We start from the raw sequence: 137,101 nt of genomic DNA, 5'->3' as shown, positions 1-137,101 counted from the left end.
CTCTCTGAGCATGAAGCAGGACTTTCAAAGGATGCCTGGCCCTTGAGCCCATAGGTAGGAATACATATCATCCAGGAAACTATGTCTCCCAACAGAGGAATCCTATGCTCATAGGACACTGGTTGGAAGGGAGAGATGCCACTGCTCTGCTGGCATAATGGCCAGAGGTCAGCCGTGGGAAACCTATGGCCCTGCGGATCTTCTGGACTCCAGCTGCCCTCTGCCCCATCAGCATGAGCAGAGAATCCAATGGTGCAAATGCTCTGGAAGGCCCGTGGATGCCCTCTTGCTAGTCAAGATAACTCTGGGATTAGTTGTTAGTTGCTGAAAGAATGAGCTTGCGTATGTTTATGCATTTGCTTTTATATATGCTAATTGGCTTGCTTTGATACTATGTTCAGCTCTGTGCCTGGGACCACTGGCGCCAACTAAAGGGGGCCCTGAGGGCCTGAGCACCCACAAAAAATTGTTTTGGGTGTTCAACACCCACACCGTGCAGGGCCTCTGATGCAACTTTCAGTGCCTTGCGAAGCACCTGAAATCTGAGGCTTCGTTGCGGGGCAAGCTCTTTGAGAAGCCCTGAGCTTTTGTAAGGGTAAAAAGAGGTCTTGCCAGGCCTATGCAAACCTTGAAACCTAAGAATTAAAATTCTTGGGGACTGAGTATCCGGCGGCGTTCCAAAGTGACTCTCCGGCTCAGATACCAAACTTGCTGGTTGTTTTTGAAGAGTCTGGAGGGAGCGGGATTGCAGTCGTGAGTGCAAGGATTCACTCTGCCCTACAAAAGCGCTGCCACTAGCTCCACAGGTGAAGTGGAGAAGCACCCCAAAATTTAAGGTTTATCCATGGGCGTACCCAGGGGGGGCAGCTGCCCCCAAAGCAAAATAAATAAATAAAAGGTTATCGGCAGCCTAAAAGGAAGAAAAAGCTCTCCTCCTGAAAAAAAGCTCAATGACTGGTCTTTCTCCCCCTCCCAAAATCTCAATAACAATTGAGCTCTTGCCCTCTTGCCGAGGCACAGTTGGCCAGTGTGTGTGTGTGTGTGTGTGTGTGTGTGTGTGTGTGTTGCGCCGGCTGTTTCCCCCTCCCTCATGCCGACAAAGAGCTGGCGTGCCTATCAGAGACCAGATCCTAGCCTGCACCCTGCTTGGTCAAATGGGGATGCAGGCTGAGACTTGGGCAGTGCCAGGGGGCGAATCGAGGGCTGACCATGGTCTTAGCCTGGGTTCTCATCCTTCCTCGTCTGCCTGCTTTTTTTTGTATCCACGCTACATCGTGCTGGCAAGAGAGGAACAGTTTCTGAATTTGCCGGGATTCATCATTGCAAGGGAGCTTGGGGAACTGAGTTCCCTTGCATGGTGAGTAGTTCCTTTGCAAGGACCGAGGATCCTGGGAAACTGAGTTTTTCAGCCATTTGGGGCTTTCTGTTTGGGGGGGGGGGAGGTTTTTCTGTTTTTTGAAGCTGTTTTTGTTTTTGAACCTGAACGACCATGGCTTGCCCCCCCCCCCCCAGTTTTGATCCTGGGTACGCCCCTGGGTTTATCCCTGGTATCTTGGAGGAGGAGAAAAAAGAAGAAGGAGGGGGAAAATGGCAATAAAAGGAGAACCGGGAGTGGTGAAAGGTACGACCTTAAGGGGAGCCTCCTGGGCGCTGCGAGGAATAATGGCACAGGATGCCGAGTTGTGAGAGAGAGAGACGGGAAGGAACTGCTGAGGAATGTGAAAAGGGGGGAAAGCTGAATATCGGATTGGGGGGGGGAGTATCAAATAAGCTGAACTGTTGTACTTGTTCTTGGGACTTAAAAACGTTTCATTTACCTGAGGGTTCGAGACTGTATCTATACTGTATCATTACATCGGAATACTTTGTACGCCGGTCTCCAATACATACACACTAGAGACTGCTACTTTGAACTGTTCTATGCTACTTTGAAGAGTATTTTCTCCACCTCATTTAGAGTTGCCTGCTAACCCCCACATGTAGGGATAAAGGAGAGCAGGACTTTCACCCCTCGTGTATACAGGGAAGACGACAGCAAAGGCATCGAGAAGAGAATTAGCCAAGTAAAACTCATATTTCTCAAAAGCAACAGAAGAAGGAAGTGGGGAAGTCTTTTTTCTTTCTTTTTCCTTTTTTTGAAGTAACAAATAATTCAGAAACTATCTGTATATAACTATGAAAAATAAGATGTAATAATCAGGTGTGTAAATAATATGTCTGTGAAAATTTAATAAAAATCATTGCCAAAAAAAAAAAAGGAATCTGAGGCTTCGCGAGGCCTCCAAAGCGACTTCCGGTGCCTTGCAAAGGACCTTGGGTGTGAGTTCCAGGGTCCCCAGGAACTGCTGCGGCGCATGGCGTAACAATCTGGGACCCAGGTTGGCGCCCCTGCCTGGGGCACATAGCTAGTTGGGAAGAGGGAGTCTTTTCACGCTGACTGCCTGTCAGCTGCTTCCTTATCTGAGAGATGGATGAGAGTTGGGAAAGGGCCTCTAAGTCAGGGGTGAGTTAACTGGGCTATGGGCACCATTTTATGTAGCTCGCTTTGTGCATAAGTAATGCTTATCATGGGACGTGGGTGGCGCTGTGGGTCAAACCACGGAGCCTAGGGCTTGCCGATCAGAAGGTCGGTGGTTTGAATCCCTGTGATGGGGTGAGCTTCCGTTGTTCGGTCCCAGTTCCTGCCCACCTAACAGTTCACGTCAAAGTGCAAGTAGATAAATAGGTACTGCTCCAGCGGGAAGGTAAACGGCATTTCCATGCGCTGCTCTGGTTCGCCAGAAGCGGCTTAGTCATGCTGGCCACATGACCTGGAAGCTGTACGCTGGCTCCCTCGGCCAGTAAAGCGAGATGAGCACCACAACCCCCGAGTCCTCCACAACCGGACCTAATGGTCAGGGGTCCCTTTACCTTTACCTTTCATGCTTATCATATGAACACCTCACAGACAAGTCATGATGACTGCTTGCTGCTTCGGCACCCGTTCCAAATCTATAGAGGCAACAGGGCTCAGCAGGCTGTGCTGTAAGAGCAAGGCAGACTTACTCACAACTCATGTGCCCTGCAAGATCCCTGAGCATGAGTTGGGGAGGATGCAACTGTTCCCCCCAATGGGAGTGCCTTCCCCTTCTGACTCTGTGGCATCCCCATCCCCAAAGAGGAATGAAGAGAGATGGGCATCCTGCTTACCCAGCCTAGAGCAACTGGGGAAAGTGCCCATCTCCTCCCATCTCTGGTCTTCAGTCTCAGCCTCCCCCCACCCCCTTATGTCATCCAGCTGCCATGCCACTCCTGAGCTCGGTGATGCCTCAAGACTCATAACATGTGGAGAGCACAGGAGTCAAAGGTGACTCGTTTTGTCAAGTCGCCAAAGAATAGAGCCAGGACAAAAATAATCATGCAGAGCGTCCCCCTCACTGCAATTTGGCCGGAGAGGCTTGCCCTGTTGGGTAGATCCCAGAAGGAACCATTGGCCATCACCTGTCCTCTCCCTCTCCTTGACTTCCACCTGCAACTGACTGCCCCATACACCAGTGCAGTCTGGGGGTGATCCTCCCCCGTTTCACTGGGCTTTTTCTGGCAATCCTTGTCACTCTGCTGCTGTGTATCCTGAGTTCCTCTGGCATACCAGGGCTTCGCAAGTATAGGGTTGCACCTTTCATTTATTACATGATTATTTTCAGGATTTATTACACCACCCCTTTCTATGAACTTTTCAGAGTGGGCTTACCGACCAAAAATGTGATCAGTAGAAAGCAAAACATCTCTCTCTCTCACACACACACTCACTCACACACACACACACACACAGAGAGAGAGAGAGAGAGAGAGAGAGAGAGAGAGAGAGAGAGAGAGAGTGGTACCTTGGTTTAACAACAGTCCTGTTTAAGAACAATTCGGTTTACGAACTTCACAAAACTGGAAGTAGTGTCCCAGTTTGTGAACTTTACCTCAGTCTAAGAACAGAATCTGAACAGTGGGAGGGCACCGGCAGCGGGAGGCCTCATTAGGGAAAGTGTGTCTCGGTTCTGGAACAGATTCTGGAACGGATTAAGTTAGTAAACCGAGGGAGGTACCAGTGTGTGTGTGTGTGTGTGTGTGTGTGTGTGTAACAGTGATCTGTTTCCAGATTAGAAAGTGTAATAATATTTACAGTACACTTATTGCAGCCTAAACTAACAAGGACTATTGATTTCAACTGTGTTCACCTCCTGATCTTGATTTCTGCCAATGGCTAGAAATCAGAGAGAGAGAGGAGCAGCAGAGGAGGAGCAGTGTTGAAGCACCTACACTTTGGACATCCCGGCCTGTTGAAATCAGGCACTGTACTATTTTCCTGTTTAGACAAGCCTAGCCAGATGCTTAGAAATTTGAGGTAACATTAATCTATTTTAGTATTTAAACTTTCCTATGTTTCAAAGTTGTGATTTGTTTTCCTTTGTAAAGTGGTGTATAAATTTTATGAAATCAATCAATCAATCAATCCAACCTGTGGAGAGCCACAGTTCCCTCCTCCAGTTTCCTTGTTTTTGCTCAGATATGGAGAACTTTCGTCCTTCTAGTTGCTGCTGAACTACAACTCCCATCACCCAGCAAACATTGGAGGGTGGGCAAAGGTTCCCCATGCCTGTTCTACACCATCAGGTTTCTAGCTCTGGTTTTTAACCCCTGGGCCCTGCCCCTTTACTCCCAGGCCCAAACTTAACATGAGTCAACAGTCAAAACAAACAAACAAACAAACAAAATCCTTCCAGTAGCACCTTAGAGACCAACTAAGTTTGTTCTTGGTATGAGCTTTCGTGTGCATGCACACTTTTTTATTTTTTATTTTGTTTTGACTATGTCAGACCAACACGGCTACCTACCTGTAACTGGAACTGTGGAAGGCACCACATTGAGCCGCATGAAATATGAGTCAACAGTGTGATGCAGGAGTAAAAAACACTATTCTAGGCTGCATCAACGGATGTTGAGTGTCCAGGTCAAAGGAAGAAGTGGCACCACTCCCTTCTGCCTTGGGTCAGACCACACCTGGAATACTGTGTCCAGTTCTGGGCACCACAATTTAAGAAGGATACAGGCAGCAACCATTTTGCACAGGGGTTCTGTTCCTGACCCCCGTGTGCATCAGCAGAGCATGCATATAAGCCCACCCCATCCTGTTCCGCCTCCAGCTCCATTTGGGAGCCACTTCTGGGTCGCCAGAAGCAAGCATGTATGTGAAGTGCGTCAAGTGGACACATGTAAAATGGTTGCTTCCTGTATTGACCAGCTGAAAGGTGTGCAGAGGAGGGCAACCAAGATGATCAAGGATCTGGAAACCAGCCTTATGAGGAACAGTTGAGGGAGTTGGGGATGTTTAGCCTGGAAAAGAGGAGACTGAGAGGAGATATGGGAGCCATCTTCAAGTATCTCAAGGGCTGCCACATGGAAGATGGATCACACTGGTTTTCTCCTGCTCTGGAGGGTAGGATTCTAACCCATGGCTTCAAGTGACAAGAAAGGGGATTCCAACTAAACATCAAGAAGAACTTTCTGACAAAGCTGGTGGTGGACTCTCTTTCCTTGGAGGTTTTTAATCAGAGGTTGGGTGGCCATCTGCCATGGATGCTTGAGTTAAGCTTCCTGCATTGCAGGGGGTTAGACTAGATGACCCTTGGGACCTTTCCAAATACAATTATTTATACATATATACATACATACATACATGGGACGCGGGTAGCGCTGTGGTCTAAACCACAGAGCCTAGAACTTGCTGATGAGAAGGTCGGCGGTTCAAATCCCCGCAACAGGGTGAGCTCCCGTTGCTTGGTCCCAGCTCCTGCCAACCTAGCAGTTAGAAAGCATGTCAAAGTGCAAGTAGATAAATAGGTACTGCTCTGGCGGGAAGGTAAATGGTATTTCCGTGCGCTGCTCTGGTTCGCCAGAAGCGGCTTAGTCATGCTGGCCACATGACCCGGAAGGTGTACACCGGCTCCCTCAGCCTATAGAGTGAGATGAGTGCTGCAACCCCAGAGTCGTCCGTGACTGGACTTAACGGTCAGGGGTCCCTTTACCTTTTACATACATACATACATATACATACATACATACATACATACATACACACTGCCCATTCAGATCACGGCTGATACTTCATGGAAGGAGACTATAGCACTGATTTCTACCCACAAAGATTTTGAACAGTCACTAAATTCATTACAATATTTTCTATGAACTCTCTGGACCACAGTCCAATGAAGGATGTTTCAGCTGTGGCTGCATTTTAAAAACTGGCAGGCAGGCTGAGGGCAGAGGGGCAGAGCTGTGGTCTCTGCCATCCCTGCAGGTTACAGATTAACTCTTCTCATGGAATACCCAAGGTAAACTGTAAAGTCCTCATTTTGGAAAGTCAAGATCTGGAGGACCTCTGCAAGATGGAGGAAGAAAAAATGCAAGATGACTTCCGGACATATAAAGGTAAATATTTTCTCCTCCTCTTTCTCCTCCTCCTTGGCACTGTTAACAGCAGCACAAGCTTAATTCTGTCACAGTTAAGAGAGTGGACTGTGTCAAGGAAGTCTCTGGCTCAGATGTCTATTTGACTCTATTGTGCCTTGTCCAATAGTTCATTTATATATCTGTTTGTTTGTTCTGCCTTTTGTTTTTTCCCTGTTTTCTGTGCTGCAATATATGTGCTTGTCTAATGCCACAAGACAGATTTATTTTTCAGCCAACAGGCTTTCAAATATGCTTATTAAGTCTGTATTGAAAGTATGCAAAGTGGGGGGGGGGGGTGTTAGACAAGATGGAGTTAATGGGTCAAGAAATAATTGCTTTCACTATTCTACTTTAGGGAGCTGAGCACATACTGATTCCACATACATTACCGGAAATTGAGGTTTGCACAAATAACGTGAATTAAAGCACTCTAGTCAACTTACTGCAACAAATTCACTTTTTAAAAAAAAGACCTTTTATGGTTAAGAAAGTGACAGGTGGAAATGCACTGAAAAATGTGCAGTGAACAAATGGCTAATGGGAAGACCTGCAATCACCCTACAAGCAAATCCTTTGTCCATCTTTTGTCACTGAAAAGGTAAAGGTAAAGGTACCCCTGACAATTAGTCCAGTCGCGAACGACTCTAGGTTCACTGCGCTCATCTCACTTTACAGGCCGAGGGAGCCGGTGCCCCTCTGCTTTCGCAGACAGTATTTCCCAGTCATGTGGCCAGCATGACTAAGCCACTCCTGCCAGCCAAAGTCAGAGCAGCACACAGAAATGCCATTTAGCTTCCCACTGGAGTGGTACCTATTCAGTTTTGTCACTGAACCTCCCTGCAAACAAAGGATGCCTGCTGAATAAAGACCTGTAAGCTTTGTAACAGCAAATCCAGATGAATGCTTAATAAAAAGGCCATCCAGAGGTTCTTTTAATGTTCAGGCCAGGTTGCCGGGCACAGAAGCAGCTAAGGAAATCAGTGGTGGAGGGGCCAAATTGACTCCAGCCCCCCCCCCCAAGACTGCTGCTTTATTGTGGGCATGTCTGTTTCTTAACCCCACCATAGTGCAAGATTTAGTTCATAATAAATAACCCCTCCCTCCACAAAACCAACACAAGGCCGACTGCAACTGCACCGCAAGCAGCAAATAACCTTCATGCACAGCTGATATTTCAAGAAAGTGAACCATGAACCAGGGGCGTAGGAAGAGGTGTGGGGGCGGGTCACCCCCATTACCATCATGGAGGGGGGTGACAAATTATCAAGGAACAATTACTGCCCTACTAGGGCAGTTCATTTAAAAAAAAAACATTTTTTTGAAAATGCCTGCTCCAAAGGTCTTATCTTACTACATTAGGGATTATATAGCTACACTGTATATATGAAATTTCATGCATATCAGTTAATATCTTGACCCTCCTCCATGAAAATAGCTGTTTACTTGGCCCTTTTCCTGTCGTGAAGGCTGAAATATCAATTCAGTGGAGCAGGGTCAAGATATTAACTAACCATTTCTGCAGGCAAAACAAAAACAATATTTGGGGGGGGGGGACAAGAAATTGTCTGCACCAGGTACCACTGACCTTCCTACGCCTCTGCCATGAACGTTCCAAGACATCATGCAAGTGCAGTAAGATAGCAAGAAAGGCTGCACCAAGGCAAGTGTGATGCCGTCGCACACCACCCCAATCTCTGAAGGGTGCAAGATTCCAGGGATCCCAGGCGCTTACCCTGCAGGACCTTGTGTTTCCTTTTGGAAATGAGGCACAGCGGAGATGCTGGTGTCTTTATGATATATAGTTTATTTACACATATATACAACCGGACCCTATGATAGAGGAGTTCACAGCAAGGGTCTTGTTTCTCCGGTAGCCACAACCTTGGATTCAAACAGAAATCAATCATTGCTCTGTCCCTCTTGCTTCCCATTTGCTGTTTTGCTTCTAGCTCACACCAGAACAACTCTCAACTCTCAATTCAGGCTTTGTCCTTCCAACTATCTCCGAGTCGAGTGAGGGGCCCCACCCATTTGCCATCTAGCACAGAGCTAGATTAGATCTTAAGGCTTGCGCCATCCAGCGACTGCAGGGGCCTGGCACCCAGCGGAACACTCCTAACAAGGCACTCACCATGGGTGCGTATCCTCAGCTCAAAGCACTTGCTGGAAACTCTGTTGGAATAGAGGTCCTGGCATGATTCCAGGGGTCATGGAACAATGGCTTTATCTTTTTCTTCTTTTTCTTTTCTTTATTTAAAGAAAGAAGTTACCTTAATTTCACCCGGAGGCCGGTCTTCCACATCTGCATCCTGCTGCTGGTCTCTATCTTGGGAGCTGCTGTTTTCTTCATTGTGGCTCTTTCCAAAGGTACTTTGACCATTTCCCTCTTTATCGTTCAAAACATTTCATCTGTAAAGGACATTTTCTTGACTTTGGCTCCGTCAGAAACAAAGGGAGGTGTATGTGTTGGTTTATTATTCTTTAATAACTATGGATGAATTTATATATTTATTTTAAAGATTTCTATGCTGCCCCTCAATATAAATATTTCTAGCACAACTGGCAAAACAATAATCAGCCCTGCTCATAATGGCATAGGGTGCTGAATCAATCTGACTAAACTAGATAGAAAAATAACTATCAATACCAGCCTAAACAAAAATGAGCAAAATCACTAAATGAAGGGAAGTGAAAGCTGATTTGTGCTCAGTCCTAGTGCTGCCAACTTTTGGAAATCTGACCCGAAGCGCCAAGAGTTCAAGTCCTTGCCTCGGGGTCTCCAGGGAAGGGTAAATGAAGTCTTTGTTGTTGTTCAGTCGTGTCCAACTCTTCGTGACGCCATGGACCAGAGCACACCAGGCATGCCTATCCTTCACTGCCTCCCGCAGTTTGGCCAAACTCATGTTAGTAGCTTCGAGAACACTGTCCAACCATCTCATCCTCTGTTGTCCCCTTCTCCTTGTGCCCTCCATCTTTCCCAACATCAGGGTCTTTTCCAGGGAGTCTTCTCTTCTCATGAGGTGGCCAAAGTACTGGAGCCTCAACTTCAGGATCTGTCCTTCTAGTGAGCACTCAGAGCTGATTTCTTTAAGACTGGATAGGTTTGATCTTCTTGCAGTCCATGGGACTCTCAAGAGTCTCCTCCAGCACCATAATTCAAAAGCATCAATTCTTCGGCTATCAGCCTTCTTTATGGTCCAGCTCTCACTTCCGTACATTACTACTGGGAAAACCATAGCTTTAACTATACGGACCTTTGTCGGCAAGGTGATGTCTTTGCTTTTTAAGATGCTGTCTAGGTTTGTCATTGCTTTCCTCCCAAGAAGCAGGCGTCTTCTAATTTCGTGACTGCTGTCACCATCTGCAGTGATCATGGAGCCCAAGAAAGTAAAATCTCTCACTGCCTCCATTTCTTCCCCTTCTATTTGCCAGGAGGTGATGGGACCAGTGGCCATGATCTTAGTTTTTTAGATGTTGAGCTTCAGACCATATTTTGCGCTCTCCTCTTTCACCCTCATTAAAAGGTTCTTCAATTCCTCCTCACTAGTCTAGTGGGAGGCAAAAATCCACTGCCAACATTTACCACTCCATTTACAGGTGATTATTTGATGGGGGTCCTGTTTTGGCAACTGGGGTATTTTTAAGGGTTCGTAGAGACAGACCTGCCACTGGTGGGGGTGGGGAAGCAGCAGGGCTTTTTTAACTTTGAAAAGAATAGCAGTCTGCCATCATCTGTCACTTTTCTCCCCAAAACTTCCCAGTGCAACATCCTTATGAAGTGGGTGGCGCTTTGGCTGGCCCCCATCTACTAACTCAGGGTTCTTCAAACTATGGTCCCCATAAGTTGCTGGACTACGTTTCCCATCACCCTAGTGGTGGTCTGAGGGCCTCTGGTTGAAGAACACAGCACTAGTTAGATTCTTCTGTTGAGAGAGCTGAATCTCATGGGCAGATTATTTCCTGCTTTCCTTGAGGGCTTTTACCACCTGATGTAAGAAGGCAGGGCAGAGAGCAGAGAGGGGCAGAGGTAGGGATGGAAAGCCAGCGACAAGTTGCCCACACCGAAAAAGGTGGCATATTGCATGCAGGTGGCACATTATTGAAGTTCTCTTGTCTCCTGATTTCCCAGGCCAGGAGGAGCAGGATGGGTTGTCGTGCATGTCTCCTGGTTAGGCCACACTCTCTTCTCTGAAGCATCCACCCCATCTCACCAAGTTGCTAAGCAACAGCCTGGGAGAGTAACTGTCCATGTTCTGCTAGGCTGGAAAGGGATGGCAAGAACAAGGATGCTGTGGGGTGAACTTCTAGCTTGTGGTGTCAGAAACGGGGCAGCAGGGGAGAAATATCCGGTATCCTCAAGTGAAACTATATTGGATGACCAGGGGCTGGATCCCTAAGCCCTGGCTTGAGCTGAGAGCAGTGTAAGAGGAACCCAGACAACTCTTGCGTGAGGGAACCTTGGCTGGAAGAGCTGAGGCAGCCTCAGGGGGAGAGGCTCCAAAGGACAGAACTGGGAGAGTCCAGGACCCACAGAGCAGAAACAGAAATCTGGGAAGAAAAAGGCTGCCTCATCCCATGGTAGATCCTGGCGGTGAAGTGACCGAAGCGCAACCGGCAAGGGTTCTGGTCTGTGTAGAGGCCCATAATAGGTCTAATATCACTTCCGCTTGAGGTGCTATGGATGATGGCTGAAAAATTCCATCGCTCTGACTCTCACAGGGTAATTAGAGGCTGAGATGGGAGTAATCAGCCTCCCAAAATCTTCCCAGGGGTACAGGAAGATGCAGTCTCATCTGCGGATGCCCAATAACTCAGCTCCAAATCCATAAGGAAAGAGGGGCTGGGGGGCACTGGATGGAAAGCCCCCAAGAGAGCCCGGCTCTCCTGGACGTTATCTTCACGAGGGCACCAAGCCCCATAAAAAAAGACTGAGAGGAAGAAGGTTTAACATGGAAACGGAACAGAAAGGGGGGGGTGAGCCTTCTTTGTTATTCTACTTTGCTGCATTATGTTATATTACTGGGCAAAAAAACAACAACCCTAGAAGAACTGTTTTCATCATTTATAACAAGCGAGACTTGAAAGTTGGATATTTGTGGACATAATATGGCTTTAAAATTATAAACTGTGTGGAAATAAAAATACTACATAATAAGGATTTTGATTTGTGATTTGCTTGGAAGAAGATAAAAGGTTCTCCAATTTGTTGATACCAGGCAGAAGCAGAGTCTCATTAGCCGCTGGATGTTTTTTTTAAAGGGATTTTGGACGATTTCCTGGACATTCCTGGACTTTGTGGGCAGTGATGCAGTTTTAATTAGGAAATCCGCCATGTTGGAGATCGAGACCGGGCTGCGGAGCTATAAAGCCATAGGGGAGGCAAGCCTCTAATATCTCATAATATTTGTATTTCCAGTTTGATTTGGTAAACCTCCCCTAGAAAGGCTAAAGTTTGATGCAGCCGGTTTGGGAAAGTTATTGAGCAGATCCTTAGTTTGGATTTTATGGGAACTGCGTGAAGATGCGGCTGCCAGCAGCAAGGATTTTTGGATTTGACAGAAGCACCAGAGTGTGAGGAGGCACTGCAATTTATGGAGGAGAATCATGGACATTAAATCCACACAGAGACATATCTTTGTTTGTTTTATCTCGCTTGTGGGAATAACTCAGTGGCTGTGAAAGAATGAAGGATAATATCAGAAAGAATTTGGGGAACCACCGGAAATGACTATGGAATGCAACAGAAACTGGATGTTGATTAGAGCCCTCCAAACTTGAAGCATGGGAAGCGTACAACTTTAAAAAATTATGATTTGGCAGAATATTTGGTTTATTTGATATGTATATGTATAATTTGGAATATTTAATGTGATTTGATTGGTTTGTTAAAGTGGAAAATGTAATAAAAATCATTTTAAAAACAAACAAACTTAAAAGGTCTAACATAATGTTCCCATTGTTGCTGGTGTTATTGGTCTCCATTGCCCATCAACCCAAGCAAACATGGTTGATGGTCAGGGACACAAGACTTTGGAGATCATCTTACTTACTGCACATGCCCCACTCAACCACATTGATTGACAGAACTGGCACTACAACAGGCATCACATAATGCATGTTCCACATTTATAAGAACTGGGTCTTCACCTGCACTTTGGAACTCCCTGCCTATTGAGATCAAGCAGGCTTCACTGCGCTCTTTTTGGCACCTGCTAAAACATTCTTAAGGGGACGTGAGTGGGGCTGTGCTCTAAACCACAGAGCCTAGGACTTGCCAATTGGAAAGTCTGCAGTTCGAATCCCCACGACAGGGTGAGCTCCTGTTGTTTGGTCCCAGCTCCTGCCCACGTAGCAGTTCGAAAGCACGTCAAAGTGCAAGTAGATAAATAGGTACTGCTCTGGTGGGAAGGTAAACACTGTCTCTGTGCGCTGCTCTGGTTCACCAGAAGTGGCTTAGTCATGCTGGCCGCATGACCCGGAAGCAGTCTGTGGACAAACGGCGGCTCCCTTGGCCAATAAAGCGAGAAGAGCACCGCAACCCCAGAGTCATCCGCGACTGGACCTAACGGTCAGGGGTACCTTTACCTTTACCTTTAAAACATTCTTGTTTAGATAAGTCTACTCAATTATTTTAAAAGTTGATGACAGTTTCAAACTGTTTTAGTATTTTAACTTTTCTATGTTTTAAACTAGGGTTGTGACTTTTTTCTTGATTTTCTTGTTTTTATCTTTTGGTAAAGCACTTTGAGGTTTACAATCAAGTGGTTTTATGAAATAAAATACTGTATTTTTCCATGTATAAGACTAGGTTTTCCCCCTAAAAAATAATGTCCAAAATTTGGGGGTGTCTTATACATGGGGGCCATCTCCCCCCATTTTCTTAAATCAGAGTCCCCCAAAATAGGGGGCATCTTATACATGGGGGCATCTTATAGACGGAAATAACAGGAGTTGCAGTCCACACCTGCAGGGCCACAGGTTTCCCACCCCATATTAGGAGATAATTTGTTATACAATTAGCATAATGCCAACTTCAAACCACCTTGTGATATTTGGAGGGGTGTGGGAAAGGGAGGCATTGTTTCAAGGTTAATTGATTAATTAGCAGGACACCGACACTCAAAGTTATTACTAAGCATTTCATCGCTAAACCTCTCTTGATTTGTCATCTCTCCAGAGGAGATAATATAATAAACCATATCACACCTCCGTGCATCATAATGTCTGCTGTTTAATATGTTTCATTTCAGCTCTAAATTTCTAACATTTCCCCCTTTCCCTCTTTTAAAATTTTAAGCAACAACACTTTCATCAGAACTGAGTGAATTGATTGATGAGAGTCCAAAGCCGCGAACTGAACACGATTATGAATGTAAGTCTTGTAACATATTGTTGCCTGCCACCCCAATCCCTGCACAGTGTAAGATCCAAGGTGTTCAAGACTCTCACCCAGGGTTCATGTTTCCTCCGGGAATGAGGCTCAGCAGAGACTGTGGTGTCTCTATGATATATGGTTTATTTACAAATACATATGCAACCCGATCCTACAATGGAGGGGTTCACAGCATTAAAAACCCAAGAGGCAGGGGCGTAGCAAGGTAAATTGGTACCCAGGGGCAAAAATTAAATTTGTCACACCCCCCCCCCCCCAAGGCATAGGAAGGTCAGGGGGCACCTGGTGTGGAAAATTTCTTGTCAACCCCCCCCCCCATTGATCCCCCCCCCCGGCAAAAATGGTTTTACGTTATTTCAGATTTTCTTACAAAGGAATAATAACAAGTAATAATAATAAAAAAACCTTTTATTTATATCCCGCCCTCCCCGGCCAAAGTCAGGCTCAGGGTGGCTAACATCAGATACATAACATTGGTATAAAATCAAACAATAATTAAATTACCTCCTAAAAAGACCTCAAAATCAAATCAAATTCTAATTAGATGGCTTTCCACAGGGTTAGGGTTGTGAACAGTAAGTGCTCCCTGAACTGAAATTTCAGCCTTCATGACATAGGAAAACAGCCAAGTGAACAGCTATTTTGGTGGAGGAGGGCCAAGATATTAACCGATATGCATGAAATTTCATATACAGCTATATAATCCCTAGCGGAGCAGGCATTTTTTTTTAAAAAAAAAAAATTGTTTCTTGATAATTTGTCACCCCCTCCATTATGGAACATGGGGCGGCCCGCCCCCGCCCCCCTTGCTACACCCCTGGGGTCTGGTTTCTCACGTAGCCACAGCCTTGGATTCCAAACAGAAATCTAACCATGTTCTCAAGTGTTGCTCTGACTCTCTCTCCAGCTTGCTCCTTTTCCCTCTGGCTCACTCACTGAACTCTCAACTCTTGTCTTTTTCTTTTTCCTAAATACCCTCTCACAGACCCACTATCCTCTGTTTTCTTGAATGGCCCATCACCCAGACTATCACCTCAACACTGGAAGCTAGCCGGACTTATATTTTAACACTTGCTGGATCCAGGGGTTAGAAAGGTCTCTGCCTACAGCCTACTTCCCCCAACCCCAAACTTATATTCTTCTCTAGGGCGATCAGTTCTCCTGAATCTCAGACCCCCAAACACCAGGGAGCAGAGCTTGAAAGCTAAGGAGTGCTGCCTCCTCACACAGCAGTGATGGGCCTCAGTGAATTTCTCTTAGGAGCTTTCAAACCTCTCCTAATTGATCTGAAGTATAAAAGGAATATCAGAAGCACCTTGCTGAAGGTGTCCAAAGACCCTTTGAGTCCAGAACAACACTCTTCACTTGCAATTCACATTACAGTTGAGCTTTCACAAGATCTAAAAGCCACTTCCAGAATTATAGAGGAATACGGTGCAAGTTTAGCATTTGTTTCCATATTATTTGCAAACAGATTTTTTTTTTCCAGAAGCAAATAACACAGAAATGGGCACTAAACTTGCACTATAGTCCACTGCAGTTCCAGAAGTGGCTTTTGTGAAAGCTCACATATAATACAGAACTTTACAGTTAGGGAACAGCATATCCCTCAACTGTCCCAGGAAATGAGAAATCCTGTTTTTTCTCGTGAGAGCATGGCAAACATTTTGGGCGCTGCAATATTGCTTGATTTAGCACTGCAATTTCCCCCTAAGAAAAGTGGGGTTTTTTTTGGAGGGTGCAATCTCTTTGGGGCACTGTGCCCTAATAAAGTGTTTTTTCAGGACTGCAATCTTGCACAGGTCATGTAACTTGTGCAGAAGTGCAGCCCCGGAAGATGGTGTCCCATCTTTGTCATGACATGTTAGAAGGTACAACAGTTGTTAAAATGGAATTAACTGCCATGTGGAAGCAGGCTGGTTACCATCAGTCTCAGCCAGAATGTTCATTTTTGGAGGCAGCCAACTTCTGAACTTCAATTTTCTTGGAAATCACAAGTGCAGAGAGGGCTGTTTGTGGGCTTCCCATAGGCATCTGCTTACCACTGTGAGAACAGGATGCTGAACTAGATGGGCCCTTGGCCTGATCCAACAGAGCTCTTCTTATGAACATAGGAGCTGCATTCAAACATCATCTGGAGGGCACCACTTTGCCAACCCATCCTCTTTACGATCCCCCAAAGAACATTACAGGTTGCTAGATTCTTGATTTCAGTTATCTCATATAAAAGACGCCATGGAACACTCCAAGAATATTGATATTATATTATTCAATAATTCCAGCTTAAATGGCCTTGTAATATTATTGTCATCATTTTACCTGTAAAATTGAGATGACTGGGTATATTAGTCTTTTAATTGCTGTGTCGATGTTCATAATGTGTTTGCTTTTGTAATCTGAATGTATTTTATTTTATTTTATTTTATTTTACTTCTGTTGTGGGCTTATAGCCGAATAAAGATATCTTCTTCTTCTCCTCACTCCTCCTCTAAACAGATGGACGACTGCATAGCTAGATACCGTACATGCCTACTGCACTTTCTGTGCTCTCAGACATCTCTGAGCTTTACTTTCCAAGCCATAGGCTAATACTGTCTCTCTTTCCTTTGCTCAGTGTTCCCATGCAATCCTGACACTAGAGAATGGGAATACCACAATGGAAAATGCTACTACTTCTCCCTGCAGAAAACTAACTGGATACAGGCCAGGGATGATTGCGCTGTCAGAAATTCAAAGCTGGTTGTCATTGATAGTATGCCTGAACAGGTAAAAAAAAGGGAAATGGCCAGGGCTGTTGTGCTGGAGTTGGAGGAATCAGGGAAAGCTGGGGGAAACCATTGCACCCAGAGAGATTGGGGGGCTTAGTTGCCTTGCTCCAACTTACTTGGCATGCAGGCTACAGTTTCCAAACTGGGCTCCAGAGAACCTGCGGTTTTCCTGAATGCCTATCAGGGGTTCCTCAAAAATAAAATTGTGGACAAACGTCTCTGAAAGTCAGTTTGACTGCCACTACGGATGTTCCCCTGTATCAACATACTGCCCATGGTTGGCCCAGTGGATGTGTTTCTGTACACCTGTACCCGGCTCTGAATGCCTTCAAGATTTCCCAGTGAATTCAACTTGGGAGGATTTGTCTCTTCCTTGATAAACCCACCTAATGGCTACTTGTGCTCTGTACTGTACTGTGCTTTACATCATAGAAACCTAGGAAGCTGCCTTAGATCACGTCAGACCAATGACCCATCTAGCTCAGGATTGTCTACATTGACTCTCAGCGGCACTCCATGATTTCAGGCAGGAGTCTTTCTCCAGACCTACCTGAAGATGCCGGGTGATGGATCCCAGGACCTTCAGGTAGCAATGCAGGTGCTCTGCCGCTGAGCTGCAGCTCTTCCTGCCAGGTTCTGTGCTGGAGTGGCCCACAAAATGTTGCCACATGGAGTGCTTTCAGAGGGCCAGCCAGCCAGGAAGCTGCACCCTCTGCCAGGAGCTTCCATTCCAATGCTCCCGGCTTTCGTTTCCTGCACACAGACAGCCAGGCAGCGCTTCATTGAGCATTCTCAGATCTCATTGAGCTGTTTTGGTTTTTTCCCCCACCCCTACCCCCGACAAAACGTACTTCTGCTAACCTTAGGGACCACCACCAGTCTGTTGATGCCTCCTTCTTGCACATGGGTCATACCACTTTGGCTCCATAAAGCTCTATGCTGATGCAGTACCCGTGGCAGAACTGAACCCTGTGGAACCCAACACAGCAATGGCCATGAAACTGATTCTGGATTCTCCTAACTGTCATCTTCCAACAGAAATGGAAGTCCATGTACTCTCACGGCCATATTTATCTGATTTTTCTTTCTTATGCAGAATTTCCTTATGACCCGGACCAGGAATGCCCGTTATTGGATGGGCCTCACGGACAGAGATGCTGAAGGACTGTGGAGATGGATTGATGGCAGCAATTACTATTCGGGCTTCACGTAAGCACTGAGCAGTTGTCATCCCTTTTGTTATGCAGCTGGCATCAAGTGCGGTCAAAACAAATTTGGAAATGGCATTCTCTTCTCATTCCATTTCTCAAATTTTGCCACCGGGAATTCTCACATGACTGATGTTCCTCCAAGCATAACCTCACCAAAAGCTTCCTTCTACAGTGACTGTTCCCAGCCTTAGGTCCTCAGTGTTGGACTACTGCCCCCATCATCCCCAGCCAGCATAGACAATGCGCCAGGCTGATGGGATTTGTAGTCCAACAACATATGGAGACTCAAGGTTGGGAAATGCTTTTCTAAAGGGTCAAACTCTACATCCCCTTAAGTATGTCCTTGGGACCTTCTTTTTCATTTTTGAACTGAAATCCACCACAGGCACTCTGAAAAAGAGTCCTCATGGACTGCTAACAGCAAGATATGGCAGTGGAGATGATTTCAGTGAGAAAATGGCATAAGGGAGAAGAGTGGAGTGCTGCAATCCTGCTCAAACTCAGGGGCACAATGCAAGAACACCACCACCCCAATATATTTGTGACTAAACAAAAAAATAAAATAAAAAATCCTTCCAGTAGCACCTTAGAGACCAACTAAGTTTGTTCGTGGTATGAGCTTTCATGTGCATGCACACTTCTTCAGATACACTGAAACAGAAGTCACCAGACCTTTATATATAGTGAGAGAGTGGGAAGGGGTATTACTCAGAAGGGTGGTGGGAATGAGTGATCGGCTGCTGGGTGTGGAAAACCTGTTGACAACTGTTAACGACTGCAATTAGTCTAAAAGGAAAAAGCAAGGGGTGAGATGGCTAAAGATAGCTTTGTCATGTATAATGAGATAAGAATCCAATGTCTTTGTTCATGCCAGGTCTCTCCATGGTTTTAAGTTTGGTAATGAGTTGCAATTCAGCCACTTCTCTTTCCAGTCTATTTCTGAAATTCCTTTGTATTAAGACAGCTACTTTGAGATCTTGTATAGAACGTCCTAGGAGACAAGTTTTCTCCTACTGGTTTCTCTGTCTTGTGATTCCTGATATCAGATTTATGTCCATTTATCCTTTGGCGTAGGGTTTGGCCTGTTTGTGACTAATAGCCAGAGGACTTGGATCAGTTCTTTTGCACGATTAGACCTCTCAGGCACTATGACCCCAATACAAATCTCTCTTCCTGCACCCCACCCAAACTGCTTTTTGGCCATGAAAAAGACATCAAGAGGGAAGTCTATCAAATTCTTTATATCTTGGATTTTTGATATTTTTCAATGTATTTAACATTCAATGCAGGTACTGGAAGCCAGGGGAGCCGAATAACGATGGGAACGAGGACTGTGCGCATCTCTGGGGTTCCGGGGAATGGAATGACGTCTACTGCAGCTACCTGTGCTACTACATCTGTGAGAAGCCCATGCCGAGTGGGAAGCATGGCAGGGGGACCTAAACACTTCGGCTGAACTTCACCCAGGCAGGCATCAGAGGTCAATGGCCAGGCGCTGCAGGATTTCCCCACACAGAAATGTCACTTCCCTAACACAATCAAAGAGGTGCTCTAAAGATAACTTTAGTTTAAAAACCATTTGACCATTTTTTTTGTTAACTCCTGGCTGACACTGAAGATTCCTGCTGACTACTGTATTCAAGATTTCTGCTCTTTACGGTAATTATTTTGCCACCTCAGCAGCAGCTATTTCAGTTTGTATACCTTGAAGCTTGGCTTGACACTGAAATAAAACCCCGAGTGGGTGATGCTCCCCAGAATTAGTAGTCCCTCACTCTGCCTGAGTTCTGGAAAACTGAGGTCCACTGTGGGCATGCAGGAAGGTCTTTCTTTAGCAGCCTTTAAATGTGTGTGTTCACCAATAGACCAGTCTAGTGGGTAAAAAACAACAATAACAGCCCAAAGCACCACCATGTGTGTCACACAGGGCCCCGTCAGCAGTGTGTGGTGACAGATGGCACCCAGCAAAACATCACTACACATTATTTATTTATTTTTTAAAGATCCCCAGTTAGCTAATAAGTGATTTTATGTGGGATTTTCTTTCCTTACTGCATTATCCACTGATCAAAAACTTGAATTAAATATGGGAGGGGAGAATGCAGGCTGCCACTTGGATGAGTATAACATTGTGCGGGCGATGTGGGCAAAGTGAAAAGCAAGTATACCTGGATTACATCAGATCCACTTTAAACTGTCTGTGTACACAATCCTGGCAACGTTGGGTCCTTTGCTTAGGACTCTGCACATATTTTCCTTTATGAGAGGGCTGATTTAGATCAAGATCTCAGTGGGGGAAGGAAGAGGGTCCCTGTCACCCCTCTCACACAAACACACCCCATTCTGTCCATTAGTGGTGTCTTTGGTAGGGTTTTAGACAGGGGACATTCACTGCACTACCTGAAGATGCTGGGGATCGAACAGGTAATTTTCTGCATACAAAGCAAATCCTCTCTCACTGACCAGCAGCCCATCGCATTAGAGGAGTTTTAAGAATGACAATCCTGATTGCCCCACCACTTGCTTTTTACAAGGACAACAGGATTTGAATGTCCTTTTCCTTCCCATTATGCCAAGCCTGTGTGTGATCAGAACAGGACTCCAGAGGAGTCCATTGTGTGTTCTGGAACTTGCTCTCTCTGTTCCAAAGCTCCAGGAAGGTGATGTCTCTTTCGCATTTCAAATGCCACAGACACAGTTCGGGAGCCAAGCCATTCAAGTACCAAGGTACCACTGTTCGAGACTTAGAAGGTCATGATCAGTGCACTCCCCCCCCCCTAAAATAATGTTTAGGGTTACTCTCATTTTCCTACTCATATTGAAATACTGCCCCTCAATGAGGCAGTATGTGTACCCCTGCGTGCGCGCCCCCTCCAGAAAAAAAGCACTGGTCATGACAATATTTTTGGTTGGCATGCTTATTTATGGTATGAAAAGGTGAAAGTTCATAAAGGATTTACAAATCATATAATTAGGGGGGGGATTCTATAAAGTATGGGATAAATACAAGAATTTATCAGAGGTAAAAACACCACTTTGGCTTTCACCATTGGAAGCTATAGCAGTAAAGAAATAGAACATGATCGGAGGGTGGACAGCAAGAGGGAGGAGAGTATAAATTAAAAGAAGAGGCTTAGTCATGCTGGCCTGGAAGCTGTAGCTGGCTCCCTCGGCCAGTAAAGCGAGTTGAGTGCCGCAACCCCAGAGTCGTCCGCAACTGCACCTAACGGTCAGGGGTCCCTTTACCTTTACCTTTAACAATGCTAAAGAGGCAACAGAAATCTCTGCACATCCAGTGGGAGAATGAGGGTCATTTCACCCCCTGGCTCTGTGCCTACTTCATTCCACCAGAGTCACTGTGCTTTCTGAAAGAGCAATACACAAAACGGAGGCACCTCAAGTCATTCAAACTGCCATCATTAGCAGGCCAGCAATACAGTTCTTTGTGTGTGTGTATGTGTGTGGGGGGGGTTATAGTGGTTTCAATGTTCAGTTAATCAAAGCTTTGTGATTTTGATAAACTGGGGCAGGGCCTTAAAAGACAAAGAGAACAAACCATTTCATAAGGAAGGATGAGTAAGACGTTCTTGGGTGTTTGCACTCAGAGCTCTTGCTTGTTTTAGATTGAACAACTTTTGGAGTCAGCACTTTCCAAATAAATTTTCATGCTGCAGTTATGGGGAAGTGAACATGTGATTCCGATGCAGGCATCATAAGGGAAGAGTGGAGAAGATGCATGGTTGGGGGCACAGGTTGAAACTTTGGGGAGGGGGCTGCAGGGCTCAACACCCCCTCCCTTGCCCAGGCAGCAGCCATTGTCCAAGATATTGACACGCTTGCATGATGGACTCAGCATCATGTTACAACAGCAGCTGTAGCACACGAGTGCCCCAAGGGGCCGCTCAGGACTTCGTGGAAAGCATGGCCTCCATGGAATAAGTCTGGCCCAACTCATAGCCAAGGACATGCCTTAGACCTGGTATTCACCTCTATGGATGCTGGTGATCTGACATTAAATAAAAGCGAAACTAAAGAAACGCCATGGTCAAATCACTTCCTGGTGCAACTGGACATCTTCGCGACCCTTCCCCTCTGCAGGGAGGTGAGACAGATTCGGATGGCCTGCCCCCGCCATTTAATGGATCCAAATGGCTTCCAGAGAGTGGTAGGGGATGCTTTATCCCATGTTGATGGCCTTTCAGCTGATTCCCTGGTGACCCAGTGGAATGTGGAGTTAACCAGGGCTATTGACTGCTGTTTGGCTCTGAAGCGCCCTCTCCGATTGCATGGAGCCTGGACAGCCCCGTCGTTTCCCCTGGATCTGAGGGCAATGAAACATGCCAGGTCTCTCCTCCTCTTCCGTGGGAGAGAGCTCTGGTGATGGGCTTTGAGAAGAGTCAGGTGACAGCAGTGGCTGGGGCTCCCTGTACCTGAGCAAGACCTCCTCTCGAGGAGGTTCCCTACCCTGATCCTCCCCACTAGCAGGATCACCTTCCCCTCTCTTCCCGTGAGAAGTACTCCCGCCCAGGCTCTCCTCACAAGTAGGACCTCCCCCCGGGCTCTCCTTGCAAGGAGAAGGCAAATCTCTGACAGTGATTGCTGAACAACTCCAGGCACGCCTGGAAGAAGTGGACCATTTGGATCCCTTCCAGTCGGGATCCAGACCTCATAGTGTTAAGTGGTGGTGGGGGATGAGTGTTCAGACCCCTGGGCTCTCACTTGTGGGGTACCTCAAGGTTCTGTCCTCTCCCCCATGCTTTTCAACATCTACATGCAGCCGCTGGGAGAGATCATCAGGGGGTTTGGGCTGGGTGTTCATCAGTATGCGGATGATACTCAGTTCTACCTCTCTTTCAAAACAGAACCAGTGAAGGCAGTGAAGGTCCTGTGTGAGTGCCTGGAGGTGTTTGGAGGATGGATGGTGGCTAACAGATTGAGGTTGAATCCTGACAAGACAGAAGTACTGTTTTTGGGGGACAGGAAGCAGGCAGGTGTGGAGGACTCCCTGGTACTGAATGGGGTCACTGTGCCCCTGAAGGACCAAGTGCACAGCCTGGGAGTCATTTTGGACTCACAGCTGTCCATGGAGGCACAGGTTAATTCTTTATCCAGGGCAGCTGTCTACCAGCTCCATCTGGTATGCAGGCTGAGACCCTACCTGCCCACGGACTGTCTCACCAGAGTGGTGCATGCTCTAGTTATCTCTCGCTTGGATTACTGCAATGCGCTCTATGTGGGGCTACCTTTGAAGGTGACCTGGAAACTACAACTAATCCAGAATGTGGCAGCTAGACTGGTGACTGGGAGCAGCCGCTGAGACCACTTAACACCGGTCTTCAAAGACCTACATTGGCTCCCAGTACGTTTCCGAGCACAATTCAAAGAGTTGGTGCTGACCTTTAAAGCCCTAAACGGCCTCGGTCCAGTATACCTGAAGGAGCGTCTCCACCCCCATTGTTCTGCACGGACACTGAGGTCCAGTGCTGAGGGCCTTCTGGCAGTTCCCTCACTATGAGAAGCCAAGTTACAGGGCAGAGGGCCTTCTCGGTAATGGCACCCGCCCTGTGGAATGTCCTCCCACCAGATGTTTAGAAAACACCTGAAGGCAGCCCTGTTTAGGGAGGCTTTTAATGTTTAATAGATTGTTGCATTTTAGTGTTCTGTTGGAAGCGTCCAGAGTGGCTGGGGAAACCCAGCCAGATGGGTGGGGTATAAATAATAAATTATTATTATTATTATTATTATTATTATTATCTCTTTGAGATACATGCACGTGCATGCACACACACACATAGAAAACATTAACAAAGTGTGGGGCTTAAACAATCATTTTATTTATGGCTACAGCTTTTGGTGGAATGATGATGAGTGGTCAGAGGAAGAAGAGGGAGCAGACTGGGAAGAGGAGGTTTCATAAACTGATGTTCCTTCTTAAGGGAATTTATTCCCTGAAACAAGGGAATTGCATGTGTCTGAATTTCCCCTGATCTTCCTAAGAAATAGGGGGAGGAGATCTTTATATTTCCTGATAAAGTTCCTCAATTTGCTGCTCATATTATAACCCATCAAGAGGAGAAATTTGAAAACCAGAGCAAGATGGTTCTACTTGGTGTTTATGAGCAAGAGGAAAGTGGAGACCATGTATACCTGGCAGAGACGGGAGAAGCCAAGGCACCCAGAACAGCAGGTAAATATTTGGGGTGTGCACTGGCCTCAAGATTTAGATCCAGATTTGGCAATTCAGAAGCACTCTCTCTCTCTCATCTGGAAGCACTTTGTGGTAACAAAGTCCAGATCTGAGTTCACTATTAGGGGGACTCAAAGATGGATCTAAGTGGTCCACTTGCTTTGGACAGAAGCTTGCCAAATTGGCAGGCCTAGTCCCCCTGCTAAAGTACAGGCATATATATATATCCAGGGACTCAGAAATGTGCATAACTTAAATTTCTGGCCAGAAGTTGATAAAATTTGCAGACATTGTCCTCCTTTCTGGGGGAGAGATGCCTGCCAAATAGCTGCAGTGGTTCTCCCATAAGGGAAGACATTACCTTTTTACGGTGGTGTGGTGGGAATCACTTAATCCCATAGTGTTTTATGGGCAAATGGTTAGAAAATAGTTGATATTACTGAGCAAATGGTTGGAAAATAATGGATATCGCAGGGGAATCAAAATTCCTCAGAGTGAAAAACCTGCCAAATTTCAGATAAATATGTCCCTTGGCTTTTGTGATGGGAGTCTACGGCTGATTTGGGATAGGGGAGAAATAAAGGGGTTTTCTTCCTTCCAGTGGCTTTAGAGTGGGCACCACTTCAATAAGCAGCCAAGGTGAAACTGCTCAAAGTGTTCACCTGGCTTCAGGTACCTGGTACAGCTAGTGCCAGGTAGAGGAGATGCTAGGGCAGGAGACTGGCAGTGGCAGGTATTTTAAGATACAGCTGGAAGGAAGATTTACATGCTCATGACTTTCGTCAAACTTTCTTTGACCAACCCGGTCTCTAACAGCAGTTTACTACTTTGCACTTCACTTGACCTGGAGATAGGAGGTCTAATTCATTTATATACTCACTTTCCTGGGAGTAAGCTCTATTAAACACAATGGGGCTTATTCCCAAAAACATACGGTGGATTGCACTGCTGTATTGTGGGACCTGTGCCAGCAGACCCAGCTCCCATGGTCCCTGCTGCTGTGTTTAGTCAGGTTTAGTCATGGGTAGGGATGAGGGAGAAACTCAATTTTGTTCATGTTTAAAGGCAAATTTGCCTACCGTATTTTCCGGTGTATAAGACGACTGGGCGTATAAGACGACCCCCAACTTTTCCAGTTAAAATATAGAGTTTGGGATATACTCGACCGCAGATTCTCCACCTGGCGTATAAGACGACCCCTGACTCTTGAGAAGATTTTCCTGGATTGAAAAGTAGTCTTATACGCCAGAATATACAGTAATTCATTTCCCCCTTATTCAGATTCTCACATTTAAGTGCTGCTTGAAAACTGTATAAAATAACCAACTTGGACTTGTAGAATAGCCTCCGACTGACTGCTGTCAGGACCCAAGGGGGCTAGAAAAACCAACTGGGACTGGAGACAACATATATGAGAATCAAAGCACAGCCATCCCACACAATTTAAACATCCCTGAATTTTGTGGTGCAGTTCTCCAACCAGTATTTACAAAAATGCATCTATTTGAGGAGAGTGTGCATAAAAATGAATATATTAGTGAAAACAACATACAAGATGCATTATGTTGAGCGAAATTGTTGTAAAATATATACATTAGTGAAAACTGCATTAAAAATATATTTAATAGGATAAATTCACAATATTATGCTCATGAATCTTCATGAGGGGTTTTTACCTATAAATGTGAATTGCTGCAGAATTGATGAGGTGGAACGAGAAAATGGGAGCCTGAAATTGAGCTATTCTTCCATTGCTGGTAGGGATGTCTATGCATCCAAAGCAATGCTGCTGCTTGCCAGGTGCCAAAGCTTTAAAGTTGTTTCCACACATTGTTTCATAACTTCCTTTAGAAATGTCTGATTCATTCACATTTCTAAAATGATAGCTAAGAGTCTGGGGCCCTTGCGGGCTGGGGGCCTGGAACATACCGTTATGTACCTCCCTCCTGCCAACAGCTCTCAAACACATGAATCCAGAACTGCTCTGCTTAATTCACCGTCTACCATAAACTGGGGGGGGGGGGGAGAACCAACCTTTAAAGCAACAAAAACCAACATGGTCCATTCTTTACATTTCTTGTAATTTTAGACACCCAGAGTGACCCCACTGGATGTTACTTGATAGCCAGCTTCATACAATTTTGCTTCAAATTTGTTGCTATCTTTCTTCTCGAAGACAGATTCTTCCTCCGGTGGAAACGGAGCTCCTCTTTCCTGGTTTATGGGCTCCTGGCGCTCGCTTACCTGCTGATCATCACCTTGCTGGGGCTTCTGCTCTCCAATGGTAATTAAGGGACTCCAAAGTCTGAAACACTTCAGTAGCAATATGAGAAAATGTGGGCGGGATCCCCCCCTCTCCCTTCTTGCTTTTGGCCTTCTTGGAGCAGTGCTGTGCGGGGGGGGGGGGGCTGCTGGAGGATGAGGACTTCATTGAGGCAGCACAATAACTAGCCACAGATGTGGTTGAAGGCCCCTCTTGCTGCCTAGAAGCAGTGCCTCTGATGGCAGACAATGATGCAGAGTTCAACTGAAGAAGAAACGTGCAGATCTGCAGGTGTGCTTTGTGAAGGGAATCCTTTGAAGGGCCACACTGGAAATCCCACAGAATATTTTAAGTGCCGCACGGTGTTCATGTCCTTATATATGGACAGTTCTGGGGACTAGCAGGAAGTCTCTTGGTGACATCATGGGTTGGGAAGCCTTTCAGTACAGTCCTTTGCCCGACTATACAGCCTTTCACAGTATAGTCGGGCAAAGGAGAGTTAGGTTTTCACTTGACTGCACTGTTATATCAGGCCCACCACTGTTTTTTTAAAAAAGGTTTTGCTCAAAATGTTTCTTCTAGTTGATCATAGATTATGACTCTCATATTTTTCCAGATGACCTGGGAAAAGGAGGGATTGAAACGTAAACTCGTAACATGTGAAAAAGGACCAAAGTGGCCAGTGTGTCTAAGTCTAGGTGTGTACGGAGTGTTTTCCCCTCAAATTACTTTGCCATTTGAGTTCCCAGTGGGATTCTCAGCAGGGTTTATGTTCTAACAAATGTGGCTTGCAGCCTGCCAAAGTCTGGCTTATTCTGGGTTAGTTCAAATGGAATGAGAGAAGAGGTCTCTCCACCATATCTCTTTTTGCCTCATATGAATTGGTAACATTGTGTGTGTTTGTATCTCTTCTTACAATTTTAGAATCAAAGTTTTCCTCAGAAGTGAAAAAGTTACATAAACAGCTTGAAATGAGCAAGGAGCGTAAGTGTCTTGCCAAAATCACCTGGGGCTTGTGGCTCCAATAGCCTGGGGGAGGGAAGGGGAACAAATCGGGAGGTGGGTCTTGCCTGGCATTATCCCAGAGAGCTTGTTTCCACTGCAGGAGGAGCATAATTTGGGGGTAGGTCTTCCCCATCAAAGCGGCATCTTCCAGGGAAGCCTGAACTCCAAGCACCTCGTGGGTCAGGAACTCTGTGAGTCCCTTGAGCTGGAGGAGCTTAGAAACAGGTTAACTCATGAGCTTGTGCCATTGGCAAGCTGCAAACCCCCACAACCCTAGCGCCCTCAGGAATACAGGAATGAAATGGGCTTGGCTGCTGCTGCCTCCATGAGCATCGCTGCCCCCGAGGGGAGCAAATTCCACTTTAACTATCTGCTCTGTGAAGAAGTCTTTTCTTTTGTCTCTCCCGAATGGTCCAGCCTTCAGCTTCACGGGGTGCCCCCATCCAGTGCTATGCTGAGAGAGGGAGAAAAGGCTTTCTCTAACCACTAAAAAGCCCCACATGTTGTAACTGTTCCTCACAATTTAGAAAGCATGCCTATATTAAAACAGAAAGGTCTCTCCTCGTGGTGGGGAAGGCTGTGGAGGGATGGTCAGAGCGTGCCTGCTCCACCTGCAGCCCAGTCCCATTGGGCTTTCATTCTGTGCCTTTTCTCTTTTGCCAGTGTTCCCATGCGGTGCCAGGAGCAGGGAATGGGAATACTTTGACGGCTGGTGTTACTACTTCTCCCTCCGGAAGGCTACTTGGCACATAGCTGAATCTCAATGTGCACAACGTAATTCAAGTCTGGTGGTTATTCATGATGAGGCCAAGCAGGTAAAGGTGCTAGAATATTGGTCCTTGTATGTGTGTGTGTTAATATGTTGTATCTTAGATGAGTGACACCTCAAACTACATTTCCCAGGGTCTTTTGATGGGAAACATTACATTTAATGTAGTAGAAATAAGATGCAGATGTGAGATTGTAACAAGGCCCCAACAGCTCTGAGGTGACAATGGGAAGCCTCTTACAATGACTTCAGGGCCTCTGGCTCAGCTTCCCTTGTGGGCAGCTAGGGATGGGCAAACATGTCCATGTTGGTTTCTCTCAGTTCTTCATTATTGCCAGTCTTAAGTTCACTTCTCCACATTTCCATATCAAGTTTTTTGAGATTTTAAAAAAGTAGTTCTCTTCCAGTGCAAATTTCCCCTAACATGCACATCTTTCGAATGCAATCTATCTTGGAAGGCAAGATAACATAACACATTTTTTATGTTATCTTCACTAATATGCATTTATATGCAAATGTCACCCTAGTGACACACACATTACTCAGCTGGAAGACTGCATTGCAAAATTCAGAGAAATTCAAATCTTGAAGGATGGGGTGGATCTAAACACAGGAAAGAAACACTATAAATAAGTCAGAGTATACAGCGTATAGCTGAGTATATTGTTTTGGAAGGTGCAAATTAGGTAAGACTACCTTTAAATGCAAGCTGAGCAGGCAAGAAGTACAGAACAAAACACATCCTGCATGTGAAGTTTCAGCTGTTGGTGATTGTCAGAAATTTCAGTTTTACCCAGACAGAAAGCCCAGTCAGACATTGAGGACACTACAAAATGAAATGTAGCACCAAAAAAGAGGAGATTGTATAAAATTTGCATATGCTCATTTATATATTTAAAATGATATATAAATCTGCTCTCCCTTCTACATCTTTAACCTGGACTTCAACTAGCCAGCTCTTAAAATAGAGAATTATTTGAAAGAGAGGACTGTTATTTGTAAAGTAGGACATGTGGACACTCTGTAGATATTTAGTGGCAGGCGTGGCTCTGGAAATCCAGGTTTGCTGATCAAGATGCTTTCTGACTAGAGGAAGGCAAGCCCAGAGCAGGGACTCATGCAGAGACACAGGGAGCATCTTCCGTGCTGGCTTGCCCCATGATTGAGGGAGCCAGGGCTGTGCAATGTGCACACACCCCATGATGTGCAAGTGACACGAGCACGTGAGTGAAATGAGCACATGGTGCAGTGTGTGCACACAACAGCCACAGAATTTTGAGGGGGCTCGGCCCCCTCACTGAAAAATTAGAGACCCTCAGCCAGCCACCCAACCCTCCAATGGCACCACTGTAGGCAATGCTGCTTGAATAATGCCACTTCTATGACTTGTGCTTCCAGGAGTACTTTAACAGGAGGAAATTCTAGATTTTACATATATACACATAAAATCAGCCTATGAGTTTAATTGTTGTTTCTCTGTGTATATATATTTTAAAGTTCTTGTATGTGATTCTTTCTCTCGTGATTTTACTTGTAAAATGCCTAATAAAGAGAGACTTGTGCATATACTTAAAACAAAAAGTCAGTGCCTGCCCTATCCTGTGGGGGGGGGGTGTTTCCTTGCAGAATTTCCTCAAGTCTCAAACCAGGAATGAACGCTATTGGATTGGACTCAATGACATCGATGAAGAAGGGGAATGGAGGTGGATTGATGGCACCAATTACTTAAACAGCTACAAGTAAGACACAGGACTATGAACGCCGCAACCTCACCCATCAAGCCAAACTTGGCAAGGCTCCTGCTTTGGCCATCCTGGGAAGGCAACAGAGACAGGAGTTTTGCTGAGCCCCTGGTCTACAATGCTTTCTTTATCCCAGTAGTATCTGACCAGGCCTTGGCCTGGTGAACCCCCTTGCCCCCTTCTTCTGCCCCACCATCTCTCACATACCCCCTCAGGTGCTGCTCCTCCCAGTGATTTCAATAGAAACTGCTTTCTCTGCAGAGGCAGAAATGCCCCTAAGCCTGGAGCATTTCCCCCTTCAAAGGGGCTCCTTCTAACCAACAACCGGCTGGTTGTGAGTTAAAGGGAGCCTCCCTGGCCCTGGGAGTACATATTCACAGGAGGCTGCGCTACACCAACCTTCTGTGAACTTGGATGGGTGTCAATAACCTGCTACCATTATGGCATAGGTCCCACCCACCTGTCAAAGTTGGCCTGCAGTGGGCCAATGAGAAAAAGATCTGGCCTGCTGGGCTAAAATGTTCCCCAGCTTATGCTAAGATGTAATATGAAGTCATACAGTGCAATTATTTTGCTGAAAATAAGCAGATCTAGGTCTTGTCATAGACCTTGCCTGGGTGGGATATGCATTGAGCTCCCTGGAAGAAAGCTGGGATATAGACAAGCCTGCCAAATTGGTAAAATGTTGCTGTGCATTTTAATCTGTTTTGACTTTATTGCTGCTTTTATTTCTTTTGTGGATGTTGCTAAAAAGTTGTTTTTAACTATTTTCACCAATAACTTTACTGTTTTATTCTCTTAGTAATCCGTTTTGAGGTTATTTACAATCCAGCAGTGTGTAAATTTTACAAAACAAATTAGTCAGTAACTGTGTCATGGGATGTAGCTAGCTGCTCCGGCACCCAGAGCAGCGGGGGTGGGGTGATCCGCGCATAGGGGGGCCATTTTGGGCAGCGCGGGGCCCCGAGCCACCGTTTCACTCCCAGGAGAGGCATGTGGCTCAGGCATGCTGCAGGCCAGGCCCCAGGCAGACTGCACCCCCCCCCTTCCTACGCCCCTGCTGTGTCAAAGCCACCAAAGTGCAGAATGGAAAATCTAGAGAGAATAGCTTGGATATACTTGGATTTGGGAAGCGAGTAGAGGGTGGTGTGGCTGGAGAAGAACCATTTCCGCATTTCCCAAGGTATCTTTCCTCCCTTCCTCATTTAGGAATTGGAGACCGGGTCAGCCCAGTGACTATCAGAACAAGGAAGACTGTGCTGAGATCCATCTTTCTGGGGAATGGAATGATGAGAGCTGTTCCACTGCAAACTTCTACATATGTGAGAAACCTTTGCCTTCCTGAAGAACCACCATGGAAAAACCCACCAAGTAGCAAGAACGGGATTGCAAAGGCATGTTCTTTCTGCAGTGGCTGCCTGCTTCACACCACCTGCTTTAGAGCGGCAAGGGCTGGATCTACACAGACCAGTTTAATGTTATTAGAACATTATTAGATATGTTGTTCTAAAACATCACAGGGCATACTTGTTAATTAAAGCATTTTTCACCCTGGTTCCCCCCCCCCCCATGAAAACACTGCCTCCCCGCTGCTGGTTGCTCTGCTGCTGTGCCCTCCGGTGTCCCATTTTAATAACGCATTATGAAATGTAAAAGTAGGACATCATGTGTCCAAATGTTATCAGAACCCTTCCTTAACATTAAAAACCATGTGTGTAGATCTGCCTCAGGACTCTGTACAACTTGAATGAAGCTAAACTTATTTCTTTTAAAAAATTAAGTGATTCTGAATTTAATAAGAACTATATTCTGAATAAAGGTTTGCAATCAAAATCATAAGGCTGAAGTCAATGTAAATTCCTATTTTCAGGGTTTCTCTATATGTCACAGGACCTGTCTTTTGTAAAACTTCCCACCAGGGGAGGGAAGCAAAGAAAAAGGAAGGAAAGAAAAATGAGGGGAGAGGAAGTTTACATGACCATACATTTAAAGCAAGCCCCTCCCCCCCCCAAAAAAAAAGAATTCTGGGGACTGGTGTCTGTGTAGGCTGCTGGGAAATGCAGTTCCCATGATTTCTTTGGCAGGGGAGAGCTCTAAATGCATAGTGAGTGTGCAGCCTGCATATTACCAAGGCTGGAAGATGGGGGCGGGTGAGTGTGAAGGTGCATTATGGAAGTGCAGATTGGGGGCGGGGTATATGGACGTGTGTGAACAGGGTGTCCATGGGGTGCACAGATGGGGTGTGAGGGTGTGGGTGACATCTGACCCCCTGAAAGGGAGTGAGTTGGACAAGCAGCAGCTCAGTGCATTTTTTAATCTATTCCTATTCAATGATGTTGAGTCTTGATTGGGGCAAAGAGAGATCTGAAATACTCTTGAGGATATTTCAGTGTCTGCCCAGATTTTCTGACTCACCATGAGTTGTTTCGGCTAAAAGCTTTCAGGGCAGTGTGAGTGGCAGTCTGGTCTAGACCATCGTCCCTCAGACCATGTGGTGGGCCGGACTATATTGGGGGGGGGGAATGAACAAATTTCTATGCCCCACAAATAACCCGGAGATCCTTTTTAAATAAAAGCACACATTCTACTCATGTAAAAACATGCTGATTCCCGGACTGTCCGTGGGCCGGATTGAGAAGGCGATTGCACCGGATCTGTTGCCTACCCCTGGTCTAGACCCATAACCCCGCAGCAAAAAGATTAAGTCGCTGCATGCGAATCTCAGCTTAAAATCAGCCTCAAACCTTTAAAAGTGTTGTGTAAATTAGCACCAAACTAATTGCAGCTGGTTCACATGGTCATTGTGGATAGGGATACAGCTGAAACAATTTGTGGGGAGAGCATTCTCAAACAAATTCCTGCATATATACACTGGAGATACAACCTGGATATGTGCTCTGCAATGGGCTACTCACATGCAGAATACACACAGTGTGTGTATTGTAATGCTAGAATCCTCTGAGCCATTATGAGCAAGTCTGGGAGGCGGCAGCAGGTTCAAGGTGGACCCTCTGGGTGCTGTGGAGTGATCAGGTTGCAACTGCACATAGTTGCAGATCCCTCAGAAAAGCACATACATGGTGGGGAGGAGAAATTGTTCCATCTGGTCAGCAGAAATTCTTGTGCTGATGGAAAGATCAACTTAGCAAAACATTGAATTCTACCCACTGTCTTGAAACTCACATTGGATGTAAATCCATGGTGCTACCACCAGCCAATTTTTTCTCTTGCATCCCCTTGCTTGGTTTACTAACTAGCTGGAGAACTAAAGAAAACCATGTGCTATTTTATACTGCTGAGTAGGTATACGAAGGGCGCAAGGAAGCAGCAATTCCTGTCCTATCCAGGGTTTATGGCAATCATCACTGTTTCCATTCAGCTACAGTTTGGCTTCTGCCAAAACCTATGCTATCCATCTTGCTATCTGTTATGGCTGAAACTTACATTATGTAATTTATTTCAGTGCAAGAGAAATGTCTAAAAGTTCCTTTTAAAAGGAACATCACCTCTGAAGTCAGTGGTAGAAAAACGACTGGATTTCTCTTGGCTTTTCTAGAAAACAGCTACAGCAAGGGACTAGAGATTTATTACACATTTCATCTCCTGATAAAGTTCTCAATTTTCTGGGCATATTACAAGCCCATGCTATTTTCCCTAATATAATGTCTTTTTATATGCTTCTTTGTGTTATTTTTATGCACACGTACACTTTTGTAAACATAGTTTGGAGAACTGAAACACAAAATCCAGATAAATGCAAATTTTGAAAGATAGCAGCAGTGTTTGGGTTCTCATATTATAGAATCATAGAATCCTAGAGTTGGAAGAGACCCCAAGGGCCATCCAGTCCAACCCCCTGCCAAGCAGGAAACACCATCAAATCATTCCTGACAGATGGCTGTCAAGCCTCTGCTTAAAGTCCTCCAAAGAAGGAGAGTCCACCACACTCCTTGGCAGCAAATTCCACTGCCAAACAGCTCTTACTGTCAGGAAGTTCTTCCTAATGTTTAGGTGGAATCTTCTTTCTTGTAGTTTGAATCCATTGCCCCATGTCCGCTTCTCTGGAGCAGCAGAAAACAACTTTGGAAAGTGTGGATTTGGAAAGTGTGGGTTTGATAGATTTTGGAAAGTGTATTACTTTGGAAAGTGTGGATTTGATAGATTTGTCTTGAAAATGCCTGCCAGGTCATATTTCTCCTCCATCCCCTCCGTATGACAGACCTCTGTGGAGAGGGAACTCTGCATCTTTGGGTATGCCAATATTTCATGTATGTTACACAAATAATGATTGTTATTAGGCAGCTTCCAAATACAGTCAATAAATGAGTCCTGGGAGGTAATGGGCAGTGCCCGGGCATGACTCCTCTGAGCCTCATACAAACTTGTAACATGGGCCCCTCTTCCCCTCTGGTCTCATGATCCTATGCAGGATTCTACATTATTCTCCTTTTTCCTCTTTTGAAAGATAGATTCCATTGCCCCCCAGTGGAAATGGAGACCCGCTTTCCTGGTTATTCATGCTCTGAATGATCATTTTAAACGCTTGAATACAGGAAAGCTATCCATCCTCGACAGAACGTTTCACTCCACTAGGGGACAGCAGAAGCACAGCCAATGGCCAGAGACCAGTTCTAACTGAACTTTCCCTTTGTACCTTGGCTCTGACATAGATCACCCCACTGCAAAGCTGTTTTTCAGGAGGGGGCCATTCTTCAACATCTTGTCCCTTCTGAACCAGCAACACTGCACATTTCTCCATCACAACATTGGTATGGAAAGAAGACTCACAACTGAGCAAGTTGCAAGATGAGCTACACCTCCGTTATCTTGGTGCAGTACTATGTTGAGGCCTGCAGGGGGCAGGAGAACTTCGAGGCAGCACCATAACTGGCAGCAGATTGTGCTCCAAGGCCAATCGTGATGCCAAACAGCAATGCCTCTCAAACAGGACAAAGCAGACAGGAGACTGACAGGCTTTATTCCCACAATAAGCCAGATTTAAGGAGGTGCAGGCAAGTTTCCCTGCAAAGAATGTCACATGGAGAAGATCCATAACGGAGAAGATCCACTTGGGGGGCACCAAATTTTGGCCTCACACAGGGCACCATATTACAAAAGATTACCAACGTCTACTCCTGATGAGCCAGATCTATATTGGATAAGAAATGTGCACATGTGTGCAAAACAAAGAGTACACACACTACTGGTATTTAACCCAACAGAACCAGAGTAATCTATGAGAAGGTGAGCATGAAATAGTGGCGTGATACAAGCAAAAGCCCATTGGCTGCAGATCAGAGTGGGGCTCTATTCATTTAGAATGGACCAGTTGTTGGACTCCAACTCCCATCAGCCCAAGGAAGCAAAACCAACAGTCAAGGATGATGGGAGTTCAACAACATCTGGAGGGCCACAGGCCTTCAGCCCTAATCAAAAATCTGAAAGGTAGCTTTAAAAAAAAAAAGAACACCTTAATTTAAGTACTGTGTGAATGTACTGCAGGCATTAGAGGGAGGTTTCTTGGTGAGAGGATTGAAACTGTGCCTAGAATTGTGCATTGCTGCCTAGTTCTAAGATATAAGTTATAACCATGTTTTGTTGAGTAAAACTTCTGCATGCTAGAATTGTGCCTGATAGGAAATATGCCATTTTGCCACAAATGACCCTTTTAATATTAATTTTATAATAACACATAATACCAGGTGCTTGTTTGTATCTCTTCTTACAATTTTAGGGTTGAAGCTTTCTTTGGAAGTGAGCAAGTTGCAGAAACAGCTTCAAATGAGCCAGGAGTGTACTGTAAATGTCTCTGCAAGATCCACTGGGAACTTTTGGATCCAATTGTCTGGGGGACAGGAACAGAACTAAATTGGGGCTTACTCCAGAAAGCCAGTTTCCACTGCCAGAGGAGGGTGAGGAAAAGACTTAGCTCAAGGGCAGGATGCAGGCAGGGATTCTTTTTTTAAAATAATTTTTATTACATCTCCAAAAATATTCCAAAACATTTATCATCATATACAAAAAAAAATCCCCAACAAAAATTTCTTCTTGACTTCCCACCGCTCCTTTCCTGGTGTTTTTTGTTTGTTTGTTTGTTTTTGTTACTTCTTTTTTTTAGCTGTTTTACAATATATACGATTTTATTCTCTAACCTTCACTACCATAAAATCTTTCAATAATCCACTGCTTATATTTCAAAGTGGTTAGTGTATGCTTGCAGACCCAATGTCCAAAGAAGTATCTGGCATGTTCTGAAAACAATTAAGTCAATACTTGAGAGAAAGGCAAAAGCTCCTCAATGAGCAAATCAAGGTCAATCTTCCTGGTGATTCTGTCTTATCTGCCGCCTCAAAGCAAAATTTGGGAGGATGTTTTTCCCTATATTTGAATCTGCCTATGGAATGGGGGAAATCCAGAGGCCCTCTGCCTGGAATCATAGATTAAACCTAGTGATTCCCAAATATCTTCCCCGCCCCACAGACCACTTGAAAATTGCTGTGGGTCTTTGTCGACCACTTACCGGGTATGGGTTTTTTTCTGCCTATTGTGGCAATTGTAAAGCACTCTGCTAGAAGCTATATGATTTTACTTGCATTTTTATTGTTCCTTTAATTTCTTATACTGTACTTAATTGTTTTACAATTTGAATGGAATTGGGTTGTTTTTTTTTTTGCAGGCATGCCTTCAATCATCTATGAAGCTCATAGACCTGCGTTTGGAAACCCATGGAAGAGATGGTCAATGGCTCACTGCTGATGCCAACAACAACCAGCTGTTTCACTTACATTCAGGGAGGTGGAGACTATTTCACAGTAGGTATGTGGTCCATGAGCAAGTATTTTGCACAAAGATTGTGCCATATACAATCTCATCCCCCTGCCCACTTTACAACATTTTCTTGATTAATTAACCAGCCACTCACCCTGGTAGCTTCTGTGTGTCTCAGGCAGAAGACTTAAAGGTAGCCATATACAGCTTTTGTCCACTAGTGCAAAAAGCACCTTTTGGGGAGAGCACCGATGGGAATGGCTTAAAGTTCCATCCCCAAGTGCTTTCCATTCGAGTCAGCCCCCCACAAAGGCAACTGAAAGAAACAGAGCCACAATCTTCTGGGCATTCAGAGGCCACTAGCAAGCTTGTGCAGGCAACATTTTAATTTGATCAATGAAGTGGCATTACCAATAGTGCAGGGCTGAAGATTTAATAGAAAATTATCATAGGGGAGAGAAGATTTCAGTGAAATTTTCTATCTGTGGAGCACGTGGTATTTGCTGCCTTTATCTTATTTATTTATAATATTTATATATACTGCTATTAAAAAGTTAAATTCCGAAATTAGCTACTTATGGAAAGATGTATAGTGGACCTGTTCGCCTAGGCCTGGTGGAGTAGAAAAGTTTTCAGTGGGCATCTAAAAGCAGAAGCAGAAAGTGCCTTACTTCTGGGGTTACTGAGGGGTATTTTTTGTCTTTCCTTTCATCTGGCAAATAATCTCTCTTGTGTTCTGCACTCTGCAGCCTTCCTGGGTCTGAAAACGTGGCCTGAAAACTCCATGACCCCCATTAACTTTCTTATAATTTTAGAAAACTGGGAAGGCTGTCTTGTATGTTCCTGTAAGCTATTTATTTAAGTGAAAACTTTGTTTCTATAATTTTAAAGTAATCCGCACACATCATTAAATGTAAAAGGAGGGCATCAGTTTCAGGTACTTGGTAGCCAGCCTTCCTGGCTTCCTACAGTCTAAAATGCAAGGGCAAGCAGTGAGTGGAACTGCAGAGTGCAGGATCAATGCTGAATGGGCATAAATAGAAATCAACATACACCACTGACAACCAGCTCACACGAAGGTAAGGCACAGAAATTCTAAAGTGCCCTGTGAATGAGGCAGAAAATCTATCCCACTGGCGAAGAAAACTTTCTTAAGGAACTGGAAAAAAAGGTTTCAGCCCAGCACTGAGTGATGGAGTGGCTACAAGACGGCTGCAAGCAAAGTGGCTCATGGCTCAAATCTCACCTCTACAAAAAGGGAACTTCTAAATGGACTAAGGCAAGCCCAGTCATTTTTTTCCTCCACCACACCCAGCCCAGCACCTACAGGATGAGGAGTAAGAAGACTGAGCAAACTAATAAGATGATTGGGGGAAAGACCATGTATGTAAAGTACTGAGTACATTATTAAGCATCTCCATCAGTACTGAGACCACATCATCAGCACATCATACCACTGGATAAAATTAAAATTAAAATTAAACCCCACGCACCTACCAAGTTTCCTGGCTTCACCCTTGAGGGTTGCTTTGACAGAATATGGAGAGCTTCTCTCTCAACAAACTTACTTGTCATGCCAGAGTGATCTGGGGCCACTTGGAAGCTCCTTGGAGGCCAGAGCCACCACCTCCTGGGAAGGCCCCCTCCCCACCCTCTCGTGCCGCCTCTATAGTGGCCACTCAGTGAGGCGCTGCTGGTCTCTCCCCCCCCCCCCCGAGAAAATGATGGGGGATGCCCTCTGGGGTCTCCTGGGCTCTGCACCTGACTGGCATAATTCACAGTGCCCCCTCCCCCCACAATGGCCTTTTGGTCCCACTTAAAACAATTGGGTAAGTTTCATTTGATTCCTTCCCTTGTTCCTGATGTACTTCCCCCCCTCCCCTTGTTTCTGATGTAGATCTTCACTCACCCTTTCTACGGGGGGGGGGGGGAGCAGACGAAGGCAGGAGTTTGTGGATAAAATAGCAGGGCAGGTGGCAGAGCTGTCTTAAGCCTATCCGGTGCTGTGGTTCAAAGATCACTCTGGCTCCGGCGCCCCCCCATTCCCCAGAGTTGCTGACCTTTTTACAGTGCTACCGGCAGCTTTGCGGGGCTGGAGGAGGCGGGCAGCAGCTGGAGGGTGGCTCCTCCGGTGGGGAAGAGGCAGAGGCTCCGGGCGCGGCGCTGCTGCAGCGTGGCAGGTGAGGGCATTGCGCCCAGCCTCCGCCTCTTCCCAGGCGCCCTCCAGAACTCGGCATGAACTTGGCACCCTGGCACACCACACCACTTGCCTCTATGGGCAAGACGCCCCTGGCAGGCGGAAAAATTAAGCCACGGATAGGTCATCTGGTCCTTGAGATTTTGCAGGACCACAATACCCGTCATTCCTTACCAGTGCCCATGCTGGCCAGGCCTGATGGGAGCTGGAGTAACAACATCAGGAGGGCCTCGGGTTCCCAACCCTGGGGTTAACATTAACATGTGACCCCCAAATTCCGGATCCCCCACCACACAAACTGATGCCAACATTTCATGCTACTTTAGTGCCGTTTTGTGCCATGAACCCCATGTTTTGTGCTGCTCCCAAACTGAGTAATTGACACAGCAAAAGTCAGGGTTTGTAGCATAAAATGACACAAAACCAGCACACCACTTTGTCACTGGTTTGGAGTCAATCAGACAAGTTTGGATTGTGTGGAATTAACTTGTGACCTCGATTTACTGTGTCAATTACTCAGTTGGGGGAGTGGCACGAAATGCAGGGTTCATGGCACAAAACAGCAGTAAACTAGCACTAAACTTTGGCATCAGTTTGTGTGGTGGGGGATCCGGAATTTCAGGGTCACACATTAAGGAAGCTGTCAACGCATTCCCCTTCCGTTCACTGCAGTGTTTCTCTGTTGCAAATCACCCATAATGCCACTTCACAGCTGTTCAGCCAAGAGGGAGGGTCCAGGAGTCTGTGCATGCCAACCACCTCTTGCGCCTGGCCTCTGCTACAAGAACATTCAATATATTTGATATGCATCTGTCATGGAAGCTTTAGTTGAGATCCTGGCCTTGCAAGGAGTTGGGCTAGTGACCCTCAAGGTCCCTTCCAACTCTGCGGTTCTATGATTCCAACTCTGCGGTTCTATGATTCCAACTCTGCGGTTCTGCTAAATCTGTGAATAGATGGACACAGTCTTCTTCTGGTTTGAGAGCTAGCTTTGCCTCAGTCTTGTGAGAAGAGGCCACATCTGAATCTATAACCCCCTGTTGCCCATTTTAGGCAGTTTTCTACACCTTTCTTCAGAGCTTTGTGTAGCTGAAAACATACTACAGTACTTTAAACTTCATGAAATATTAGCACATAGACATATTACAGTGGTACCTCAGGTTAAGAACTTAATTTGTTCTGGAGGTCCGTTCTTAACCTGAAACTGTTCTTAACCTGAGGTACCACTTTAGCTAATGGGGCCTCCCGCTGCCGCCGCACCGCCAGAGCACAATTTCTGTTCTCATCCTGAAGCAAAGTCCTTAACCCGAGGTACTATTTCTGGGTTAGCGGAGTCTGTAACCTGAAGCATCTGTAACCCGAGGTACCACTGCCTTGTCGTGGCGAAGGGGCTTGAATTACTCAGGAAGCTATGGACAGGTCAAGATGGACAGGTCATAGTGGAGAGTTTGGACCAAACGTGATCCACCTGGAGTAGGAACTGGCAAGCCACTCCAGTATCCCTGCCAAGAAAACTCCATGGACAAAGACAACAGGCATATAAAAGATATGACGCTGGAAGATGAGCCCCTCAGGTCGGAAGGCGTCCAACATGCTACTGGGGAAGAGCGGAGGACAAGTACAAGTAGATCCAGAGCTGATGAAGCGGCTGGGCCAAAGCCGAAAGGACGCACAGCTGCTGATATGCCTGGAAGCGAAAGGAAAGTCCAATGCTGTAAAGAAAAGTATTGCATAGGAACCTGGAATGTAAGAACCATGAACCTTGGAAAGCTGGATGTGGTAAAAAATGAGATGGCAAGAATAAACATTGACATCCTAGGCATCAGTGAACTAAAATGGACAGGAATGGGCGAATTCAGTTCGGATGACTATCATATCTACTACTGTGGGCAGGAATCCCGTAAAAGAAATGGAGTGGCCCTCATAGTCAACAAAAGAGTGGCGAAAGCTGTACTGGGATGCAATTTCAAAAATGATAGAATGATCTCGATACGAATCCAAGGCAGACCTTTGAACATCACAGTAATCCAAGTTTATGCGCCAACTACCAGTGCTGAAGAAACTGAAATTGATCAATTCTATGAAGACTTACAACACCTTATAGAAATGACACCAAAGAAGGATGTTCTTCTCATTATAGGGGATTGGAATGCTAAAGTAGGGAGTCAAGAGATAAAAGGAACAACTGGCAAGTTTGGCCTTGGAGTTCAAAATGAAGCAGGGCAAAGGCTAATAGAGTTCTGTCAAGAGAACAAGCTGGTCATCACAAACACTCTTTTCCAACAACACAAGAGACGACTCTACACATGGACATCACCAGATGGGCAACATCGAAATCAGATTGATTATATTCTCTGCAGCCAAAGATGGAGAAGCTCTATACACTCAGCAAAAACAAGACCTGGAGCTGACTGTGGCTCAGATCATCAGCTTCTTATAGCAAAATTCCAGCTTAAACTGAAGAAAGTAGGAAAAACCACTGGGCCAGTAAGATACAATCTAAATCAAATTCCTTATGAATACACAGTTGAAGTGAAGAACAGGTTTAAGGATTTAGATTTGGTGGATAGAGTGCCTGAAGAACTGTGGATGGAGGCTCGTAACATTATACAGGAGACAGCAACGAAAACCATCCCAATGAAAAAGAAATGCAAGAAAGCAAAGTGGCTGTCCAATGAGGCCTTACAAATAGCGGGGGAGAGAAGGCAAGCAAAATGCGAGGGAGATCGTGAAAGATACAGGAAATTGAATGCAGATTTCCAAAGAATAGCAAGGAGAGACAAGAGGGCCTTTCTAAACGAGCAATGCAAAGAAATAGAGGAAAATAACAGAATGGGAAAAACCAGAGATTTGTTCAAGAAAATTGGAGATATGAAAGGAAGATTTCGTACAAAGATTACCACAATTAAGGACAAAAGTGGAAAGGACCTAACAGAAGCAGAAGACATCAAGAAGAGGTGGCAAGAATACACAGAGGAATTATACCAGAAAGATATGGAGGTCTCATACACCCCAGGTAATGTGGTTGCTGACCTTGAGCCAGACATCCTGGAGAGTGAAGTCAAATGGGCCTTAGAAAGCCTCGCTAACAACAAGGCCAGTGGAAGTGATGATATTCCAGCTGAACTATTTAAAATTTTAAAAGATGATGCTGTTAAGGTGCTACACTCAATATGCCAGCAAATTTGGAAAACTCAGCAGTGGCCAGAGGATTGGAGAAGATCAGTCTACATCCCAATCCCAAAGAAGGGCAGTGCCAAAGAATGCTCCAACCACCGCACAATTGCACTCATTTCACACGCTAGCAAGGTTATGCTTAAAATTCTACAAGGCAGGCTTAAGCAGTATGTGGACCGAGAACTCCCAGAAGTGCAAGCTGGATTTCGAAGGGGCAGAGGAACCAGAGACCAAATTGCAAACATGCGCTGGATTATGGAGAAAGCTAGAGAGTTCCAGAAAAACATCTACTTCTGCTTCATTGACTACGCAAAAGCATTTGACTGTGTCGACCACAGCAAACTATGGCAAGTTCTTAAAGAAATGGGAGTGCCGGATCACCTCATTTGTCTCCTGAGAAATCTCTATGTGGGACAAGAAGCTACAGTTAGAACTGGATATGGAACAACTGATTGGTTCAAAATTGGGAAAGGAGTACGACAAGGCTGTATATTGTCTCCCTGCTTATTTAACTTATATGCAGAATTCATCATGCGAAAGGCTGGACTGGATGAATCCCCAACCGGAATTAAGATTGCCGGAAAAAATATCAACAACCTCAGATATGCTGATGATACTACCCTGATGGCAGAAAGTGAGGAGGAATTAAAGAACCTTTTAATGAGGGTGAAAGAGGAGAGCGCTAAATATGGTCTGAAGCTCAACATCAAAAAAACTAAGATCATGGCCACTGGTCCCATCACCTCCTGGCAAATAGAAGGGGAAGAAATGGAGGCAGTGAGAGATTTCACTTTCTTGGGTTCCATGATCACTGCAGATGGTGACAGCAGTCACGAAATTAGAAGACGCCTGCTTCTTGGGAGAAAAGCAATGACAAACCTAGACAACATCTTAAAAAGCAAAGACATCACCTTGCCGACAAAGGTCCGTATAGTTAAAGCTATGGTTTTCCCAGTAGTAATGTATGGAAGTGAGAGCTGGACCATAAAGAAGGCTGATCGCCGAAGAATTGATGCTTTTGAATTATGGTGCTGGAGGAGACTCTTGAGAGTCCCATGGACTGCAAGAAGATCAAACCTATCCATTCTCAAAGAAATCAGCCCTGAGTGCTCACTAGAAGGACAGATCCTGAAGTTGAGGCTCCAGTACTTTGGCCACCTCATGAGAAGAGAAGACTCCCTAGAAAAGACCCTGATGTTGGGAAAGATGGAGGGCACAAGGAGAAGGGGACGACAGAGGATGAGATGGTTGGACAGTGTTCTCGAAGCTACTAACATGAGTTTGGCCAAACTGCGGGAGGCAGTGAAGGATAGGCGTGCCTGGCGTGCTCTGGTCCATGGGGTCACGAAGAGTCGGACACGACTGAACGACTGAACAACAACAACAATTTTCAGTAGCATAAAAAGCGGTTTTTTGACATTACTGATGGAAATGCAAACCTTGCCTCTCTGCCCTCTCTGCCCTTTCTCTCAGATGACCGGTCTCAGGTGCCCTGAGTACCTCATCATGTAGTGGAGCATTGTGATGTCACCCTGTTTGCTATGTGGCCACCCATTATCTGAGACCATCCATGTGTCATGCTTCACTCCTGGCCATGTTAGGGTGGCCCTGTGTGTCCCACTTTACAGAGGACAGCCCTCTACCTTGAAAGGCTGTCAGACGACTGTCAGAAAGAACTGTCTGGCCAAAGTCTGCTGGAAGGAAAAATAATCCTAGGAAGGGAGAGCAAGAATTTGCCCACCAAAGTTAGCAGCAACTGGACTGTAGACGGAACAGGCCCACTAGTCACTGGGTGGTGAGATACTTTGCATTTATATTTAAACGACAGTATTTCTTTTTAAAATTGCATTCCCTTTTTACATTGAATGGCAGCATTGCTGTCGCCCTTAACTCCAGGGGTTATGTCAGATCAGTTGTGGGGGGTGAGCTCAGGGGTATGCAGAGAGAAGAGGCAGTCCCGTTACCCAGGCTGTGTGCACAACTTAGGCTGTGTACACACTATACTTTTAAAGCACATTTGAAGCACATTATTTTACTCATATGGGCACTCTTAATTTACCCCTCAGAGAGTTACAGTTCCCAGCAAGCCTTATCAAACTACAGTTCCCAGAATTCTTTAAGGGAAAGAATGTACTTCAAATGGGCTTTACAATTATGTTGTGAAACATGCTTAACCCAATGCCATGTATTAATAAATGTTTGTTTTAAGTCTTTTTTTTTTTAAACCAGTCTTCATCATAGCTATCTCCTTCTATTCTAGAAAACTGCTGTTTTGCTGCTTGTGTTATTAGTCCTGAATAGAATGATATTTTTCTCTGATTATCTGCTTTCAAGCAAGCACAGAGTTCCAGGTTCATTTCTCTCTTTTCGTCCTGCCATTCCAGCTCTCCACCAACGTTCTCTCAAAGCAGCCCTGCCATTCATTCCGCTCCGTCAATCAAGCACGCACGTCAAATGCAGCCCTTTACAAAGGAGCTAACTGAACAGCTTCTATGTTTTTAGTTTTGTATTATGCATGTAATTACTATATTTGTATCAGGCTGCCCGATAATGTTGTCTGAGTGAGACACAAACAGTAAATAGTAAAATTCAACTTCATAAAATAACTTTTAACCTAAACCTTTCCAGCAGAGAGAATAAAACCAGGTGACTTTTTAAAGGGACACAGCACATAAACAGGAATACTGTTATATCGGATTGTATTACATTAATTGCATTGTTTTACAAAAACACAAATACAGGTTTTATTATACGGTCTCAGACCCAGTATATTAGCTCCTGTAGTTTCATATACAAGTTAGGCTTCAACCCTGCTGGGCACACTCACTGCAGAGGAAGCGCCAGGGAGCACTGTGGAGATTGCTTCTCTTTGGGAGACATGTATAAGATTATAGAAATGCTAAGATGTAAGTGAATATTTATGAAAGCCAGAGAGTGGGATGAGGGGAAGTCGAAGCTCAGTTTGAGCAATGTTTTTGGTGATGAGATTAATTAATGGATTGTGATTATGGTCAAAATGTAAACTCAATTTTAAAAAAATTATTGGAAAGTAAACTTAACTTTGTCTCAGAATTAAAATCTGAGATGGTGGTACTATCATTATCCCATCTATGGGCACAGCCAGGGGGCAGAGAGGGGCAGCTCCCCCCCCCCAATCAATAAAAATCAATAAAAATACATAGCAAACTGAGATTCTCCCTCCCCAACAAAAGGTCTGCCCCTCTCTGCCCCCCCTAACAAAAATCCTGGCTACGTCCACGATCCCATCCTAATATGTATGAAATGTCCATATGGTGAATTGTCTATAATCTTATCAGTGGGTTTTCTTTAAGCAGATGTTGTAAATCTCTTGCCTGCACTTTCCTGTATTATATTTAAACAAGTATTCCTGGGGAAGAATGGGATGCGCAAGCACATAGGTGGAAATTTTTAATAATTTTATAGCACTGCAGTTTGATTGAGCAATCAGAAATCTTTTGAACAATTAGAAAGATGCCTTTAATTAAACAGGCAGCATAATTTTTATCGTTATTTATTTGTAAAGGAAGTACTTACATAAAAAGAAGAAAATCTTAATGAACAACTTGGGGTGGGGGTGGGGACAGAACAGTTTGCCATTTGGTTCTAAGTTAAGACCTGAGAAAATGCTTTAAAAGTAGCACACCACTGGTATTATTTGCCCAGCCAGTTTAAACAAAAGTATTCATAATACAGTACGTCAATAATTTGCTGGTGGGAGTGTAATTTACCCAGGTCCATACTGCACATGTGGTGGCAGGGCCCATATATTCCCTTTGTGGAATTTCCCCCCAAACTATCAAATCCTGATCCAAAATTGATCTCTTAGTCGTCTCCTGGGGGGTGGGGAGTAGAGTTAGTCAAGGTGTGGAGGAGGAGTGCTTCGCAAAGGGGCTGGCAGGTAGGCAAAGTGGGCGAGCAGAGGGGACCAAAGCTGCAGGCCCTAGTATAAATAAGTAATATTTCTTTCCCAACTTTGACTATAAGGTCCTGGGGCTGCTTATAATATATTGTACAGTCATGAAAACCAAACAGTTGCAATTCCATAAAGTGTAAAACCTTCCAAGTGGAACAGAACACAATTGCAGTAGAAAGGTGTCTTCCACAAAACAAAACACCTTAACTGTCAAGGGTAAAGAGGTGCATCTTGAGCATATATGAAAAAGATACAATAAATATGCTGGTCGCCCCTCTATGGGGAGGGTGCCCCTTCCTACCACAGCCTAGAAGTTGCACAGTTTTAAGCAGGAGGAAGAGCTGTTGTGGTTGCTGTGCCCATTGCAGGACAGTTGTGCATGCATGTGGCTGCTTTCCCTACACAGAGATTATTTTAGGAGCAACACATCGTCTGCCAAAGTAATTACTGGTAGTATCTATCTATCTATCTCACACTCCACCTTTCCTCCAAGGTACTCAAATCAGTGTACTCAAATCTTCCTCCTTGTTTTTATCCTCAGAACAACTTTGTGAGGTGGGTGAGGCCGAGAGGCCACCCAGCAAGTTTCACAGATCTACCCTGGCCTTCCAAGTCCTAGTCCAGGGCTTTCACCACTGCACCACGGAGGAAAGGAAATAACTCTGTGTGTGATCAGGAGGCACAGCTCCAGGTTCCAGAATTTTCCACCGTATTGTTTTCCTCCTAGTCGTAAAAACAATACCCCCATCTGTCAGAATATCAAAGCAAGAACCATACTAAACTAATGGGCATGTGACCCCACAAGGGCTTGTGCCTTGTAGGGGACAAGGGGGCAACAATCCCCACTCAGCCAGGAGGCTCACAGAGTGACCTTGGGTCAGTCACTGCATCTCAGCCTGTCCTACCTTGCAGGGTTGTTGTGGGGGTTAAATGAGGAGGGAGAGAAGCATGTGCGCCACCTGGAGCTCCTTGGAGAAAAGGGTGGGATACAGATGCAATTAATACAATAAAAGAACAGAACTGTCTTTACTTGTTTGAAACAGCGACAGTCCCAGCTGAGGAGGGTGGAAGGCCAGTCCTAAAACTGTGCCTGCTGATTCCAAACACACCGGGCAGCCGCATAGGAAATATTTATCCCTGCTCTCCAAGGGACTTACTCCTAAATAAGCGTCCACTGCTCTTCAGCCTTAAGAAGCACGCAGCAGCTTTGAAGGACTGCCCTCCCTTCCTGGTTCCTAGCAATGACAAGTAGCGCGGGGGGGGGGGCAGGTTCAAGTGGGTGGAGGTCGCCCATACATCCCTCCTGGCGCGCCCCTGGATGTGTCTGGAGTATTCACTTTCAGTTCCACCCCCCTTGCAAGCTTTAGACAATAGCGGGGGGGACCCCCACCCCATCATCTTCCCCCTCCCCCTCCCCCTCCTCCCTCTCCTCCTCCTCTTCTCCTTCGCAGCCGAAGGCAGAGCGGACGAACAGAGAGGGAAACCAGCGCCGGAACCGGGTAGGTCGCGCGTTTGGCCGAGATCGAGAGCTTCGCGTCCGGGTGGGGGCTCCGAAATATGGAAAGCCGGAGGGGAGCAGAAAGAGAGAAGATCTCCCGCGGTTTCGTCTCCAGGCTGTTCCTCGCTTCCATTTCACCCCCCCCCCCGCCCCCGCCCCTGGAGCGGTTCCTTACGAGAGAGCCTTGGCAATCCTTCCCTAAGAACGGAACGAGGGTTCGAGTCGCGTCGGCGGCCTGGTCACTTAGAAGAGCAGCGGGCTGGGGGGGGGGGATTGATCTGGCTTCCACCCCTAAACTACGAACGATTAAGTCCTCACCCACCCAAATGTGCACAAGCTTTGGGTCTCTCCCCGCCACCTCCCAAGATCAATGATCGACGGGAAGTTTTCTTAAGGATGGGCAGGGAGCGTCTCGGTGGATTTCCGATTCCCGAAGGAAGAGGTCCACCTTTCCCTGCCCTTTGGATTGCACCTTTCGTTTAAAGGGGATCCCTCTGAACCGTGCGCGCCTCCTCTCCTAGCGCAGGATCTCGGGGTGATCCAAAGCGGCTGACTGGCGAGAGGCTCCAGGCAGAGGAGCGCGCGCCGGCAGAATTCGCTGTGGGACTCACCGCCACAAGGTCCGGCGACAGCCGTGCACAAGCTCGAGTGGCTTTTAGAGGACTGATTCGTGGAGTATGAGTCGTGGCGTCTCGGTGGCCGCTATTCAGCATGACTTATAGGTTGTCACCGGGATCGGAGGCCGCGTCTCACTGAGTTGCAGGCGGGGTGGGGGGAGGCAACAGCAGGAAGGGGCTTTTGCCCGCGGTGAGCTGCCCAGACAGAGGCGCCTGGTTGGGCTCTGCGATGCTACACTAGACGAACCTTTGGTCTCATCCAGTGGGCCTCTTCTTCTGTGCAGCAGTTATGGAGTTTGGGGTGTCCTATTTGGCAGGGTGGGCGTGGGGAGGCAGGGGAGAGTTGCAGCACAAGCCTAAGCACGCTTCCTCGGAAGGAAACCCTGCACTTTTCAGTGGGACTTTTTCTCTAGGAAGCGGGCCAAGGAACGCAGCCTTCCCGACCTGTCCATTTAGCGAATTAGTCTCGCTTAGGCTTCGTTGGGATTTCACTTTATTTTTAAAGAGAAGACTTCCTTGGAAATAAGTTTGCCTTCCATCCAGGTGGGCATCAACTTCCAAGCAACGGGCACCATCTACCCCATAGCCATGGCTGTCAACGTTTCCCTTTTCTTGCGAGGAATCCTATTCGGAATAAGGGAATTTCCCTTTAAAAAAGGGAAAAGTTGACAGCTATGCCCATAGCTTGAGGCATCCCAAGTCCCGTCGGTTTCAAGGAGTCGGGGAGGCGAGCGCTTCAGCTTCCCGTCTGGCAAAACACGAGGACGTGGGAAATGCTTCCGTTCGGGTGGATCGTGCCCCTGGTTTGGGACGGAAAGGGGTCGGCTCGAGTGGACTCAGCCTGCTGAGCTAAACGCCGAGGGTGATTCGTGTGAGAAACTGCGGGGAAGGAGGCCTGAGTAGGCTACCATCTGCATGAGGTCGAGACTACTTGGGGAATAAAATCGAGAGCGAGAGGGAGAGAGAGAGAGAAAGAGATGGGACTTGCTTTTCACTGCTTAAAGAGTCCTAGCGAAGGACACTTCCCAGACGCTTATTGCGAGAGCCAAAACCGCACTGTCTTGGGGGGGGGGGCGTCTATATACATATGATATATCATATATATGACAAAGATCGGTATGTGATCGTCAGAGGAGCAACTGTGCATTGCAGAAAGTCTCTTTCAGTGAGTTCCTGTTTGCAACCGGTGCAAATATTATTCCAGGGGTACAAATCGCAGACTTCTATTTATATAGCTGGATGCATTGATTTGTCCTAAAGTCATTCTCGCAAATAACGCAAGCATTTCGATATTTAGGTATACCGTTTGTTTGTTTGTTTGTTTGTTTGTTTGTGAGTGTGTGTTGTTGCGTGACCTGCTTGCGTGTCGCTACTGTTCTTACGGACAGGCTACTAGGCTGCCCGTGTCTTTAGGTAAGGAAGGTGAGACTTGGCGCTACGACCCTTCAATCTTCATCCAAAGAGTTCTGCTGGCGCAAGGGTGTGAGAGAGAAACCTGATATATTATAAACGATGAAAAATACCGTATAGCAGCGCGCGCGTGTTTGCATACCTGTGCCCTATTTTCTATGACAGGGCGCTTCTCCACGTTCCTTCGCTTCCCGGGTTGGTCGGTTCCTGGATGCGCATCAGGACAAACAGGGAAGTTGTAGCGCGCCAGACTCTTTGTCGGACGGGCTCCTGCGATGCCGGTTATAGTAGATTTCTGAGGCGCCTGTTGAGGATCAGTTGCGCATCCTCGTGTAGGCCTACTTAGTTCAGATGGAATCTGGACTTTTCCTTCAGGGATTTATATCGCGCAGACAAACCTCGAGGTTGCGGATGCTGCGTGCGCTTCGACTTCCGACTTCCTCGCTACGCTACGTTGCCAAATAGGACACTACTAAAGTTATCTACCATGCAAAATACATACGGCTATACCTTTATGACCCATCTTCCGAGTGCTGGTAAAAACAAAACCAGGGCACGATCCAGCCAAAATTATGCCTGCTCCTAAGCATACTTGCCTCGGAGCAAGTCCCAGAGAACTCGGCGGTGCTTTTTTCGGCTTATGCACAGCCAGCTGCAAGACCCGCAGGCATTTTAAAGCTGTCCTTGAAATAACTGAGAATGGCCTGGCTATTATGATTTCATATTTGAAGAAACACAGGCGTGTTCACATATATCACTTATTGTTCACACAGCGTCCGCGTCAACGGGCTTTCATAGCGTCCCAACACGCAAAAAGAAGCGTTCTGGGCAGCAAGAAGCCTACGCTCGGTGCGCGTAAAAATCGGGTAGCTTCAATGTGTGGATAAAAGTTTGCCACGATGTTCTAGTATTCTATAGGGAATGTTATATCTCAAGCCCCATCGATATTGTCTCTAGAAGATCGAGTGATCGAAAAGGAATTTATTTTCAAGAGACATTTCAGTTCTAAACACATTGTAAGTGTAAACTCTAGTCAAGTGTGATTTTTAATAAGCCACCCGCTTTTGTAGGCAGATTCCAGAAGAACAATACATTCTGCGAGTCTGCTCTGGGGAGAACAAGTCTGAAGATCTGCGCGGCGATCTGATACGTACTTTGTTGTTGTTGTTCAGTCGTTCAGTTGTGTCCGACTCTTCGTGACCCCATGGACCAGAGCACGCCAGGCACCCCTATCCTCCACTGCCTCCCCTCCCGCAGTTTGGCCAAACTCATGCTAGTCGCTTTGAGAACACTGTCCAACCATCTCATCGTACTTACCTGCGAGTAAACCCCACTGAACCTAATGGAATTTACATTTGGTAAAACATGCAGAGACTTATCCTGTTAACCGTTTTGTTGTGTGATCTGAATTCTGGAAATCTTAAAGTCATCAGGCGGCTATTGAGATAAATGGAATTTGCTTGCAACTAAATATAAATGATCGGCTCGTTAGACTTATTAAAACTTAATCACCCCGGTGTTAGACGCAATTGAAATCCACCGGCCTTGCGCGAAATATATTTAGCATCCGGATGTCGCCATTGATGCCTTTTGACTCCACTGGGTTTTAAAATATACAATGGTTTTAGAGTCCATTTGTCAATTAATTTTGGCAAGCCGCCTCCGGTGCTAGGAAAGGCCCTTGTGGATGGCCCTTGTGGTCTCTTCCAACTCTATGATTCTATGATTCTATGAAAGTCGACAGGTCAACTTTTTAAATGTGATCTTTGAATGAAAAGCGGTATATAAATTTAATAAACTGTTATTGTTTTCTTATTATTAATTTATTTGCTTGTTCTTGTATTTTGCATGAAGTTTTAATTTGTTATTATCTTTTGCTTGCTGTTGTGTTTTATATAAATGTTTGTAAAGTGAAATTTAGTTATTCTACTTATTTGTATCCTACAAGAAACTCAAGGTTCTCCTCCTCCATTTTATCCTCACGCGAGCACATCAATTCTGTGAGATAGTTTAGGCGGAGAGATTGAGACTGTCCCAAAGTCACTCGGTGAGCTCCATGGCCCAATGGAGATTTGAACCCAGATCACACACACACACACCGCACCCGCTTCAACGCACCACGCTAAGCACTGCACTAAGCTATTTTATTTTGGTTCCTCCACCTGTGGAGCCTTTGCCGAAAGGCGGTTTTATAAATGTGAAAAAAATGCATATATACAAAGTGGGGGGGGGGATCGGTATTTTCCTTTAAATTCATTGTGGGCACGGACAGTTTAAAAACAACAACGTGCTTTATGTAGTGTAGACAGACCCACAAATGTATTTTAAGGTGCCACTTTAAGCATTATATTTTTCACAGCATGTCTTAAGGATGTCGAATCCGAACTGTTTCTTTTAAAAAAAAATAAACGAGAACAGTCAGCCCTTTCGAGGAAATACATAAAAATGTTGAAATGCCGCATCTCAAAATAATAATCTATAAAGTGTAACCCGCGTCGAAGCACAGAATTAACTTTTAAAACAAAAAAACCCCCATCGGATTCAAAAAGTTGGTGCTTAACACAACGTATAAAGCGGGCTCGATAACTAATACAAAATGAAAAGGAACCTAGCGGGAATCCCACCCCCACCCATTCATGACAGAAATTGCCCATCTAATTGAAATGTACGACGCAACCTGTCTACTGTCAACGTCTACTCAGAAGTAAGACCCATTGAGTTCAGGAGGAGTTACTTTTAAAGTAAGCTTGTATGTATGTATAAATATATATACCGGTATGACCGCAGCCTCAGAAAAACTGGAGAGGAGAGAAAGGAAACAGAGCAAAGCTTCTCGTTTTCCTAAAGACTCACAAACGCAACAATTAATGTTAAAGATCTCGTATCGCTTCCCTTTGGCCGAAGCGCCCGTCAGCGCAAAAGCCTTGGAACAGAATCCATTGTCTTCTCCAGCCGTCCTTTTTGAGGGCGAATAGATCACAAAGTTGTTCCAATTATTGTTGGTTGGGTTAGGTGGAATTTACCAAGCCCCTTTCCAAATAAATAAAATACCTTTTAAAAACAGGCGGACCAAAGAGAGAGGGGGAGATTAAATTGCGCCCCGAAGTCGAGCGTTGATGAGACCTGGGTAGCAGCGCCTCGGCCGCCGCCAGTCTCGGAATTGCCTCAGAGGAGAGACGCTCGTGGGAACGCGGGGCAAGAACTCCATCGCGGCCGAGTCGGCGGAATGCGAGAGCCTTTCCTTGGCCGCCTCCCCTTCTAACTTCCTCCCTCTCGAAATGAAAAAAGGGAGTCAAGATCCGGACAGGTGGGCGGGGGCAGGAGGGGGTCCCACAGGTCGAAGCGGCAGGCGAGCGGCCCTAGAGCACAGTTTCTTTAATCATGACCAAGGTACCTGCCTCGGACACCCACCCCGTTCTCTGTGTCCCAATCCGTTTTCCAACTCCTGCTCTGCCTTGTTCCTGAGACACCTTCTTCTTCCTTTTTTGTGCTTCTTCCTGTCCAAAGCAGAGGAGGAGCAAGGTAGCATACCCTACTGAATGACAGGTAGAAGTAGCTCCTCAACAGAATCTGATGATGATATAAGTATATCTACTGAGAAGGAAACCCACAGAGGATTATAGTCTAAGGGCACAATCCTGACCAGGCCTATTTGATAAAAGGGGAGGAAAAGGGTTCTGTTTTGTTTTAATAACTGCAAATGGAGAGAGACCTTTTGTTCTTGTCTCCATGTAGTAGACTTAAAGTAGGGATGGAGAAACTGTGGCTGGCCAGATATTTCTGGACTCCCATCATCGCTGACCTTTGGTCCTGCTGGTGTAACAGCGTCTAAAGGGTCACAGGCTCCTGACCCCTCAGCTATAGGCTCCCATGCTGGCTGTGGCAATTAAGAAATTCCCTACTTCTAGCACCTCTCTAAATTGGGGTGTTAAGAGTTACTACCGGTAGTTGCACTCCTGAACGTTTCTCCCATTGGCCCCTGCCAATGATATCTATGCACTGCTTAATTGTGAAAGTGATTTCTGGGGACTAGGCAGCGACCAGGAATGACAATGCCAAAATCTGGAGCCTCCCCCCCCCCCATGCCATGTTTCCCTGCTTTTGGTCTTGGAGCAGGAATTTGCAGCTTGAGTGCTGGGATGAACTACTCCTGAGAGTAATGAGAATTAAGATCATCGGTGAGAAGTAAGCTGGTCAAATTAGAAGAAACTCCTGTAAGTAAGCAGCTCCACTCACAGAGAAGGCTGCCCCACGGTATCTGTTCTAGCCAAACTCCTTCCAGTTAGGCTCTGCTAGGCAGTGAGTAATCATGTCCTTTCCCTGCATCAGGTGTGACACTGGAACATCCAATCATTCCCAGAACAGAGACCCAGGGGGTGTCCTTCACTTCTCAGAAGCTTGAGAACCTGATCTAGGGAAAGGAAACCCCCCCCCCACACACACACTTTTTTGGAAGGTTTACCCTATGACCAGATCAGTTGGTTGTGTTCTTATTTCCCCAGTTATCCATCCACATAGTCACAGCTTGGCACTCTCACAACACAGTGCATGTCCTGCTTCTAATGGAGACACCAGCAATCCTCACCTGCAACTCCAGCCTGACTGGGCAACTTCTCCTATAGCCTGATGGCTCACCCTGGCTTACTTTCACAACCCTCCTATCACAGGTGGGTAGCCGTGTTGGTCTGCCATAGTCAAAACAAAATCGAAAATTCTTTCTAGTAGCACCTTAGAGACCAACTGAGTTTGTTCCTGGTATGAGCTTTCGTGTGCATGCACACTTCTTCAGATACCTGAAGAAGTGTGCATGCAGGTATCTGAAGAAGTGTGCATGCACACGAAAGCTCATACCAGGAACAAACTCAGTTGGTCTCTAAGGTGCTACTAGAAAGAATTTTCGATTTTGTTTTAACCCTCCTGTCATTTGTCTTAGAGGCCTTGGTGTTGCCATGGATGTCCAGACCTTAACCCTCAGATAGAATCCACTTCAAATGCCTTAAAACGTGAAAAATTGGCAAGATGCCACTGAGCATGTGCAGAGTGTCACCTTCCCCTTACTAGTGATGGCTAACTAAATTCAGCTCCTTAACACCTGGGGTTAGGGGAATGACTTTCAGGCAGGCTGAAATCCCAGCAGTATCCTACTTTTAAAATAGCTTCATATTGTTATGTGCCACCCCAATTAGCATTTATTAATTTCTAGGGTTTAGCACGCCCCCCCCCACCTATAACAATATTTTCATTTTGGCAGCCCTTATTCCTGTGCCATTTCCCTTGCTGTGGCTGACATTTTGAAGAGGCTGTAATGTTAGGAAGGGAAGAACAAGAGCATGGATAAAGAAGATCTTGTGTTAGGTCTGTTTTACTTCCTTGGTTTTACCTCAGAAAGCCTGATTTACACCCTTATCTCTTACCTACCAGATTGTCATTTGCTTTTGCATCCCACTCTCAGTAATTCCCAAGGCTGTAAAGTAGGCCGTTATAATAATTAGGGTTCCCAAACTTTTCAACTAGCTCCTGTAGCTACGTTTTTAATAGCAGCTCAGTCTGTGGAAATGAGCAGGTAATATTCTCTCCGTGCTCTGAAAATCATCTCCAGCTAGTTCCTGCTGATCAAGCTGCTATTGGCACACCTAAAAAGGTTGTCTGAAAAGTTGACAAATAATCTAATTATAACCTCATATTACAATTTATTGCACCAGACACACGCCTTAGGCTAGGAGAAAGTACCTTGCTTAAGGCATCTATTAAAGAAGGAAATGTTTCTGAGTTTGTGCAGAGTGCCTTTCTCTCCCCAATGAAGAATCACAGTTAGCATTCACACATCTGCTGGCATGAGCAGGAACCATTTCTAGGTATGTACCCACAAAACATATCTGTTTTAAGATGCTAAAGACAGATCTCAGGTCCCACAAGTCATGTAACTAGTCTTTCTGGCAAATGTTTGTGGAGATGCAATGGGTAACTTCAGGTGCTGAAGAACTGGAACAGTATGGCAAGTGCAGCTATGAGCTGAGAAGTACATTGCTCAAATCTCACCTTGGCCATAAACTCACAAACTTACATATTTCTGTGCAAAGCTACTCAGAGGTAAGGCCCACTTTATTCTGTGGGACTTCCTCCCAAGTGGGTGGGTATACTTGGGGGGCCACTCACTATCTCTCAGCCACAATTAAAAAATATGGGGATAAAAATTCACAGCAAAGTTGCAAGGACTATTGACATATTTTTATTTGTTTGTTTGTATATTTCTTCAACTAAGTCCTCTGGGTGGTTTACAAAATATAAAAAAATAAGTTTTAAAAATACAGTCTACAAATAAAAAATAAACCAACATCTCCATATTGCCAGCATAAAACTAACACAAGCAGAATATAAACCAATATAAAACTAGTCTAAAAACCAGCAAGGGAAAAAATACTAATTGGCATATTAAAAGGCACGAGTGGGGGGCGGGGGGGCATAATGGAAGCACCAGGCGAGCCCTTCTGGGCAAGGCATTCTATAACTGGGGCACCGCTATGCAGTGCTACATCTGGAGCTGGACCTCTGGGCTGAAATCCAGAGCCCACAGTCCAGAGGGTGGCGGATGGCAGGGGGAGCAGCAGCAAACAGGCATGAAACCAGCATCCGAGCTGCCATGAGCACACCATGGCCCAGTGAGGCTGGTTTTGGGTGCCATGGCATCTTTTTTCCTTTTCTTTTTTGTAAGCCAGAGGTAGGCATGTACATGGCTACATATACTTGTTTTATTCCCCCCCCCCATTCAGGATACCATTTTCTACAATAAAATGATGTATATTCCCAAGTAAATATGCACAACTCTAATTTATTCCTTTAGTCTAAATGATGGTGCTGTTAAGTGAGTTTAAAATGGGAAACTGCATATGCTCAGAGAGAATTCCTTTTTCATCAGGGTTGGCAAACCATTTGGGGGTGGGTCTATCATACCAGGAATATAGGAGCAGTTGCAAAGTGTGGGGTAACTGGGGGAAGGGAAAACAATAAATGTTAATTATGTACTTAAATAATTCAAAGGAGGACCCCAGAAGTCCACGAAGCCTAGCATCTAAAACCATCAATTTGTGCATCAGTGCCACCACCCCAAAGGCCCTGTTCCTTATGCCCACACACCACCAAGCAGGGGAACATCAAGGAGGGCCTCTGGTGGGAGTCTTGCAAGAGGAGATAATCCTTCAGGTAACTTGGCTCCAAACTGTTTAGAGCTTCGTTTAAACATTGGAGGGCCCAGAAAAGAACTGGAAGACTGTAGATGATGAAGCCTGGGTGTGATCATATCTACCAACAGATGGAGTCGTGGGGTGGGGGGCATAGCTGGCCTGCTCTTTTGCTTTTAAGGTGCAGAAGTCAGTAGGTGATGCTTTTCAGAGCACAGTGATTAATACTACCTACGGTTAATATTGATGGCTGACAGCACAGAAGCAGCAGCCGCTGAAACAGTTGGCAACCCTATGGTGAGATGGGGAACTGTAAACACTCTTGTGTGTCATCAGAGGCACAGATGTCCCACTGCCAGAAAAAATTAAAAATAGCAGCCCCACTCCCAAATCCAGAACAGTATCCAAGAAAATACATTGAGAGTGCCTAGCCTTTTTTGGAGTGACTTTGTTGGCAAGCACTTGAGAAGGCAGAAGTTGGATCTATGCAGAGCAAGAGTTCCCCATTCTCCTTCATCCTGCTTGAGTCCAGCTGCTTGCCAGCCTCCCTTGGCCATCTCTCTCTCTTTTATGACTAACCAAGTCTCTCCTCCTCCGTGGCAGGTCCATCCTATGCTTGCCAGGCGTGGAGGATGAAGACGGAAGAGGCTCCTTCTTGTCTCCAGCAGGCCACACCCGTCCTGGGCTATGGTGAGTTTCTGATCTAGGGATGCGTGTGTGCAGCTCCACAGGTGTGGGGCAAATGTCGCACAATCCAGTGGTCTTGGCTGAAAGTCTGCAGTGACACTCAGGCGCCAAGTAAGTGTTAGACGGGTCCTAGCATCAGCTTCAGAAAATCTGTCTTGGTTCTGTAGACTCTGGTTAAGGGAACAAGAACCCAGACTAGGATGCCCTTTGCTAATCTAGAAGCAAACCTGCTACTTAATGTGAATTAAAGCTCACTGATGCAAAATGCAGAAAGGCTATTTTTGAAAAGCAACATCAGGACAGTGAACTTGAGTATATGTTGGGTTCTCCATAGATGTACAGTATTATGCTGACTTTTGTGCAAACACCACCCCCCACACACACACACTGTTTTATTGCACTTTTGAATTGTTTTTATGAAATTATTTTTCATTGCCTTGAGGAATATAGCACCTTATATATAGAGAATCTATAATTATAATTGTTGTTGTTGTTGTTGTTGTTGTTCAGTCATTCAGTCATGTCCAACTCTTCGTGACCCCATGGACCAGAGCACGCCAGGCACGCTGATCTTTAACTGCCTCTCGCAGTTTGGCCAAACTTATGTTAGTAGCTTCGAGAACACTGTCCAACCATCTCATCCTCTGTCGTCCCCTTCTCCTTGTGCCCTCCATCTTTCCCCACATCAGGGTCTTTTCTAGGGAGTCTTCTCTTCTCATGAGGTGGCCAAAGTACTGGAGCCTCAACTTCAGGATCTGTCCTTCTAGTGAGCTGATTTCTTTGAGAATGGATAGGTTTGATCTTTTTGCAGTCCATGGGACTCTCAAGAGTCTCCTCCAGCACCATAATTCAAAAGCATCAATTTGTCAAGAAGCCAGTGCCTTTTAATTTTGTGACTGCTGTCACTATCTGCAGTGATCATGGAACCCAAGAAAGTAAAATCTCTCACTGCCTCCATTTCTTCCCCTTCTAGTTGCCAGGAGGTGATGGGACCAGTAGCCATGACATTGGGTTTTTTTGATGTTGTGCTTCAGGCCATATTTTGTGCTCTCCTCTTTCACCCTCATTAAAAGGTTCTTTAATTCCTCCTCACTTTCTGCCATCAAAGTTGTGTTATCTGCATATCTGAGTTTGTTGATATTTCTTCCAGCAATTTTAATTCCAATTTGGGATTCATCCAGTCCAGCCTTTCACATGATGAATTCTGCATATAAGTTAAATAAGCAGGGAGACAATATACAGCCTTGTCGTACTCCTTTCCCAATTTACATTGATATCAATTAAGATTGATATCTTGTGCTAAATAAGAAGGATCTCTCCTGCCAGATACGGCTTCTATATTGGATAACAAGATATTTTATAATGTTGAGGAGTTGAGGGGATAATGCAGTTCCGGCATCCTTTATTATCCCCCATTCTTCACAGTACAGGAACGCTGACCTTTCCACTCTCATGTGCAAAATATACAGCAGAGGGCAACTACCCCCATGCAGCCTATGCATCTTTAATCTGAAGTGGGGCTTACTCCTGAGTAAGTGTGCACAGGACTCCAGCTCATATTGCAAGCCTGGCTTGCCTATGCAAACACTGATGAAGTCTGGGGGGAAATATATCCCTCTCAGTAACTTTCATACAAACAAACTGAAGCAAATAATACATGGAAGGGAGTACAGAGACCTTTGAAATGGCACCTTTGGGACAATTATGCCAGAGAGTTTCCACTAAAGCAGCAAACCTCGGCATTTTGCCGTTAAATAAATTGGAATAATGCTGCATAAGAGAGGATTGTTTTCACTGAGCTCAAACCAGCTCCATTTCTTTATGACTTTTAATTTCAGTATGATTATAGGCATGTGCAGGCGGAAGATGTGGGTGTAAAGCCATATCACAATGAGAGCAAAAGTCCTTGCTCCCAGATATCATATTGCCCCCCCTACTTGCCCCGATTGTGTGTGTGTGTTCAGCCAATCAAAGCAAGAGAGATCTGCAGCAAGTGCTGCTCAAGTGAGCCTGCAAGGAATTGTAAAGGCTGGCCCTTGCAGTATAACTGGTGGTGATACTTGGGTTGTGCTGGAATCCCAAGCTCTTGATTCACTGCAACTTGAATTGTTTTATGAAATTGATGTGTGTGAAGAAATCAAAAGTCTAGAAATGGAGGCGGGGACTGATATAATGCACAGGAAAACAGTGCTCCCCCCTTTTAAGAACTGCATAGAAGAGGGAATTTTGAAAGGTGCTACCACTCACTGCAATAAGACTGCAATCAAAGAGACTGCAATCAAACCAGAAAAAAATTAAGCTGAACATTGCGATTCAGGACTTTGTCCTTTTGCTCCAAAAATTCATGGGATTAAAGCATTCACCATTCTTTGTTCACATGTTCAGAGTAACTTATTTGTCATGTTTTATGTATTCTGGTGACATAAAGGTAAAGGTAAAGGGACCTTTGACCATTAGGTCCAGTTGTGGTGCTCATCTCACTTTATTGGCCGAGGGAGCCGGCGTACAGCTTCCAGGTCATGTGGCCAGCATGACTAAGCCACTTCTGGCGAACCAGAGCAGCACAAGGAAATGCCGTTTACCTTCCTGCTGGAGTGGTACCTATTTATCTACTTGCACTTTGACATGCTTTCAAACTGCTAGGTTGGCAGGAGCAGGGACCAAACAACAGGAGCTCACCCCATTGCGTGGATTCAAACCGCAAACCTTCTGATCAGCAAACCCTAGGCTCTGTGGTTTAACCCACAGTGCATCCCTATTCTGGTGATATGTTAACCCTTAAACATCTTTCAAAATTCCAGCAAATCATACTATATTGAGTGTGCCTTTCTTAGAAAACATGCATGTCTCAGTGTTTAAGCAGACCAAAACGACAATCCTACAATCACTTACCTGAGAGTAAGTCGCATTCAGCTCAATGGAGCTAATGTCTGAGTAGGCATGTGTAGAATTACATTGTGAGGTTTAAACAAAATCGAAAATTCTTTCTAGTAGCACCTTAGAGACCAACTGAGTTTGTTCCTGGTATGAGCTTTCGTGTGCATGCACACTTCTTCAGATATTTTCGATTTTGTTTTGACTATGGCAGACCAACACGGCTACCCACCTGTAATTGTGAGGTTTGCTTTTCTAGATAAAATAACCATGAAGTTTTCATCTGAATTTGAAATCCCTTCTTTTTAACCTGGTAAGGGTTTTTTCAAGGCTTATTTTGTTTTCGTTTTTTAAAGATACATTTAAATTATAGCCTGGAAAAGAGGAGATTGAGAGGAGATATGATAGCCGCCTTCAAATATCTTAAGGGGTGTGACATGGGAGATGGAACATGCTTGTTTTCTTCTGGAGGGCAGGCTTCAAGTTACAAGAAAGGAGATTAAACATTTGGGGAAACATCCTGGCAGAAAGAGCTGTTGGACCGAGCAATGGCCTCCCCTGGGAGGTTGTCGTCTCTCCTTCCTTGGAGGTTTTAAAGCAGAAGTTGGATAGGGCTACCTGCCATGAATGCTTTGAGATTCCTACATTGCAGGGGGTTGGACCAGATGACCCTAGGGGCCCCTTCCAATTCTACCATTCTGATTCTATAAAGGGAGGGAGCAGATCCTATGCTCTTGGTGTGTTCTGGTCTGTCCTCACTTCCTTCATAAACTACATCTGATCTCCACCCTAATAACCGCCCAACTAGATTATTGCACCATTCTGTCCCTTGAAGACAGTCAGGATGCTGCAGCTAGTATGAAACGTGGCTCTGTGGGCGGGGCATGTTACACCAACCCTTAGGGAATTGCCCTGGCTGTCTATATGCTACGGTTTTGATTTTGATTTTTTTAAACAAAAATTTATTGGTTTTCCACATCAAAATACAACAGATACAACCAGAAAAACATCAAATACAACAAAAGAAAAGACAACAACAAATAGTCAAAGAAACAACACCTACAAACTACATAAACAAAAACAAAAAGAAAAACAAATACATACCTCACACCCAGGAACACCAACACTCCATCTATTAATTTGTAATCTTATTTCAAATCTAGTTAGGGGGACTTCCCCCGTTCTCTCTTCTGCTTTCACTTCCAATTTACTTTAGTGACTTTTATAACTTTTTAAACATTTCTTTCACTTAAATTCATAGTCATCATCTCAACATCTTAAATCTTTCAATATCTAAATATCAAAATACAACATCTTATTACAAATCTTAACTTCTTATAACCTTATCTATTTCTTATTCCAATAAAACTGTCGCTACTGTTTCTACCAGTATTTCATATCTTATAAAATATTAAACTAATATCATTCATAAACACAATCCAAGTATCTCTTCTCTATTCCAAATCTGACGTTGGGGTACCGTGGTAAGCCTTCCAAATTGAACATATGAAATTTTTCATCCTACCCCTCTTCTTGCCATTTTCTCTCCTCCTCTCATTATCACCCACCAGACTTCCCCCCATCCTACTCCAAAACCATTGTCCTGAGTGTCAACTTTCCCTTTATATCCAAAAGCCAAAACATTGTCCAAAAGTATCCTTGCAGAACTCTTCACGGGAATTAATACGTCACCACCACACATCTCCACTTCAGTCATCAATGCAGATTTTGATTGAAGTTCCAAAAGTTCCAGCATTCCTGGGCTCCCACCCCAGAAAGCCGATATAATATCACTATGTCCAACTCTGGATCTCTCACATCGACAGAGTTTCTCTTCTTCTTGGAGTTGCGTGTTTTCAGCTTCAAATAAAATCCCTGTATATTGTTCTCTGATTGTTTCTTTAAGTTCTTTAGCAAAGTTCTTAAAAGAATTTCCAATCTCAAGAAATCTTTCGGTGACATTCTGGTTCAACAATTCTAATTTCAGAAGGATTGTCCTTTGTTCATAAATCATTTCTGGGTCTGTAGACATTTTAAAAGTGAAACCAGAAAAAGGCAGAAGCAGGCAGGAAATAACAGAGTACTTTTCCATCATCAGGTTTCAGATTTCAGATTGCAGCCGCCATTTCCCCCTAATCAGAATACAAAAAGTTTCCCTTTGTATTCCACAATCCTTTAGAGGAGATACCTTGAAAGTCTCAATCCACCCCTGACGGGGGTTTCTTCATAAAACAAGCAAATCTAACAGGCATCGACAAAAACGTCAACAGAGACATTTGTATCAGTCAAGCGTAGCAACAGCCAGATACAATGTCACTTTCACTTTCTCCGACAGGGAGAGAAACGGGCTTCCTTTTTGACGTTTCTCCCCGGCAGCCAATTTTTTCAATTTTGCAGCCAATTTAAACTCCGTACTTACAGCTTACGGGGTTCTTCTTTTCTTTTAGATCCAATTGAAAGAACGAGGCGCTCGTACACCGGCGGTAGCCGCCACTTAGCCTTCCCGGTTGGGGCAGCCCCCACAGCCCCGCGCCGTTGCCTATTCACTCGGGTGACCCTTTTACAAGGGAAGCCCGAGAACAGGTCGGCGCGATGGGGCCAGCCGGAGAGCCCAGACCGCGGGGCGCTCTCCCCGCGGCTTCCTGGAGCCCGCTGCGCGGTAGCGGCGCTCCTTTCCACCAGGAAGGCCGGGGGCGTCTCGCAGCCGAGACAACCCCCAACCGCCGATAATGGCGTCCTCGCCGGAAGTCCGCTACAGTTTTGATTTTGGGCTACAAAGCCTCATACAGCACAGGACCCAAACTCTTGAAAGAGCATCTCTGGCGTTTGTACAGAGCCCCCAGTCGTTTCAGGGACTATTGACCTGTACACCACTACTTTATTCTTCCGCTGCCACTCATTTTGTTGGAAAAAACCCAGGGTTCCCCAGTGAAGTATTGAGTCTCAGTCAGGTAGAGTTAACAATGAAGATTAAAGTTTATTTCAAACACAAACAAGTTTTAAAATATATTTGAAATGCTGTCACTCTATTCCCTCAGTCTTGTCCCTGTCTCTAACTCACTATGACTCCTCTATCCCCCCCCCCAAAGGACCAACTGTCAAAACCTCTGGGCTGAGCCTCAAAATCAGGTAGGCTCTGCCCTCAGGCTTTCTCATTGGTCAACCTATTAACCCTTTCTCTCCCCCAATACAAACGTATCCCCAAAGAATGGGCAAAGGCCACAGCATCTTTCCCAGTACATCCTGCCTTGGGCCTTGAAAATCAGCCGGGGAGGCTCTGCTAGTAGCTCTGGTGGCAGCAGCTTTGCCCAGCTGGTGATGACAAAGGACACAAACCTTCCCCACTGTGGTATCCAATTGTGGAACAAGAGACTAGGAATGCAAGGAGGCAGCCATTTCCATCCCGTCCTATGTTCACCACAATCAGTGCTGCTTCTGTTCCACTGCAGTTCAGATTCCACTGAAATCTGTTATATGTCTTGCTATCCACTATGGCCAAAACTATCACCATTAATTACACAATCAGTTTCAATACATTTCAGTGGAAAGGAAACATCAAAGACATAAACATGCTAGAGGCTGTTTTCCACTGTCAGTTTATTTTATTTTAATGTTGTTGTTGTTTTGTTATGCTTTAAAGGTTTTTTTTGGTAATTTTACTGTATCATTTTATATTATATCATTTACTGTGGCCTTCAGATGAACTGCAATTTAGAAGGGAATTAATGATAATAGTAACAACAGCAACTGCAGGTTAGGCAGAGTCTCTCTGGGGTTCCAGGCAGGCTTCTCTCCCAGCCCTCCTCCCAGGAGATGCTAGGCACTGAAGCAGGAGCCACGCCTTACTGCAGAGCCACGGCTCCTCTCCAACACCGAGATGGCAGCACACACCATCAATCGAGTGAGCACACATGCACTCACACATACAAGCAGGGAAGCCCAGAAGGAAAGGGAGTGTGTCTGACAAAACCCAGCAACCTCCGCACTGAAGATGATGCCATGCACTTGGCAGAAGCTTAGACTCCCTCACTGCCTCAGCCCCAAGCCACGTCCAACACACTGCAGAGGGTGTTTATGACCCACCTGCACTTCCACGCTAGGAAGTGATGCACAGATAATCCTGATCAACTCAAGCAAGACATTAAAAAAAGTTATCTGCTATTTGAAGTGAGGTGTGTCCTGCTTAAGCCAAAGTATCCGGGATGGTAGAGAGGGCTGGAAATATTTCCCATTGTAGTGACAGCAGTATAAAACACATATTATATGGATAAAATATTTTAAATGCTCTGTTACCTGTTGAGTTAAAAAAATTAACCATAAATGTACAAATATTGTTTGTTTGCTAAATTTATATTCCTTGCTTTCTCCCAAAGGTGGGAAACATGTCAATAACAGAATACAATTAAAATGTCTTTTAAAAGTTTTAAAACAATATTCTAAAAACAGATTAAAACTTTTAAAATGACACTTAAAATAAAAACTGTTTAAAATGACACTAAACAAAAACTGTTTAAAAAAAACACCACCACCACCTACTCTTACAGCTAATAATTTAATAATTTAAGAGTTGTCAGGAACAAATCTCTCAGCCTCCAAATGCCTGGGTAAAAGTGACCATTTCTAGATTTTTCCTAAGTTAACGATGAGGGAGTTGGAGCACCGTCCCTATGAAGGTCACTCCACAGTTGGGTTACCACTTTTGAGAAGACCCTGCATTAGCGGGGGGGGGGGTATTGGGTGGTTTTGAATGTTCGAAACAATGGAATGACTTCAAAATCACAGAATCCAAATATGAACCAAACTGCAACATATAAGCTGGAACTATAGCGGTGGTGGTGGTGGTGGGGGGAGTACAATTATACAAGTTGCACCATTTGCATGCAGATTGTGGGTTCTTTTCAGCAATGAGTTCCTGGGACATGAACCACCCGAGTGTTCTGTTGCAAAAGCATCCCCAAGCACAGTATCCCAGCAGATCATGCCACAGACCGCACCACACCAGGCCTCCCTCTTTCTTTGTAAGCTGTTCTCATTTATAAAGAGGACCTTTGAGTTTTGCAATTCATTGTTGTTGTTGTTGTTGTTGTTCCCCCCCCCCCGCCATCAAGGCTCAGAGTCCAAAATGCGGGAGGTTTGTGCTGGCTGCAACACCCCGATCTCCGACCGCTTCCTGCTGAGGGTGAATGAGCGCTCGTGGCACGAAGGCTGCTTGAAGTGTGCTGCTTGCCTGCAAGCTCTCTCCGGCACTTGCTACTGTCGCAACCGGCAGCTGTATTGCAAGCATGACTATGAAAAGTAAGTGCCTGGCACCTTTTGATTTCTACCCCTGTGACTTGGCAGAGCAGGCTGAGGCGGATAGTGGTCGAGGGAAAGATGGGCCCAAATAACTTTGCTAGCTGGGCGGTCATTTCTATAGTTAAATGTCCACTGTCATAGTGGAACTGGGCAGGCAGTGTCGTCCTATTGGCTGCCATGAACATTGCTGTGATGTCACAGAAGGTCAGAACAGTCCAGACTGGGCATCTAAGGGGGAGATGAAAGACCTCAGTGCTGGAATTCTAGAGCCAAGTAATATGTTTTGTTGAATTGTTGGTGCAAATCAGTTTATTTATTGTGGAGAACTTTTGACAGCTATTTTGTGGTGTGGTTAAAGTTTGTATCACGTGTAGGCTCAGAGACATAATCTTTTCTTATCCAGTGACATGAACTTATTGCCATGTGATAGGTGAATAGACTGTGAACAGGTTGCTAAAATCCATTATGAGATCAGGATTAAAGAACAACTGTGTATTCAGCTGCAAAATAAATCTAAATTCTGCAAACAGAAAATAAGTCATGCATGTTGAATATAATTGCTTTTTTTAAACCTTATTTTTGGATAATTTATTCTGCTGCCCTGAATATGGTTTTTAAGGAAAAGTTTGGCACACTGGGGAATAACGTGCATGTGGAGAAGCAGGAAGGCAAGGAGATACCCCCAAGCTTCACTGCATGCCCAGGAGAGCCAGAAACATCCCCCTTCATTAACAAAAATGAAAATGACAAAGTAGCATGATTCCATGTCAGACACCGGAGTCTGTGTTTGCACAGCAAACCCTTGGATTCATTAAATATATACAGGGTGGATGATAGCTAGCTAAGCTGTAGCACTGCATAGGTAGGGTGAATTATTATTGCCAGGACACAATGCTGGAACATGAGTCAGCACCAGAGTGATGCTACTGCAACTCGGAGAAAGGCAGCAGCTGCGGTGCAACAGCTTAAGGTGCCCAGATTCCTGGGTGGAGAAATCAGCAATATTCATAGCAGGAATCCTGGGGTTGTTTGTTTTTCTTTTATGGGAGGGAAGGAAGGGGGCGCACAGCGGAGCACAAGGAGTTGTTGTTGTTGTTGTTGTTATAAAAAGCTTTGTGTGTCGACTCTTCCCCTATATATCTCTCTCTCTCTGTGTGTGTTTTCTTTTTGTAAATCTACCAAAGAATAAAATAAAATATAATTGGGATTAAGGGGTTTTCTCAGGACAGTGGACGGTTATTGTATTTTTTATATTCTGTTGGGAGCCATGCAGAATGACTGGGGAAGCCCAGCCAGATGAGTGGAGTATAAATAATAAATTATTATTATTATTATTATATGATGGTGGTGGTGGCCCTTGCCCTTCTTCTCTGCAGGGGAAGACCCCCCAAAAGGGGGGGGGTACAGAAGGGCCAGTTGGCGGGGAGAGAGCAATGTCCCTGTTTTCATCCGAGGAATGTTGGAGGCTGTACACCCTGTACATTTGAAAAAGGGTGTGTCGTTTGAGAACAAGCAATATTTGTGCTTCCCTATATGACATTTCCTCTCAAGAATTACCAGTGCCATAATTCCTTGTGCACAGGCAACAGGGTAGGAGCAACAAAACACTGTAATAAACAGGACCATTGATCTCAGATGCAGAGGAAGCTAGTGCTACTGGGAGGATGTACAAGCCCAATGTTGTTGTTGTTGTTGTTGTTCAGTCATTCAGTCGTGTCCGACTCTTCGTGACCCCATGGACCAGAGCACGCCAGGCACGCCTATCCTTCACTGCCTCTCGCAGTTTGGTCAGACTCATGTTAGTAGCTTCGAGAACACTGTCCAACCATCTCATCCTCTGTCGTCCCCTTCTCCTTGTGCCCTCCATCTTTCCCAACATCAGGGTCTTTTCCAGGGAGTCTTCTCTTCTCATGAGGTGGCCAAAGTCTTGGGGTCTCAGCTTCAGGATCTGTCCTTCCAGTGAGCACTCAGGGCCGATTTCCTTGAGAATGGATAGGTTTGATCTTTTTGCAGTCCATGGGACTCTCAAGAGTCTCCTCCAGCACCACAATTCCAAAGCATCAATTCTTCAGCGATCAGCCTTCTTGATGGTCCAATGTATATATGACTAGAACTCACCTCCAAGAGTTGTTGTGGGGACTGAATGAGGAAGGGGAGGACCCTTTGCCTTCCCTTCTTCTCCCTTTTCTGGCCCCATTCTCACTATACATTGAAAGCACATCCAATGCACATTTAAAGTACTTATCCCCCCCCCAAGCATTATAGGAATTGTAGTTCACCCCCACAGGGCTATTGCACCTTTAACAAACTACAGTTCCCAGGATTCATGGAGAGAAGCCGTGAAGTTTAAATAGGCATTGAATGTGCTTTCATGATCTCTTCTCCCACTCTGAGTTTAGATTGAGTGCTGTTTGGAGAAAGCACCTCTCGTTTTCTTCCCCCTTCACATTATCTGTAAAGTGCAATGAGCATCTACAATCTTTAAAGATTGTTGATACTTCTTTTTCCTATTCCCTGCAGGAAGACCTTTGCCAACCAGTTAATAAAACCAACCCATTTTATTAACGGCCTTGCAAAAACTCTGTTTTTATGGATTCCTAATGGAAGACTTTTAGATAGCAACTTCAAAAACGACCAGGAAGCAGGGAGCACCCCCCCCCCGCGCCCCCACTGCATTTCCTTCAACACTTTAGCAATAGCGATAAGCTGGGGGAAGCCTGTGCTGATTGCTCACGCTTAGCATGTTTTGGAATGATTAACCAGCCCTCCAGACCCATTACCTTCTGCTGCTGCTGGGCCAAGTGTCAGGCCTGAGCCTACAAGGCTGCAGGATTAGAGGGGGAGGATTAGATCTCCCAACAACACCCAGAGCTTTGATCACAGCTGCAGAAATCAGAAAGCAACCAAACCAAACAAACCCAGCTCCACACTCCTGTCTATTACAGAGGAGTATCTCAGAGAGGGTACATACTTTGGGCTTTCTGCTTCAAGAGCTTCTCCAAAGCTTGCTCAGCAAGACCTGCCATGAACTCTCCCACCAAAACCAGACTTTTAGAACATCGGAAGTTGCCTTATACCGAGTCAGACCATTGTTCCATCTCCCTAGTTTACTGGCAACAAATCTCCAGCTCTAGCCAGAAATGTCTAGGGTTGAACCTGGGGTGTTTCGTGCGCAATGCCTGGTCTCTGCCAATGAGCTTGGGCCCTTCCCTTATTCGGTCACGTTGCTCTGCAGCTGCGCCCATGAGAACTGAATGGAAGAGGAGAGTAATATTAAGCATCAGTGAGCTGAAATAATTTATAGACAGCTGCCCATCCAAGGATCCTAAACTCCTGTACAAAATAAAGTTCCAACACGAAAGTGTTAAAAGCAGACCAAATCAAACAAATACAGTAGATACATAAAATCTAAATAAAATCAACAACAAACAATGATCTTATCAGGGATGATGATAATAAGAATACCACTAAGAGAAAGAATTCTCCAGACATCTTCTGCAGACTGTGGTGGGGGAAGAGAAAGCTGGACTTCAAGGCAGGAGTGGGGGATTGGATCTGGCCAAAGGGGCAGATTCAGAAGCAGGCAACTTTGACAAGGGGGCAGAACATTCCACCTGACAGTCACATGACATCCTGCAATGTCAGGTGACTGAAATGCCAAAAGAAGAATCGGGAGTGCGCTGAGCTCCTGAGTTGCCCCTTGCAGTCCTAGCTTGAATTGAAGCCAGGGCCACAAAGCAGCTGGTCAGGGAGAATTGTGAGTCTTCCTGAGCCCTCCTTTTCAGTGGGTTGTCTTTCCCTGAGACACAGCTTTCAGAAGTGGTGGGGGCTGCCGGGTGTAAGCAGCCGCTGCCAAAAGCAGCACAACAGCAAAAGGCACCAAATTAAAACACAGCTTCACTCCAGCCAAACTGTCAGTGCCTGTCCATCAATGGAATGAATAAATGGATTTTCCAATCATATCAATTGGAGCTGTATATGCTAGTTAGGTTTAGGGGTGCCAGACTCATATGGGTTGAAAGGAACATATTAAAAGCAATGCATCCCAATGGCCGTTCTCTGCCATTTATTTTAATTCATCCCTGGGCTGGAGAACCAAACTCCCTACCCAGCCAATACTTGTTCCTTTCTTCTTCACAGTACTGTAAAAGGCCTCTCAGTTGACAGATCTCTCCTGCCCATCCCTGCCATTCCCAACACATGATGGAGGGGGAGGGTGCATAGCCTGACCTGTGCACACAGCAACAGATCATTCCATCTTCAGCACAAACAAATCGCATGGAGAGTTTCTTGATTAACTGCACATTTACAGGCCATAGTGGGAGAGGAGGCTCATGCAGCCATTGGAGAGAGCTGACCTCTTTACCTCTCTATTAAGCACATTGGAAGAATGTTAAGTAGTAGCTTGCATCAAGTGTGACAGGGATGCCGTGAAATGCACCGAGGACCCCTAGAAGGCATGATAAACACTCACACATTGCTGCGCACCCCCTTTATGTTTGTTAGCTTTGTTTGAGGGTCTTTCCAGACTATTATTTTCATTATTTAACTGGAATATTTAACATTATTATTATTATTATTATTATTATTATAAGAATTTTATTGGTTTTTTACAAAACAAAGAACAACAAAACACATACAACAACACAAACACAACAATCAAAACACAATGAAAAACAAATACGAACCACCACTAAAACACCAATAATTCTTTTTCTTGTTTAGAACAAATAAAAAATAAAAAAATTTCTTGTTTGAATCTGTACTGGGTGACTTCCCCCGTTTTCTCTCCTTTGGTTCCACTTCTAATTTACTTTAATAACTTCTCATCTCTAAAGTTTAAATCATCCAAAAAATCTAAACATACTTCTTAATATTTATTTTTACTTCAAACTAACCTATTACTTCTTAACTCACATCATACATCTTATTTCACTTAAACTGCTGCTAATAAAGAAAATTAACATATCTCTTCACTAGTTCAAAATCTCAAATTCTTAACACACTGACTTCAGGGTACCATAATAAGCCATCCTAATTATATTTTAAATATTTCACCCTATCCCTTTTCTGACCATTTTCCTTCGCCATCTCGGGGTCTCCCCCCAGACATTTCTCCATCTCCCTCCAACACCATTGTCCAGAATGTCCTCTTTTTCTATAAATCCACAGGTCCAGACGCAGTCCATAAATGTCCTTGCAGGGAGCTTCAGGATACACAAATCATCACCTTCCAGCATCTCCATTTCAAAGTTCCAATCATCTTCTGATTGCAGATTCACAAATCTTCTTCCCATCATTTCTGGGCTCTCACCCCAGAAATTGGATATAAATTGTCTTCTAATCCTGGGTCTCTCACCCCAACAGGATTTTCCATCTTCTCGGAGTTGCATAGACACTGTACTTTGCTTTTCAAAAATTTCCTTAAGTTCCCGACCAAGGTTTTCTTCCAGTTTAACAAAATTCTCAAGAGTCTTTCCTGTGGTATATAACTTTCCCTCGACATCCTGGTTCAACAGATTTAATTTCTGATTTAGCAATTCTAACTTCAAAAGAATAATCCTTTGTTCATGGGTCAGTCCTGAGTCTAGAGCCAATTTAAAAACGAAACCAAACATGGTAGAAGTGGGCATAGGGTATCAGGTTTCAGTATTTTTCCATCTTTAACCATAAGTTTCAGCAGCCATTTCCCCCGGAGTCAGGGTGAAAAGATTGCATTCCAACAACTTCAAGAAGAAATATTTCCACCAACTTAGTTCCCCTAAAAGGGATTCAGCCAGTCTCACTTGTCAAAAGAAACACTCCATCGAAACTTTGTATCCACTACTGCAGCAGCAGTCACAGTCAGAAACAGTTATTTTCTTCTTTAAACAAAGGGAGGAACGGGCTTCCTTTTTAATGTACCTCCCAGAGCGCCAAATGTCAAAGAATTTAGGACCAATTATTTCCGTACTCACGGCCTGCGGGTTTCTTCTTTTTTTCTTCGGAATCAGGTAGAACGAACTCGCTCAGTGCAGGCGGCGGCCGCCGCTTCACCAGCCCGGTTGGGGCATGCCTCCACAGCCCGGCGCCGTTGTCCCTTCACTCCCACGCCCCTTTTACAAGGGGAACGGGAGAAGGGTTCAGCGCCATAGTGGGCTCGCTGGAGAGCCCATGCCGCGGGACTCTCGACCCGCGGTTTGACGGAGCCCCGCTGTGCGGTAGCGGGGCTCCTACCCCCGGGCTGGCCAGGGTCGTCTCGCTACCGAAACGACCCACGACCGCCCGCAATGGCGTCCTCGCCGGAAACGGAATATTTAGCATTATTTAACAGGAAATTGGCAGCCCATCTTTGTCATTTCCCAGATGCAGCCACGACCAGGGAGGGAGGGGGAAAACAATGGAGTATCATTGAAACAAATTTGGGAATCCAATTCTGCAGCCGCAACTTCTCCTGCTGATGTACGCCATCCCCTCTTTTGTTGACGGCTCCTTTGGCTGCTGTGAGAAGGGTGACTTCAGGGAAGCCTCACAGTCAGCAGGCAGGCAAGGCAGACTAAAAGGAGATGGGGGCAAGACTAATCCAACGAAGCTGCAGCAGTTTTGTTTCTCTCTTTGATCCATTGATTAAGTACAAACTAAAGAGCAAATATTCGAGCTCCAGCAGATCAACCCTCATGAATCCTCTGCTCAAGGCTGGATGCCTCCTAGGTCTCCTTCCCCTTCTCTCTGCCGTCTATCCCATCAGGACAAGCTATCATCCTATAAGGACTGGCTGGAGTATTCTGCAAACTACATGGTGTGGTTGGTATGGGTCTGACAAGACCTCTTGAGCTGACAGGCAAAGTCTCTGGATTTCCATCTGGCAGCCCCAAACAGATAACTATCAGTCATAGAGAAAGGGCTACTCACCTGCTTCCGAGGAATGCCTCTTCCATCTTCTCCTGGTGTCCCAGGAGCAAATCCAAAGCACAGCAAGTGTGGGAAATTCACCTCCTTTACAGCGTAGAGCAGGGGTGAGGAACCTCTGCCAATGGGAGGCAGTTTCCAAGCCTAGTCACCCTCTTGGGGGGATGTTTTGGACGGGCGGGACAGTTGTAGAAGGTGCACACTCTAGCTGAGTGCTATATGCAGGCTACCCAGGCAGATTGCCCCCAGTGGACCTGAGAATGTCTCTGACCCTTTCAACTGTGTTATGGTGATGTCAGCCCCAGTCCCCATGGCTACTGGTGATGCCACAAATGCGGCGTGGTCACATGGGTCAACAATGCAAGCCAGTGGTCAGGGATGTTGTGAGTTGGAGCCCAACATCCCCATCCTGGGGGAAAGTGACAAGTGAGGTGCCGCAGGGTTCTGTCCTAGGCCTGTTGTTGTTCAACATCTTTAGAAATGGCTTGGATGAAGGAATTATTTATTTATTTATTTATTTAATGTGCCCTTCATCCAAGGATCACAGAGCAGTTTGCAATATAAAAACACACAAATACATAGCATAGTTACAAAGAAAGACCCTCACTCCCCTGCCCCCGGTTTAAAAGGCCATGATTGTTTTATTAGCCAAAGGCCTGAGAAGAGGAATGTCTTTGCCTGGCATCTAAAGATGTGTAGCAAAGGAGCCATTCCACAAGTGGGGAGCCACAGCACTAAGACCCGCTCTCATCTTGCTACCTTCTGGACCTCTCACGGAGGAGGAACACAAAGACCTTGAGGTATTGTGGCCCTGACCTGTTTAAGGCTGAAGAAACCAGGGGGTGTCCTCCTCCTGCTGTAACCAGCTTCCTCCCCCCCCCCCCAATCTCCCAGAACATGAAGAGGAATGAAGAGGATGGAGCAAAGAGAGACAAGACAAAGGACCTGGGGGTGGGAGAGTTGGGGAACTGGGAAGGAGGAGACCTTCAGTCCTCACAATTGTGTCATTGGGGCAAGACCTACTGTGGAGAGATACTGGGCTCAATGGTCCTGAGTTTCTTTGAATAAGGAGTTAACTTCGCTGGCACCTTGTGAGTTATTACTTACCTGACCCTGGCACCTGCCTCTGACAGAACTTCTCTATTCTGCCTTCGTCAGGCCACAGCTGGAATGTGTGCAGAGGATCGAGGTCTGGAAACCAAGCCTTATGAAGAATGGTTGAGGGTGTTGAGTATGTTTAGCCTGGATAAGAGGAGACTGAGAGGAGATATGATAGCCATCTTCCAATATCTAAAGGGCTATCATGTGGAAGATGGAGCAAGCTTGTTTTCTGCTGCTTCAGAGGGTGGATTCAAGTTACAAGAAAGGAGATTCCAACTAAACATCAGGAATAATTTTCTGATCATAAGAGTGGTTCAACAGTGGAATGGATTCCCTTGGGATGTGGTGGACTCTCCTTCATTGGAGGTGTTTAAGCAGCAGTTGGATGGCCACCTGTCATGGATGCTTTAGTTGAGATTCCTGCATTGCAGGGGGTTAGACTAGATGACCCTTGGGGTACCTTCCAACTCTATAATTCTATGAACTTCTGGAAGGCCACAGGCTCCCTACCCCCTGCTCCACAGCCAGTGTTTTGTGCAGTCATGACCTTGGAGCGCCATGATTGGCCGTGGTTTCACATATGAACACTCCATTGCAGGGGAGTTCCAACAAGACCACGAATTCAACCCAGAGCATGTGCCCACTGAAGCTGAAAAGTGCAGAACAGCCTTTTGAAGGGGGCAATAACAGTTGTTTTGAAAGGGGAAGAGCTGAGGTCCTCCTTTGGCAGCAGGCCCTGCTGGGAGCGGAAATGTAAACATAGTACATACAAGACTTTGGGGAAGTTTTGGGGAAGATATCATGCAACATTATTCAGGAGAGCTTTCCGAGTCTTGGCAGTCTCCTTGAAAAGTTTCCCCTTAACGGTCCAAATCTTATCTCTTTCTTCTGAAGAGAGAGAGAGAGAGAGAGAGAACAACCTCCTCCCCAGCCACTGACGCAAAGCTTTGTCAGCAGAGCTGGACGGGAGTAATAAAAATACCAGCATTTGCCCATTTCCTAGTGATGCATTGCCAGAGGTCAAGAGACGGAGAGGGAGACCTAGAAGCAAGCAATGAACGGGGCTTGGGCTGCCTCCTTGTTTAAAGTAGCCATTGCAGGAAAGGAGTTGGGAGTTGTAATGGGTCATAAATCGAATACAAGTCTGTGATGTTGATGAAAGAAAATGCAGGGGATGTTCTGGGGGTGTTTCATTCAAGCTCCAGACTGACTAGTGTCTTGGGCTGCACACTTTAAGAAAGATGTAGACACAAAGGCGATAACAAGGTTTAGGCTGCTAAAGAGAGACTTTTGAAGGAACCTGGACCTGGATTTGCACATTAACTTTGTCCAGTATGGATTTGCCATTGCTGATCCCCCTTAGGATTCATGGGTACCACTAGTCCTTCCCAAGCTAATACGTGATTCTCTTGTCCCCTCCACTGATTCATACAATAACCTTAAAGAAATGTACTGTATTAAATTGAAGTTGGGTTTCTAGGAATGAACTGATATTTCTCAGTGGTACGGCAAGTGACTATAATGTGGCTCATTGCATTATTAACAAAAATTGTTAGGGAAAATGTCCAGTGAGGACATGGTTAAGGAAGCATAGGCAGTGCTGTTGTTTGGGGGGACTCAGGGGTACCTGCACCTCCCCCCCAAAAAATATTACAAACTTACGGTAACAACTTCATGGTGAGTTTTGGTACCTTTTTCCCCCTTCAAGAAAAGCACTGGGCATAGATTACGTTACTATATTCAACCAAGCAAATTTTATGTGTGAAAATCTACAGCAAAAGCCAATTTGCCTTGAGCCTTCTATGTTAGAAGGAATTGTGTGAACTGGCCCCCAGACTGTGGGTTGCTTGTGCAACAGAAGGTAGGTGGAGATATAGGATTGCAGCCTAAGTGTACAATTACTTGCATTGCAAACATTCTACAATAATAGCATTCATTCACAGAAAACAGAAAGTGTTGCTGGGGCTTCAAAGGATTCTGACCGTGGCTGGTGAAGGGGGTCTCTGCCACTCTCACTTTGAGGAAATTGTTGAAATGAAAATTATGAGTGGCTGCTGGGGATGGGGGAGAAATTACATTCAGTTCATGTTTAAAGGTGAACCTCCCTAGTTCGCCCTTTCTGAAACAAGACAAAAACCACAACACAGCAGTCCTTAGAAATTCTCACTTCTCTGAATATTGCAATGCAGTTCTCAAGCAAAGTAATAGGAACAAAAATCCATATGCTGAGGGAACACAGAAATCCATATGCTGAGGGAACGCAGAAATGCAGAAATGCAAAAATAATATGCAGAAATGCATTATTCGAGAATTGCTTTGCAAAATTGTGTGTTTTAGACAAAATTGCATAAAATTTGTTTATGAGGAGAAAGTTTTGCAACTAGCAAAAATAAAAGGCCAAAATATGAAATGTTTGTGGAAGAGTGGAGATCCTTTTTGGACTATCTGAGAAAATACTATAGCCAAATGAAATCACTCAGTGCTTCACTTCCCAGCTGTCTGTGCCCTGCCCTGCCGCTGCCACCTTTCTGGTGTTGCCTGGGGGCCCTTTGGGCTGCAGGAAACTGGATGCCACCTTCATCATCCAAGTAGGTGCCTCTGGGGATCCTGCAACAGGACAGGAGGGCAACAGGCCTCTTTCCAGAGGGCTCCAATCCTGGCAGGTGTGTCAGCACCACGACGAATAGCCCTCTCTCCTCAGTGAATTGGTCAAATTACCTTTGAGGCCCTCTCCACCTAAACTGGTGGCTGTCACCCAGTAGCAGCCAGTGGGGAGGCACAGGTGTGGTTCTGTTGCTGTCCCAGCTTCCCAAGGTCACTGCCACTTACCGAGAGGGAGCTTGGAGGTGCGGAGTGTGGTGGCAGAGGCCCTCCAGCTGCTACTGCTGTCATCATCACATCTTGAGGCAGTGTGTTCCATGGTTTAAACATGTCATCTGTGGAGATGTATTTCCCTTTGTCTGTCCTGGGTTTGCTGCCAGACAGCTTCATTGGATGGCTGGTGTTATATGAGGGGGAAGCAGTTGCTTTCTGCTTTCCCTGCGCCATGCATAATTGTACAGACCTCCGTCACATCCTCCCATGACTTGCCATTTCCCTCAACTTATCATGCTGATCATCTGCTTGAGGGGGAACAAGAGGGATTTGGTGCACCTGCTCCCTCCTTCTGCCCCTGGAAGAGATTCCTAGTGCTGATGCCAATGACCAGAGCTGATGTGCTATGGGACAAGGCCTGGGCAGGATCAGGTACTGGGGCTCCAGTGTCTGTTTCCAGGAGAAAGCATTTGTGTGCTATGCACTGCTAGATATGTCTCTCATACAAACTTATTCTAGATATCATACCAATTGGGTGATGCCTATAGATTATTGAGGGGAATGGCCTTATGTTGCTTTTCTTGTGGATTGACTTGAATTTGGATACAAATTGTGAACTGAAGAATATGTTGTGTGCGGTGCTGCTTTACTTCACGGGGGGAAACAATGATTCCATCATGTGGAAAATCCAGTCACTCTATAACTACTTTCTCCCTCTTGCTTGGTAAGTGGAATTGCAGAACTGTGTATGCTTGCATTTGCAAGCTGCTCTCTGGGCTTTCAGGCCTAGAGATGTCTTTTTCTTCCATCTGCGCACTGGTCCTTCTAACTAGAGGTATGCCTGGGCTCTTCTGCACTCAAAGCATGTGCTCTACCTCTGAGCTATTATAGTCCCTCACAGCTCTTGGCTTGTATACCAGTCTTTGAGGTTTGTGTGTGTGTGTGTGTGTGTGTGTGCGCGCACACACACACACACACACACAAATAAATGTACCGGTATTCATCCACAAGATGTTTCCCTGCGCTGCTCATGCGCTAGCCAGGATGCACCAGGTTCGAGCCAAGTTCACCCTGGATGAGCAAATCATCTCCACATGGGACAGGCGGGAAGGGAGGAGGCTCCTTGGCAGCAGAGGCCGCCGTTCAGGTCCTTCCTGACAGCTCCTCAGCTTCCCCGCCTCTGCCTGCCATGCCATGAAAACAGACTTCAAAGCCGAGCAAGGGCGTCCAGGATGGAGGAGCTGCAATCACTTTATCACAGGGCCAGGCAAGCACATCTCCTCCCCTTCTGAATCAGGATTTACGGGGCAGGTGCCCAGAGGCAGTGGCCAGGATTGTTGTGAGTAGAGTAGGGAGGCGGGTGGACTTGAAGGCAGGGGGCAGGGCGGGGGGGGGGAGTCAGAGGCACCCAAAGCTTTGGAAGTGCAGGACCGGAGAACAACATCCATCTTCTTTCTTAACATTTCATCTTTGCAGCAACAGGCTTCTCCTTCCCCCGCAACCAGCTGCAGCTGTCAGCTTATCTCTCCCCGCTAAAACATTTCCCTCGCCTTGCAAAGAAAGCATTTTAAAAACAAATGGTTTGTGGAGCTGCACTCCTTTCATGAGGAGAGGCTGGTTAGGGAAGAGCTGTGGGTCCATGACAGAGCACAGGCTTTTCACAGAGGAGGTCCCCAGTTCAGTTCCCAGGTAGGGGGGTATTAAATATTCAGGAAAAGTCAGAAGCCCAATGTAACTTCGTTTATTCAACAGCTCACTCCCATATTAAAACAAGAACACACTCTGAAAGCCCCAACAAGAACTGCCAGTTGGCAGTTGACAGAGCTTGCCATTAGAACTTTCGTCCACCTACGCTTCTGCGATTGGTTAGAATCATAACATGTGTTAAGCCCAATACATAACAGGGGGCAAAGACACCCTCCCTCTCCGAAACCCTGGGGAGCTCTTCCCCACCAGTGTCACCAAGATCCAGTGCAAGGAACCTTTGGCCCTGCAGATGTTGCTAAACTACGGCTGCCGTCAGACCCAGCAAGCAGGGCCAATGGCCAGGGATGATGAGAGACGTGGTCCAGCAGCATCTGAGAGGCCCAAGGCTCCCCACACCTGAACTAAATGGTCTGACTCAGCACCAGGCAGTTTCCTGTGTCCTTAACCAGGATAATGATAGGCAGAGGAGGACAGGGCTCTTGTCTTGGTGTTCTCATATGGGTGGGAAATGATGATATTAGTTTTGAGCTTGTATGGGGAGCATGGTCTGGATTCAGCTTTGTGGTTCTATTAGCGGAAGGCAGCACAAGGACTCCTGCGAAGGCAGTGGAGCTTCCTCCGCCCACCTCCTGGTGCACGCTTGCCTACATTGCGAAAGATCTATTGCAAGAGACGTCAAATCTACCTAACCATGCCAAGTGAGGATAGGACCATCTCCCTAGGGTTTTGTTCTACCTGAAGAGCTGAAGATGCTTGTTTACTAAGCATTGACTTGCACCTGACATTGGAAGGGGCCACTGTCATGGCTGCAGGTGCAGGTGTGTCTGTCCACCTGTACAGGTATGTGCATGCCCAGCTGAGGGTGTGTCAGTCAGTCAGTCAGTTTTATTACGGCAAAAGCCAGCAGCACAGAAAATCATAAATCCAAACAGAGAAAAATCGGCAACAACATCACCAGAGATAAAACAATTACACAAAGGAACTTTACAATGTGTTATTCAATAAAAGAGATTTAAGCTTCTCAATAGCTAAAGTGCAGAATTTAGCCACATCATATAATACTAGTCTTGAAGAATCCTCCAGAAGATATTTTCGTAAAATTTCGGGGAAGGATTCCAAATAGTGTTGTAAGGATGTTAACTTTGTTAAAAGGTTCTTCACTATAGAATTCACAAAATAAAAGGATGTGAGTAACGGATTCTACCTGAAGAAGTGTGCATGCACACGAAAGCTCATACCAAGAACAAACTTAGTTGGTCTCTAAGGTGCTACTGGAAAGAATTTTTTATTTTATTTTGGATTCTACCTTGTTAGACATGCAGGGGCAGAGACGCCCAGGCATTGGAACCTTCATAAATTTGCCATACAGCACTGCTGAAGGCATTGTCTCGAAACAAGCTCTAGAGAAGGCCCATCTATAGGCTTCATTAGTGATATTAGTTAAATAAGGGGCCGCTGCAAAGTTAGGCCAAGGTTTTAAACATCTATACTGCTGAGGATGGGGGGGGGGAGGCAATTTGAATTCAACCAGAGAAAGCAAAAGAATTCTGGATGTTTTGAGCTGCCTGCCAAGCAGCAGCCCTGGCAAAGGTTGAGGAAACTGCTGCTGGAAAGGGCAAATCTGTCCACATTGGTTTCTCTCAGTGTCTCATTTTTCTGGCCATCAGTTCATTTCTCTTCATTTACATATCAGTAATCAAATTTTCTTTTTTTAAAAAATTCCTTGTAAAAAATCACCAGTGTTTTAGAGCAAATTTATTTTTGTACAGTATGTTGTTGTTGTTTAGTCGTTCAGTCGTGTCCGACTCTTCGTGACCCCATGGACCAGAGCACGCCAGGCACGCCTATGCTTCACTGCCTCTCGCAGTTTGGCCAAACTCATGTTAGTAGCTTCGAGAACACTGTCCAACCATCTCATCCTCTGCCGTCCCCTTCTCCTTGTGCCCTCCATCTTTCCCAACATCAGGGTCTTTTCTAGGGAGTCTTCTCTTCTCATGAGGTGGCCAAAGTACTGGAGCCTCAACTTCAGGATCTGTCCTTCTAGTGAGCATTCAGGGCTGATTTCTTTGAGAATGGATAGGTTTGATCTTCTTGCAGTCCATGGGACTCTCAAGAGTCTCCTCCAGCACCATAATTCAAAAGCATCAATTCTTTGGCGATCAGCCTTCTTGATGGTCCAGCTCTCAGTATGTAATTTCCCCTAATTTAGACTTTTTGCAATGCAATATTATGCATTTTTGTAAGTTATTTTCACCAATGTATGCATTCTTATTTACCGGTATGCTTTACCCCAGTATATGCATTTTGTACACATGGTCCGGCTGGAAAACCGCTGCAAAATTTAGAGAAGTGCAGATTTCCAAAGCCAGCTGTATTTCAGTTCACTTACTGCTTCAGAAATTGTGTATTAAGCGGGTTCACCTTTGGAGGTTAACTGAATTCTTCCCCCAGCCCTACCTGCTGCCACGTTTGGGGACTATTTGAAGAATGTTTCTCCCTCTCTGGAGGAGCTTCACTGCCTGCTCAACCTGCAGATGGCACACCTGCTCAACTCCGCCCTTCCCTCGCCCTTCCTTCGTTCCTCAAAGGAACAGAAGGCGCTACACATTGTTCTCCTTCCTGTTTCATCCTCACAACAATCCTGTGAGGTAGCTTAGGCTGCAATCGTGGCCCAAGATCACCCAGCGAGCTTCATGGCTGAGTGGGAATTTGAACCCTTGTCTCCCAAGTCCCAGTCGTACTCTCTCACCACTGCACCACACTGCCTCTCAGGCATTAGGAACCTTCCGTGACCACAATCCAATTCAGAAAGTTAAGCACACTTAAGCCCATTGAACTATTGGGGTTAATTGCCCTTAACTGTGCGCTGCATTGGGACCCATACAACTCCCGTACTCACAAAAAGCTGACCACATACTTTCCTAATGTTTGCCGGGGAATGGAGAAGCATGAAGCAATACACTTTGTTAGCAAGCACAAGGCACTGTTTGCCTCTTGGCACTGTCAAAATGGGAGCAGAGGGGCATTTCGTGGCAACAGCATTCTTTTTAATTGTACTCTGGGCCCATCTGAATATTCTGTTTATTTTCTTTTATTTTTTTGCCATGATTATGAAGTTTGTGTTTTAATGTTCTGGGCTGTGTCAGTTTGGGGAATGGTGTGAACAAAGAGAGGGATAAAGCTTGCCTAATTAACATCATTAATCATAAGCTGGGTGGAGGGGTGGGGGAGATGTATTTTCCCCCCTCTTGTGTCAATGTGAAAGGAAGACGGTCTGAGACATGAGAAGATCTGGATTATTATTATCTGGTAAAGGGAGTTTGCAATAGGAGCAGATTCACTGGCTCAATGGGTCCCTTGTTAAAGTTAAAAGCAGCAGCAGCCACAACCAAGGAGCCCCCCATCCTGTGAAGCCACTGGTGCCTTGTTGTCAGTGCACTGTAGCATCATAACACTTTCCCACTGCGGTCCAGAGCATAGCAAGTTAGTCCCGCCTCAAATCAGCTGTGCATGCACTGAGTGGCCATAAGTTCCATGTTCCATGTCAGCTAATAAATGCACATTATAATGCAGCAAAGCAGCAAATGTCTCAAGTTCTCTAGACTAAACAGAAGTCACCCAAAGCCTCAGAAATCATCACCAAAAGGCAGCCCAGCCCAGCCTCTGTCCCCAAAGGTGCTATTCCGTGCGTACATGCACTTGCACAAATCAAGGTGTACAACCTGATCCTAGATCTGTGCAGGGCAGCATGTCACAATGAGTGCCATCATTTCACAGCTGGCAATAGGGACACATTTATGTGCTGGTGTAGCACTGCATTTAGGTGAAAGGAGATCAGGGAGTTACTGAGAAACATATTGTTGTGCAGCAAACGTATTCACGGAAAGGCATTGACCAAGAAGGGAGGGGGGGAAACCCTTTGCTGAGGGGCTGGATTCAGAAGGCTTGGCACACCTTGCTTATGTGTAAAATTACACCTTTTAGGGGGTGGGCCAGGTTCAAATGCTTGCTCATCTGAAAAGCTAACAGACTGGTCTTGGTTCAGGTATTCTCTATTAGCCTAACCTACTAAAGCACAAGGATGTTGTAAGGAAACAGGAGAAGACTGCATGCACCACGATGAACTGTTGGGAGACAGGGTGAGATTAAAAACACACCATTGTTTTATTAATTCACAACATTGCCTAGAGACAACCAGATCAGGCCTGCTATGAAGCTGAGGTTCATTTTGCACATGCCCAATGGAGATATAGAGAATTCAAATAATCTAGCAGCTGTGGGACATTTGCAGATCAGACTTTGGGAGGATTGTCCCTACCTGTAGCGATGTCTGGAGCCCAGGAGGGCGTCTGGGCCAACCTCTGGCTGTATCCCACAACTGAAGGCTCCTCCAGACGACTTGTTTATTGAGCATTCATCCTGCTTTGCTTTTACAAAGCTTACATGGAGGTTCAATCACATCCAGTCTTTATTGAATGTTTGTTCTGATTTGTTTGCGGGCACTTGCGTGACAATGAGCCTCCATCCTGATCTGCTTGCAGGATGTTTACAAGTCTTCCAGGTGGCCTTTCCTTCATCCCACACTTTCCCAGGCATCGCCCATCACTTTCCAAACCATAAAAAGTCCAATCTTTTTCAGAGCTGATTTGTTGCACTGGGGCAACAGAGCCTTATTATTATTATTATTATTATTATTATTACCCAGCCACTCTGGGCGGCTCCCAACAGAATATTAAAAACACGAATAAGCATCAAATATTAAAAGCTTCCCTAAACAGGGCTGCCTTCAGAGGTCTTCTAAACATCAGATAGTTTGTTTATTTCCTTGACATCTGATGGGAGGGCATTCCATAGGGTGGGCGCCATTGCCAAGAAGACCCTCTGCCTGGTTCCCTTTAAAAATTCGCTTTAAAATACACAAACCTAAAGTTCTGGTAAGTAGATGAATCCCTCCCACAAAATGCTGACAGTCTGGAGGTACCCCGAGACGCTAAGAATGCAATCCTATGTCCATCTACTCATAAATCAGACTTGTTGAGTTCAGTGGGTCTTCCTTCTGGGTTCTGATTTCAAGGCTGGGATCTACAATCTCTTAACTTCCCAGGTTCAGAAATTCAACTCTGTATAGGATTGTACCTTAAAGTGAGAAGTCACAAGGCAACCACATAAATATAACCAGCGCCGTTGGACCCAGTTTGCTCCCCAAACTGGTGCTTATCAGAGATGGGACCCGCGTTGTGCTCAGACCCAAGGGTTTTCCATCAAGTGCAAGGTTTCTTCTTTTCTCCTGTCTGCTGCAATGTTGATTGTACTGTTCTGCTTTGGGCAAGGTGGAAGGCACCCCTATCCATCACTGCCTTGTTGAAGCTGCTCTTTATCTCATTTGTTTGTTTTGCTCTGTGCAGTCACTTTTCATCAGTGTTTTCCCTAGACTGGAGTGGAGGAATTCCAATCTGCAGATCAGGAACTAAAAACTTAACTTTTGCACAATAATGGTAATAAAAGTCAGGTATGGTTGATAAAAGGTGTTAGGGAGGTGGAGTTTCAGGCTGGGTTTTCATACTCTGTCCCTAAAATAAATCAAACAGATATGCCAAGAGCATTTGCTTATGTATTTATTGTTTTAAAATATTCTACCCTACCTTTCTGTTAAAATGCTCATGGCAGCTTACAAAACAAGTATGAAAATGCAAGGAGATGTAATCAGTAGCCGGTGAAATACTTCAACATGCCAGGGAGATCAGAAATATACATTCCGATTCTGTGCTCAGAATAAAGCCCAACCATAAAGACTGTATGTGTATATTATGTAGGGGTTTGTTTGTTTTTTTGGCATGAAATTGAATAACAGGCCTCTAATTAAGGGCTTACATTCAAGGCCCCCATTGGCAGTAGATACACAGGGCAGCCATGTTAACTGAGAGTTAAACTTTATATGCTTAAGTTTGCAAATGAGAAGGGGGGAGTATGCAAAATCTGTGGCCCATGTATATCTCAGAAACAAACAAGAGTCTTGTGGCATCTTAAAGACTAACACATTTATTTACTGTGGTCCTAAGCTTTCATGAAATCAAGCCCACTTTGTCAAGTGTATGAAATGAAAACTTAGTTGGCAGGTATCGAAAGGAGGAAGGTGTCAGGTGGGAGTTGAAAGGCGACAGGATGCAAAAATTATAGTCAACAATTGTAGAGCTTAAATATGTGTTAAATACGCACACCTTTTACAGTAGCAGATTGGTAATAATTTACTCAGCATTGCTGGGCTAATAGTATTAACACCTGTAGGAAACCATTAACAAGAAACAATTATGCATGGCATAGATATTTGGCATCAGAAATGGCAAAAGCCATAAAACATTGGGAGAACATTTCAGCCATTCACAACACATTCCTGTTCATTCAGGCATTTCACTCTTAATTGGTGTTGATTTTTAAGTTGGGTGGGGTAGGATGCATCCTCCTTATGTTATAACAGCATGGACGCTTTTAGTTAATATCTGAAGAAGTGTGCATGCACACGAAAGCTCATACCAAGAACAAGCTTAGTTGGTCTCTAAGGTGCTACTGGAAGGAATTTTTTATTTTTTATTTTGTTTTGACTATGGCAGACCAACACGGCTACCTACCTGTAACTTTAGTTAATAGGGTTATTTATATATATATAAAATCTGATGAGCTGTACTGTGCATGTATCATGTCCCAGTCCTTAGACAACTTGCTGTGGTGACCCCAAGGCAAAGCTCCCCCTGCCCAGTTGTGGGGCAGTAATAGTCTGCTTCAAGGAGTTTACATTCCCCAGATCCGCCCATTGCCCCACTCTAAGGGGATGCAATTCTGAAGGAGAAGACTTGAAACTGAACCTGGACCTTGAGGTCAGAACCTCCTACTACTCATGTGAGGAATTTGAATCTGCTGCTCTGACATGTTGCTCACAACCCAAGGCTTCTTACTCCCACATCAGCTCCTGGGTGAGATGATATGCCAGGAGACTCCTGGCAGTGCCACCTTTCCATGGTGGATGATGACTCAAGACCTCACAGGTCATCAGGGGAGCATCATTGCAAAAGACAGGGTTGGGTAACCTGTGACCTTCCAGTTGTTGCATCAGGCCAAGCCAACATGGCCTAAAGTTCAGAAAAGATGGGAGCTGGAGCCCAAGAACTTCTGGGGGGCAACAGGTTCCCCAACTTTGTCTTAAGAGTCCAGTTGGGCTCTGATGATTGTTGAAACAAGATCTACTTTCCCTGGGAGCTTGCCAAGGTACTGAAGATCCTGCCCCTGTCCTGCTATCTGGAACTCACTGCCACTCAAGCTCTGTTCCCCTCCAAGCCTTGTTGAGTACTATCTCATGTGTGCAGAGCTCCCTGCAAAGTACTTGGGATGAGGGCTCTGGTCTCCTCTTGACACCAAAGCAAGTCTAGCTTAGCTGCAGCTGAAACTTATGCATATAAATTTGTGCTGTACCAATGGCTGTGCTCCTTTATCTCAGGTCAGGGACAGAGGGAGGCGCTAGGGAAGGAGTTGTCATCGTGCCATTCCTTGGTATGTGGAGTGCCACAGGGCGCAATCCTTTCCCCGATGCTTTTCAATATCTTTATGTGCCCCCTTGCCCAGATTGTCTAGAGTTTTGGGGGGTTGTCATCAATATGCTGATGACACCCAGCTTTATCTGTTGATGGACGGCTGCCCTGACTTGGCCCCGAACACACTGACCAGATGCTTGGAAGCTGTGGCTGGATGGCTGCGTGGGAGCCGGTTGAAGTTAAATCTTTCGAAGACAGAGGTCTTCTGGCTGGGTCGGGATGACATGGGGTTGGGGGGCCCAACTCCCATCTCTTGCGGGGGCTCAATTAGTGCCAGTGACTTGTGTCAAGAGTTTGGGTGTAACCTTAGACGCCTCCCTTTCTATGAAGGCGCAGGTTCAGCCCCAGCAAAGTTGTCATTTTCCCATCTCTGCCGTATTAAGCAGTTGGTCCCTTACCTTTCTCGCCTTGATCTTGCCACAGTGATCCATAAAATGGTCACCTCCAGGCTTGACTACTGTAACTCGCTCTATGCAGGGCTGCCCTTGAAGCTGACCCAGAAACTCCAGTGGGTGCAGAATACTGCAGTGAGGCTCCTTACGGGGTCCCTGCCGCAGGATCCCATTCATCCAATGCTTTACCAGCTGCACTGGCTCCCGGTGGAGTACAGGGACAAGTTTAAGGTGCTGGTTCTGACCTTTAAAGCCCTATGCGGCCTAGGACCCTCATACCTACAGGACGGCCTCTCCTGGTATGCCCCGCAGAGGACCTTAAGGTCCATAAATAACAACACTTTGGAGGCCCCAAGCCTCAAGGAGGTTAGATTGGTTTCAACTAGGGCCCCGACATGGTGGAACTCTCTGTCACAAGAGACTAGGGCCCTGTGGGATTTGACATCTTTCTGCAGGGCCTGCAAGACAGAGCTGTTCCGCCTGGCCTTCGGCTTGGACTCACTCTGACCCCTTATATGGGATTTAGTATATAAATTTTCCCTTGGCTTTTTTGCTGGCCCATGTAGGACCAGCATGGATAATGGATAGCTGGCTCGGGTGAATATCTGATGTTTCCTCCCTTTATTGTCTTGATTTATGGGCTGCTACTAAAATGAGGCTGCATTTTAAGCTGTATTTTAAGCCGTATTTTAATTGTTTGTTTGTTTGTTGTTGTTTTTCTATTATGTTTTATTGTAATTCATATTTGCTGTTAGCCGCCCTGAACCCGGCCCTGGCTAGGGAGGGTGGGGTATAAATTATTATTATTATTATTATTATTATTATTATTATTATTATTATTATTATGGCTAAATATTATTTTAAGCCATCATTATTATTTCTACTACTAAGGATGCAAATTCCTTTGCAGAGTTTACTTCTTTGTGTGCTTGCTTGCTTCTTTTAATCCTGTAAAGATCAAGGGGGAACTGGAAGCTGAATTTGCCTTAGGCTACCATCAGTCCCATGAGAAATAAGGATTTGAACCCACAACACCCAATTCCACATTCAACTTTGTATCCAAAGTGGTAACTCTCGGGGGGGGGGGGGACTAGGAGTTTTTCATGATACAGAAGTCCCTTGGGAAATTTAAGAGCATTGATCAGTTTGCTTAGTGCTTTTCCAGAAGTATAGACTATGGACACTTCAATGTGCCTTCCCCCAAAGGCACATTGAAGTGTATCAAAGCTTGTAAATGTTGGGTGGTACCGAAGGAGAGAAAAGGCAGATCCCAATAAGATGCACATGTGGTCTGTGTTCCCAGATGCTCTCCCACCAAATGAAGAAGTCAATGGGGTTAACCTCCAATTTCTGAGAGCTGTGTAAGCAAGCACACAACTCCTGTAACATTTGAAATGTCATGATTAACACACAGCCTGCCATAGATGCTCCTGTAAGGAAAATAAATATGAATCACCTGAGGAGCCATCAGAGATGTATGAGTGGGCTATGCCTTTCCAGTCATTTGCATTGTCTGCAGACCATGTAACTTGCAGAAATTGGTTAATGCCCCAAATACACACACACATACATACACACACACACACACATACACACACACATCATAACTTTGAACAAGTTGTTGTTGTTCAGTCGTTCAGTCATGTCCGACTCTTCGTGACCCCATGGACCAGAGCACGCCAGGCACGCCTATCCTTCACTGCCTCCCACAGTTTGGCCAAACTCATGCTAGTCGCTCGAGAACACTGTCCAACCATCTCGTCCTCTGTCGTCCCCTTCTCCTTGTGCCCTCCATCTTTCCCAACATCAGGGTCTTTTCTAGGGAGTCTTCTCTTCTCATGAGGTGGCCAAAGTACTGGAGCCTCAACTTCAGGATCTGCCCTTCCAGTGAACACAAATGCAAATGCTAGCTGTGATGAGCAACCTGTTTTAACCCTTGAGATTTTCAGCTCTTGGATTAAGGTTACCAAATACCCCTTATTATTCGGGGGGAGATGCAGCCCCAGGCACTCCAATGACATGTGATGCAAACTAAGGATTGCCTGTGTCCTGCATTGTTCCAGGTGTATCCCTGCCCTCTTCATGAGAAGGCATGCTGCTCACTGTGACTGCTGTGCAAAATATTGTTGTGGACAAACAATTCAGTAAATACAGGAAAGGGTTAAGAAAGGAATTATTGATAAGGCTGTCACACTGCACCCCGGGGGGACTCATCCTCCCTCTTCGGCAGCCATGAGAGATAAACTTTACAGCTGCTTCAGGTCTGTTGCCCACCCTCCTCTTCTGCCTGCAGGGACAGCCCCCATTTGGCGATGGGCAGATAGAAGCCATGGCTGCACCCTTCTTCATTCTGACCCAGTGCATGTCATAAAAAGCAGCAGCAGCAGCCAGTGCCCATTGGGACTGGGAGGGTGGAAGACAGGGAGCCCAGAACCAATGACAGCCTGAATGGACTAATGCTGGTTTTGCCCCCATCCTCCTTCCTGCTGAGTTTGATCGGAACAAAACTGAGATTGAGGAGGAGGAAGCTGGCAGCCAGGACCATATTATGGGCTGGTTGTAAGTAAGGGGCCTGGTGAGCCGGTTGGTGCAGCTGTGCCCCATTTGCCCCAATGGACCATCCTCTGCTGGTAAGAAGCTGCCTTATCCCAGACCACACTCTGTATCCAGCTAGCCCAGTGACGGTATTCACTTCCCTGTTTGGAAGCGGGGGGACCGGGACCTGCCTCCCCACCTGCAGATGTTTTGGTGCTCCAGTTCCCATCATCAATGGTCACTGGCCATGCTGGCCAATGGGAGTTGGAATCCAACAACATCTGGGGATCCAGAGGTTTGCCTCATCACTAGTTTTAAAGGATTATTGCTTTATTTTATATCTGAAGATTTATAAACATTCTTTATTTTGTAATTAATCTGAGATTGTTCTAGGGAATTCAAAGTAGTCTGTGACTAATTCTAAAAGAAAAGCAAAAGCAAAAGCAAAATAGATAATTTGGTTAAAATAATAACAAAAATAAAAACCGAACAAAATATTGGAAGGCTAACAAAACAAAGAAAATTAACCAAAAGGCTGCTGAAAAATAAAAGTTTGGCAGTCTTTTCTGAATCCTAACATAAACATAGATTTTGCTTAAGAAGGAAGACCCAAGGTTTGGGGGCTATTGCTGGAAAAGGCCTTGCTGTGCTCCTATACAACATGCAATTTTAAATCATTGCTTATTAGAAATATAGAGAATTCCAGAAGTGCAACATGGAGAGAAAAATTGAGCACTGATTATTATACCTACATGTATTGCTGGATGCTGAAAACTAAGAACTTGGCAGAGACACTTTGTCCTGGCAGAGCAATTCTGCACATGTCTATCAGAAGTCAGCCCTTTTGAGTCCAGTAGGACTTGCTGCTTGGTAAGAGGGTATAAGATTGCAGCCTAAGTTTCTTAAAAATTTCAGCCTCTGCCCTGAGTCTGCCCTTGGAACCACCATTAATTATCTCTCCTTTGGCAGCTCCCATCCATCCTGACCACGGCCGTGCTATCTTGGGCTGATGGGAGCTGGAGACCTGCAGAGCAGCATGTTCCCCGTGTGCAGAGACACTGCCGCTCCTTCTGCTTCCTTGTTTGCAGGTTGAACATCCCTGGTTCCCTCAGCCTTTCTGCCACTCCAGTTTCACCAGCAAAGAAGGACCTGCACACACAGGCTCCTTGGCAAGCTGTACTCTCCCTAGTTACCTTCTGACACTTTTGCAGCATTTAAAAAAGGGGGGGGGAATCACTGTCAAAAAGAGAAGACAAAAAAGAGCATAGAGTTTAATTTAAACCCCTTTTCTCCCACTTGTTCTTTTCTCAATCAATATTGCTTTTTTTTTTACATCATATCTAATCTCTCTCTATTTTTCCCCTTCTCCTCCCCTTCCAAAGCAAAATTTAATTAAATAATTCTAATGAATGTTTAATGATGTTCTTTTGTCATTATTAAATCTGTAATATAAAAAAGGAGAAGAAGCCGGAGTCTTGCCACTCCTTTCTTTGTATAATCTCCCCCTCTCACGCTGCCTTCTCTCTGACAACGGTTGGCATTCAGGCCCGCAAACAGGAAATGAGAAAAAGAGAAACAGGATATTGAGTTTGAATACTATCTGGATCAGTAATATCACCCCTAGCTACTAGGGGGAAGGAGCCTTTTCCCCATGCCGAGAATATTAATATAGCCCACCGCGGCTTGGCACAAAGCAGCAGAGAAATCAATAGGAATTGATTAGCTGAAACAGAAATTCTCATACCTTGGAGGACAATCCTAGGCTGGCTCTTACGACCCCATAGCCAAGAACTGGCAATTCATACATTTGGGGTTGAGGGTTGGGGAGAAAGTCAGCCTTGGAGGTTTCACTCAGTGAGATCAATTCTTTTCCCTCCCCCCTGTTGACTGGAGAGGGAAGTCTGATGGACAGCATTGCCTGAGAAGGAACAGATCTGTAAAACCATCATGGTTTGCAATGAAGGTTATTCGTTACACCTCCGGCATGGAAGGCAGTAGGCTATGCTGCAAATGACAAGTGAGGAGAGTGTCGTTGCACTCAGGTCCCGCTTGCAGGCACCACCACCCCTAGGATGCTGGGCTAGATGGGCCCCCTTTGGCCTGATCCAGTCGCAGGGCTTTCCTTATGTCCTCATATAGCAAACTGGTTTCTCTTTTGATGCACAGCAAGGAAGGAAGGAAGTTGCTTTGTAGCTGGAAAATAATAGACATGTCTCCCTAAGCTCCGGGTACAATTATTATTGTTAATTAGATCTCTAGTTTGGTCTAAGCTCCAGACAAGAGTGTTGACGTTCTTGACCTGGGTTCATGACCTACCTCAAGGCCTGCTCACACATTATGCTTTTAGATGCGCCTCTAACAATGTTGTAAAGAGTAAATGTGACACCAACAAAACACATGTTTGCAAATGCATGTGTTACAGAGGTGCACTGCTCAGCAGCCAGGATTGGCTGAGATGGTGGCAGAACACCATGGATTGGCCTCTCTCTCTCTCATCCATGTCTGTGGGATGGGAACAGTAGTGATCTTCCTCACAAAGTGGGTGGGGAGGGGGGCAAGAAGATGAAGGCAGCAGAGCCCTATGTTGAACAATTCCCGGCTTCAAGAGTGATGCTGCCCTTATCCAAGCATCTGAGCCCAAGACACTTGCACACAAACACTCCCCCCCCCCCCCCGCTTCTTCCAACCACCTTTACCCTAGAGTTGCTGCCATTTAACAAAACAACAACAACAGAATCAAGTCCCCCCTGAATCACCTGTGGAATATGCTGACAGCTATTCTGAAATTTGCCTTCAAGGTTTATAGACCACACAAACAGTGGGTCTGCATTCTTCTAGCTGAACCATAGTCCAGCCTTTCCACACCACCTGCGCTCTCCTTCTTGGCACTAGGGCTCAAAAGGTCAGGCATGGGGGGGGGTGATACCAAGCCAAGCCCCAGACCAATGACCTCTAATCCATCCTCCCTGCTGCTCCCCCTTGACACCCAGGGGACCAGCAGGGAGGAAGAGTAGTAGCTCTCTTTTGCTGGGTTAGGGGGCAGCCTGCCTGGAGGAAGAGTTGCTTTCAAGCAGATGGCATCCTCTCCCAGAAAGTTCACTGGACTCTGGGTGAGTGCGGTCTTTCTCTTACTGCTGAACAGTTAGGAAGGTTGGTGGCAATGCCAGCATCTCTTGCTGTTAAAGTGAGGGGGACCACTGTTGTCTTGAAGGCCCCTACCTGGAGTCCTCTCACCCTGCACAGTCTCTCTTTATTTTAATCATTTTTCACCAAACTGTTGACATTCTGAAGGTGCAAAGGGGACCTGAAACAAAATATTACAATGGAGGTGCTCCTGTTCAGAATTGCAGCTAACCAGCCATGTTTTTTCACAGGATACCCCATTTCCCACCCCACCCCTCAACCTCCAAATGTTCTGCATTCTAAGGCTGCCAGTGTGCAGGCACACGGAAGCTCATACCAAGAACAAACTTAGTTTGGTCTCTAAGGTGCTACTGGAAGGATTTTTTTATTTTTTATTTTGTTTTGCATATGCTCAGTCATCCTTGGGCTATTTGTGGGAGGGGGTCTCTCTTAACTATTTTGCTTCTGCTTCTGCAAACCTTGGAGTCCCCCGCCCCCCGCACTACCAGCCTGCTGATGCCTCCCTCCTGCTTCTCCATAGCACCCGAGTTCGTGATTGTGATATAGGATTTTAATGCTTTCCTGCTTACCACCTTTAATCACACAAAGACAGGGTGGGGGGTATGATATGTTAGTTGCAAAGTTTAACGAATATAAATATTAAAAACATAATGTATTTTTATAAGAATTTATTAAATTTTAACAATAAAACACACACAAAATACAAAATACAACAAAACACTTCAAAAAACTACAAAACTACAAAAATCTTAACAAACAAACACTTATTCAACTATCCTTATCTTATTCCTGACATTGTTTTGGGACCTCCTCACATCCTCTCTTCTGTGTTCATTTCTATTCTTCTTTAGTAACTTTATAACATTATAAAATCCTCCTCCTCATCTAGTCTTAATCTTTATAAACAATAATCATCATTTACCTCTAATCTTGATCCTAATAAAAATAAACATAACATATTTCTAACTACTTCTTATATCCCATCTTAATCTAACTTCTGGCATTACTGCAGCCTTATATGTCCTCTGATTTTAATTTCAAATGTCTATCTTTTCACGTCGTTTCAAATAGTCTTTGAATTTCTCCCACTCCTCCTGCACTGTTTCTTCCCTCTGGTCTCGGAGTTTCGCGGTCAGTTCTGCGAGTTCCATGTATTCAATCAACTTCATCTGCCAATCTTCCACTGTTGGTAATTCTTCAGTTTTCCAGTTTTTAGCTATCAAAATCCTAGCAGCTGTTGTGGCATACATAAAGAATGTTCTATCTTTGTTGGAGATTTCATAGTTGGTCATGCCCAGCAGAAAGGCCTCTGGTTTCTTACTAAATGTGTTTTTCAACACCTTTTTGAGCTCATTGTAAATCTTCTCCCAGAAGTCCTTTACCTTTGGGCACGTCCACCACATATGAAAGAAGGTACCTTCTACTTGCTTACACTTCCAGCATTTATTACACAAACCATGATACATCTTAGCTAACTTAACTGGAGTTAAGTACCATCTATAAATCATTTTCATGATGTTTTCCCTTAACATATTACATGCAGTAAACGTAGTACCCTCCTTCCACAACCTCTCCCAATCTTCCAACATTATGTTATGTCCAACATCTTTTGCCCAATCAATCATAACTGATTTAACCATTAAAAACATAATGTAAAAGAGGGAATTTCAGCAAGTGCAGTCAGCGCAACAAAGAAGCACCTGCTGAAACTCCCTCTTCTACACAATGGTTACAAAGTGGAGCGTGTGTTTTAATGGTTCCCCTGAACCCTTAATGCCAAGAGCTCTTCTGGATCAGACCAAAGACTCATCTAGTCCGAAATACCTGGCAGACAGCAGGGCCCTATCCAGACTGGTTGTTTTCCTCAGGAGTATTCTGTTTCTTCTCTTTGGCAATCACTCGTAGCCAAGTAAGATTCTCTTCCATGAAAACTGCCTTAACAGTGAGTCCGTAAGTGACTGTGGAGGCCAATTCTGTTGGTTTTTTTTAAATAAAATTTATTGAGTTTTCCAAATTACAGAAAACAAAAACACAACAACAAAACTACACTACAAAAAGAAAAAACAAATAAACAATACAAAACAATACAAAACAAGAAAAAATTCCTCTAGTTTATATAACCTTATTTCTAATCTTAATGGGGGACTTCCCCCGTTCCCTTATCAGCGTACAGTATAAATCTATTTTAGCAGTTTCTTAACCAATTTAATACACATTCATAAAAATTCTATTTAACCTTAACACTTCTTATCTTCTACCCCTAATTCTTCGTTTTAACACATTGATCTCATCATCCCGATTAATTATCTTATATTGTCCTCTCAAACTATTCAATCCTCACTTCTTACATCCTATTTTCTAACATTGTATAGCTAATGCCTATTATTTCAGCTGATTCCACTTCAAAAATCCAATTTTTCATGTTGTTTCAAATAATCTTTAAATTTCTTCCAATCTTCTTGCACCGCCTCCTCCCTCTGGTCACGGAGCCTCCCGGTCAGTTCTGCGAGTTCCATGTAATCAATTAACTTCATTTGCCATTCCTCCACAGTCGGTAACTCCTCACCTTTCCAGTATTTGGCAATCAAAATTCTTGCAGCAGTTGTGGCATACATAAAAAACACTTCGTCTTTTCTTTGTATCTCATGGTTGGATATACCCAATAGGAAGGCTTCTGGTTTCTTAGAAAAAGTGTATTTAAACACTCTTTTAAGCTCATTATATATCTTCTCCCAGAAGTCCTTGACCCTTGGGCACGTCCACCACATGTGATAGAAGGTACCTTCTACTTTCTTACATTTCCAACAATCATTACTCAATCCATGATACATCTTAGCTAATTTAACTGGTGTTAAATACCATCTATAGATCATCTTCATCACATTTTCTTTTAACAAGTTACAAGCCGTAAATTTGATACCTTCCCTGTGGAGGCCAATTCTGGATCCACACATCCTTCAACAGTGGGGATATAGGTTCCCAGGTAGGAGTCGATCAAGGTGAGGGTTTGCCAAACATGCCTTCCTTTTAGCTCATTTCTCCCTCTTGTCCTGAATTCATGCTTCTTCAAAGCCCACAACACTTTTGGCAAAGGCTCACAGGCCAGCGTTTCCCAGTTATCAGTGCTTCTGTTACATTCTTTTAGATTTGCCTTGAGAGCATCTTTAAACCTCTTTGGTGTCCACCGGTATTTTACTTTCCATTCTTGAGTTGGGAAGAGAGTACCGGTAGTTGCTTTGGAAGACAATCATCAGGCATCCGCACAACATGACCAGTCCAAAGAAGTTGATGTTGAAGAATCATTGCTTTGAGACTGGTGATCTTTGCTTCTTCCAGTACACTGCCATTTGTTCACCTGTCTTCCCAAGTGATGCATAAATTTTTTCGGAGACACCATTAATGGAATCTTTCGAGGAGTTGGAGATGGCATTTATAAGTGGTCCATGTTTCACAAGAATACAGTAAAGTTGATAGTACAATAGATTTGTAAACAATTATTTTGGTTTCCCTGTGAATGTCCCGATCCTCAAACACTCTGCACTTCAATTGGGAGAAAGCTGCACTCACCGAGCTCAGGCAATGCTGGATTTCGGCATCAATGTTGGCCCTTGTGGAAAGATAACTGCACAGGTAGGAGAAGTGATCAACACTTTCCAACATTACTCCATTAAGTTGGATTTGTGGTGCTGCAGAGGTGATGTTTTGTGATTGTTGGTGCAGCACTTTGGTTTTGGGATGTTGAGCAAAGTTTTCCATAAGCTTCCACAAAGATATGTAGGATTGTTTGGAGGTCATCCTCCGAGTGTGCACACACTACATTGTCATCAGCATACTGAAGCTCTACGAAGGAAGTTACATTAACCTTACTCCTTGCTTTCAGCCTACTCAGATTAAAGGGCTTTCCGTCTGTTCAATAAATGATTTCTACCCCAGTGGGGAGTTTCCCTTTGATGATGTGTGGGATCATGGCAATGAAGATAATAAATAGAGTTGGGCAATAACACATCCCTGTTTAATGCCTGATTCTACTGCGAATGCTTCACTTTGAGAGCAATTGTTATCTGCGATTGTAGTCATCATGTTATCATGGAGGAGCCGAAGAATATTCACAAATATATCTGGGCAGCCGATTTTCAGAAGGACAGTCCGCAGGGCATTATTATTTACAGTGTTGAAGGCCTTAAAGGTAAAGGGACCCCTGACCATTAGGTCCAGTCGCAGACGACTCTGGGGTTGCAGCACTCATCCCGCGTTACTGGCCGAGGGAGCTGGCGTACAGCTTCTGGGTCATGTGGCCAGCATGACTAAGCTGCTTCTGGCGAACCAGAGCAGTGCACAGAAACGCCGTTTACCTTCCTGCCAGAGCTATTTATCTCCTTGCACTTTGACATGCTTTCGAACTGCTAGGTGGGCAGGAGCAGGGACCGAGCAATGGGAGCTCACCCTGTCGTGGGGATTCAAACTGCCGACCTTCTGATCAGCAAGCCCTAGGCTCCACCCGCATCCCTGTTGAAGGCCTTAGGTCAATAAATGCCATATACAGGGGTTGGTTATGCTCTCTGTGTTTTTCTTGAAGCTGTCAAGCAGTGAAAATCATATCCACTGTCCCCCTAAAAGGTCGAAAACCATTTTGGGATTCAGGAAGGGTATCCTCGGATATAGTTAGAAGACTTACGGATATTGTAAGATCCTTACAATAATGTTGCTGGCCGTGGCTAAAATTTCCCCCAGGTTTATTCTGCAACATGCCATTGAAGCAGTGAGTGGTGGATTTATACTGGACCATCCATGCATCTGAAGAAGTGTGCATGCACACGAAAGCTCATACCAGGAACAAACTCAGTTGGTCTCTAAGGTGCTACTAGAAAGAATTTTCGATTTTGTTTCATCCATGCATCGTTCCACTTCATCAGTTCTTCTGCCGTGCTTCCCCAGAGTTTCCCCATGGCTGATCTCTAGAGGGGGGCCCTTGTCCTGTGACACAACAGAAAGGGGACAAAAAACCCCACCCTAGAAAATTTGTGGTATAAAAAAGTTAGAGAATTTCAGCAGAAAGTTACAGAACATGTACAGATTAGAACTGAATCATTGTGCTCACCCCAAAGCTTTAGCAGACACAAACAATATTGAAAGTGGGGTCACGTGTGACCTCCCCAAAGCCATCATTACAAATCACCATGAATGCACGATAAAAGGGATTTTTTTGGGGGGGGGAGAGATTGGTGAAGGCTGTTCTAGAGAGTAAGGCCTTGCCATATCAGAAGTGGAAGTGGAATATATATATCTGGGGATTTCTCAGCATGTTGTCTGTGTTGTTTCTCGTTCTGGGATCCTTTTAAATATCCTAAAATAAAAATAAGTGGGGAAAGTGGGCAACCCTGTCTTGTTCCTTCATTGATTTCACATTTTTCTGATATATTTCCAATAATTAAGATTTTTGCCCTCTGTTTAGAATAGATAGCTTGAATTCCTTTACAGATTGCTTCACTGAATTCCATTTGATGTAAGAGCGCTGTTGAGTCTTCTCTTCTCATGACGTGGCCAGAGTACTGGAGCCTCAGCTTCAGGATCTGTCCTTCCAGTGAGCACTCAGGGCTGATTTCCTTCAGAATGGATAGGTCTGATCTTCTTGCCGTCCATGGGACTCTCAAGAGTCTCCTCCAGCAGCAAAATTCAAAAGCATCAATTCTTCGGCAATCAGCCTTCTTGATGGTCCAGCTCTCACTTCCGTACATTACTACTGGGAAAACCATAGCTTTAACTATATGGACCTTTGTCGGCAAGGTGATGTCTCTGCTTTTTAAGATGCTGTCTAGGTTTGTCATTGCTTTTCTCCCAGGAAGCAGGTGAGTATCAGGGTAGTTAGAGCAATCTTGCTTCAGTGCTGTTTGCAGCTGCAGAGGTTCTGGGCCAGACATGCCACTTCATTTCCAATCGGTGCACAATCCCTGGCCATCAGTTGAACTCCAGTCATTTTTCCTACCATGAATGTACTGGGGGGGGGATGTTTGTGTTGTCCTCTTTTTGTTATACCAAAGTACTCGAGTATCCCTCCAAACGTGTACAAATATTTGGGAAGCCTTGCAGAACAACTAGTAAAGTGGAATGATGTTTGGATGGCACAGTATAAATCCAATGCTAATGCAGTACTGTTGTGTCAGGATACACCCGCCAAAAAAATCCCCAGTCTGTAGGAGTCCTTCCTATGAAGCAACAGGGAGCAGATCTGTGGACTGTGTCAACACTGCCCCTTTAATGCACACTCAAAGCACATTCTTCCCCTCAAAGAATTCTGGGCACTGCCCTTTTGGACATCCAACTCTAGCATAGTTCTCTATAGTTTGTCACTAGTGGCATGTGGGCCAGAATATTCTGAGCAGCCATTTATCAGAACACAGAGCAGATGGGGATGGAGGAGAAAGTTATTGAGAGGCTTATCAAAACTTCTGCTTCTTCTGCCACTTTCCCTGAGAAAGGCCACTCTTTGTTGCTGAACTGGAGCAAATGTCAATCAGTTTTTCCATGGATTGATGTCTCCTCCGATTCAGCTGTAAAGAGCGAGTTTTCCTGGGGAAAGCCATGGGGCAAACAGACAACCACTCAGAGCTGTGCTCTCTGGGCTTGAGACAAGCAGGCGTGTGGACAAGTCCTAGGTGTGCGACAATTGTGCCTACTCCTTTTAGAATAAACCTGGGCCCTGGACTACAGCTCGAATTCCCAGGCCAAAAACATTCTAATCCAGCCCCTCTGCCTTCTTGCAGCCTGGGCAACTTTTCCTGACATGGATCACGTCTCTTGCAAGACCCAGAAAGAGAGGGAGGAAATGCACACCCACTTTCTCCCACCCCTGCTTTCTGTGTTTGATATGACAGGAACCCTATGCATTCTGGGAGATTTTAATAAAGAAGACAGGCCTGTGAAATTTAATAAAAGAGTTCATCAGATTATACTGCGATGGCTCCGTGCCACTGCACCGGCAATAATATCCACGCAGCAGGGGGGCTTTAACCCCTTGAGGGGCGGCATGGCAGCGCTGTATTAAATCTTTCGCCAGCGTTCAGCTCACAGTGCTTTAATATTTATGAATCTCATCAGCTTTGGGAACACAGCAGTTTGTTTTTGTGCATGAGGGAAGGGCTCTTCTTGGTTTTTTCTTCATCTTCTTCCTCTTCCTCTTCACAAGTGTCAATTTTATCTCTGAGATGATGGGAAGACTCAAACCCCAGACACCCACTGGTGGTGTTTGCAAGAACTTGTCTCCTTTTTTGGCAGGGCTTCAGAAGTACTGCGGCTAAACTTTGCCTGAAGCAAGCCATAGTCCTCCTGACTTGGAGGCCGTGACCCTTTCCCCACCCTAAATCTCCGATCCCTGGTGGGCCAGGGAGTCTGTGGTGAGCCAAAGGCAGTTTGAAAATGCTCCTTAGCTGCATTGTAAATATTTGGGTCACTCAATCTTCCACCTGACCTCTCTCATTTCAGGGGAGGATAATAACTCTCAGCCTGAGAGTCATGGTACTTAATTTCCAAAACCTTTCCCACATATCTAACGATAAAATATTTTATCTGTCTAAAATACATTATTATTTTGTTGTCCAGATTTATTTATTTATTGCATTTTCTCCCACAAGCTCAAGGTGGCGTACATGGTTCTCCCCCTCCTCACCTAATCCCCACAACAACCCTGTGAGGTAGGCTAGGCTGAGAGGCAGCGACTGGCCCAAGGTCACCCAATGGCTGAGTGGGGACTTGAATGCTGGTCTTCCAGGTCCTAGTCAGACGCCTTGGCTCCTGGTTCTAGTCCTGGTTCTATAGCCTGAGGTCAGGTAGACAGGGTGAACTGGGGATCCCCTATTTCGCAGGCATGAGGGTGATGCAAGCAAAACTACGAGTGAGACCATGTCCAGAAAAGGGAGTGTAAATCATTCACAGCACTTAGGAATATCTCCATAAGGTTAGTACCTGTTTTTTACAGTACTAACTCCAGCAAAGGATAACACAGAAGTCAACCACTGTTTGGGACAGGACAAGAGCTTCAGTGCACACTATGCAAGCTACTAGTAGTATTTCCTGGGAAAGCTTGGGTAAAAAAATTGCTGCTGCAAAAATCATACAACTGGCCAGTCAGAAATCATCACTCTAAATCTGCTTCCTCATCCCTGCCTCTTTCCCTACAAATCCAACCTCCTCAGGCTTCATCACGCTCTTCCAGTCTTGCCTCCTGCTGGACCCCTTGGTCTTACTGCTATGGGGTAAGGCAAGGGTGACCAATGTGGTACCCTCCCAGCACCCATGCTGGCTGGGGCTGATGGGAGTTGTTGTGCATCACCTTGGCAGCCATTGCAGATGCTTAGACATGTCACATGACCTGGTCTTTTGTTCTTCTCTCAGTTGTGTTGCAGGCTGGTTTTCTGCTGGACATCTCTGGGGGCTTAGGTTGATGACTTGCTCAGGCTTCCCCTCCTAGCCATGGTGAAAGAAAGTTTCACCTAACCAAGACTGGGCACTCTTAGAAAGAAGAGGTCATTGTCCTACTCCATAGTTCAAATTTCACCCAATCATAACTGAGGGGAACTCCTGGTGTTGGACCACGTTTGGTGGTCTTGCAGCAAAAGCCTTTTTCAGCATTGGTGCATTGGATTTACTTCAGCTGGATGCTTCCATCTGAACTACAGAATTGGCCCCATGGTACAGATCCAGTATCATGGGTGGGTTTTTCCCTTCAGCGAGGTCTGAGGGGGTTGGATGCTCACTGCTAGCAGTGGAGTCTGTTACCAAGTCCAGTTTGGAAATCAGACGAATCTTGTGGATCACAGGGACAGTGGCTGAGGTGAAAGTCTGAAAAAGCCATTTGCCAAGGGCCAGGGCATTACCTGGATGGAAGAGGGGATGTTAACCCTATAAATGCTACTTAGAAGATCATTGGCAGAGCAGCAGGGTAATAATAATAATAATAATTATGATGGTGATAAAAACAGTAGTAGTAAGACGAGGGCAAGGGGTGATCTGATGGTAACCCCTCTGAATTTCTGCCCAGAAAGAGCATGTGAAATGTGAGAATATGTAACCAGATCTAGAAATGGGAACTGGTTGCTCACACATAACCCTCAACTGAATTGCCTCACCTACCTACAATTTTATTTTGTTTGCTCTTCCATAAACCTCTGATGGAATAAGGCAGAGTGGACAGTCTGAAGCCCCAACATTACAGTGCACAACTCCTTGAAATGTCACTTCGAAGTTGGAACTCAGTCCTTGGCAGTGGCGTTTGGTGAAATTTTTCATAGGGGAGCAGTTATGGCCAATGGTGTCAGCTTACAAGGACAATGGGGGGGGGGACATTGTGCGTGTGATGTTGCAAGTCCTGCTGTCACATGTGTGAGCATTGTGCTTTCCTCCCTAAACCAAGCAGAAGCTTCCCAAGCTTTGGGAAGGAGGCACCAGACATTAATACTTTAATACTCTCATTTACAGGGAACATTTAGGGGGCTAGCCTGATCCCCCTCGTCCACTGACCGCATGTCACTGGGTCTTTGGTTAGGCTGAGGGTTCAGTCACACTTCCGATTGTCCAATGCCTAGAAAGCATGGGTCCAAGCGGTTTTCCACTTGACCCACACTTTCCAAATGGTTTTTGCCTTGCCCCACTCTTTTCCAAGGGAAAACCTGCTTTTTAGTGCTAAATCGGAGCATACGTCAATCCAGAGAAACCCCAAATTGCCATTCCCTCCCACTGAGGGCTCAATAGAGGTTATCTCCCAGGGGATAGCAGTGGAACAAGAGGAAGTGTGGATGAGCCCTGAGTTGGGCTTTAGATGTCATTGTAACAATGCCTCCTCTCCTCAGGAGCTTTCCCAGGTCCTGTAGTTTCTGAATGTAACCAGCTTCCTGTCACCATCTCTATTATTGAGACCAGCCCCTTGCTTCCCTAGCCTAATGGTTGCTGATGGCCAACTGGTCAAGGACTTCCTTGACACCAGAGCTAAAGGGTGACAGATTAAGCCCTACTAGGTGCCAGCACCTGACCTCCAAAGGGATCAATTTACAACAGTAACAGGCAAAATTTGTGGGATTTGCTGCCAAGGAGTGTGGTGGAGTCTCCTTCTTCTTTGGAGGTCTTTAAGCAGAGGCTTGACAGCCATCTGTCAGGAATGCTTTGATGGTGTTTCCTGCTTGGCAGGGGGTTGGACTGGATGGCCCTTGGGGTCTCTTCCAACTCTATGATTCTAGGTAGAAAAGGCTCTAGTGGAAGATTTCTGGAGTAGTCATTAAGGATTTCTGACTCCAATAGTTTAAACAATAGCAATCCCCCCACCAGTTTGGCCTCTCCAATGAAGAAAGGGGGAGACGAGACCAGAATGATTTTTGGTGTGAAGGTACTGTGAACTCTGCTACTGAAAACAAATTACTGGGCTGGAATGCTCTTTTTCTTAATTCTGTATGCACTCCTCTTTCTAAAGCTGCTATTTTGCACTTGGCTCCCACTGAGGACAGGACATCATAATATTATAGTATAATAACTTATCTACGAGATGTGGCATCAAATATTTCTCTATTTCATTTTCTTTTACAGAAGTAGATAGAACAATTAAAACTCCAAGAAGAAAAACAGGGTAAGAATAGCCAGGAACAATACAAAATAGAAAATTCTTTCCAGTAGCACCTTAGAGACCAACTGAGTTTGTTCCTGGTATGAGCTTTCGTGTGCATGCACACTTCTTCAGATACCACTGGATATCTGAAGAAGTGTGCATGCACACGAAAGCTCATACCAAGAACAAACTCAGTTGGTCTCTAAGGTGCTACTGGAAAGAATTTTCTATTTTGTTTCGACTATGGCAGACCAGCACGGCTACCCACCTGTAACAGGAACAATACAGTAAAAGAAAGAACAAAATAGTAGTATAATTACTCAGTATTGTGTATGTATACATTGTATATTTGGTACACTTGGCATCCTAGTGGTCATGGTCCCAAACAAACTTACCTTTTGCCCTGCATTTTCTAGGCATAGGTTCAAGCAGGTTTTGTTGGCCCACCACTTTCCCCAGCAGAATCTGACAAAAGGCAATTTGAGTTTCCATGGATTGCCGTTTGGTCCAATTCAGCAGTAAAGAATGAGTTTTCACCAGGAAAGCACCAGGGCAAACAGAAACGTGTCTGGACATGGAACTTTAAAGCATAAATCTGTGCCTAGAAATGCGGCACAAAAGGAGGACTAGATGATCTCTGAGTGCCTCCAAGAGTTGATTTGTGAGACAGGAGGTCAGCGTTTCTTGTCCATCCAACCAATACACACCAGACGAAGCCACCAGGTAACTTCCAATTGATTGATCAGTCAGCCTTCGTAAGACCCTTCCACCGGCGAAGCTGATGTGATGCCCATCTGTTCTGAGAGGCCCAAAGACACCTTGGAGCCCTGCCTTTCACCTCCTGCTGAATCAGACCTGGAGCCACAGACATTCAGACGCAGCTTTTTAATCTCTGCTTCTCTGTGGCATTAAGGAAACAAGGCCAAGTTGGTGGAGGGAGGAAAGGCAGAGAGAAAGAGAGATTTCCCTCTTCAAACTTTGCTCATCACACTGCCATTGTTAGTAGGACTCAAATCAAAACTGCTAGTAATGAAAGGGGAGTATTGTTGTATTTCCAGGGTTCCTTCATCCCTTGCTCCTGGCCCCGGCCTGGCAATCTGGAAAGCAGCTTTAAACCATCCACTTCAATATTTCAGGCAGCTAAGGATGGATTTTGGAGCTCAGTGCTGAGTAAACAGACCTGCTCTTAAGCCAGGGACCGCTTCATTTTGACTAAACCCTAACTAAACACAGCGGCTTCATGAAGCAGGGGACCCAGCCGCCTTTGAGGTGGCCTCAAGTCCTGCTTCATTAACACCTTTTAATCCCACTGGCACAGTTTTATATTCTCCAAATTAGCCTTCCCAGGCTCAGGTCAGGGCTCTCCATGCTGTTACCACAGGCCACAGGACTTCACAAGGCCTCTTACAGGCACTTGAGGAGGAGAGTTTTCTCGTTTTGGGCTCCTTGGATCCAGTTTTGATTCAAAATGCAGGGAATGTGGCCCAGCTCTCCTGATTGGATCATATCTGGGTACAGGAACACCCAGAAGTTGATGGATCCAAAGGGGGGGGATGAGAGAATTCAATAGGAAAGGGAGCGTGTTTGCAAACATTTTTGGTTGTCACTATCCATACATTTATTTTTTTATTACATTTGTATACTGCCCCTCACCCAAAGATCACAGGGTGGTTCATAACATACATGAAGGGGGTTCAGTAATTGGACTGTGTGCCACAAACTCTAGTTTTCAGGCACAAAACATTGTATCATTAAAAAAAAATTAAGGCAACCTTTTGCAAAATTAGTCTGGATCAAGTTTCATGTAGTGATTGACAGAGGTGGAGTCAGGGGAGTGAGGGGTGAAATGAAGGCAACAAGCGCCCACATCTCAGAAAGGGGGCTGCCCCTCAACTCCCATATTTCTGGATCCTTGTGGTTACTTAAAGGAAAGGCCCTTTTATATTGGGCATTAAAATACGGCTCCAACGTTAAGGATGTTCACTTGAACATTTTTTTTAAGTCCTTATTTCAGAGGAAGGATTTTGAGAAGGACAGTGTTAATGTGAACTGTACTGTTATTTCTCATTCAGAAATATAACCTGTGGGACAAAGCTGTTCTGTGTCCCCAAATGCAGACTGCCCCTTCTGTGCCCTTCCCCCACAGAATCCCCCCCCCCCATCCAGAGGTCATGATGGACCACTGGCTTGCCTCTTTGCTTTCATTATCAAGGGAAATTGCATCATTGCACCCTTGGACTCTGGCCGCCAACTCGGCTGGGCGCATAAGCACGGGGCGCAAACGGTTCACGGAGCCTGTGCGCAGCTCAGCTGTGGCCACCTGAGCCAAGCAGGGCTGCGTTGTGCCCCTGCCCACCTGAAATATACTCAGTACATAACAACGCCCATGCAGGGAGGAGCCTGGCCAGCAGACGTGGCCCTTGGCAGGCAACCCCCCCCCCCCGACACTGGCCAGGCAGCCATTCAGTGAGGGGGCCAGGAATGCGGCAGCAAGGCCAGGCTCAGGGCCACAGAGACCCCTGGTAGCAGGCAGGGTGGGACCCCCTGCGTGGGAATGCCTTGCTTGGGCCCCCTAAAAGTGGTGCGCCTGGGGCTGCGGCCCCTCTGCCCCCCCCCCCCCGCTACGCCCCTGCTCCTTGCTGAGTTTTGCCTGCTAAGCAAAGGTAAAAGGTTGCTACTTCATGATCCCACCCAAGCATGCCATAAGTCTTTTATGGGAGGGGGCTTGGGTGCTTAGAAGTGGAGCAAGCATCCGCTCCTTGCCCAGAGGAGTGTACAGACTAGCAGAGTGAGGAAAGGCAGATCACAAGGGAAGAATAGCTGCAAATGCCTTTACTTGCACATAGGCCTAGTTTCTGTAGGGCTCAGGACAAAGGAGTTGAGGCATGAGGGTGGCTTGAGACCTTTTGCTGTCTGAAATTAAAGACATGATGCTCCTCTCTCCTCCCCATTCAATGCACAAAAGCTCACTGAACTGGTAATCAAATCTCTCCAAAAAAAACACTGGGGTGTGGCAGCACCTCCTTCCCCCCACCTGAGGGCAGCTGGCTCCCTGAGAGGATGGCAATCTAGTCTTTGGCCCTGCGGAATCTGCCTGTTTAAACACTGGCCTTTTTAAAATTCCAGGGAATTTAGGTTACTTCTGCCCTAGCCATTTCCGCTGGACTTACTGTCCTTTGCTCACTTCCTTCTTAGAGAGCTTTCAGATGATAATGGCATCAGCCCTTTCCATTTCAATGTTTTCGGTGGTGTGCCCTCCCTTTCTTTTCTGACGTGATTTGTTGCAGCATTTATTTATTTTTTGTAATAGAACATAGTTGCAGCACCAGCCTCTGAGGCACCTTGTGGCTCCTGTGCCTTTAATTAGACATTTCCTGTTTGCAGGTTTGTTTCATCCTGATAAGTGATGGAGTGGAAAGTCCTTGTTTTGTTCTAGTATGAATTTCTGTTTCTATGGGGAAAGAAAAATACAATTGTTGTCTTTAATTACTTTTTTATATCCCCTCCCAAATAGCACTATTTCACTATTACAAATGGAAAGGAGAAAATGATCTGAAATCAGTGGTTAAATCCTCCTCCACCCGCTTGTGGGAACCAAAACTGACATTGGGGGTAATCAGAGTGGCTATTCAAAGGACAAATGATAGACTATTTATATCTAATCCCCCCCCCACCAATGCTCATCAAGAATCAATAAAGCAAGCTAGAACCCACAAGGAAGAAGCTTTTGAGTAACGTTGTTGGAAACCTTCGCTGAGCAGGACTTACTTATGAGTAAACATTATAAGACCATGGGGAAGGGCGCTGCTGGATAATATGGCGCTCCATTAAGCGCTTGTGTGGAATCTCTGTTTTAATCCTGCTGCCAGCTAATTGCAGGGAAATGATGCCTGAGCAGCGCTGAAGTGCCCCAGTGAGAGCAACCCCTTTGTGCTGCCCCAAATGGCAGCTGTCCCATCTTACAGGTATCACACAGACTCCCCCAGTTACCGTGTCTGTCAATCCGGCACCAATAATAAACTAGTTTTCAATCCACTGGTGGCTAACAGAGCTGCCTTCTGTTCCCATGGCAACCTAAACAATATTACCCAGGCTTAAACGGATTCGGACGATATTAAAAAAGCAGCCTCTTTAGGAATTCCTAGTGCTGAGAATTTTAATTTTGCGTAATGCGAGCTGACACCGTGTTTATGAGGCCTCACTGCCTGTTTTCTTCAATTAGTGCAGAGAGGCGTGGATTTGTTTTCGGGGCTTAAGGGGAAGGCATTATTGAGTTATGGAGTGAGGAGGGGAGCCGATGGAGGCAGGTCACCCTGGCGTAGCCATCAATCCCCTAAGATGTAAATTCAGGGGGGATTTCTGGTAAATGCTGTGATTTTTAGACCTTGGAAGATAACAGCCTCCTCCTAAGAAGTGAGGACTAGAAATAGGCTGGTCTGCGTCTGTGTGAGCTGCCACTGTGAAGGAATGCTTCACAACAGAGGAGGCAGCTCTGCACATGAGCAGAAGACACAGATTGGTGGCAAAACACAACTTGTTTCTCCTGTGTACCTCCCACCATGTCCTGGCCACTTCTAGCCATCTCTGAGACCCCTAGGCATTATAAAAATTAAAATGACAACACCTGTAAAACAAAATACGCCGCAAAAATTAGAATTTGAATATCCATGTGCGTGTTTAAAAAATGCTTTTCTAGATGAGAGAATGTGTAACCTTTTGCTCCACTGCATAAAAACAAGTTGTGAAACTTATCAAATGCCAAAAACTAAGGTAAAGGTAAAGGGGTCCCTGACCATCAGGTCCAGTCGTGTCCGACTCTGGGGTTCCGGCGCTCATCTCGCTCTATAGGCCGAGGGAGCCGGCGTTTGTCCGCAGACAGCTTCCGGTTCATGTGGCCAGCATGACAAAGCCGCTTCTGTGAACCAGAGCAGTGCACGGAAACGCCGTTTACCTTCCCGCTGGTGCGGTCCCTATTTATCTACTTGCACTTGACGTGCTTTCAAACTGCTAGGTGGGCAGGAGCTGGGACCGAGCAACGGGAGCTCACCCAGTCATGGGGATTCAAACTGCCGACCTTCTGATCAGCAAGCCCTAGACTCTGTGGTTCAACCCACAGTGCCACCTGGGTCTCGCCAAAAACTAAACTAGTGTCTAAACTTGATGTCCCCTTTAATCTTGAGTCCCTGGGCCAAATGGCATTTCTGACACCACCAACACCCTGACCAGCCCAGCTCTCCCTTGGTACTTCCAGACTGTCCCTATTTCAGGCGGGTGATGGGTGGGGTATTCAACCACTTACTGGCAAATCTGTGCTGTGTAATTATAGCTGGCTGGGAGATGACAAACCCACAACAAACCCACTTCCAGTAAAGAGGAGGTTTTTTGCATGACCACCCCCACGCCACTTTGGGAGGCTGGGATCGGACAGTTGAATCAGACTGATTTGAAGCAGTGGCAAGGGCTGGGCTGGTGCGGCTGCAGCGGCCTCCCTGCCTCTGGTAAAAAAGAGCCAGTTGTATCACTGGCCTTGTGAAGTTTTTCTCCCAGCAGCTGGGCTTGATTCCCATATCCAAGCCCAGCTGCTGGGAGAAGAACTTCACGAGGCCAGTGATGCGACTGGCCCTCTTTGCCCAGAAAGCATCTGGGCAAAGAGGCTACAGGCAGTGGTGGACTTTCTTCTCTCAAATTTCAGTGGTGTTCTGTAGGGTGCTAGAATTTGGTGCCCCCCCCCCGGCCTCTCTTGCTCTGTTCTACACCCGTGTTGTGCTGCCCCCATGTAGTGTGGCACTTAGTGCGGCCAAACTGGTTGTGCCTCCCATGTGTGTGCGTATCTTCTTCTTCTCTCCGCCCCCCATGTGTGTGCATATCTTCTTCTCTGGAGAGAAGAGGCAGAGTGGAGATGCTGGAACTCTTCACAGTTGGCTTGGTGCTTCTGGGTGGAGGGCCCTGCTTAAGAGGAAGGAGCTACTCTCACTTCTCTCCAAGGAAAGTTTGTGTCATGGGTGGTGGTTGTGCGGCCATCTGGGCATTGGGGTTGGCGGCTCCTCTCCTTTAGATTAGCAGGTTGGTTTTGCAGCGCTTCTCTCCCACCCAACAGCCGGTCTGGGGAAGAGGCAGCACCAGAAAGACAAGATGTAAGTGAAATTGTCAGCTCTCCCACCCACCCAGAGGGAAACTGCCCTCCTGGCTGGTCACGGTCACACCAGGCTGCTGAGCCTCTCCTCAGGTTGATGCCACACGAGGGAGGTCTGTTTGGCTGCCTGGGTAGAAAAGGTGGCATATAAATAATATGGTGTGGGGAGATACGGACACAGTCATCAAAATACATCTATTTACTTACCTCTGTGTACTGTTGTGTCGCTTCAGATTTTTTCCATTTTGTTTTAATTACACACACACACACACACACACACACACACCATAGCTGTCAACCTTCCCTTTTTTTGCAGTGGGAAACGGCACAGGGATAAGGGAATTTCCCGCAAAAAAGGGAAAGTTGACAGCTGTGACACCCACCCACCAGGTTTTGCCACACTGCCACATTATTTTTGTTTTTAAAATAATAATATTTCTTAATCAAGTTCCCAGTTTTAAATCACATGTACAACAACAACAACACAACAACACAGCAACCGCCTACCCTCCAACAGTCCTCGGATGCCAATGCCCCTATTTTCATCTGAGGAATTTTGGAGGGTGTGGAATGTGGTGGAGTGGACTGCACCACTTCAGGCTGCAGGGGTTGGAGGTCACTTCTAAATGCTTCTCCATGTAAACAATTCCCTGCAATGGAAAACAAGAACAGCAGGGGATGCAAGTTCCAGAGTGGCTGGGGGGACCCAGCCAGATGGGCGGGGTACAAATAATAAATTATTATTATTGTATTATTATTCCAATCCTGGTTCTTTGCTGTTCGAATACTTGCAGGGTGTTTTTGATGCACAGGAGCATCCCAAAATGTGATACACACACACCCTTCAGCTGCAGTCTCAGGTGGCACAGTCCATTTCCCTACCTCATTCTGCAACATCCTGTCTATAGACAAGACCTTAGTTTGGCTCTGGAGTGGGTCCCCTTCACCTTGCCTCATGGTAGGGCTGTCTTGACAGAAGCAGAATGCCACATCTTCTTAACATCTGGGATTCCAGGTATGTCCTATGGCTCCTGTGTGCCTCCGCTCACTTCCAAGCCATGATCTTCATAAAGACACTGCAACCCTCCCCCCCTCACCCCGCCAAAGGAAAGTGCCACCGCAAAGCCTGCTCTGATCATCCCACTCAGGAAAGAGAACACACACATCCAGGCTTACCTTTTCTAAGTTGCCCATGTATCAAGGAAGAATAGTTTCCCCCTTGGAGTAATTGAACCTGGTAAATGCAAAGCCAGATGTTAGCTAGGTCAGAGGCAGCAGGCCTGGAAGAGCAGTTGTGCAAAGCACATGAAGGTACTGAATATTGCTGGAGAGAGATGGGACAATGGGAGGCAAGTGATTCTTGCCTGCAGCTGCTGACGGAAAAGGAGGCGTTGTAGAATGGCTTCTGCACTGACTCATCTCAGGGCAGCAGGAGCAGTCTCTCTGAAAAGTGACAACTTGGGATTGCAGCAGCCACATAATAATAATAATAATAATAATAATAATAATAATATATTATTTATATCCCCGCCCATCTGGCTGGGTTTTCCCAGCCACACTGGGAGGCTTCCAACAAAAGATTAAAAATACATTAAAACATTAGTAATTAAAAACTTCCCTAAACAGGGCTGCCTTCAGATGTCCACAACGTACCTAATAACCCTGATTTGCCTTCCCCAACCCAGCACCCTCTGGAAGCTGTGAGGCAGAAACTCCCAACTGCCACAGCCAGTGATCAGAGATGCGGGGAGTAGGAGTCCAACGATGTCTGGAGGGCACCAGGCTGGAGACAGTGGCCCCTGGACTATTCCAATCTCTCTTCACAGTGGAAGGGCCAATTATCGTTATTGTTTTGTATGTTTAACTTCTATACCTGCTCCAAATATCCTCAGGGGAAGGGAGATTTGTACCCAGGAGGACATGGGGGAACCTTGCCTTAGACGTAGTAATGGACGACAGATTCTGATCCTGGAAGCTGACTCCAGCTTGGAGGAACTTTGCCTCCCTAGCAGTCAATACAATTAAGGGCCAGACAGGACAACATACTTTTGGACAAAATTTGCCACCCCTGTTGCATCCAAAATTTGCTGTTAAAATAGTCCTTTCATGAGAAATACAATGCATATATTTATTTTAAAAGTTTATATACTGCTTCACCACAATCATCTCTAAGCTGTTTGCAAGGATACAATGCAAAAAATAATAATATATCAGTTAAAACTATAAAATCAAACATTGATTAAAATGCTTTCTGGACTTTCAAAAAGTCTTTAGTAGGCGCTGGTAGTTCAGTAGGGTGGGGGCCTCTCTGACCTAAGCTAGAGGGGCATGCCCCAAAATTGAGGCCTGCTGGAGATGAGCCATGCATCTGAGCCATGGGGGACCACTAACCATTAGTCCCCCAAAGACCTTGGTGATCGGGCAGGGATACAAAGAGTCACGGGGTCCCAGATATCCTGCACCCCAGCTGTAAATTCATACAGGAACCTTGAGCCTGGCCTGGCAGCAGCAGGTGGGCAGCCATTGCAGGCTGTTGAGCACCAGAGCTATGAGCCGGTGATGGTCTGTCCCCATCAACAGTCCAGCCACAGCCGTTGAGGGGCATTGTGTCAGTGAGCCAAATATTCTGCAGCGGCCGGCCGTATCTGACCAGCAGCAGTCAGCACTTGCCAGCATTTGCAATATTATTTGGTCAAACTTTATTTCACCCATCATCCAAGCTGTACAATTCTGATGATACATTTTTATATTCTAAATGTTATGTTTTGAGATCAGTTTTGAAATTCCATCGCAGGACTAACTCTCTGTTCCTCCCCATTTATTTGTTACATCTATATCCTCCCAAGGAACTCAAAGTGGTGCGCATGGTTCTCCCCCCCTCCCCTCCATTTTATTTGCACAACAACCCTGTCAAGTATGTTAGGCTAACTGGCTCAAGGCCACCCAGCGAGCTTCTGGCCTGGTTGAGGATTTGAACCCAGATCTCCCAGATTCCAGCCCAACACAATCTTCCCGCTACTCCAGGGGTCAGCAAACATTTTCAGCAGGGGGCCGGTCCACTGTCCCTCAGACCTTGTTGGGGGCCAGACTATATTTTTTGGGGGGGGACCAACAAATTCCTATGCCCCACAAATAACCCAGAGATGCATTTTAAATAAAAGGACACAGTCTACTCATGTAAAAACACGCTGATTCCCGGACCATCCGTGTGCCGCATTTAGAAGGCGCTTAGGCCGCATCTGGCCCCCGGGCCTTAGTTTGCCTACCCATGCGCTACTCCACCCACACTGGCCTTCCATACATACTTGCCTGCATTGTTTCTCTCTGGCGCTCAGGCTCTGCTTCTGTTTGTCTACATCTATATGCCTGCCTCTTTCTCTGCCCACAAGAAAGGAAAAAGCAGGCAGGAATCCTGGCCAGCCTTGCCTGCAATCAGAACAGCCCCAGCCTATTCAAGCAAAAGTGCAAATCCAGGCAGGGCGGCATTCGGAAGGGATGAGCGGCCGGCCCTCCCTGGTAAATCCTCTCCATCCCGTGCTCGGCAAGAGTTTGCTGGGAGGATTAACCCACGTCTTGTTCTCAATCCTGGTTTATGAGTTTCCCTGCTGGCTGGGAGGATCGTGTGTGTTTAAACAACAGCCTAATTAATCCTCATTTTATTACTTTCTCTTGTCAAGTGGCTAAAGAGAAGCTGTCAGCCCAGTGAGCCGCCCCACACACGTTTGCGTAGCTCCCAAATTACTTCATCAGAACCATCTGCTGCAAACGCCTTTGCTGGGGTTATTTATTCCTCCCTTCCAACACCTCTCTGTTCCAGGGGGCAGAAGATGTTAAAGGAAGTCTGAGGGTCATGAATCCAGGAGTTCCTTGGGGTGGGTGGAGGGGGAATGAGTCCTCAGTGGAAGGAGGTGATGCTACCAGGTAGGGAAGAAAATGGGATCTGGAAAAAATTAGAAGAGACAGAGCTGGACAATTCAGGTAGATCATGCTAAAACTGAAGGATTTCTCTAACACAGCAAGGGGGAAATGCAATGGGAGATTTACAGTTTATCTGTGTTGACACCTGGAAAGAGACCTTAGCCCCCACTGCATTTGCTGCAACATTTATTCAATCTGTTAGAACAGGTGATTAGGGATCTAGAATTAAGGGTGATTAATAAATACATACAGTATGTGAGCCCAAATTGATCAGACAACAGATTATTATAATTCACGAAGCTGCAGGATGCAGAATAAAAGGGGTCTCTTTTCCTGTGTGCAAGTGGTAAAGAAATGTGTCTTCTGAGATGATGCAGGTGTGTGTCATTGCAGGCATTACCTAAAACCTAAGGAAGTATTCTTTTTGTCTTTGAAAGTGTTTTTCTCGCATGCAGACTTCTGCATTTATTCCACCAGTTAACAGATCAAGTGACCAAAACTGACGGCTTTAGAGGAGTAAATCAACACTGGTTCAAGTTTTTTGTAAGCCCTTGAGGGTGTTTTTTCTCTGTGTTTCTTCTACTTGCTGTTTGTGGCCCGCTCTGATCAGGATAATATTGCTGGATAGATAGATGATCTTGCCTCACAGCAGAAGGCTGAACAGTGGGGTGGAGGGGAGGGGGGTGGAGGTCATGCCATTGCACTGGTGTTGGCTGGGTGTCGGGGGGGGGGGACATTTTCCAGTCTCCATTAGAATCCCTTGAAAATCCTGCTGTACTGGAAGGTGAAATGCAAGATTGCATTGCTCACTGATCTTCCATTGAGAATGGCATCCTCTCTGTGGCATTCTTCCTGTTTATTACATGAATCTCCTGCCATTCCTTCCTTCTGAGCTCAACACAGCATGCTTAGTTATCCCCTGTCTTCTCACAGCAATCCTGTGAGGTAGGATAAGGTCACCCACTGATCTTCATGACTGAGGGGGGATTTGAACGTGGATTTCCTCAGTTTGGAGTGCAGTACTGTACCCACAACACCTTGCTGGCTCTCTCATGTATTGCATGTGCTTCTCCAACTCCTGCTTCTCATGTTAGAGGCCAGTGATGTGGCCTGGCAGGGCAGAAACTTTCCACACTGTGAAAGTACAAAATACTCAAGGAGTTCCTCTCACTGTTTCAAAGTACCACCCCTCAGTGAGATGCTGCAACTAGCTGGAAGGTCAGAAAAAGGCTTCTGACTCCTGGGAGGTGGCTTCCATGGAAATCTGAGCTCTGGTACTTTTCCGTTTCTAACCTGTTCCATCAGAATTGGTGTGCCAACCACAGGTTGCTTTATCCCAGTATTCTGTCTTCAACTGTGGCCCCTTTTGCTGAAGCGAGCTAGAGAGATCCATTCTTTGCCCTTTGTCCTCCCCACCACCGCCTGATGATGCAAGTGATACCTAGGGTTGCCAGCTTTTTCTAAAGGCTCTGCTCCTGTGCCTGTAACAGCAGCCCAACCTCCAGAAATCCAAGATGCAAACTGTTCCCATCCCTCTATTTGTTTCTCATCCCATGCTGTTTGGGGTAATCTGCTGTGCTCCATTGCTGCTCTGAGTTTGCTTTAAATTCCTCAACATTCCTCCTTCTCTGCCCAGGGCTTGCTCTCCTGTCGGTCAGGGTGAAATGCCGTAATGCCACCATCATTTTAAGGAGGGCATTAATTACACTTCTCTTAAATTGGAGGAGCTAAACCCTTCCAAGGAGTTCCAAGTAGAGAACTTGCCCTATCATTTCCCTCATAATCGTCAATCAGGATTTGTTCTTGTTTATGTTTAGGAACCTCAATAAGGAAATTATTATGTTTCCAGCAATCTGGATTTGACTAAATCAAGGCAAAAGCCAACAATAAGCAGTTAACTAATTATTATTTCTAGAAGATACAGATAAATTGAAGTAAAATAAGGGAAAGCCATAGGCCTTGCCATCTTTGTTGTTCAGTCATTCAGACGTGTCCAACTCTTCGTGACGCCATGGACCAGAGCACGCCAGGCACCCCTATCTTTCACTGCCTCCCGCAGTTTGGCCAAACTCATGCCAGTCGCTTCGAGAACACTGTCCAACCATCTCATCCTCTGTCGTCCCCTTCCCCTTGTGCCCTCCATCTTTCCCAACACCAGGGTCTTTTCCAGGGAGTCTTCTCTTCTCATTGTGGGGTGTAAACACAGAGTAGTCAAAACATACCATTGCTAGAGTGGACATGAAGGGTATCTCAGTCCTCCAACCAAAACTTCCTGTTTATCTGGACTGAGATAGCTTCCTGTGTAACTAGAGGTGGGTGTGGCCTCACCTGTATACAAAACTCTTGGGACCAGACACCATCTCTCTCTTTTTGGATCGTCTGCTACATCTAGGAACAAGGATGCCCTCTTGGCTTACAGCCGAGAGAGGGCCAGGTGAAGCCTGTTCCCTTCACACATGTAAATACATTTATCTGAGCTAGCCTGCCTTCTGAGACTGTACTGTAACTCAGGATGAAAAGCTGTGAGTAAACTCTTTTTATACTTTTAAAGAGAAGTGTTGTGTCTTTACTTTTAAGAGGGAAGAAGGGGAATATACCAGGAATATATATGTTATTCTGAGGCTTAGCAAGCCTGTGCAACCGTTTTCTGCTGTGTTTTAGAAAGGGAATGGAACTCTGCTAAGTTTGGAGCTTGTTAAATATATCATCATCCGCACTCCTAAGCATTCTCACACTCATGAGGTGGCCAAAGTACTGGAGCCTCAACTTCAGGATCTGTCCTTCCAGTGAGCACTCAGGGCTGATTTCTTTAAGGATGGATAAGTTTGATCTTCTTGCAGTCCATGAGACTCTCAAGAGTCTCCTGCAGCACCATAATTCAAAAGCATCAATTCTTCGGCAATCAGTCTTCTTTATGGTCCAGCTCCCACTTCCATACATTACTACTGGGGAAAACCATAGCTTTAATTACACGGACCTTTGTCGGCAAGGTGATGTCTCTGCTTTTTAAGATGCTGTCTAGGTTTGTCATTGCTTTCCTCCCAAGAAGCAGGTATCTTTTAATTTCGTGACTGCTGTCACCTTCTGCAGTGATCATGGAGCCCAAGAAAGTGAAATCTCTCACTGCCACCATTTCTTCCCCCTTCTATTTGCCAGGAGGTGATGGACCAGTGGCCATGATCTTAGTTTTTTTTATGTTGAGCTTCAGACCATATTTTGTGCTTTCCTCTTTCACCCTCATTAAAAGGTTCTTTAATTCCTCCTCACTTTCTGCCATCAAGGTGTGTCATCAGCATATCTGAGGTTGTTCAGTATATCTGAGGTTGCCATCTTACAGTTAAGTAAAGATGGAACAAGAAGTTGCCTTGGCAAATGTATTTCCCCAAACCTGTGTTTGCTGAGATAACAGATGTGAGTATGAATGAAGCATTTGCTCAAGAGAATCAGCTGGCAGGGAAGATGGTCAGTCCATCTCTTTCTTGCTGATTCTCCCCTACAAACCCATGGAAGTGGTACAAAGAGCCCTATGGGATCTAATCCAGCATCTTGTGGTCACAATGGATGAGAGACGCTCGGGGGGGGGGGGGGATATATATTTAAGCAGCTCTGAGTTTCTCAGACGACGAGCAGGGTAGGTAAATCCTAGCTTGGGCTTTGGATTTCTTTTTCTTTTTAGCTGAGGGCTTGCATAGCCTTGTTGTCCACCTGAGAGAACCATGAAAACAAAATGGTTGGTATGTTTGCAGGCTCTTTGGGCAAAGCCACCCCAGCGGAGAGTGGTGGGGAAGCAGGAACAAGCTTTGCCTCTTGCCTTCCTGGCAGTTGGCCAGGCTGAGGTTGGCATCTGTCACCTGAGAGCCTTCCTTAACAAATGGCCAAGTCTGTCCGTCTGGCCTGTGGTAAGTCAGACTCACTCATGGGTGATCAGATAGGAAAATCTTCATAAATTGGAAAAGAGTTCCAGATTCCAGGCTGCTGATGCCACACCTTATTAACACACCCAGGAATGTATGTAGGTTCACCAAGCAAATGTAGCTGCACACAGGTAGGTACACCAAGCCTAGCAAAAATAGTTTGTGGACTAGTAACTTAGGTGGACTTCCTTGCAAGGGTTGTCTCTTTCCACCGTATCTGCTTTGCCTCAGTGTCTGGCTCCCCTTTTTTTCTCAGGCTCTTCCAGACTAAATGCAGTGGTTGTCTCAAAGCAGTGGCTCCCTCAGAGTTCATCATGCGGGTGCTGGAAAACGTCTATCATGTCCACTGTTTCTCCTGCTGTGAGTGCGAGAGGAGGCTGCAGCGTGGCGATGAGTTTGTACTCAAGGAAGGGCAGCTGCTTTGCCGCAGTGACTATGAGAAGGAGAGAGACATGCTGAGCGCCATCAGCCCCGCTCCCACCGAGTCAGGTGAGAGGCAAGAGCAGTGAGACCTTCTTTGTAGGGAAGGAGGCAAATGTCTCTGAGCATGGGCAGAGTCACCACTCCAGAGTCCTATCACCAGCTCTCAGGCATCTGAGGCTGCATAAGCACAGTCCTATGTCGGGAAATGGATACCATGCCCTCCCACTCTAGTTCCAAATCTGCCACCCACAAAGCCCCCATCTGCAATCCAAAACACACTTCTGTGGGGCAGGGCAGGGGGAACCCAACAAATTCAGAATGATTTACTTCCGAATAACCATGCTTAAGAATGCAATGCACCAGGAACAACAAGGCTTTGTGGCATCCTGCTTTGAAGCTGCTGACCTTAGATAAGGGGCTAGAATGAACAGGTGCAACCTTAAAAGACAGAGGGTTGTACCCAAAGCTAGTCCTACATAGAGCAGACCCACTGAAATGAATGAACCTATGTTCTAACATGTTCTATGAACCTATGTTCTATCCATGTAGCAGGAGCTTGAGTGGGGCCCCCTGCTCCAATGTGTGCATGCCGTGTCTCCACTCGCACTCGGTCCAGGCCTCCTCTGCTGTGCCATCTCACTGCTTGCATGCAGCACTGGCTCACAGGAGAGGCAGGGGCCATGGCATCCTCCCAGTGGAGGCAGTGCTCGGTTCCTCAGGATGGGGCAAGGTGGCTGTCGCAGCCGACCCCCCTATGAGCCAAGGTGAACCAGCTGCCTCAGGCAGCAGAAGCCCACCAGGCAGTGTCCCCCCCCCCGGCACAAACACACCCTCCAGGGAAGCAGAACCAACAGTGGCAGCGGTGAGATCTCACAAGGGCGATCTAAAATCTCATGAGATCTTGTGCAGAGCATGGGATATCATGAGATTTTTGTGAGCTCTCACCAGAAGCAGGCACTGCTGTTTTGCAATTGCTGCCACGCAACCCAGGCAAGGCAAACTTCGGGGGGGGGGGAATGGGGCAGTTGCTATACTCATTCTGATAAAGGCTTCAGGAGTAAACTGAGGAACAATCCATACCTTGTGGGACATCTTCAGGAGAAGGCTCAGGAGTAAACCTGACACCAGTCTGGAGTGGAGTCCCTTCTGGCAACTCCTGCCACCAAGCTGGTGCCAAATGCACTGCTCTGCTTTCCTTTGGACCACCTCAGCAAGGCCAAGAGGGGGTCTTGTCATCTGGGCAGTCCCAGACCTCCATCCACGCTGCCCAGGCTTGTGCCCCAAAGAGGCCGTGTTTGTTTGTTGCAGCAAAAGCAACAGAAAGGCTTGCGGCCCCTTAACGATGAATCAGTTTTTTAGTGCCATAAGCTCTCACAGCATCTGATGGAATAGAATCTGGTCCACAAAGGCTGGTGGCCTTTAAGGTGCCGCCTCAATTCTCAATTTGTAAGGCTGGATGAAAGAAACAGGAGACCTAGCAGTATACATGCTAGCAATGCTCATTTATATTTTCCCTGGGGGGCTTCCAGATGTTGTGGACTCCAACTCCCTTCAGTCCCACCCAGCCTGGCCAACCCCCAGGATCAGGGGAGACATACTTTGGCAACAACTGGGGAGCTGCAGGTTCCCCGTCCACAGCACAGATCCCTGTGGCAGGTGCTCCCATGAGAGAAGTGACCATGAGGAACGCCTGTGTTTCTTGAAGGGAGCAGGACAGAGAAGCTGTCTCCCGCTGGGCACCCAATGTGGGGGGATCCTGAGTCCAGTGTTTTCCTTTCCCTCATAGTGAAGAGTGAGGATGAGGATGGGAAGCCACCCGCAGGGCAAAGCAGCGAGGAAGCCAAGGAACCACAAGCGCTCCAAGCGGCCACGGACCATCCTCACCACGCAGCAGCGCCGTGCCTTCAAGGGCCTCCTTCGAAGTCTCCTCCAAGCCCTGCCGAAGGTCCAGTATCACAGAAGATCCCTTTGCTATGGATGGGGGTGGGGATAAGAGAGTTTTCCCGCCCTCTCCTCCTGCCCCCCTTTGCCTGTTGGGGGTGGGAGAACTCCCAGAACATCCAGGGGGGTCCGGGGAGAAGACGGCAGATTGTTGCCTTAGGCAAGCAGTAATGTTTGCACTGACGGAAAGAGTGGCTTAGCATTATCCTGAATTCCTCCCGTAGGATTGGGGGGAGAGATTAATTTTAGTTCACATTTTGATATTGACCTATCTTTTAATGCAAACTCATTTTAATGCAAAATATTACATGAACTGAAATGCAGCTATTCATCAAAATTCATTCAGCTCTGATCCAGTTCTCCAACTAATGTGTCAAAAAATGCATATATATGGAGGAAGTGTGCAATTATTAGTATTAGTATTATATACCACCAATCTGGCTGGGTTTCCCCAGCGGCTCGGGCAGCTTACTGCATACATAAAACATAGTAAAACACCAAACATTCTAAATGCATTTGTTCTTGCTGTCATCAGTTTATTAATTGCCTTTTAAACCTTCATTCAAGGCAATAAGATAATTAAACAAAACACTTAAAGCAAGAATCAAGCCATAACAAGTCCACACTCAGTTCACAGAATCATAGAATCTAAGAGCGGGAAGGGACCGGCCAGGGTCATCTACTCCCACCCCTGCAATGCAGGCATCTCAACATGCAGCCCCCCCCCCCCCCGCCCCGTCCAATTTGAAGCCAGACCAGACCCTGCTTAGCTTTGCAAATGTTTAGGGGGAAATGTTTATAAACATGGTCTGTTAGAAGAAATGTCACTAAACTCTGACAAAATTTCATGAGAACTTTGTGCACTTTTAAACAAACCACAAGCTGAAGGTGGAAATGTGGAGAACTGAATTTAAGACTGGAGGATAAAATAAAGGGTGAGAGACCAAAATTAGTTTTGTCTATCCCTGCCCACAGACGATGTTGTAGGCCATGGGGCCGGATTCCAGCCCAATCGCCTTTTAAATCCGGCCCATGGACGGTCCAGGAATCAGCGTGTTTTTACATGAGTAGAATGTGTCCTTTTATATAAAATGCATCTCTGAGTATTTGTGGGGCCTGCCTGGTGTTCTTACATGAGTAGAATGTGTGCTTTTCTTTAAAATGCATCTCTGGGTTATTTGTGGGGCATAGGAATTCGTTCATTTTTTTTCCTCTTCAAAATTAGTCCGGCCCCCTACAAGGTCCGAGGGACAGTGGACTTGCCCCCTGCTGAAAAGTTTGCGGACCCCTGTTGTAGGCTGAAACAAGCCCCACTTACAGCCCTGAGGAGTTGAGGGCGTGTAGATTGCTTTCTTTTTGCAATCAGGTGTGGGGAGAGGAGAACCTGCAAATCCTTTTGGCAGCGCACCAGCATCTCTCGGCCCCAACCTGATGAGGGATGGAACTCTTTCTAACCAGATGCTTTCCACTCTCCACCGCTGGGCAGAGTGAGGGGAGACATTGGCAGCTGAAACGGGCTTGACTTCGTTCGGGTGTGCAAGTTTGGTTCCAGAATCAAGGGCCAAGGTGAGTGACGGCCTCAGAGCTTACATTTGAGTAGCAACCTATCTCTGGACTAAACAGGAGGAAGGAGAAGGGGCATCTCTCTCTGCCAGAGTCGAGCGGAGGAAGGGGGCAGTGGGGGCAGTCCACCCCGGCTGTCACCACTGAGGGGGTGACAAAATGCCAGCGGCACTCACCACAGGGCCTGCAGCACGCCCGAGCCACGCCTCTCTCTGGGAGTGACGCCCGCGGCTCCATTCACCCCCATACGGTCCAATGGCGCCTCCCCCCCCCCCAGCGTTAGGGTAGCTGAGTGGGAGGAGGCAGGCGACTCCTCGGAGGCCCCGCAGAGCCTCCTGCCCCAGCTCGCCCCACTCCCTGGGCACAGGGCATGCGCACCACCCCAGGTGCCCGATCGGCTGCTCCACCGCTGGCCAGAGTTATCCAGTGCTGTGAGGCTGGAACTTTCAGGCCTCTGAGCAGCACACAATCCCTGACCATATTAGAGGAGGGACACCTTTGGCTGTCAAATTTGGGCTCTTATCCCAAATAGGCCCTAAACCTTTAGAACGGTGGGATATAAATACTGAAACAAACCAAGAGCACACACTTTTGGCAATTGCATCTGAGCTCTCTCCATTCCCAGAGCAGAACTGCCTGTGCTTTTGCCTTGGCAGGGCTCCTGTGCCAGGCATAAATTATCAGCATTCCTACTTCTTCAAGCTGGGATTACTGCACTTGTTGAATTTCTGCCTGTCATTAAGCTAAAGGCACAGGAACTGAAAAAAACCCAACAAAAAAGAAGTGGCAACCCTTGCTCAGAGTCTGGTGTTTTAGAGCTGCTTTTAAATGTGAGTTCAATATGAATCAGTGCCAATTTTATTCACCGGCCAAGCAGCAATGCCTTCAGTTGTGGTTTCTGGTCTCCAGGAATTAGCCGGAGAACAATATTTATCTCCCTGTTGTGGAAAACTACATCTTTTGCTATTATTTAAGATGGCACTCATTCATTACACTTCAGCCAAAGTTCTCTAGCAACTTTACAGAGCAGCATCATGCCTGCTGCTTCCTCAGCTTAAACCACAGTTAAAGCTTGAGTAGTATATCTTAAGGGGCAGTCTTTCTTTCTTCTTCTTTCCTTTCCTTCCTTCCTTCCTTCCTTCCTTCCCTCCCTCCCTTTTCTTGTCAGCTGGCAACCTTAGTTGGTGCGGCAGGGGGAGGAGAGCATCCTATACAAGGCAGGGGCAGGTGTGTGGCACTGGTCTTGGAAGGGGACAGACCCCCTCGCCCCAATTTAGGAGGGGGATTCTGTCCTCCTTCCCCCTTTTGTTGCACCCCTGCCCAGGAGCATCCGTCCTCCTCCTTGCAGATGAAGAAGATCGCCCGCAGGCAGCAGCAGCAGCAGCAGCAGGAGCAGCAGGAGCAGCTGGGCAATCCACGCCTGGGGACTGGAAGGGGCACCGGGCGGAACAGCAGGCAAAGCAATGAAGACAGCGAAGGTGAGAATCTCTGCCGGAAACTCGGGGGCACCTGAGTCCCTTGGTGTCAGGAGCTGCAGTCAGGTGGAGGTCAGCAACTAAACAATAAAGTGAAGTTAACTCAAAGAAACAAAACATCTCAGGGCTAGTGGTCACAGCAATGCTTCCCAGCAAGTCTTGCCCCAAAGAAGTCATTGCAAGGACTGAAGGCTCCTTCCCCAGCAGCCAAAGGCTCCATTAGTAATTACTATAATGGAAAGAGAAATACAGCGCATCTCACCATGAGACCATGATCAGGTGACTGCCTCTGTGTGCGTCTGCTCAGTTACAGAACAGTAACTTTTGTTGCACATTCAGTGGGAGAGCAAATGTACAGTTTTTATAACTTGCAGTCTATATTTTGGTCCTGGTTTATGCCATCAGAATAAAGGTAAAGGTAAAGGGACCCCTGACAGTTAGGTCCAGTTGTGAACGATTCTGGGGTTGCGGGGCTCATCTCACTTTATAGGCTGAGGGAACCGGCGTTTGTCTGCAAACAGTTTTTCCAGGTCACGTGGCCAGCATGACTAAACCACTTCTGGCGAAACCAGAGCAGCGCACAGAAACACAGTTTACCTTCCTGCCCGAGGAGGTAATTCTGTTTATCTACTTTCACTTTTTGGTGTGCTTTCAAACTGCTAGGTTGGCAGGAGCTGGGACCGAGCAATGGGAGCTCACCCCGTTGCGGGGATTTGAACCGCCAACATTTTGATCGGCAAGCCCAAGGCTCAGTGGTTTAGACCACAGCGCCACCCGCGACCCTACCATCAGAATAGTGTGTAATTAAACAGCTCTGGGTCCCTCCCCCCCCCCCCGGATTGGGTTACTGTAGAAAAGTAGGAGCCTGTACAGGAAATTAGAAATGGCTATAACTCACCGGTTCCTCTCTTCCCGCAAGGCACGCTTGGGTTGTGGGTGAGGCATTGTGTGAATACTGGTGCCTCTGGAGAATCTGCGGCCCTTCAGATGTGGGTGGACTGCATCCCTGACTGCATCCCATCATCTTTTACTGCTGCCCCTGCTGGTGGCTGGGGCTGATGGAAGTTAGAATCCAACAGCACCCATGGGTCAGTGGTTCCACCCCCACCCACCTCTACAATCCCCCAGATTCCCTGGAGTGAAAGTAAAGTGTGGACAGGCACACAGAGCTCTGAAGTCCTATCAAAAGCTTCATTTCACTTCTGAGGAATCAGCAGTCTCTGCTCACACTCTGCAGCTGCAAGGGACAGAAACTTGCTTTAAAATAAATTAAAATGAAATACTGGTTATCAGGAGATGGCTATACATGGCCTTCCAAGTTGTCTATTCACAACAAAGATATGTCTGGAACAGCAATTATTGATCATAGCAGCAAACTTGCATTCCCCAATGTCTGTCTTTTCCCCAGGCTTGGCTGTTTTAAGTGCTGTTTCAGAGAGGATGTGAGAGCCAAGTATTTCAAAAAAAAACAGCTTTTGAGAGGACAGAGTAGTTTCAGTAACTTAAAGGTAAAGGTAAAGGGACCCCTGACCATTAGGTCCAGTTGTGTCTGACTCTGAGGTTGCTCTGGGCAGCGCTCATCTCGCATTACTGGCCAAGGGAGCCGGCGTACAGCTTCCGGTCATGTGGCCAGCATGACTAAGCCGCTTCTGGCGAACCAGAGCAGTGCATGGAAACGCCATTTACCTTCCTGCCAGAGTGGTACCTATTTATCTACTTGCACTTTTGACGTGCTTTCGAACTGCTAGGTTGGCAGGAACCTAGTTGTTACTTAAACACACGCACAGTGTTATTACTAAATCCAAAGTGTTCGCTGATTGGCTTTCCCCCTTCTTTGCTTCAATAGATGGTGCCAGTGTGCACGGAATCGAGGGTCTGATGGTGCCGTACTCCAGGATTGCCCAACAGCAGCTGCTTCCCCTGGATCAGAACAGCTACAGCACTGATTTGTACCGGCAAGGACTCACCCCACCCCAGCTGCCAGGAGACCATCTCCACCCCTATGGTGAGCTTCTCCAGAGGAATCTGCTATGAGCATGTGCTGTGCACCATACCCTCTCTTCCTGCAGAGACACAATGCTCCTGCACAGCTTTTTCTGCCAGTGGGTGCATAGCAGAGGTAAAAAATCTCCCTCCATGGATATTGGTGGCAAGGAAAACAATAGGCATAAAAGGAGAATTCCGTGGATGCCAAGATCCAAGTTTGGGGCAAGTACTCTTTGATGAGAGAACCTCAGCAGAAATGTTAAAATCACAAAATATGCAGCAAATTAAAGCATGGAAATATAGACGGTTAGACTTTAAAATATGCCCTTAGAAGTTCCAAAGCTTCCTTCTTCCCTAGCATTGATAAAAACCCACACATTTGGTAAGTAAAAAATTGTTTACTTACAAACTCTCCAAAGATCATATTCATTTCTTTCCCATACAGCATTCAAAAAAAGTTGCACAGGCAGTAAAACTTAGTTTAGTTACAGTGGTGAAAGTTCCTAAATTATTGGGTATAGAAACTCAAGAGAGGCTTGTAAGCTATGCGGTCTGAGCTGCAGCAACCAGCTCAGACCTCCTCACACATTGAGCTTCTTAGGTACATGGAAGGGAACAAAGGCGTGACACTTAGTTCCTCCTAAGGTGAGCTAAGCCTGTCAGGACAGCTTACTCTATGGTCTTAACCCTTTCATGCATTAAACATGTTGGTTATATGAGGCTGGTTATCCCACAGGGTGTTCATATCACAGGGTGTATGTGACCTGTGAAAGTTAAATAATTATTTTTACAGTGGCCCTCAAAATGGAAGACCAAAGACGGAAATGGCCCTGGCTGTGCCTGCTGCTGTTCCTCATCTTCCTTGCTTGCGAAGGCCACATCTGCACCAGACATTTAAAACAGTATCATGCCACTTTAAACAGTCGTGGCCTTCCGCAGAGGATTCTGGGAACTGTAGTTTGCCAAGAGTTATTAGGAGACCCCTTTCCTCCTCACAGAGCTACAATTTCCAGAGTTCCCCTGGGAAGAGAGATTGATTTTTCAACCACTCTGAGAACTGTAGCTCTGTGAGGGGAAAGGGAGTCTCCTAACAACTCTTGGCAAACTCCAGTTCCCAGAATTCTTTGGGGAAGGCCATGTCTGGTTAAAGTGCGTGATACGGCTTTAAACGTTCAGTGCAGATGTGGCCTTTGGGGGAATCCTTGACGGCTTAAAGTGGTATGGTGCCTCTTTAAAAGTATAGATGGGGCCAAAGTAAGATTCCCTGAGGGCCAAACTGAGTGTTGGCCTCTTGTTTTGTGAGAAAGTCGCCCTTCACCGAATGATGTCCACGTGGCTTTCAAAATAACCAACACTCATTTTGTTTCAAGTTATATCCTGGTTTCTGATAGCACACAGCTGTGTTCATTCCAGTGGTGGCGTTAAATGGGGTCGGTGGTGCTGGTGTAAATGCCACTGTGCTTTGTTTGCCATTGGCATTTGCCTGTGAAAGAGGAGCTGAGGAATAAATTAGCCAACAGGCAAAGCCATAATGGTTTAAGAGGGCGAGAAGAGCGTACAGATAGTCGCAAGGCTTTTGACTGGACCTTTTGCTCATATTGCTTAGAAATGTTTTTAGATGTGCTGGGTGTTTTGAAATGTTTTAGTTGGTCTTTAAATATCTTTAAATATATATATATTTAAAGGAAGTGTGGGGTAGAAATTTAATCCTCCTCTCTCTGTGGGCTCAGATGGTACCAGTAGGAATAGGTGGTAGCAGCCCCACGACCATGACCAATGTCAAAGGGGAGGTGGTCTCCTTCCCCCTTCTGTGCTGGTTCAATTACCTTCTGATCCGGAGGCCCACTGGGGTGCAGGTCCCAAGGACACACCAAAGTCCAGAATAGTTCCTGTTTTCGTGGCATCTTTTCCCCCCAGAGGGAGAGGCTGGCCTTCTGCCGGAAGCCCTCTGCCCGCTTCCCTGTGAAATGCTTGTAAGCAACTTTCCTTCTCTTTCCGCACCCTAGATTCAGAAGGCGTCTTCCACGACATGGACAGTGACACCATTGGCCATTTGGGTGACTGCCTGCTGTCAGCGGCTGAAGCCAACCTCCTGCAGACCCGAGTGGGCAACCCCATTGACCGGCTCTACTCCATGCAAAGCTCCTATTTCACCTCCTGACCGTGGGGACGTTCCTGGCTCTTCCACCTGATCTATGCCACTCTGGGCTTAGAAGTGTGGAGCAAGCCCGTTGCATTTGGGAGGACTCTTTGGACCCTGCAAAGTGAAGGAGGCATGCAAGGCTGCCGGGCATTGAGGGCCAAGTCTTAGGTGCTGAAGTTGAGTCTCAGAGGACTTTGCTGCACTGCCTCTCCCCTTGCCCTTCACCCAGTGTCCTAGAGATGGACAATTTCACATTGAGTAGCTTGTATTTCTAGCAGTGTGTTTTTGTGCTTAAACTGTGTGGGGCATTAAGGCTAATTTGATGCATCACCAGCAGGGACGGGAGACCTGGCTCATGCTGGGGACAAGGATTCCAGGGCCACTGGGTTGCTTTTCATCCAGCTTGTTGTTCCTCTGCAACCTTGGCACAACCAAGAGCTTACTTTTCAGGGATGTGAGGGGTCTGAGAGGTGCTGTAGAAACATTAGGTTAATTTTATACTTTAACTATTATGCCACTCTAAAGAATTATGGGAAATGTAGTTTGCAGAAGGTCCTGAGAGTTCCCCACTAGAGCTACTTAAACCCCCCTCCAGAGAGGGGAAATGAATGTTAAACTAGATATGATTATAGTGAAAACATGCTCTTAGATTCAAAGTGTTCCAAGCATCTCAAAGAGAGGGTCTAGAGCAGGGGTAGGGAATCTGTGGCCCTTCAGAGGCTGCTAGGCTGCAATTCTCATCAGCTCTGGCCAGCATGGCGCAGTGATCAAGGATGATGGCAGCCAGAATCCAGCAATTTCCAGAGAGCCACTAGTTCCCCATCCTTGCTGTAGATGGAAGGCAGTTTTGCTCTCTGTTCATCCTTCGACTCCCTTGCTCTTGAACACCTCCATCTTCTCTTTAAGCGAGAGCCAGTGTGTTGTAGTGGTTAAGAGCGGTAGACTCGTAATCCGGGGAACCGGGTTTGTGTCTCCACTCCTCCACATGCAGCTGCTGGGTGAGCTTGGGCTAGTCACACTTCTTTGAAGTCTCTCAGCCCCACTCACCTCACAGAGTGTTTGTTGTGGGGGAGGAAGGGAAAGGAGAATGTTAGCCGCTTTGAGACTCCTTCGGGTAGTGAAAAGCGGGATATCAAATCCAAACTCTTCTTCTTCTTCTGCCCCAAATACTTTCCATTGGCCACTTGATGCTTGCTGGAGATTTCACACAATATAGTCCCTGCAGGATGGTTTCAATAGCCAAGGCAGCACAGCAGACCTCAGAACAGCTCCTTCCATCATCATAGCAGCAAACAATCTGGATCCTCTTGTCCTGCTTAAAAACCTCCAAGGAAGGAAAGTCTACCACCCCCCAAGAGAGACTGTCCCACTGTTGAACGGCTCTGACTGTCAGAAGGTTCTTCCTGATGTTTAGTAGAAATCTCCTTTCTTGTAGAAAACAAGATTGCTCTCTCTTCCATTTGGCAGTCCTTTAGATATTTGAAGATGCCCAGTGTATCTCTGTGATTCACGATGATCCATTACAAGTTACAAAATCATTATATGGAGTGAAGCCCCTTTTGTTGCGGATGATCTGTGATGTGCCTGGGCAAAGCAAATATCTGGAATGTGCCAGGAGGCAAATGATCTTGTATAGAAATGTCCAGTACAAAACCAGACCTCTCTTCTAGACTAGCCACCAACATCAATGCTGCTTTATAAACAGCTCTATGTATATAATTCATATTTATCTGCAGATCAGTGTTTCAACAGCAACAACAACAAAGGCGAAAAGAGCATCATTACACATGCAATGGCCGGCCGAGATGACTTCTGTCAAAGTCATCTGGGTTTTTTTTTAAAGGCAGGTGCCTATTTAAATGCAAGTAATCAGCCCTGGTTTAAATACATTTTGATGAGGGGGGAGGGTTTTGGGAGAAGGAAGGTTCCCCAGTCTGAGTGACCTATTTCAGTGTGGGCATATTGGAAGGGCCTCCATCCCCCCTTGCCCACAACAGAAACTGTGTGGTTGTTATGTGCAGGGTGGGAGTGGGGTGGGGGGTAGGGGCACAACTTCACTCTCCCAGGCACCCTTAGTCCTCTCAGTGAGTGAATCCTGTGCAGGTGTACCCATTGAGCTAAATGGGCCTTCCTCCAGGTGTGTCCAGGATAGCAGTTCAATCTGTAATGGTTCACTGTAGCCAAGATGTAGGATTCTGCTCCCAATGGACAGTGGGAAAAGCAATTTGGTTGTTATGAGCTCTGAATATAGCTACTTGTTGAGCCACCACTTGTTACACGTGTATCAGCTTGAGCTTGAGGGAGAAGACAGAGAAAGAGGGCTCCTAACTTGTCCCTGGGCTGCCTGGGGAGCCTGGCTTTGCCACCAAGATGTGCATTTTGGCTCATCAAATGCCAGCTCACCTGCCTGTTTTGACCATCTCCCAACGCTTCCAGCAGTCTGACCACATTCTTGGTGTTTTGTTTTGTTTTGATTACTGCATCTTGTGTGTACACCTTCCATCATCATCTTGTTTGAAAAGTTGCAAAAACTGCAAGTGCAAGCGGGGTTGTGAGATCAATCAGTGCTGTGCACAGCAAGCTTCTGCTGGAAACTTCCAGAACATTTACCCCCAAAGCCTAAAACAAACAGCACATTTAGTATGAATGTGGCGACAGCACTTCCAGATGGGCCCTGCTGTGCTCTCATATTCTGTTTTTGTCTTTGGGCGGAGAAACCTTGTTCTGACAGCGTTTGAGCAAGGGCCTTTTAAAAATGGAAGACAGAGGTTCCTTGGAGTCCCCACCCCTGCTCAGTTGAGTTCATGCGCTGCTTGATGTGCCCCCACCAACTGCGAGGCCCATGACAATTAACCCCTCCAGAAAGGCTCTAACTGCAGCTGGGAGCCACAAGAGAGCTTCTCAGAACCTATTGCCTGACTGTGGTTCCAATCTGCAGCCCACAATCTAAGTATTTCTGCTTGGACATGTGCTAAAGTTGCAGTTTGCATCCTGTTACACACAGTGGTCTCCCTGTCTTCAATGGAAGTTGCAGGGCTGCAGCACACATGGTGTAACCAAACAGAAAGCTCTCTTTCATGGGTCAGGAAGCTGTGGACCTCCAGGTGGACTACAACTCCCATCATCCCTGTCAACAGTGACCATGCTGGCTGGAGCTGATGGGAGTGAGAATCCAGCAACATTTGCAGGGCCACAATCCACTGGGGCAGGAGGAGAGTCTTGCAAACCCCACCAGAATGAATGGTGTGGTTAACACAGAACACCCTGCTGAGCGGGACTCTTTCTGTCATGTTCTCCTCCAGCAGAGGCATTTGCTCCAGATTTTGGTCCAGAATGAGCTTTTGAAAGTGTTTCTATCCATCCGAAGCAACATTGGTCAGTACACTCCATATATAAGGCCTGGTTGGGGGGGAGGGTAGGGGAGACCCTCACATTTCCATACCCGTTGTAATCTAGTGTTGTGTTGTGCGGATGTCTTTGCATGTGCATTTGGAAATTAAACAAGAACAAAAACCCAAAGCCAAGCTTGCCTACGTAAACTGTCTGCACTTTCGAGATTCAAGCCAATTGGTAAAATCCCAGGGGTGTGTGGTGTGTGTGTGAAAGAACAATTAGTTGTGCTCTTCAACAACAGTACTTATTGCACTCACTTGCTCTCACTGGCATGGGCCAGCCTACTAAAACACAGAGATGATGCACCATCGAAGCTGGTGCTAGTTGGAAGAGAAACCATCTTTCCCTCAGGTCAGGCCTGCACAACCTGGGTCCCAGAAAGCTGACTGCAGCCCACCAGGTAACAATGGTTGCCCTCCAGGGACCTGCTTTTAAAAAGTGAGGCGCTGCCACAGGGCAGTTGACAGGCCCCCAGCCAGCTCCACTACGGCTGAAGGGCTGCACTTGCCTTCATGAGGCACAAGTTGTACAGGATCCTCAGAACAGATCATTGGTTAGGCTAGGTAAGTGTGTGAAGCAGCCCACAACCCCCCGAAAATTGCATCCTCGGGAAACATGTTGAACTCCTGGCTTTGATTCTTTGCTCTGTCCAGCTCTCCGTTCACCTACTCTCACACCCGAGAGCCTTGTCTTGCCTTCGGCTGGACTCCAGCCAGTCAAAACCAACAAGCGTGGAATGCCGCTCCCCAGCGCCCTGAGCCCGTCTTACAGAGAGGCATTCATCCCCCGAGGAGCCCGTCGACACCAAAGGCTACGGTGATGATTAATGGGCACGCTCAATAGCGAGCGAGAAGTGGGGTGTAAAATGACGACATTTTATGGCTGAGGAATTAAAGGCAGAGTTGGCCATGAGCTTGCTCTGATCTGGGCTGCGTCCGACGCAAAGTTCCACTCGGGGAAGAGGTGACAACTGACAAAGCCGCTTGGTGCCATGTTCTTATCCAGTCTGACTCCACAACTTTGGGGCAGAAGGGATGAGCAAAGAGAGGGATCGACATATATGACTGCATATAGGAGTTCTGTTGTTGTTTTTTAAAAAAGATTACCTTTCATTTCACTGCTCTGGGGAAACAAAACTGTTATTTATGTCACACAAAGGAGGAAACGGAGGCAAAACAACAACCCAAGGAGCTTTTGTATGGCTTCTTTCCAGAACTTTGAACACTAAATGAAGCCAGTCCAGAGATTGTTTCTCGTGCCCGTGGAAATCAACAGAACAGAACAAGCTAGTTATAAGTCAACATGAAGTTTCAATTGTACCTCCAATGCAACCCAAGAGGAAATCATCTTAGGCGAGGGTGCTTCAAAATGGGGTTGGTATATTTTTAGCGTTCAACGTGCTGATGCCTGAAAGCCGCACAGGGACTCTGCTGATCTCAGTTCTTGATCATGGTAGGCTAGAAAGAATCAGGGTAAAGCACAGCCCGATCAAGGAATTGTGGACCACTTCCACACTGGACACGTCCATCTCGCCTTTGATGCAAATTGCCCCAATTAAGCACTACAGCACTAAGGTAGTCGGCAGATGATGCTGGTAATTTAAACATGCCAACTCTTATGTCTGTTGCCAACTCTGGATTTTGTCATCATATCCTCTAAATAGAACTCATAGAGTGGCCTATCCGGAAGAGATGTTGCAAGCAAAATATGACTTAAGCACCTTGCTCTATGCAACCACTTATGTGATCAGCAATATTATAGCCAGTCCCAGTTAGAAGTGGGAAAATAATTTGCTGAAAAGGAAATGGCAAAGTCAGCTTCCAGACCCTTAAGAAAGCAGTGTGGTCTTCCTAAAATGCTCAGAGAGCTGGGAGAATATCCTCAAAGCCCTGCTCCCAGTCCCTTCCTAGTAGGGGGAGAAGACTTGGGGCCCTTCTCTGTTATTCTAAGCTTAGACTCTGATCCATTCCTCTGAAAACAAGCACTTTCCTTTTATCACTTCCTGCTCCCTAACCACATTTTGCCAACATACAAGAGTTCACTTGCAACTGCATCAAGCAATGGTGGCATCTGTCACACTCAAAAGCTTTTAACCAGCACCCTCTAACCATAACTTAGTTTGTAGGGACACGGTCAACCTTTGTTTCAGCTGAACAACATCAGACTCTTGGCAAGGAAGGGGATGATTTTCCCTGACACACCAAATTGTTCTGGTCAGGAAGTGCTTCTGTCTGCAATTTCGATGGTAACCCCGGGCACAGGTTTAGTGCCTCCAGGAGAAGCAGCTATGCAGGCATGCAATGAGTTTGACTCAAGAGGGGATTGTTTTCCTCTTGTTCCAGACTGGTTATGGTGCAGTGGGGATGCTAATCCATCCAGGAGGTGGTAGTTATTTCACATGAACCAAGATGGTTCTCCTGCTGAGATAGTGCCCTCTACTGGCTCTGGGCAAACACAATGCAAACATCTACCTCCTGTCCCCTGCTCAAGGAGAAATGACAATTTAGGCTGCATGGATTTTGCAGGGAAGATCCACAAGCAGAAAACCAGACTCCTTTCTGTTCCCATCCATGTATTTCCCCTGCTGATCACCTTGAAACTGGTTTAGGTTCGGTGTAAAGAGGTAAAGGGACCCCTGACCGTCAAGTCCAGTCGCGAACGACTCTGGGGTTGCGGCGCTCATTGCTTTACTGGCCGAGGGAGCCGGCGTACAGCTTCTGGGTCATGTGGCCAGCATGACTAAGCCGCTTCTGGCGAACCAGAGCAGCGCACAGAAACGCCGTTTACTTTCCCGCTGGAGCGGTACCTATTTATCTACTTGCACTTTGACATGTTTTCGAACTGATGGGTTGGCAGGAGCAGGGACCAAGCAATGGGAGCTCACCCTGTCACGGGGATTTGAACCGCCGACAGTCTGATTGCCAAGCCCTAGGCTCTGTGGTTTAGACCACAGTGCCACCCGCATCCCTAGGTTCAGTGTAGGTAGACTTTATTCACCAGCTGCTAAACTGGACAATTAGACTGAAAGAACCACAAGAGACTGCTCTGGTCTCTGACTGCAGTTTATTGCACCATGCCTAGATGAGCTCCACGCTCAGCAAAACACACACACTGGGCTCCAAGAGGCAGGGCTGGCTTTGCAGATAGAGCTGAGACTACCATGGTCATGCCTATGTGGTTCCCATGGTTTATTGATCAGAAGCTGCACTTCAATGTGCCACACTGAGATGGCATTGGCAGGCATGGCTGCAGAAATGGGCTTCCAGGACTGGAAAGCAATTCTCGTGTCCTAGTAGATCTTGATGATGACGTTGTTGCCATTCTTGGAACCAGGAACCTTTAATCCAGTGGACACCCCAGAGTTAACACAGAGGAGGTCACCTTTTTGGCACTGAAGGAGAAGGGAAGAGGGACAAAGAACAAACACAGCACAAATGAAAGGCCTATCAAAACAGGTGGAATTCAACATAGCGCAAAATGGGGGATGTGTCCCTGGAAGGAGGTCCATTTGCACAATGAGACTTTTCCTCCCTCTCCTCTCCACCAGATGTCCCCTAAACCGTTCTGGAGATTCCTCTAACCCTCCAGAGCAGATTAATGGGTGTGCAGGAGGCTAACAAATGCATTGTGGCCTAAGCATCCATGGACAGTAGTCCTTTCAGGAAGTGGAGCGAGTGTAGTCCATCATAAAGTGGTTCATCTTTTACAGTGCCACAAGACTCCTTGGAAATAGCATGGCAGCAAACATCCTGGCTGCCTGTTTTCCAAATATGTACCTAGAAGAGAAGGTGGAGACAGCAGGGGAACAGGAGGCCTCAGTGGACTCTCTATTTTCAAGGCTGATGGAGGCTTGCATGCTGTTACCAAGCCTAACTTAAGACAGGAGAGCTGTTTGGCAAACAAAAGTTGAGAAGAAGTCCCTGCCAGTGCAATTTTATCTGGTCCCTGGCAGGCCGACTAAGCAGTAATCGAGGCTTGTTAACAAGTTTGCACACAGTGTTGCTTATAGGAGAGGAAGAGCAAAGGCTCAAGTGAGAGATATATTTCCCCCTTTGGAATTGTTTGTAAAGAACAGCTATGTAAGTGTATTTTTGTAGTTCCAGGCCAGTGGTGGAGCTTCATGCTCTGGCACCGGGGGTGGGGAGCAGGGCAATGGAACCCCTCTGGGATGGTGCTGCCCGGGGTGATGCGCTCCCATGGCCCCCAGTCCTCCGCCCATTCCAGGCTCGAGCAAGCATGGCTCAAACTGAGAAGTGTTTACTCTAACAATGGCCACAACTGGATTAGTGGGTTAGCTTGTTTGGCAAAACACACTCCTGGATCACTGCTGGGGAAATTAAGAGTAGCCCCCCAAGAATGACACATGCACGCATGGGGAGAGCGGGGGGGGGCACCCTCTTACATATCAGTTTGGGGGCACCAACCTTATGTGGCCAGTTTCACCTGGTCAGCACAGAGCAGGAATTTCTGGACATGTTCAGTGCAGTTGACTACAGACGTCTGGTTCAGTTTAAGACACTGTTCGAATGCAGAAAATGGTTCAGCACAATCGTGGCGGATTTTCTGTACAATGGGGCTGCAATGAAAGCCACACAGGTGGTTGGGTAAAAGGTGAGAAATTGGCAGATTACACTCAGGGCAGACACTCTGGTTTGAATGGTGGGAGAAAGATCTCACTTTGGCCTGGCACATACATGGCAGTAAGCTCAGCTGTGGCTTACCATTCATGAGCAAGTGTGCTAAAATCATGCCTTCCCCTCCTTTCCAAAGCTAAGAGAAAGCAAAGCAAAGCACAGAATTAACATTTTGTGCAAAGCAGCACTTGTGGCTTCTGCTCATGATTTGTTCAGAGAGAAGCAAACCATGACCATTGGCTCACACTAAGCCAGTGCTTGAGTTTGTTCCCTTCCAGCTTTGCAAAGAGAGGGACAGGCAAGCACCATTCTCTCATACTGTATTACGGTGTGGTACGCTGGTTTGACAGCCATGGACAGAAAGTCCCTACAGAGGGTGGTGAAGACAGCACAAGACATCATGGGCTGTCCTGAGTCCGCTAGACATCACATCGCAGGAGACCGTTGCCTCAGAAGAGTGAGGAACATTCTCAGGGATGACTCACACCCTGGCCAGCACCTTTTAAATCTCCTGCCCTCGGGCAGGAGATATAGAAGCATGATAAGCCGCACCAACAGGTTAAAGAACAGTTTCTACCCGTGGGCCGTGAGGCTGCTGAATGGAAGGCAGCAACATTGCAGCTGACGTTCGGGGTTGGTGGTCGTATGACAGCACATAGAGTGTAACAAGGACTGAGAGATTGTGGGGAGAGGGGGGGCTCGTTTAATCTCACTGTAAACTTGTGGTAAAGTGACAATAAAGTATTTCTATTTCTATTTCATTGTAGCAGAATGCATTGCACCAGTATGCTTGTTCATTCATGATGCACCTGGACTTAGCATGTCACTCAAACTGCGTCTTTGAGTGCTAGTGCAATGTAGCTGCTAAAAGAGTGAGCCAAAACATCTTCAAATCTCACTTGGCCCTGAACTTACTTAGTAGCCTTTGGTAAACCACTTCTCTCAGTCTTTGTCCCCACACCTGCAAAATGGGGATAATATGAATTATTATACTTAAGGATTACTGGGATAATGAAACTGAGCGCTTTGAACATTGTCATGGACCAGATCCCCTCCACAAATGCCTCCTATCCATTCTGCCACTAGACATGTCTTCAGTGATTTCCCCCAACTCCCATTATGGTTTCCCCTGAACTCATAGAGCTCTCCCAAGTTTCCTATGAGCTCATTTCCACTCGTCTTCTTTAGCCCTTTGCCAACACTTTGACTCCCTTTCTTGTAACGCAGAAGCACTCTGCCTGACCAGTAGAAGGCAGAAATAGCTCATCCATTCTAGAAGGCTTGCGAACAAAAGGTAGTTCTGAAAGACATGTTCCCTCATGGGGAACCTTCAGGGGCCGCATGCAAGTAGTGGGCAGCAGGCCAGAGGCAAAAGTGGGTGGAGCTTACCCTTTCGACATAGGCTACTCCATCCTCTGCAATATCACAGTTAAGAACACATTAAATCCAGGCAAAAGCAAACTATGGCCATAGACCAGGCCCAGTGGGGGTGAGATCTGGAGGCCTGAGGTTCCCCACTCTCTACATTAGAACCACAGGAGGATTATAGGACATTCACTTCCTTTCTCTAGCTGGCGGGAGAGTACAGGATAGACATTCCCCAGACACAGGCCTAATTTATATACAATGCAGACCACATGGAAATCGTTACCCGTGTTAGGCTTCCAACATGCACTGGCCCCCTCACACAGTGGCTTAGAAGCAGTGCTATTTTTCTAGAAAAAGAAGGTGCCGGAACTCGCCTTGTTCTTTTACAAGGCAATGGTGCCCCCCCCCCCCCGAGGAGCCAGAACTAGAAAAAGCCCTGCTTAGAAGGCTACTAATCACACCAGTTTAATGTGTGATTTAAACACGGCATTCAAAGTCAGGCTTTCCTGGTGTTATGTACCTGATGAAGGATAGATCCCCAAGTGGGAGGGGGGGGCACACATCAGAGGGTCCCTCCCCCCCCACCAATGACACATCAAAGTTTTATTCACACCAGGAAGGGCTTGTGTTGTTCTATGGAATGGTGCCCTGCTTGGAAACTTACTGGGATGACGTGCACTTGGCCATTTCAAGCTTCAGCTGGGTGACAGTCCTGCTGCCAGGAGGAAGGGTTGGCAGCCCACACACTGGCCGTACTGCTCTGCTTCTTTTCGGCAATGCCGTGCGGTCACCTCCAGGGCCGCCTGCCTGTCGGGAGGGAGGCACAATAGTATTCATTAGAGTCATCCGGTCCAACATGGATAGGATTCCAGTGCAGGTACATGGAGGGCCCTGTAATTTACAATCTCTGCCCCCTCCTCAAAGATTAGCCATGCTCCCTAATCCCTGACAGACAGACATTCGTGGTTATCACTGGAGGCCCTCTGTGCATTCTTGCCATGCACAGACTTTGCCATTATTCCACACGCTCCTGGCAAAATCACACTTGACACGTAGGAAGCACTGCTTTGCAGTGCATTGCTAACCTCAGGGACTTTCTGCCATATGAGGCCGTGGTGGCCCTGCACCCACTGAGGAGGCTTTAAAAGGGGACTGGGCAAATCCATGGAGGTGTCGTGATGCCCATCTGCCACCCGTAAGATTAGAGTCAACGTGACCAAGTGCCACTCACTGGGGAACAGCAGCAGAACAGGCCTATCACCCTCATGTCATAAGAAGCGAAGAAATGTAAATTTCTAGAATTTTTTTTAAAATGGGAAAATACAATGCTCTTTACAAGTCATTTCGCAACATTAGAAGCATGAAAGTGCATAACTTGGTTTACCACAGAATTATAAACAGCTCAGGACCGCAACACCCCATACGAGCCTACCTAGACCCTGAGATCATCCTCTGCCCATCCTTCTTCGTGAGCCTCCTCTATGTGAGACCCAGAGGGTGGCAGCAGGAGAACGGGGCCTTCTCTGTGCTGGCTCCCCCTTTGCCACAGGTGAAAATATTCTTCAACCAGACCTTGGGCTTGTTTAATGTATTAATTGTGCATCCCGCTCTTTGTCCGTAGATCTTGGGGCATAAAAAATGTCACAGCATAAAGATGCAAGATGCAAACACAAAATGTATTTGTGTTTGAGTCCTGGGGGTCTCCCAAGCCGAGCACCCTAACCATTAGGCAGCGCTCTCCCTCCCTCCCTCCCACCCCATTGGGCTTCCGGGGGGCGGGGGAGTTCCCCGCAGCAGGACCCGGGGCGGGACGGGCCGCTCAGACGCCCCACTCACATGTCGCTCCTGTAGCCCCGAGGCCGGATCCTGTCCCTAGGCCTTCTCCTCTGGCGCGCATGCTCCCTCCCGAGGGAGGGTACCCATCTGCGCATGCGTACCAGGCTCTCCCGGGCAGCCATGACACTAGAGGCGCCGGCGTATACGACGCGCTAAGGCCACGTTGTAT

At 46.1% G+C, this 137,101-nt stretch overlaps 4 protein-coding genes across 4 annotated transcripts; 3 read left to right on the top strand and 1 right to left on the bottom strand.

Moving 5' to 3' along the window:
* The first annotated feature begins 6,355 nt into the window (after window positions 1-6,355).
* On the top strand, window positions 6,356-19,612 carry LOC117039431 (hepatic lectin-like). Its single transcript, XM_033136542.1, has 6 exons — window positions 6,356-6,459; window positions 8,740-8,847; window positions 13,778-13,852; window positions 16,488-16,639; window positions 17,738-17,850; window positions 19,142-19,612. Exons 1-6 carry the CDS (start codon window positions 6,417-6,419, stop codon window positions 19,293-19,295), a joined length of 645 nt encoding a protein of 214 aa, XP_032992433.1. The 5' UTR covers window positions 6,356-6,416; the 3' UTR covers window positions 19,296-19,612.
* Window positions 19,613-23,906: 4,294 nt separating this feature from the next.
* On the top strand, window positions 23,907-31,255 carry LOC117042876 (hepatic lectin-like). The gene is made up of 6 exons (XM_033142517.1): window positions 23,907-24,039; window positions 26,216-26,323; window positions 27,227-27,286; window positions 27,971-28,122; window positions 29,703-29,815; window positions 31,028-31,255. The coding sequence occupies exons 1-6, from the start codon at window positions 23,949-23,951 to the stop codon at window positions 31,161-31,163; spliced, it is 660 nt and encodes a 219-aa protein (XP_032998408.1). The 5' UTR covers window positions 23,907-23,948; the 3' UTR covers window positions 31,164-31,255.
* A 25,946-nt stretch (window positions 31,256-57,201) lies between these two features.
* Window positions 57,202-125,777, top strand: LOC117039423 (LIM/homeobox protein LMX-1.2-like). Its single transcript, XM_033136529.1, is given in 10 exon segments — window positions 57,202-57,287; window positions 65,267-65,453; window positions 116,427-116,659; window positions 118,380-118,399; window positions 118,401-118,502; window positions 118,504-118,543; window positions 120,027-120,100; window positions 121,446-121,575; window positions 123,419-123,577; window positions 125,565-125,777. Coding segments are annotated over 10 exon segments (1,158 nt in total). The 5' UTR covers window positions 57,202-57,229; the 3' UTR covers window positions 125,720-125,777.
* A 6,361-nt stretch (window positions 125,778-132,138) lies between these two features.
* Window positions 132,139-137,054, bottom strand: CHCHD5 (coiled-coil-helix-coiled-coil-helix domain containing 5). The gene is given in 6 exon segments (XM_033142623.1): window positions 132,139-132,485; window positions 133,519-133,670; window positions 135,761-135,798; window positions 135,800-135,835; window positions 135,837-135,903; window positions 136,933-137,054. Coding segments are annotated over 5 exon segments (414 nt in total). The 3' UTR covers window positions 132,139-132,485; window position 133,519.
* Window positions 137,055-137,101: the final 47 nt, after the last annotated feature.

Source organism: Lacerta agilis, chromosome 2 (genome assembly GCF_009819535.1).
Source record: "Lacerta agilis isolate rLacAgi1 chromosome 2, rLacAgi1.pri, whole genome shotgun sequence".
Taxonomy (NCBI): Eukaryota; Metazoa; Chordata; class Lepidosauria; order Squamata; family Lacertidae; genus Lacerta; species Lacerta agilis.
Note: the sequence above shows the minus strand (reverse complement) of the source record. Positions and strands in the feature narration are given on the sequence as shown.

Excerpts from the sequence above, each read along its gene's own strand:
- LOC117039431 (XM_033136542.1), top strand. The coding sequence starts at position 6,417 with ATGGAGGAAGAAAAAATGCAAGATGACTTCCGGACATATAAAG. Across the intron at positions 6,460-8,739 it reads TGACTTCCGGACATATAAAG|AAAGAAGTTACCTTAATTTC; the intron begins GTAAATATTTTC and ends CTTTATTTAAAG. Across the intron at positions 8,848-13,777 it reads CATTGTGGCTCTTTCCAAAG|CAACAACACTTTCATCAGAA; the intron begins GTACTTTGACCA and ends TAAAATTTTAAG.
- LOC117042876 (XM_033142517.1), top strand. The coding sequence starts at position 23,949 with ATGGTTCTACTTGGTGTTTATGAGCAAGAGGAAAGTGGAGACCATGTA. Across the intron at positions 26,324-27,226 it reads GGGGCTTCTGCTCTCCAATG|AATCAAAGTTTTCCTCAGAA; the intron begins GTAATTAAGGGA and ends TTACAATTTTAG. Across the intron at positions 28,123-29,702 it reads TTCATGATGAGGCCAAGCAG|AATTTCCTCAAGTCTCAAAC; the intron begins GTAAAGGTGCTA and ends GTTTCCTTGCAG.